We start from the raw sequence: 117,538 nt of genomic DNA on the forward strand, positions 1-117,538 counted from the left end.
CAACTGAACAGTAGTCATCAGTTTCCTTACCAAATGTAATACATGCATTTTAGCTCATTTGACCTTGGCAAACCTAATAAATTAATCCTTTAGTAATCGAGAAAGAAAAGATAGTAACATATTACAACAGAACAAAAAGTGAGTATACCTCAAACTCTTATTTTAGCTATAATAATGCACACAAACTAATACAAAGGAAGTTGATGAAAAAGACTTGAAATCAAGTTTGGGCAATTTGTTCAGTCGAGAATTATGCTCATTAAATGTTGATACACTGAGTACTGTGATAGCATTGATGTGAAAAAGTGTTCCATAATCTCACAAACTAAATGATAATAATAAATCATCAAGTTCAGGGTGTAAAAATAATTTATTAGCTTTTGCTCATAAAAAGAATCAGCTACTATTCTTGATATTTTTTAAACAGCAACAATCAAAAAGTTGACAACTGAAAAGTGTTCAGTAAAAAAAAAATAAGGCAAGCAGAGTCTAAATTTGTTCTTTTAAATTCAATCTTGTAGCACTACAGAAGCAAGGGTAGCAGAAAAAAACAAACAAGAATTTAGTAAAACACGACAATCACCAAGTAACTCCTATGCTATCTCATCATTTTAGCCGAGGAAGCATTGTTAAAGCAGTATGCAAGTAAACTTTCATTTCAAAACTGTCAAGAGTTAATGAAGATTTAAAAGCATCCCTTTGGGGAGGGGTGAAGTATGCCATAGCGATGGTAATTTTATATCCTATTGTTTTAAGTTTGTAAAACACCATAGAATACTGAAACCAAAAGCTGGCAAGACAACAAGCCTTGACTCTACTGTTTTTGATCAGTGATCCGCTGCAAGCAGAGTTTCATGTAGGAATTTTTATTGCGTATTTCTATCACTGCATCTCTGACAAGCTCAATGAACATTTGAGGCCAGAGCTTCTGCAACGACTCATTTTTCATATTGATGTCAGCTGCTTCTTTCACTAAGTTCTCGACGTATGTCTGGCAAAATGTTTTTCTTTCCTTGATTTCCTGCATGGGAGAGCCATTACACATTGTATAAGACAAAGGAAAAGAAGATTAAACAAGAGTAAACCCAAAAAACCACCACAAAAATTTAATGAATTAAAGAACATAGCAATTAGCAGGCGAAGAGGCCATTGCACACTCTTTCCTGTTGCTTTTAAGTTGCATGGTCCAACGTCTGAGTCAAGCTTTTATGAGTGGGGCCACAGAATTTTACTGTATTCATAATATTCATATTATATTCATCAATTAATTTATCTGAACTCCACTTTTAAGTAGCCATGTAAATATCTTTTAAACAGCATTACAATTTTTGTTGCCTTATGGCATAGCAGTAAAAATTTACAGAAATTATCCAGCACCAGCCTACTTCCCTTCCTTCTCTCCCTTCCCTTGCCAGCTTTTCATGATTACAGTACAACAGGTGGAAAGTATATGTTTATCTACCTGCCCTAACAAGAACTAAGCATATTGTCACAGAAAAATATGCCAGTATATGCCAGGTTCCTGATGGTCTCTGGCAAGTGCATGGTTACTAACATGTACTACATTAGACAGTGACATAAACTGAACTTTATAAAAAAAAAAAATTCCACTTTGTGCAGCTACTAGCTCCACATCTTAGTCACTCAAACTGTATTAATCCCTGTTTCTGCAAAGTTTCTACAAAACGCCACAATAAGCTTTGAACAGTAAGTTATACCAGTGCTAAACATCTAACTAGTTTGATTTATGGTATTGTTAAAAATGTTAGGTCACGCTTCAGGCCACCAAAACAGAAGTTTTCTTAAATGAGTGATAAAGCAGAGCAAATACTTTCCATCTGTTTCATCTAAAAAACCCAAATTATTAATCAATGACTCAGACTGTCATCTTTAGCAATAAACTTATTCAATCCCATTTATTATGTGAGTTTAGTGCTGATGGGGAACTGGAATCAGTCTTTTTTGCCTGTATTACTCTTCTTTTGTGACATCCTGTAACATCTGCTGCCACGAACATAATGCTATAACAAAGGACAGGGTGTGAATTGCTGCACTGGGAAGAGAAAACAATGCATATATTGAAATGGACCGTACAAATTCCAAGCTTATTTTATTACAGTGTTCCATGGTAAAGGACAAGAGGAATGCCTCACTGCCTTACTCTATGCCATTCAAAGTTTTAAGAGCTACTATCACAGCTTTTGAAACTAAATCGTTTTCTTAATTTAATCTCTCTGCTCAGGCAGTCACTGTCTCTTTTTTTAGGCTATGGATCTGACATAACAAAATCACAATGCAATCACTGAATTCATGAAACTTAATTTCTTGCGCTAGAGGATTCATATATTTCCACACAATCAAAAAGCAAAGAACAGGACAAACATGGAAAGCAGGGTGCATACAGCTAGAACCCATGATGATGGCTCAGAAAGGAGACTGTGGCTGAAAGAAGCATGTTCTCCCTGGGAACAATGTCCTTCTGCCCAAGCAAAAGAGTTAGCAGATCAGAAACACAAACTAAAATAAGCGTGACTGATGCACTTGTCTGAACCAAGCCAGCTTGCAATTTTATTATTAATTAACCCTAAAACATTTCCTATATACTTATTTTCCTGGAGCTTATTTAGAAGATAGGAAACAGCTCTGTATTACTACATACTGCACGATCCCAAATCTTGTCTGAAGGTTTTTCTTCACCAATTAATTTTGGGACATACTTTGTGACTTTCTAATTCCATTAGAAAATCCTAACATGTGCAATACATATTTTCTTTTTAAAATACTGTGCTCACTTCTTGTATTTTACTAGTGCAGGGACATTCCAGTATGAATATAAGGCTTTTAGGCGAGACTGTATTTCTGAGACTGTGGCACTGTTCAGGAACCACTTCACTGTAGTCAGAAACTGACCATTATCCAGTATTCTGGCAAAAATCAGTTAGATGAAATGTTTGATCATACATGTAAATACGGTAAGCAGTGATATATTAAACCCACCACTCTCAATAGCAAAACTGAAACTTGATATGTAGACAAATGCCATGAGGAGTAATCTAAGGTTATATACGAGGATGAAAGTATTTTGTAACGATATACTTACCTCAAGCTTTTCCATATGCAAGTCCTTTGTCATGTAATTCAACGTTGCTCGAGTTGTGCCTTCCCCTCCATTTCTTCTGTTATCGCTACTTTCCTCACTCCCAATCCCAGATTTCTTTCCCTTTCCCTCCAGCAAATAATGGAATTGCTTCCTCCTGTGAAAGGATAATGAAGATATTTACAGTTTCAATCATTGGAAACCTTTTTTTTTTTTTAAGCACAGACGTTTCTAGTGATTGTGAGGTTAATTTTCTTTTCTCCCTTTGAATGTGTACTTTATGAGCTTTCAGATTTATCCCCAAGTTACTCAAAATACATACGACTCTAGGTATGCCTCTCAATTTGCTTCTACACAATTGACTTTTTGACATTGATTGCATAGGTTCTCCTAAATAGGAAGACTTACAGCTTAAATTGTCATGAAGTATGTATCTATAGAAGACTAAAAATATTTCTTAAGCACCTTTTTTCTTACAACAACTCTTAAATCTGTTAACTGTTATAGTCGCCCACCGTAAAATACCCATTAAAAAAAAGTCAGTCTTCATCGTCACAGTCCATAAATCTTCACCCATACCAGTACAACTGCAGAATTAAATGAGCAGTACATTTGTGTGCATGTGCCTTTTAATCTTACTCAGTAGATTTCACACAGCTTCTGTGAAAACCTCTGTCTACGTGAATCACGGAATGCTAACATTCTGAAACAAGCAGAGAACTTATCTTCTGTAGGATGTTATTTGTGAAATTTTTATCTTTTTACATAGAAAGAATTTATCACAACAGTGTGCAAAAGAATTAAACACTATATTCTGGACAAATTCCAGTTCCGTTCACTGTGTCTTACTTAGATTCTCCAAATAACGAAAGCATGCGATAATGTGGCAGCTCAGAAGACGCTACATATGCCAGAATGCCAAAGAGCCTTTCCGCCATTACAATATCAGTTTCAGTAACCTGTGAGGGAAGGGGGAGACGGGGAAGAAAAAAGAAGCTTAAGTTTCAAAATTGGCATATTCATATTTCATTACATATGTACATTGAGAATTAACTGAAATTTGTTATGCAGAACACTGCACACAGATCTGTTCCAGGCATTTCTTCAAAATGTAGATTTGCTTTTACTGGCACTTCAAATGTACTTTAAGAGAAACCAAATGAGGTACTGGTGGTTGTTTTATTTCCTGTAATTCTAGAAACTTTAATGTATACACATGCTACCCTGTGCTTCATGATAGTCTTAATGAAATGAGGAATTTTCTAAAAATTCCTTACATTGAGCATCTGAAGGCCAGACATATTAATTCTGGTCCATACTGCGTGCACTTACAGAAGGTCTACTGGAAAATTTCACATCAAGTTATGTTGGAGAAATGAAAAGATTCTGGGCACCCATGTGAAAAGGTAAGTTACAGTCTCTCTCATCTTGGCAGCATCATACAGAAAGATTTATAGAAAGAGGCTTTAGAGAAGAAAAAAAAAAAAAAAAAAAGAGTATTTTCTCTGCATTTTTTGACGGTCAAAACCAAGTGTTCCTCCATTATACTGCTCTAAATATCACTCATACTCTTGTGTCAACAATACGTTACAGATGTCTCTAACTCATTTTCAACGGTTGAAAAATTTTCAGGATTAAGTTCACACACTTCAATTTTGTATAAAGAAGGTGGAAGGGGTTTATTTTTTTGGTGGTGGTTGTTATTGGGTTTTGTTTGTCTTGGCTCATAACGTCTAGAGACCATGGCCTGTGTTTCTCCTGCCCTGATGGCCAGACTATGAACTGCTATCAACTGCCAAAATTTTGCTGGCACAGTTTCTAGACTCCTGGCTTTCCAGTGAGCGCAGAAGAAAACTTTATGATCATCTAAATGTGACCTGGACAACACAGGACAGCAAAATTCACTCAGTGACTTCTTACCTTCTGGATCAAATTTAATTTCTGTTCATTTTAGAACATATTTTTGGAAAGCAACCCACTATTAATGCAACTTCAATACTCACAATATTTACTAAGTACTAAGTACTTCCAGGCCATTTTTGTGTTCTGCATTATTCAAATGTGTAAGTGAAATGGAATTTTGATCCAAATTAATGTAATTTTATTATATTCTTGTTTAATGTTTATAGATGATAGAATCTACCCTTGTCTAAAGTATACTGCAACAGCATAATGCAGGGAGAAATTCACCAGAGAAAACAGGTCAGGAAGTTAGAAATGTAAAGTCAATTCCATTTTCAGTGTTTAGATTTACTCATTTTCACTTAAAATTAAGAAAGTCTTGCTAAGTAGCTTAAGAGGAGACGACCTCACTAAACAGTCTGTTAACAGAAGCAAGGTCTAAAACAAAAAGTGCAGAAGGCAGCTAGGGGAACAAAGACCACTGCAGGCAGAAAGGTCTGCTGGAGAAATAAGTTATTTTAATTTATCTATTTATGTTAAGAGAAGCATACGGACCAGGTCAGAGACAGCACTGCTGAGTACACTCTCTAGTTGACAGAAATTCATGTTCTCTATCTTGCTCCAGTAATCACAAAAAGATTATAACGGTAATATCCCATAAATGCAACTCTATTGTGCCTGCTTCTTGCCAAGTACAGAAGACAGGCACCAATTCAGTAAATGTGATGCATCTGTTAACACTGTATGCCATACCACTTGGTGTAAAGCATTTTGCAGAGTTTAGTCACCTCAAACCTTGACAATTCTTAATTAATCTGAGATTACTATCACTTGGAAAAACTTCAAATAGTGTATCTCGATTAAGAGAATTTGCATCTTCAAAGTTACTAAATTTAATAGTTTGATAAGAGAACACTGTTGGGGCAGATTAACACTCAGCTTCTAGGCTAGAATGTAACTTGAATAGAAGGGGGAGGTTGGGGAAAAAATAAATTAAAAAAATTGTATAAGAAAGCTCAAGTTCGAAAGTGCTAGAGCTATGCGATTTATTTAGTTAATTCACTTAGTACCTATTGCTTTTACTCCCCAACTATATATACACACCTCAGAGCTATCAACACAATAGTCTTCGCAAACATTGCACAGAAATGAACCATAAGAGCAGAATATGCCCATTTCCTTTTCCATCATCTGAGACTCTTACTTAGGGCTGATCTAAGGTCAGAAAGCACCCTTCAGGGGGGTTGTATTCTTGACATTGAAACAGGATTTTCTATCAGTGATTTTAAAAGAAAAGGTAATATACATCTGCAAAGACAGATACCACGGCTTCTGCTGTAGACTAATGAAAAGCAGTGATCAGAGTTCATCGCTTTCTTCTGCTTGGCTATGACACTAGGAAAAAAATTCTGGGCACATCTTCACAGAGTGGTCTGGCTAAAAAGTTTGTCAAGGACAAAAGTGTTCTTCAGTCATATATATTTAAGATTTGATATACGTCCTACATAAAAAGCAGGCCATGCTACATGTAAATCCATTTACTAAATTCATCACAAAGCACTATGAAACTCAAATTTTTCCTTCAAAGACTGAATTTGTTGGCCTTGAGATCATAACAAATAGTCTACTCAAATAGTTGTGCTATTTGCTTTTTTTTCTTTCTTTCTCCATGAAGCCCACCCACACAGGTAAGATTTATCTCCTATTTTCTTTTAATCTGAATCACTAGTGTTGATTTTAAAAATATGATGCAGTAAAAAAAGGAAAACTTTAAACCTGCATTCAACCTTTTTTTTTTTAAATCAAATTTGATTGTCATTTTTTGTAAAATACTAAATTCAAAGTTGTTTTAAAGTTCTCACGGGATTATTGACTATCACTTTTTTTCTTTTCAAGATACTGTGCTGTTGGAGTGAGTCACATTTGCCTTCATCTTTCCTCATCCTTTTTCTGACAGTTAACTCAGGTAAGCTCTTAACCCACTCCTGCTCTTTGTAAAAATATGCATTATTTGCACAGAACTAAAACCAAGTAAACCGTAACATTCATGCTATGGCTGTTGCAGATAACATGTAAAATATCTGTTCCAAAACATAGGATGATGAGGATGACCAAATTAAAATATCAGATCTAAACACCAAAGCTATGTGTTATTTTTGCTTTAATTATCTTCCATAACACCACTTAAACTAATTTAGCATTTAAAATTGAATGCACATTCAAACGTCGTCTTGCGTCATAACTATTCCCACTCTTTATGATCAAAGGTCAAGTATAAAATAACCATTTTATACATTTGAATAAATTCACTTTCAGTTGACATAAAAGGGAATACAAAGTACAAAGAATAGGAATAGTGTCCTAACTTTCTATTTAAACATAAAACACACACCAACAAAAATCGACTCACTAATGATCTTGTACACAGCAAGCAGAAAAAAAAAGGAAAAAAAGACTTTTTCCTGTGATAGGCTTAAAGAAAAAAATATGATTTTAGCTATATTTTGTAACAATCAAAAATATAAACCATCATACTCTGTAAGCTACTAAGTAGTCTGTCAAATGCACATTTTTGCAGAAGTATTCTATGTCAGCACTGTGATTCTTTTGAACATGTGCTTCTTAAAATCAAGTAAAATTGAGTAGTTCTTTTATTTCTTTAAATTTTAAACAATATTTTTTAGAAACACATGCAGAAATAATAATAAAAAGTCTTCCCTTCAGGTAAAGCCCAACCACTCAGGTATAGATTTAGACTGCCATTTGCAATTGCGAACATCAGAGACAATACAACATTTTTATGTCACCTAAGAATCTTATCAACTTTGCTAATTGTAACACAGTGCAGTTGAATACACAGCACAAGAAATTACATGGTGCAGTCTACTTAAATTTTTTTCCCACCCTAATATTGAAAGGGCATTGACAATGTTCTGCTCATTTTACTAACAATTCATCCGCTTTTTTAAAAACAATGCTCATTTACCTTGTAAGACCAATAGTAAGAAGGAAGCAACACTGTCCTACCTTTACTCCATTTATCTTCTGTAGATTAAAACGGTTCAGTCTGAACAGAACATAGTATTTCCACAAAGAAAAGTTGACAACTGGGTTTCCCTGATGATCAACTGTCAACTGTTCAATGCGATGCATCTGGGCTAATGCATTGAATTGCTGCAACATCACAAGATTGGTCTCCTTAAACTTCAGGTGCTTAAAAAAAAAGTCAAACCATAAATTGAATGAGGAAACAATAAAGACTGAATACAATGATTACTATTCTGTGCCACTTAAACAATTTTCAAAATCAAATAAACAGTCTTATGTGACAAAGCAGCTGAGCTCACTTCATCTAAGGTCTTTGTAGGAAGACACATCAATGTATCAACCAATTTGTGTATTACATATATTTATAAATGCCAACATTACTAAGCAATTTATGAAGCCTTTAATAAGAGCATTAATATTTTCAACATCACAAAAAGCAGTGATATTACTTGAGCAATGTTTATTTTAATTCTGCAAGTAAAGCAACTGCAACATCCACACATAATAATAAGTACAATGCATGTTTTTAAACATTCTGCTTTTTTGGCCATAGCATGCTGGCATTAAGCCATACCCTGCCATATGCTAGTGCTCCTGTGAACACAGTATATTTGGCTACACAGTAGCATTATTGAGGGAAGGGGAAGGAGGAGGAAAAATTGACGGTAAAGATAAATATTCAGTTGAAATTCTGCTATTCCCCACAAATTCCCCTCACCTCACAATGAACCAACTGTTTCACTGAGACAGATAAATTTGTGGGGAACTTAAGACAAATGTATATATCCCAATTAAACCATTACGTTCTATTATACTCAAAAGCTTAAAAAGAACCAGGGAACTCAAGAGGCATATCATCTAAGTAACAAGCTGCTTTACGCATGGTTGTCACTATTTTAGCATTTGCTTCACAATGACAGATTCAAATGTCCAAGACAAAAAAAAAAAAAAAAAAAAAAGTACTAAAGGGACATCTCATTCATGTTGTTTTGCTTCACCAAGAACTGAGGAATTCCATGAGCTGATTTAACTAGCTAGTTCCTTTGAGTCTTACCTCTCTCTTTTTATTTTAACAGCTATTTGATCTTTGAACTCAGAACACGAATGGTCTCTGATACCACGGAACCATAATAATATTGTAGAAAAACAATATTTTATTTACACATCAGTTTTGCAACTTAGAAATGATCAGCTTAGGTCAAAGGAATTAAGAGAAATAATAACAAGTTTGAAAAGAGAACACCATCCTGTGTGAGAACCTAAGTTAAAGTCTTGATTTTTAAGAAGTTAAAGTTAGTGTTATAGGGTAACACCAAGCAAATACATAATTCACAAATGCATCCATTTATATGAAAGCACTCAAGGGTGACTATGCCAAATTAAGGTTCTACTAGAGAATACATGCTCCACAGCTGTTCACACAGCTGAAATCTGAGGCATTCTTACCACCAAATTAGGAAATTTTGTCTTCAGCTTTGTTAGCACTTGAACAATTTCATCAAATTCTATGAATATGAAGGAGACTGTGACAATAATTCCAGCTGTTTGAACATTCCAGTTTCGATCCAGGCATTCCAGCGCTCCAGCACCATACAAGCAAAGAGTGTCTCCTTCCACTTCCACCAAATGAGACTCGAGAACAGACAAGCCTTGTACTGCACTGCTCAATATTGTGTCAAGAGACCTGTGGAGGAAATAAAAATGCAGTAATATAAGTCAGATGATTTTGAGATAGTAACATCATTCTATTGAATGACAGTCTTTTCATTTACCAAAGCCCAACAGTCAAATATGATTGCACTTCTCAGCATTCGCTCATTTGCAGTACCCAATCTCATTCAAAAACATGAAGGGCTGGAAAATCCTCCTTCCATCAAGTAACGTTGCAAATGTTCTACCTCTTTGGCAGATAGGCTCTGGGTGCATTTGAGTTGTACGGGGGGGTGTGGATTTTTTGCATAAATTAATTAAGAAATCACTCATACTTAAAAGTCTGCTTAAAAATCTTAACTCAGAATGCTAACTTAAGATATTTTGTGTTGCTTTAGATATCTAAAACCAACTTCAAACAATGTTTTATTCAAGCAAAGTCATCTTTGCGTTCTGCTTACTATACGAAACGTGAAAGTTATGGCATGAGTAATTGCTTTAAGAACCGACAGTTGTCAAAACCAATCCAGGATAATACCGCTCACAGTACTGAACAGTTATTTTTATTCTTGAACATGAGAATCACTCCTTCCTCAAACCCATATGTCACAATATCTGATCAGGATATTAGGATTCATTATTCTGCTTAACAATGAGAATAAACGTATGGCTTATTATCCTTGTTTAATCCTTAGCCTTTCTTTAAAATAACGTCAGCTTTCCAATTCACAAGAGTGATTTTAAAATTAAGCAGTAAGTCCAGGTACTCTCGACTCTCATCTCCTTGCATCTTACTTCCAACATGATACACTCAGCTGACTACCTGAAGTGCACAGAGAATTCAAGATGAGCACAAATCACAGGTTTAGAAAGTTATGTGATGATTGTTACTATTTTATTCTTTACTACCTTCCCAGTACTTTTAATATATTTTGCTTTTTTGACTACAAGTGATTACTCAATTGATGTTTTCTTGACAAAATCAACCAGAACTCCCAGATTTCATTCTTGACTGGAAATATGGGGAGACCATCACTTCATATGTGAAGCTGTAACTACTTATCTATGCTGAATTTCACCTGTCATTTTATTGCTTAGTCACTCATCTTGAGAATATCTTCTGAAATTCTTCACTATTGGAAAACATAGTAGTAGATCAATGTCAATTTTAACTTAAGGGGGTTAAAAGAGCAATAAGGCTTCAAGGCAAAAAATGGCAGCGTATCTACAGCTTCTTAATTTTAACACACATTGCCACATCTTCATTAATCTCTTTAAACTAACAAAAACCAGTGATAAAGATCGCTACCATGCTTTCATTTCTCTAACCAGTCATGAAAAAAAAGAGAAAAATTCCAAGCTTTCTCCAACTCAAAAAACTAAATGCACTGAAATTTGCATAAAAGAATTATAATGTATGCAAATAAAGCACATGGCTTATTTTGTTAACATCTCAGGATGACCAAAATGTACTATTTCATTAGAGTAACCATTTTGATTTCTACAATGTATTCTACAAATCTTAAAACTACAAAAACTTTCACAGGAACACGGAAACAGATTTTATGCATTATATTTTATGATTGTAGATTTGACAAAAGAATCCTAACATTTGTGGTCAAGAAACTACAAGGAAAAAATCAGCTTCAGTCACTGTATCCAGCGTAAGCAGAAATAGCATTAGACCAAGATCCTTCCGACAGCTCCACAGAAAAAGTCTTAACATGTTACTTAAAAACATGATTTCCCAAGCAGTAAGAATCTGTTCATTAACAGGACAATGCTTAAGCCACCATAGTTACATTGGCTTGGTTGTGGGGGATGATTACTAACACCAAATTAAACTGTGGGGAAACCAACAAGGCAAGAAAGCAGTGACTAAACATGTTTCAAAAGATGCAGCACTTGACTAGAGACAAAAATCAGGTCTAGCCAGTCACAGAATCTCAGAGTCATAGAATAGCAGGTTGGAAGGGACTTTGAGGATCAGCTGGTCCACCCTTTCTTGGGAAAAGCACGGTCTAGACAAGACGGCCCAGCACCCTGTCCAGCTGAATCTTAGTGTCCAGTGTTGGGGAATCCACTGCTTCCCTGGGGAGATTATTCCAATGGCTGACCTCACTGGGAAAAATTTTTCTCTTGTGCCTAATCGTAATCTGCCCAGGAGTAACTTGTACCCATCACCCTTGCTCTTTTCCATGTGACTCCTTGTAAAAAGGGAGTCTCCATCTTCTTTGTAGCCACCCTATAAACACTGGAACGTGGTGGTAAGGTCTCCCCTAAGCCTTCTTTTCTCAATCTCAGACTGAAACTCAGATGGGTTCTGTCTGTGAGGCAAAGACTTCCTGACTGTACCTCACACTTCCAGCGTTGATCAGGCACAGCAGGAAGCTGTTCTCGCTACTGAATTCATGCAGACTATTTTTTTAGGCTTTTGCCTGAGCTAGCCAGGTTGAAAGTGTGCTAGTTGGTTTTAGGCATCCCCAGGCACATGTCGTTCATTCAGTTCAGCATTTGGTTTCTACGTTATATAGAATGCCTGATGGCCAGCTTTTAGATGCAAATAAGCAAGTCACAAAATTTATCACAAAAATATACAACTACTTTTTAAACCAACAATACAATAGTTATCTTAGGAATAAAACTAAGCCAAAGAACTCTTATTGTTAAAATAGAAAGGGTATGAAGGCAGTGCAATAAGAGAGGCTGCTGTTCAAAGTAAGAACATAAATTTAACAGTTTATGAAACCTCTTGATACACAAAGATGTTTGTGTATCAAACGCTTGTACGTCCCCATTGTTGCCTTCAGTTGAAATGAACAAAATTTAAGCTGTCAAGGAAATGACCAGCCTTAAGAAGGCTCAAGAATTCATATTTAACATTTCTTGCAAATACGAAGTCCTCCCTAATTTAGCAAAAATCACATAATAATTTAGCTTGCACTTCTTTAGTCAATGAATTGCTGTTATATTAATACTTAATATATATTACTTATTACTAATGGCCAACAGGTTTAATCATGAAGTAAAATATGTTTTCAGGATCAATTTGGATATATTATTTTTGATAATGAAATACAGTAAGATCTCAGAGGTGAGAAGTAGTAACCTGGCATATAAGACATGAACGAGAAGTTATTTCCCAATAAAATACCTGCTTTCTTCAGGAAATACATATGTAGCACTGCCATTGATCTGACAGGGCTCGTTATCTTTATCTTGGTTTAAAGAAGCCACAAGAGCTATTCGATTCTGCTGTATCTCCCACTGACGAGCAATATTACAAATTGTTAACCGTTTCTTCTCCTGAAAAAAGATATAAAAGACGTAATAAATTATGACAGTGCAGTATCAGCACACTTGTTTGTCCTGGAAGAAATATGCTGCTTAATCAAAACATTTTAAATTGAAGAAATGATACAACTGATTGGTGGTTATGCATTAAAATCAGTGCATGATTCCAGCGCTCTTTTGCATAACTGTCAGCGAACAACGATTTCACAAAATTTGCAGTAATAGAAACAAGAAAAGTAACACGGAAATCCACAACTTGTAAAAGAATAAAGTTAAACTATTTAGTTTGGATAGCCACAGAAGTCTTATTTTGACAGTCTGGAGCTCCTTGTAATACTCCTCCCACAAACCAGGGCAGACTGCTTGTTCTTTCCTCCATGCTGCTAGAGTGACCCCAGCACTTCAGCTAAGACAATTACACAACTGCTGTAGGTCTCAGTCATTGCAGCATACTTTGCGTGGGGGGATAAAAGTTATCTTCTGAAAAACGGAAAAAGTCAATTTTATAAAGACAGAAACTGAAGTTACCTTTGTGAGAGACACGAGGACTACAACAGATCTAAGTTCAAATATTTAGTAATAGTTTTCCAAAGTAGTTTTTATATTCTAGAGAGGTCTTGTCAATGAACCGGTATTTCGAAAGCACTTTTCTTGTATAGTCATGCAAATCAGGTCAATCACCTACGATTCTACAGGCAGGTTATTACTCCATTGTATCATACAGATGTAAACGATTTAATAGACCAAATTCAGCCTACTTTAAAAGGTAAAAGAACAAGGTGCTTTGTAAGACCTCATGGACTGGCAGCTGAACTCACATTCAATGAAAACCACACAACGTAATACCAAAAGGTAAATTCATTGTTAGTTTCACTTCATTTGTTTTTTCTGAACCATATCTAATTCTCTGGGAGTCAACCATCTCAGTGTCACACTGCTCTCAATGAACCTCAAACAGTGACTTAGAATTTCTGAGAGAAAAATATTACAGAGGAGCTTAGCATAAAACAAATTTACATCCACAAAATGTGGAGAAAACAGAATATCAAAACCAATGATCTCTTAGTTTATACTCTAACTTGCTGCTGTTACAGAAATGTAGCTTTCAAGTCCATACAAAGTAACAACCTTAATTTAAAGCTTCCCACCCTTAAGTAGTATTTAAAAAACGTGATATTCTAAGAATCCTTTAATTTCTCTCATCTACTTCAGAACATCACTACTGGAAGAGAGGGGGAAAAAGCAAACCTGAATTTGCCCTACATAGTATAAACAGCAGTTCATAGGCTGCCTGTGTACTTGTCACTAATGTTACCCCTAAACGGGAAGGACAAAAGGTGCATACTCTTTGGGTATACTAATGAATATTCTGCTCCAATGCTATGAAATTTTGAATTGAAACAGCAAGTATTTGTTAGCTTCAAGTTGCAACAATCTCAAATCTGGTCTAAAAGGATCCTGGGCAAGGTAAATACCTGTTAACAATTATTTCCTGAGAGCATAAGCCAACCACCTTTATCAGTTTCTTAGCAGTGTTAAAAGGCTGCCTTAACATCTTAATTTTAAATATCATTACATTAGTTCCTGCCTCCTTTAGAATGTTTTGTTAGGCTGATTAAAATAGAAGAAAACACCATAATATTGATTAGGATTTAGAAGGCTGTACCTAAACTCCTGAAGGCTAGAAAGGCTTTATTTGTTTTTAAATGGAACATTTACATTTCTGTTTTAAGACAGACTCTATGCCTGGGGGACAAAAAAAAAAAAATCAATACAAAGCACAAGGTTTTATTATAGCCCCTTTTTTCAAACCGGAAACAAAAAAGATAATTTATTTGATATGTCTATGAAGAAAGGCAGGGGTCCAGAGTAAACCTAATTTAACACTTTCAGTTTTATAATTTGAAATTAATTTAAAACTAAATTTGACCTATACTCACTATGCTCCTAGGTTTAACCCATGAAAGCAAAACGTGACAGTTACCATCATGTTCTTACACAACTCCTTTCACAGTGGGCGAGTTGTATATATCACTGCAACGAAGTTCACTAACAATGTTCCTCACAGTACTCGGTGTTGGAGATGTGAAGTGTAAAGCACTGCAAATGAATATTTCTTTGAAAAACAGAAAATAGTAGATCAACAAAAAAGCAAGCATTTCATCACCTGTGACTGCTAATTCGTGGAGCCTCGGTATTTCCTTAAGACTAAAGAACAACTGCATCTAAACGTATCACAGTAAAACATTCAATAGCTACATGCACATCACCCACGCTGCAGCTATTATACTCAGAGCAAATACCATGCTCTGTTTCAGTGACTGATAACGCAGAGGCAGACCTACTAGATTTTTAAACGTTGATAAAAACTATGTCCATAGTTGGCTATAACTGACACAAACCACACAGAAACTACTTCAAAAATTCTCTTCTTCTACAAGTTTTTCAGTTTTGAAGAGCTCAAAACTCTACTGCACATTCAGTTTGTCCGAAGAGTTAAGATGTCATCTGGTTAGAGAACACTAAGCACTCAACATTTACAGACTTCGGTGATGACTGGGCTCCATGTCAAAGAAAGCAGGGGAAGTTGAAATAATCAGCATTTTCTTCCAATCACATTTAACAAATTCGGTTTGTTCTGGAGGGCAAGGGTCTCCTTACAACCGCAACTACCATACAGCTCTACTGCTTTGTTAGGCCTCAGCTGTGGGATGCTGGATTCATCAGAGCGTTGAAAACTTCTAAGAATTCATTTTACAAAAATCTAATTTTAGAAGTGTGAAGATTTGGCAGCAAAAGAAAGACTAGGGAAAATGTTGGCCTGCTGCTGAATGAAGTCAGTGCCCTGGTGATGGAGGGTATGGAGAAGGTGGAGTTGCTGAATGCCTTCTTTGCCTCAGTCTTTACTGCTAAGGCCAGCCCTCAGGAATCCCAGACCCTGGAGGTAAGAGATGAAGTCTGGAGAGAGGAGGGCTTTCCTTGGTCATGGAGGATTGGGTTAGGGATCTTCTAGGCAAACTGGACACTCACAAATCCATGGGCCCCACAAGTGCTGAGGGAACTGGCAGGTGTTATTGCTAAACCGCTCTCCATCATCTTCGAAAGGTCATGGAGGACAGGAGAGGTGCCTGAGGACTAGAGAGAAGTCAATGTCACTCCAATCTTCAAAAAGGGCAAGAAGGAGGATCGAGGAAACTACAGACCAGTCAGCCTCACCTCTGTTCCTGGAAAGGTAATGGAACAGCTCATTCTGGATGTCATTTCTAAGCATGTGGAGGAAAAGAAAGTTATTGGGAGTAGTTAACATGGATTCACCAAGGGGAAATCACGCTTGACTAATCTGAGAGTCTTCTATGATGGCATGACTGGCTGGGTAGATGAGGGGAGAGCAGTGGCTGTTGTCTGCTTCGACTTCAGCAAGGCTTTTAACACTGTCTCCCACAACACCCTCACAGGTAAGCTTAGGAAGTGTGGGATAGATGAGTGGACAGGGAGGTGGATTGAGAACCGGCTGAAGGACAGAGCTCAGAGGGTTGTGATCAGCGGTGCAGAGTCCAGCTGGAGGCCTGTGGCTAGTGCTGTTCCTCAGGGGTCAGTACTGGGTCTGGTCTTGTTCAATATCAGCGACCTGGATGAAGGGACAGAGTGCACCCTCAGCAAGTTTGCTGATGACATGAAGCTGAGAGGAGTGGCTGATACACCAGAGGGGTGTGCTGCCATTCAGAGAGATCTGGACAGGCTGGAGAGTTGGGTGGAGAGGAACCTGATGAAGTTCAACAAGGACAAGTGTAGGGTCCTGCACCTGGGGAGGAATAACCCCACACACCAGTACAGGCTGGGGGTCGACCTGCTGGAGAGCAGCTCTGCAGAGAGGGACCTGGGAGTCCTGGTGGACAGCAAATTGACCATGAGCCAGCAATGTGCCCTTGTGGCCAAGAAGGCCAATGGCATCCTGGGGTGCATTAAGAAGAGTGTGGCCAGCAGGTCGAGGGAGGTTCTCCTCCCCCTCTGCTCTGCCCTGGTGAGGCCACATCTGGGGTACTGTGTCCAGTTCTGGGCCCCCCCAGTTCAAGAAAGACAAGGAACTACTGGAGAGAGTCCAGTGGAGGGTCACAAAGATCATTAGGGCACTGGAGCATCTCTCTTATGAGGAAAGGCTTGAGAGGCCTGGGGCTCTTTAGCCTGGAGAAGACTGAGAGGGAATTTATTGATGCTTATAAATATCTAAAGGGTGGGTGTCAAGAGGACAGGGCCAGGCTCTTTTCAGTGGTGTCCAGTAACAGGACAACAGGCCCAAACTGGGGCACAGGAAGTTCCATCTGAACATGAGGAAAAACTTCATTACTTTGAGGGTGGCAGAGCCCTGGGACAGGCTGCCCATGGAGGCTGTGGAGTCTCCTTCTCTGGAGATATTCAAAACCCGCCGGGACGTGATCCTGTGCAGCCTGCTGTAGGCGACCCTGCTGTAGCAGGGGGGTGGGACTGGCTGATCTCCAGAGGTCCCTTCCAGCCCCTGCCATTCTGTGATTCTGCTAGAACTATTTCTTGTTCCAGCAAATATTAAGTTCAGCTTCTGTTGGAAAGGAATTACATTCTCTGTACATTTCAAAATATATCTAGAATTTTACCAGAAAAGTGGGTTTTAAGCAATAAAAAAAAAAATAGCCTGGAAAAAGAGATAGGAAGAAACTCTGCTGTTAGGATAGACAAGTATCAGCAAGGGAAAAAGAAGAGATGACATTACAGGAATTAACCTTTTTGATGCAGTGAATACAGCAAAACAGCAATTGTTTGCTACTGAATAGTGCTTATAATTTCATTTGCACTGCATATAGTTTAAGAAAGTTTGGAGGAAAGTGACAACAACAAAAATTGCAGAATATGATTCACTAAATATTTTCTTCAGATTTAACTACCAAGAAAATCCTGTAGTTCGCAATTTTTTTCACTGGATATTGTATCTATGAGCAGATTTTTTCCTTTCAATTCAAATGTATTGAACAGGAAAAAAAGAAAACAGAATCATAACACACAAGAACACATTAATAAAGGAAAGATATATAAAATCACAGAATCATGCAAAAGATATTTGGTGTTCGGCTTCTATGCTGCTTAACTATTTGAAGATAAGAAAGATACCTTGATTAAATTAATGTTGAAATATGAGTAATGATGGCATTATACATTGAAATTACGTTTTTTTTCTTCTAAGGGAAGTTTCCACTAGCAAAATGCACTGATAAATCTAGGCCATCAAGACAAACATTCCCTCTGCTACAATGAAATCTAACATTAATGGTTAAGAACATGAACTACAAATAAACACTTTCAATAAACACGTATTTTTTTTCCAGTCCAGAGACAGTTAGCTTTTCAACAGCATAAGGTAACACTGTGTATGAATAGTAATTACTGATTTCCCATTTCTTTATATTACTAAGAACTGGCACCAAAACTTCAAACCCAAAGAGCCTTTAAATACATCAGTATCTTACAGAAAAAAAAAAAGAAAAAAAAACCCCACCAAACAACAAAACCTAAACTACAACACTGCTTTAAAAGTAAAAAAGACTGTATCTAAGACTTTTGTTTTGGAGGGTTTTTTTTGTGTGTGTGTTTTCGTTTCTACAGAAAATCAAAATATATAGGGATGCAAGTACACAGGAAATCAAAATATATTCTTAGGCACTAGATATGCCATTCTTTTTTCCCCCTCATTCTTATATTTAGGTTCCTGGGGATTTTTAATACCCCAATAAATAAATAAGTAAAATGTCTTTTAAAATACTGTTAACAATCTGTTTGTGTCTTTTTATTTTTCAGAGTTACATACATTTGCTACTCTTCTTACAGCCTCCTGCAGCTACTTTCAGTCTAATCCCCCCCTTTATCTAGACAACAATATGGATACATGAAATTTTTTTGTTTGTTTGCCTGTCAAATTGAAAGAGCTTTCTGTATAACCATTACTGGATGACAGTTTTAGGCAATTTTTTACCAAAGAAAAATGATGTGGAGACAAATGGCAATATTCACACAACAAATGGAATACAGATAATCTTAGATCCTTGAACTTTGGTCTCCTATTAGCAACATTGGTCATTTAATCACCAGCCCCGTAAGAGTATTCTGGAGTGCACTCCAGTCTCCCCTGTTAGAGCCATTCCATCTCATGTATATAAGCATTAACCAGGCCAGGTTGGCTGGTAGATAAGCGTTCTTCCAAAAAAGACAACAGCTGGCATCTAGCTGCTGCTCTAATCACTGTTTAACTCCTTCTACAAAAAGGAACAACTTCAACAGGAAAGAACGAAGGAAAAACTACTTCAGAACACCCTGCATGGTGGCAGATAGAGCACTCACCTGGAATGGGGGAGACCAAATTCAAAGAATTTGAAATCCCTCAAAAGTCCTTTACTTTAGCCTGGATTTACTTTGTATTTGTAAAAATGAAGTTTGCCATCCTTTTATATAAATCACACTTATGTATTCAACTGGGTTTTTTTACTAAAGTATAACTTGCATAGTTGACTGAAGGGAGTTTCAGTTGTGGAGTGCACTGTTTAAGCTGTAAAAAAAAGTTTGAAGAGATAAGGCATACTGGGATACACAAGAACTACAGCAAAAATTATTAGGATATAGATTTTTGCTGTAAAATGCTTTACAGTAGGCTTAGAACAACTACAGAAAATACCTTAAGCAAGGTCTGTTTATGGCTTTCACGCTTCCTTTCTTCTTCTTTCCTTGCTGCAATAGATGCCATACGTCTTTCTTCTTCCTGGATAAAACAAAAAAAAAAGAAAAACCACCTCATAAAAGGAAGAATTAATCAGATTCTGAAAAGTATTACTGATAAACTATTAACACATTTTTGTGTTGATATTTGAAATGCAAGTTTTAATGAAATTTTAAGATTTTACTGTTTCTAAATACTATTTTAAACCATAAAATTGATAATTATAAATCAAGAAATATGGAAGAAATAGATTTTTACTCAGATGCAAATACTGAAAATAAAGCTATTTAAAACTAGTGGTACAGGTCTTCGAAAAAGTATAAAGCATATGGTGAGTATGACAGTGAAAAAGAACATTTTAAAAACATAACAGTGCATTACATCTTTATATCTTTGCAGTAGTTTTTGTAATTAGGATTCTTTTGTAAGAAAAGAAATAGCGCATTAGCTGAATTCTATTTATGCTTGAATCACAGTGTAAGATTGATTATTATTATAAACTGTTTCCAAAGGCTTACTTTTCTCAATCAGCAACAGAAGTTGAGAAGAAAAGCACAGTTTCAAAGATAACTACAGAACATTAACATCATTTCTCATCATTATTATTACCTATTCAGGAAGAAGTTTCAAGAAGAAAGCCATTGATTCCTAAATAATGAAAGTCATGTAAGTGAAGATGCTTAATTTTCCTGGTACAGCAATTTAATACTGCGATACACCCATATTAGGTTGAATGCTCCCTGTTTACAGAAGTCTAAACATTCTCACAGCACGGTATTTTTAGAACATATATTTTCCAAGTAACAAAAGAAATGTTCTCTATGAAGTAAAAAGTGTACAGTCCTTCCAACACAAATATTTGGGAAGCATACTTTAACTTATTTTGATCTACTTTGCATGCCATTTGGGTGTTTCTATTAAAGTATCTTCCCAGAACACACGGAAAATGTTTTGATTTCCCTCAAAATAGAAAGCTCCTGTCCTAACCTCTTCACTTTCCCTTTCCAGAAAGCTGTGTTAGGAAAATAAACAAACAAAAATGAACAGAAACCATCATCAACCATGAAGACATATTGATATGTCAAAATTTCTATATAAATACAACATGCTATGTTTAAAGCCTTGTAAGAACCCCTGAGCACATGGGTGAATGCTTACTGGAAGTAAAATAAAACAGGGAATTCACACTTAGCATCACTATCACATTTTTAAGAAAATAATTTCCAAAGTGTAAGAAGTTAGGTTCACATAGCAAACTTACTCTTATCTGTGTACAGCCCCCCTGAAACCCATTGACATACCATGGATTTTGACATCAATCCGAGCAGTGATTAAACAACAAACTGCCAAAGTGTTCCTCCATGACTTTAACCCAATATGCATATATTAAACAAGAGGAATACCTTAATGCAGATTAAGGCAGGAGGCTTTGGATAGAGCAAGCTTCCCTAACCCAACTGTATGCAAGAACTTCCCTAGAACACTAATTGGAAAGCCTAACTTTTTTTTTTTTTCCTTTTCTTTTTTTGTTCTGGCCTTTTGAGTGCAAAGTTTTGTCGGCAGCTGCCTCTGCTACTGGGCTTTTTAGTTCTTCCTAAACAGGGGATTACTAAGGGGCTGGAGTCATAGAATTACAGAACAATCCAGGTTAGAAGGGACCTCAAGAGTCACTACTCCATGTTAAAGAAGGATTAACAATAAATACATAAAACCACACATAGACATAGAACGCCGTCAAGATCCCAATACAACAAAATAGCACACAATGAAATCCAATACCTGAATGGGAGGGTTCAGGGCAAGGCTGAAAAATCACGAAATAAAGCCCATGCAGGTATATGCCACAAATATAAATGTATAATTAATAATGCAAAATAAAAATGTACTGTTCCTCAAGATACGATTCAAAATGTTAAGAACTACAAACATGAGTCTCATGACAGCCATTTATCCCAATTATGTGTAACAATGTAAGTTTGTGTTTACTTAAAATCTGAAGTCATAAAATATAAACACTAGCAAACTACGTTAGTGATATCTTTCTATAGAAAGTGGGTTAGAGTTGTTTTGTGTTTTTTTAATTTTCTAAATTTTCTTCATCTGACCTCACATTTATGCTTTTTAACTTGGCTTCCTAAAGCTTTTTACAATTTTAATCTTCTCTAATGACTTTTCAACACACTGAACATATTTAATAACTTGAGACTTCTAAACATGCTTTTGTTGCCTTGAAGTTAGATTATCTAAGATTGGTATGTAGAAGTAAGATAAATGTAAACTAGTTTTCCCACCAAGGGAAAAGAAGCAGAAATTATCCATTCTATTTGGCAGAAAACAGCTGGCCAGTCAACATAGCCTCAGCTCAAACTAACTGAGGTATTGTTATGTTTCACACTGGGGAAGTGAGAATTAGAGAACAGAATTACACTAATCTATAAGAAATTAGCCCTCATTATTGTTATTCCTTTCAAAACAATCTAAGTTGTCTTTTTTTTTCCCAAGCTTTAAGGCAAACATCTGTAAAGTTCCCTAATGCAGTTTTCTCTCAGCTTCCACAAATATCTCTTCTTACTAGATCTTCCATCTCAAAGCCTTCCCTTAATCCAGCACAAACACATACTTCATGACACTGTCTTCCGTACACAAGTGTCTACTGCCCTCACTGAAGTCAGTGCAGTACACAAAGAATGAAGTGAACTAATGGAAATTATGTTCCAAAAAGAGTCTTTTATTAACCGAATAAGACTTTTCTTGATCAAGAGTTTGTCTTAATTATAGACATTTTTAAAAATACTGTTTCTTTTACAAAAGAAATTAGCTCAGCCTAAAAAGAAAACACACCCTAGATTTACTCAGTATTCAAAAAGGCAAAATAATAGAGAAAACATCTGAATAAAGATCAGAGCCAAATCTACTTTTTATGGAAATCAAATCTGTGTACATTTCTTGATTACTCTTATACAGTGCATGCAATTAATCTTGAAAAACACAAAACCCCCCCAACCCCCCCCCCAAAACCTGCAAAGTTATAAAACAAAGCCCTTAATAATTTTGCCACAATTAATTTCTACTATCATCCCTTCTAGCTCCAGCTCTTTTGAAATTCTTTCTACCCCCCTTTTTCTTTGTTCTCCCTCATTATTCTGTTGCTATTGCCCATAACTTTGTTTCAGCTTGAAACCAATCCATGCTGGACAAAGGGGAATGGTCTTCCAAAAGGCTCAAGTGTCAGATGATTACAAATGGACTTGGATATTCTCTTGTATATTGAAGTCTTCTCCATTTATTAGTTCTCCACTTCCCATCTAAAAACTTACTAAATGGCTAAGAGGCCACTTTCACCCAAAAAAAAAAAAAACCAAAACACACCAACAAAAACCCAGCAAAAAAACACCAAAAGATAAATAAGAGGGAGGAATAGACTCCTTAAAGAAGCAGTAGTCTCACTTGCTGTAATAAGATTTTGGGACTGCAGGTTTACATTCTCAGTAGCGACAGAACACAAGAAGAATAAGGCACATGAAAGCTACTGCCACGCTCGCAGAACATTGCCAGCAGAGCTGTAGCACAGCTGCAGCTGCGCGCCGCCTCACTGACAGCTACCCCTGCTGCTCCGGGAGCACTGTCGGAGCCGTGACACCACAGGTTTTGGCCAAACCCACCGCTGTCATCAGTCTTTTCCAGAGGTAACATCCAGCAAGACCTGGAAGGATCCTAAAGAGACCACAGCAGAATGCACGTATTCTTCCTAATGGCTGGTTTACTATTATTCAGTCAACTTCTTTTTCAACAAATACCATTTAAGTCACAGAGAAAAAGATGCTAAGTGAGCACGCAAGGAATGCAGCAGTTCATTTCCATTGTACATCCATCTTAAAATTATCTAAATAATTTTACAATAGAGTAGAACAGCTATAGTATACTTAATATAAACTACTTTAGGTAATGAAAAAAAAAAGAAAGAGGAAAAAAAAGAGGAGAATATGAAGAATGGCCTGGAATATGCCTTGAAAGCTTAAATGTGTAAAGAAACTCAACAGTACAGTTTTTACACAAAATTCAGCTCACTTATACTGTGGAAGGCAGACTACTTTTTCTTATGTATATCACAGAGGCTGATTTTACATAAGAATGAAGTAAGAATGTAAGGATGTTTCTAGCAGAAATATAGCCATGGAAAACAAGTAGTACAAAATTTCTGATTAATAGTTCTTTAAGTGATATCTGACAATGAGACATCTTTTTTTTTTTTCTTTTAATATTAATTTAGTATATTTTCACAAGACACGATTTAAGAGAGAGGATTACAATCCACAAGAATTACTCTAGAAGTTCCTGAAGTATTTTATTTTTAAGTGGAAAGAAAAACAAAAATTTGGGATCCTCCCCTGAAAAACCAGAACACTTCACAGTGGTAATGGAATTGATAATGAATTCTATTCTGGATAAAGCAGCAGAACCTACTCCCTCACCAGAAGAGAAATGTCTAGGCAAATAATCAAAACCAAACACAGCTCTCTTACTCTAAGCATCCAAAGCCAATAAAACCTCAATGAAAAGAAGCAAAGTTTTACTGTTAAAAATATGCAGTTTGTCTTTCAATTTTGGAATCACAGTACATTCAGGAAAAAATATATACACTATATATTATATAGAGCCAGACATATATAAATATATACATATATACACACACTCAGAAAATTCTTTTGAGAAAGTGTATTTAAAGAGATGGATAGGAAGTGTTCCTGGTTAAATAATTTCTCAGTAAGGTCTATGTACACGTTTCATTCATATTTGAGTATTTTATTACATATCTGCAGACAATATCTGCGTGCTGCTATGAAAGACTGGAGGAAAAAAACAATAGGTCACAGAAACTGTGAGCAACACTGGATAGGTCCACTTTTTCAAAAGTTCAGACTGCAAAATGCATTCCAAAAGCTTCAATACCCAGGAAAACAACCATTATAGTATGTTAACCAAACAATGTAAATGACTACATACCCAACCTGAGCCTGCTTTGCCTGTAGCGCACTTCCATTTCACCTAAGCCTACTGCATTGAGCTATCAATCAAGTCACATTAGGCCACCTCAGTCATGCAGTAAAAGTGTCACTGTTACAGTCACTGACAGTTAACACAGGTGACACACAGTAATCTGTCCTGTCACTCTCATTCAGCCTCCTCCCCACTCTCATTCAGCCTCTAGATTGATCTATCAAAGTTTGAGAAAGTAAAGGACTTCCATTGAGTTGATGTTTTCAATACACAATACAAAGTGGATGGGTTTTTCAGCTGAAAATCGTTTTCTAGTGTGGACAACGAGTAAGTGTTTACAGTCTTACAGGGAAAGTGCCTACAGGTGACTAACCTCCACTGACTTCACCACCACTGGGTCAACACCTCCGTGGTTTAAGAGCTTAAATATTACATTCAGAAATGGCTTAGGATTGATATAGCCTAAGAAAACATAGACTTCCTCATGTGTCATGGTTTAAAAGTTGTCACAATACGATGCAATCCCTTAAATAAAGGCGAATCTACCCTGACTTAAGAAGTATTAGAACAATTACAATGTAAAAACATTTTCTTCAAGTGCAGAGTTATTTGCTTTTCATGGCAGCCACATGTTTCCGAATAGTTCCCTAAGGCAGAGGCAGATACCACCAGACTTTTGCTCTGAGGTTCCCTTTCTCCAGAGATTCCTATAGAAAAAGCCTGGCACTAAAGAACATATGTCTTCTTGAAAACCAACATGAATAAAGCTTCAAAGTCTCTTACAAACTTTTGAAAATAACCTTCCGATTTTATTCTTTCTTGAAATGATTTTCGTGTCCCAGTGAAGCCAGTAAGTAACAGAAAAGTCAAAAGCAGAAGTAACAACTGCGTAAACTCTGTTCTTGAGCAGAAGAGTTTCTGAACAGGTTAGTGAAAAAGAATAGTCAGAAAGAACCAAAATCCTGGTCCAACTCTCACTTCTTTATAAGACAAAGCAACACTTGAGATCAAAATGGTCTTGACGCTCTTCAGACTAATGAGCAAAAGACCCTATAAAAGTAATTAGAGCTTAGGTGTATGAACCGAGTGAGAAAACGTCTGTACCCAACATTGTATGTCCGCTCCCCCACCAAGTTACATTTACGCTTACAGCTACCTAGACAGAATAGCTGGATTTGGCATTGTCAACTCTCTAATTTTATCACAAATCTCATGATACTTGTTATTTTTCTTAAAATCCCAGTTTAAGTCATATGACTATCTCGGTAACACAGTTTTTATTGCAGAAAACATACAGCACCCTCTACATGGAGAAAATGTTAAAAAAAAGTTCTCAAGGCTCAAAAACCAGAAGGCTAGTAAAAAGAACGCAAAACACATTCTTTTTACAAGCAGATTTACGAGCAGCACAATGGTGAAACCTGGTTTTCTATAGCTTTCTGTCTTGTGGTTGATTCTCTGAGGTTTAACAAGGTGCAAACCCAGATTAAGCTCTTCCCATGGCTGTGCATTTCTAATAGCTTTTTCCCCATACAGATCCCACAGAGTCTAAAAAGGAGTTTGAGTTCTTCTTACAGTTTTTCCCATCAATGAGAGTTCTACCAGGATCGGTCTCCTCTCAAGAAGGGGCTGGGGGGGAAACGAGACATTTATTTATGTGACTCTAGTTTCTGAAATAATACTGAGAAAACAATCTTTTTAAAAAGCAAAGCAACTAACAAGTCTTCAATTTAGTCAATGTAACAAAAAAAACCAAAACCAAAACCCAACCCATAGAATACCTGCAAGCAAACAAGTACTTAGTATTTTCAATGCTGGGAGTAAAACTCATGTCCCAAAGCACTTTAATTTTAAAATTAAGGTTTTCCACATAGATGTGATGTTTTACATCATAGTTGGCTCTATTTTATACTCACGGTGAATGAGCTACAAGACAACAGGACAGATGGTAAAACAACAGGTGCCATTTATTAGCACATGAGCATTTAAAATAAAGTATACACATCAGCACCTGGTCAAAAAAGGTAACGCTGCAACACTGTTGCTTGTAAAGCACATGACATCTGTTATTTTGCTGTTGGACGCATTGGTCTTGTAAAAAGGTCGTGCTGACACAGCACTGTTGCGTAGACACAGAAGAATTAGCACAGCTATTCCTATATTAAGAGACAAAATAGTTGACTTAATGGTAAGGCCCCCAGTGATTACCCTTCGTCCTCTACCTTACAGTATATTTTCAAGAAGTCTGTGGGAGACTTAGCTGTCTGCCAGTCCTCTCTTCCTTATCAGGGTTACTTGAACTTGAGCAGCAGGAACAGAAATGAACGGGGAAGAGGAGATTAGGAAAGGAGAAACAGACAGAGACACAGAAACAGTGTGATCACCAGGTTTCCTTAGGGAGGCAGACTAAAGAAACCAACAAGATTTTTAAATGAAAGAAGATACCAATAACACAAATTTTAGGGTGAACAGACTATTCCTTTGGAAGAAATACGCTGTTTCTTCTCAGCTATACAGCAAACCAGTAAAGACTGTGTTGAGGAAGTTCTAACCAAAAGCTTTGCACTTGGCAATTGATCACACTATTTATTAACAAAGAGTTTAAGCCTTTAAAAATAAGCATGTTAAAATGAAGTAAAAAAAGCACACCCTTAGGTAATACGGAATGAAAGACAAAAGTTTAAAGTTCTAAATACTGTAATGTCTATACACCGTTCAATTCCATACTAAATTAAGAAAAAATGGTGGTATTTTTAATATACATATATATACAGAAAACCCTACATTTTACTTCTGAATTTAAGGATCTAGTATGTTTGACAAAAACAGAAATTTCTTACTGTGATTCTCTTCATATCTAGCTGTCGGAGCTGCATCATATGATGGAGAACAGTGTGTTTGTACCATGTCTCCTGAGCTATTGGATTGCCATCAAGGGTGATATCTGACAAAGATGAGGAATCAGCAAGGCACAGAATATCCTCAAAACTGTAACCAAAAAAGTTTAAAGTTTTAATGTCGTGGAGCAGGAATAATTTTTGACATGGAAGATTTTATTTCTTAAAGATAGAACATTAATATTTATCTGTACTGAAAAAACCCCACCCATCAATACTGTGTATGACAAATCAAATTATAAGTATTTTGAAATACCAACAGCTTCTGCTGTTAAAACTTTTTAATCTCTTCACATACAGGTAAAAAAAGATGCGCAGAATAAGAACTTGTTAACTACGGGAGTGTAGCTTCACTTAAAAAAACCCCTAGAACTCAGTATGTATCAACTTCTATTCGAAAAAATAAAATGAGATGTATTTGCCAGCATGAAAACCATGGAAAATACAAGAAAAAAGCCAACAACAAATACCACAGAATGATCCTGGGTGTTTGCAACATCATTAAGTACCGGAAGAACAACAATTACAAAATCATATTACCCACAAAACAGGTCTATTGTTCTGAGTTCAGTCTACAAACACTAATAAGTAGGCTTTTTAGAAAGCATTTGTAAATGTATGTAGAGATGTATAGCCTGTATTGTGTTCCTTTCACTGAAAATTGAATGTGAAGAGAAAGCAGCTGACTCAGATAAACAGTATTTTTAAACAGAGAACTATTTAACTTGATTACAAAAAAAGCTGAACAGTTATAGAAGTAATTTCGACTCCCAAATGCCTTTTAAGAAATTGATTACAGTGTTTAAATGTACAACTGCGCACCCATCTTACGCACTTTGGCCTTCAAAAATCGAGTCTGTGTTAGGAAGTTAAATAAGTTCAAGTGGAGAGCATGAAATAATTTGACTTGCTACTTTTGAGAATGAAGTTAAAAATCTGAAAATTACAAAAGAATCAATGATGATCACAAAAATATAAACAGAGAATCACTTTACTAGATAAAAAACCAACAACATTCTGAAATGAGGCCACTTCTGAAGTGGAAAATACAGAATTATTGCCTTTTTTTTTTAATATTCTGACAATCTTACCAATTGCATCAACTGGTTACAGTTCTTCTCACTCTTGGTGGCAGGAAAAGCCTTCCTCCACTAATACTTGGAAGGACACCAAACCTTACGTATGCCCCAAACTCAGGGATCAGAAATTGTATGCAGTACAGATGTTCATATTAAAGAGTGTCATTGAACAAAGTGGCAACTCCCTTTACCATTGGTATCACTCAACTTTCAAAAAAAGCAAGCAATAATCTGTTGAGGACTAACATTCAGCTGGAAAGGATTTCAGATCTACCGGAACATTAGTTTTTAACATCAGCTATCCCTGAAAGACTCTAGATATTAGATAAAAGAACGTTGGCCACAGCAACAAAAAAAATGCCGATAAAATATAAAAACAATATCACTAAATAGCAATCAGTCTCAACCAGCAGAAGAAAGGCTTAGATAACAACATAAGCTAGCAGGAGTAAAGAAAAGAAATCACCCAACACAAACCTCAAAAAACCAACACAATTAGTACAGCATGCAAGTAACTTCTACAGGACATACTCAATGGATGAAGCAGAAAAATGCCAGCGTGAAGTGGAAGATACTGCTGTCTTTCTGCTCAGGGTATCAAAACAACATAAGAACTGACAGAAAATGACCTATGTACAGATTCCAATGAAGGCAGTGAAGGTGCTTAGCTGGTATGAAGAACTGGGTGGTTTTTACATGTGTTTAAGACAAGTTTGATTATCCTTTTCCACTTTTTTTTGTGATCTGGTTTCCTTTCCATAGAACAGCTTGTGTAACCACATTTTTGGAAAACCAGGCCTTCAGATTACTTAAAATACATACTCAATACGTCCTGAAGATAAAAGACAACCTTCCCAAATGACACAGAAGTTAGTAAAGCAAACTCATGAACATGTTAGAAAAAGAAAAGAGAACTGAATTTCCATTGAGCTAGAACAGATTTTGCTTAACAAATTTTTAAATTTTCTGGTCCTCCAAATGAGTTTAAAATAATGTAAATATACTTATTTAAAGCATTGAATATATTTACTCCAAGCACTTCCCATTAAACATTTAACCAAACAGTACTTCTGCCATTACATACAATTTTCACATTTTTTAATAAAACCAACCTTTCTAGGAAATGACAGAGAAGTTGAAAGTTTGCTACCATTTTCAAGACCTTCCACTTATACATGCTGCTGTGCTTTGAAATTCGCAGTGCCTCAGCACAGCAGAACATTCATTCTGGATGGTAAAACAGATGTGCTTGTTTTATACTGCTTTTAGCTGCCCTATTAGCAGCTCAATTTTAGAGCAAATCAGTAGTGCAAAATAGCTGTTTTCACATCTTTGCACACAAATATGAAAAACAGAGCTTTAGAAATTCACTGTAGAAAACTTACATTGTACTTGTCACAGTGGCATCCCAATCTCAAGCCAAGCAAAGCTTTAATGGAACACACCAAACTGACTGCATACTTTACAACCAAGCTCCCGTCTGCTTCCCACCACACAGACTGCTGTGCCAGAGCCAAGTGGTGACTCCCCTACCGGAATCAGAGGCCAGGTCTCCATGCTCTCTCTAGCCTCTGTTCACCACAGAAGGGTCTTTAACCTCCTCATGAAATACAAAGCAGCTGTCGATGATGCCTCAGACTGCCTCAGGCAATCTTCTTGACTGGAATGTCTGGCTCACTCTTCCCCAAGACCTTCTCTGCAGAAGTCTCACCAAACTAGGGCAACCCCCTCTTCTTCCCTGTACTTCTTTCTTCCTAGATGAATTTATCTTTGCCGAAATGGTAGTTTCAGCAACACAGAAACAAATTGTGAATTTGGACTAAATTATCAAAAACTGTTTTCTGGAAATCTTTTCAGAATAGATCAGTTTTACATCTTGTGTGCATGCTCAGAGTCCTGCATCCAATTCTCCCCTCCGCCAGAGGGGATGCAAACCCACTTCTCCTGCCTCCTATGAGAACATGACAATTACTAAGCAGCAGGGTATTCTGGAGTGGTGTAAGCTCAACCTCCACCAGTGATACGCATTCACATTTACACATTTAGGAGGCAAGAACAGGACACAGGAACACTTGTCCTCTGCTACAGCCTACTTGCTTAGGAAGGCAGTTGTTCCTTCTCTACACATTTGCATCAAAGACTTTTTTAAAGCATGTTCCATAACGGGGAAAAGCTCTGGAGAAGAGAAGGAAGGCCACATACTTGCTATAGTCTGGTAGAATCATAGAATCATTAGGTTGGAATAGACCTCTGAGATCATCAAGTCCAACCGTTGACCTAATACCACCATGAACACCCAAAAGGGAACTGCATGTTCAAAAACATTTAGTCAAAGAAGAAAACTTGGATTTCCCCAGGTTTCTAACCCGTAAACTACTGATGAAAACATGTTACCACAGTCAACCTTTCATCACCCTTGTACTGCTTTTGTTCAAGTATTTAACAAAGTATTTATAAATTTGCATATAACTTCTTCAGTCAGTTCAAACAGTATCAAGCCAAGTATCAGAACACAAATGGTCAAGAGTATACTTTTATATTTAATCATTTTCCTGTTAGAAGACCTACCTACTACATAATGCAAAATCAGGAATTAATGGGAGGGTTTTACCCTTCAAAACCACTATATGCAATAGAACGCTACTATTTCAAATCCCCACACTAAATGGGATCATCAAAAGAAATTTTTCATTTGTTCATTTTAAAATAACGTCTGGCAAATAAAGGGTTAAGCTGATCCATCCACCTACCTACTCCCGTATGTATATAAAATTTATAGAAGAGCAGTGTCTTTTACTTGACATTTTTATACCTATTCCATCTAGAAATTAAAACCAAATTAGGTATTTCCATGAATGTTCTAAATATTTCCAGCTTACACGAATACTAAAACTAGATCTATCAATAGTTCAACTGAAGTCTCAATGAGCAAATTACGATAATCATGAAGAAGTACCAAGAAGTAAGTTACTGACTACATAAAGTTTGAGAAATCTACTTTAAAAAACCTCACAGAAAAATTGAAACATTTTTCCTCCTTCGAACACTATGAAAACAACATGAATTTGCATAAAACAACATGAGAAAGGAGTCAGAAAGCTGCATAAAGTATACCAAGTCTATAGAGAGAGAAAGAAATTCCACTGACTGCAGTGACGCTCCCTGATGGCAAGGGAGCCAGCTACTGCAGTCCCCTCATTGTTCTTGCCAAGCTAAGACATTTTTTAGAAAAACAGAAACAAAAGGCATGTTTCAATTCTGGAAATTATTCCAGAGAGGCAAAATGCTAAGTCCCTCTCTAGCAGACTAATTAAGGGAAGGGCATATTAAAGATTTCTGTTCATCTCTGATTTTTTCTTTTAAATGCTTAATGTAATGACCCATGAGTACTTAAGGAGATCTACTGCAGTGGTACTTTAAGAACCTAAGGAACACAGACAAGCAGGTTGGAGCTGTCTGCAAAAAACATAATGTTCAAGGAGCTATTACGATAAAAGCTTACACTACAGAGAAAGCAGATACCACAAGAACAGCACGGTATTTCCAGTAATTAGAACATGAAGCATCTTCCCCCTATCCCATGTTAAATTATTTGATTCTAAATGAAGAAGGCTGGTGGTGATTAAGGGATTAAGAAAAGAAAGGACATACCAAAGTGAGATAATGCAGGCACTTTTTTTTTTTTTTTAATTGGCACTAGTATAAATGCAGACTTCAAAAATGCATGAATACAAAAAAGCACAGAAGACAAATATTTCTGTCTAACAAAACACACTTAGTTACTTGAAACTATAAAAGCCCTGCTTTGAAAATTGAGCTATTCTGCTTTTGCCATCTGGTTTGAAAGAAAAATAACCATGGATATACCTTTCAGGCTTTATTAATATACGGATAAGTAAAATACAAGCACAAAATAATCTAATCATCACAAGCAGAATCTGACTCAGCAGTTTGTGTAACTCCATAAATACACTGATGGTATGTTAAATATAATATGTACCTTGTGCAATGTTGCTTTAACAGACACCTAGTTTAACAGTAAAACAACATATTTACAAAACTATTTTTAATTTTGATCATCATTGTAAACAGTATGATAATTTTTAAATCAAAAATGTAAGTTTCTTGGTAGAATATTCATAGTACAACTACATTTAATTGCAAAGTGTTTCAAGAATTTTTATATTTGAAGTAGAAAATAGCATAATCAAGCCATTGTGTATCTGATACATTCAGAAAAAAAAAAGTATCTGCACTCATATTGTTTGAATTTAAATTTTAATGAAACACAGCTGCAATAGGATACTTCAAATTATGGATAGGAAGCAAACTGCTATTTCCCTTACCTAGATATATTGTTGAAGCTGAGGAAGAGGCGTTGGAGACGGGGCAAAGTATCCACATCTTTCTAGAAGGAAAGAGAGAGGCATAAATTCAGTAGCTGAAAGTAGCTTTTGAACCTCTCTACTTCGCCTGATGAAACACTTTCATTTCTATAAGCTATAACCGTGCTGCAACATTGATTTCTGTGGAACGTGCAGCTCCATTTCTCCCTCGTGCAGACTGCAAGGGAGTGTTTCAGTGCAGATATCCACTCTGCAGAACAAGCTGCATCACTTGCAAAGCAAACGATGTTAAAGAAAAGAGGATAAGGCTACTGCTGGTTTCTGAACAGGCTTTTGGGAAAAAAGCCAAGGTGCTGTCTCAGCATTTAAGCTGCAGGATAAACTCACTGTAAAAAAAACCAAAAACAACAACAACAAAAAAAAAGAGTAAGAGTTTATTTTGTGACCATGCTGAAATAAGGTTTTTGAAATACAATGCAGCAGTGCAGTTAGCACTGCCAAACAGCAGTGACTCTTCTGCCAGAGAATGATCTGAAGGACTCTGTCACCTTTACGACCAAAATTTTTAAGGAGGAATGAGTTTCCAGAACAAGTAATTATAAATTTAATATATGCCACTAAAGACCTCTGCAGAAAACCTCTACATAGCAAGTAGCTCAAATACCAATACGATGAAACAGATCAAGATAATTTATGAAACACAAATCCATAATGGGCAGACAACACAGCCTGCAGTGACTCATATACCACTCAGCCTGCCCACCTAACCCCTCAGTTATCAGTCTGCCTCTCCTTATCCTATTAAGCAGCATACTCCAACTTGCAACCAGTGGACACAAGCCTGCTACCTACAGCACAGTGAAGCATCACAGGGCTCACCACCTTGATTTTAGCCACAAAACCAAATCTACAGCCCTTCCTCCCTCCATCTAGGTTGTGACTTCGCATTCCAGAAACAGTCCCTTCTACCCAAACGGGTGAACGCAAGGCAGCTCTAAACCAACTGCATACCTGCTATCCAGGAAACACTGCCTGTGAGCCAGCAAGCATGGCTACGCCTCAGAGCTCTGCATATACAATAAGCAGGGCCTATGAGCTCAGGTCTGCAGTTGAAACACTTCTGGTTCAGAGCAGTTCTGAGTCCTCCCAGATCAGACCACGGAAGGACTTGAGTTCACAACAGAACTGCATCTGGAGATCCCCTCTGTCCCTAAGGCCACTTAGTGTGGATGTTTACAGGGGTGGGTGCGCATGATGCAGGTGGATATACACAAGATGACAGGCATTACAGGGATGGGCACAGTAATTCTTAAGCGGCCACAATTCTGAACTAATCAAATAATTTTGCATTGGAGAACACAAAGTCATTTCCCCTGAATACAAATTTCCATAACTAGTATGATATGTTGCTGGCCTGTAAAACACGTTGCAAGTTTCACAGGCATGACAGCAAACACCTTAAGTAGGATTCAAAAAAAAAAAAAAAGCCTCCAGCTACTTCAGTTTTGATACAAAATCATATAGGGCAGCAGACATGCAGGGCGGGAGTTCTTCTGTCAAAAAATTGTGAGCACCTTGACCAGTCCTCCTCCAAGTCTAAGATCAAGCTGCAGATGACAAAAACCAAAATTCTAAGCTTTTAATACCTCAAAGTAACCAAGCAGGTCCATCTTTCAAACAAAAATATAATTCATCTTCTTAACACTGGGCCCTAACTCACAAGTGGAAGGAAAGTAAACAAACATTCCACAATTCATCATATGTATAGATTTGTGCTTTTAATGCCATACGAGACAGGTTGTAATAATTTATTCTGTCTGTTTGTTATTCTTCAGAATAGCCAGACTTCTTGAAGAAACTTCCAATCTTATAATGTGATTCTGCTATAAACCAAACCTTAGGACTGCCTTTTTAAAATCCTACAGCTTTGGACAAACTACAGTTTATTCTTATAAAAATAACTACTTGTGGTTCAAGGATTTCTAGTCTCCAAAATGAATATCTCAAAGCAAAAAATCAGTCCCAAAATTGCTAATCTAAGGTCAGTGGATTGTAAGAGATGATTATCTGTTTAATGGCTCAAACAAATTACAATCTAGTTGGATAGCTTGAATTAATTATTCGATACAGCTAACTGCAATGTGTATGGAGTTCAGTATGGAACTTCATTTTGTTTGACAAATGGGAGTATCACCTTTCCTACACAAGAATAATACAGAGGGGGGGGGAGGAGAGGTAAAAAAATAAGGAAGGTGCACCAAAAATGTACTGAAAGAGAAAGTTATTTAAATTATATCGATTTCATTTCACGATTTTGGGACAGCAAACTTTAAATTGAAATTAGATTATTTCATTTAAATGAATAATCAAGTTTAAAAAGCTTGATTCATGGTGTTAACTAAAACAGTCCAAAAACTAAAGGACAGAAACCAAATCATTTATTTTAATTAACTTTGAGTGAAAATTTTGCAGTTAAGAGCTACCATCATAACTATATCATGATTAAAATCACACACACACACACACCCCCATCCCCAGTAAACCATAAGAAAACTTCATCTTAAAGAAAAGAAATCTAAACGCCCTCCCTCAAATACTCAAGTACTCCAGCAATAATGAAACAGCATCTTGGATATTCCTTCCATAAAGTGATATATTTGTTTCTATGTTCCTAGATTTTCAGTAATTTCATATTGCGTCAGATTCTGAATTTCAATAAAAAAGTAATGCAGGTTTCATTTTTTCAAAAACAATAAAACAAATTGAAGTAAAGAAACCCATGTACACTGTTGCAGACAGAGATAAAGACAACACCTATCATTAAAATAAGAAAAAAAAATATTTTTGGGAAAAAGACATATATTTACTTCAGGTTTCAGACAGTATGACGTGTCCAAAACTTAACTTCACAGGATTTAACATTCATTCTGCAGAGGAAGGAGAGTTAGTGCCACACTTGCTAAAATCACCATCCAACTAAAACCAAAACAAATACAATCCCCCGCCCCAAACCACCATTCCATTAGAATTTACCCAGGGTTAAAAAAGAGGGGGGGCGGGGGCAAAAATACACAATTAGACAAAATAAAGTCCTTCCCTGAAGAGAACATCATCTTCTGAAACACTGTTTCTGGCCAGGAAAGACGAAGAGATTGATGCACAGCACAGAGTCCAAGCCTGTAACTCACTAACTTAAATTTCATGCTGACTCTCCATTGGTGACAACAGAAAGCAAGGAGAAAGTACGAGCTACACCTGAGAGGAGTGGAACAGCAGCAGCTACAAGCAAGGAAGAGAATTCTAGGTAACATAACTGATGTAGAGGGAAGGTACAGTAACAGAATCAGCAACGGCCAGAAATTTCTTATTTTTTAAGTGTAAAAACAATTCATACATGGCAAGTAGCAGAAATTCAAGAAAGTAAAGGCTCAGTAGCAATAGGAGACCAAGAACTAAAGGAATTATGAGGGCCAGGAAAATACACCTATTTCAGTAGACTTACTGTATTATTTTAAAAAGTGCTTGTTCAAATAATCTACTTGCTGTACCTGAACTACAACTTTTGCAAAGTGAAAAGCGTTATTTTTTAGAACATAAAGACTTACAATGCTAGGTTACAGCTTCAATGGGGAAATTCTGCTTCTAAGATCAATATCTATTTTCTCTGCATTTGCCCTAGAAATATTCATAAGGAGATGAAATTTAAGACAGTCTGACTGCTTAGCTGAGCGGCAGAAATTAACAGAGGGTTTGTTTCTAGGAAACAAACTTGTATGGAAGAAAAGTAACTAAATGTATGTTAGAACTACAAAGCTTCTTCAGAATCTTTCCCCCACGTCCCTGGAGAACAATCATGACCTATCAAGATTTGAATCACTACAAGTGATGACATTCAAACAAAACAACACCAAAAATAAAATTGCTGGGTTTTTTCACCTTTATGTTGTAAAAGCAAGCTGAACATAAGCAACACAATACTCAAAACCGCAAATTTTCACAGATCTGAAATCCTGATGTGGTTAACAAGTTACAGTAATAGTGCATTTTGTTAAAAACAAAGAAAAAAAAAGAAAAGAGAAAAAATACAAGAGTTTTGTTCCTTACAATAGTAGAAACTTGATTATGACGAAGGTTGAGCTCTGTGAGCGAATCCAGTCCATTAAGGTTTTCTACAATGGTTAGTAGGTTTCTGGCAAGGTTTAACACTCTCAGTTCACTCAAATGACTGATGTTTTCTATTTTAGTAATCTGTGAAAGAGGTATAATTATTAATATGAGTACTGTGTTTTATATAGATACACAATACTCTGTTCTATATAGATATACAACAGATATATGTAGCACATACTTTTTAAAAAAGTATACAAGAGCAATCAACTCAATAAAATAGCATGCTGCTTCTGTATTTTTCTAATCCATGATAATCATGTCATACATCACTGAAAACAAGCTACAGCCTGATAAACTACTAGTATTTGCTTCACTAATATCTTCCTAGTCATACAGCTGTAAAATCAGTCAACACTTCCTTACCATCAGAAATGAGGTTACTTCAGCTGTGCTGTTGTGTAGCAGCAACCTTGAAGACACCATAAAACTAAGACCACACTGACGATACCATGGTATGCCAAATGGGGAAAATTTGTGTATGGTTGACCCCTAAATTGTCTGCAAAGGCACCCAAACACACATCCACATCTCCTGGTACCTATGTTACCAAACTATGTCGCAGCATCATATCTCCCTGCCATCACAGAACTCTGCACCAAACCATGCCAGTAGCAGCATTCACAGCTCTGTCTCCTGGAGCTCCACAGGCAGGTTTTCCAGGAGGTTATGAGGACAGGAACCTGTTGTGAGTCAGGGGCAAGGAGCAATCACAGCCCTCCGGAGAAGAAAGCAATTATTCTGAAACTGGAACTTGTAAGGAAGTTTTCTGATTTCAGCAATTCCCTGCTCATAATAGATACTCTAAAGTCAGAACTGAAAGCAATAGCATCCTTAGTTTGGATACACAGCATATCTGCTTGACAGTCCCCAGCACTTCGGCAACTCATGGCTTCCTGCAATTAGAACATGGAGGGATCAAACAAAGCGACTAAACTACAGTATGCAAGCAGCTGACCAAGGTTTGGTTTTATACATAACACCCTATTTTAAAGATTCATGTGATACTGGGGAGGGGCGGGAAATCATCAAAAGAGTAGTAATAGCTACGGTCCCTTAATCTTATTTTTGACTTCTAGAAATGCAACCGTATTTTACAAAGACATTATTGCCCTGTTGACACAATCTGGGTTCATTTCCTGCTCTCTGTATTTCTCAGTGATCCACTCCAGGATCTCTATCCAGGTATTTATTCCTCATAGTGATTTGGGATCTGTCCTCCAGCATCTATCCAGACATTTATGCAGGACTTGCATACAGCAACATCTCATTGAGAAGATGAAGTACTGCCACTGCACAGGGGGATATTCCTACTATATTCTTACAGGACCCCACACTACATGGCAGAAAGAAGGCAGCAGGTTTCCTGTGGAAAACAATTCAGCCTTCCACAACGTGTGGCAGTGCATCCAAGCATACAGCGCACAAAGCTACTAAAGCATAATGAATTCCCTTTCAATTAGAACGATCATCTGCTGGACCACTGTAAGCTCCCTTCAACACCCTGTACTCGGGCACGCTATTCCTTCTCAAAGCTATCGACAGCACTTAGATGCAGACAAGCAAGATAGCGACTGGTGTCACACACCCTCCCAGTGATAACGAACTTTCTGATGCTTTAGACCAGTACGAGACTGGCCATGCCAGTTTCCAGAAAGTGTCTAGCAGCTCCTGGAATGGAAAAGGTAAGGCAGCTGTTATTTAACAGCCTGAGAACACAATGTTGTTGGTAATTTTCATACATATACACATGTATGTACACATATATATATGTATATCTGTAAGTCTACGACACATGACTTGACTATGCTGTTATAGAAAGTATTTCAGCATTTTTTCCATTAAAAACTATACAAAAACAGACAGCATAACAAAAATTAAATAACATCCCAAACCAACTTTTGATTCAACTGCTAATTAAACTATTATGCATCATCCATTTATGTGTATGGTATGCAGAAAATAAAACTGATCAGGGTACAAAAATATGACAGCAAAAGGAACAGAAAACACCATCATTCAGAACAATATATTCAGACAGAAAGACTCGTAAAAGCCAAGCCAAGAGCAGATGGTTAGTGTGAAGAGCACAGACCGCTGCAGATGCCTGCTTAGCTAGAATTACAGCATGCCGCAACGTAGAGTACTCATCCTGGCGTTTCACTGCTACAGCAAAGGGAACAACTTCATCAGCAAGGTACAGAGACACTCTTTACCACTTCGCTAAGCTTTAAGATGAACTCTGCAGGATTTTCACTGTTTCAATTACGCATGCACACATAAACACACCAGCTTCTAGTACGTACTGTTAGGTGTGGATTAGATACAAGCCATTATCACCTCTTTTTTGATGATTCAAATAATATTTATTTTACTAAAAAGAAATTATATCTGCGACTATTTTCTATTAATTATAAATAAATAAGGATTATTAGTAACCATTTTAGTTGCTTTCTCAAATACGCAAGTCAAAGCGTTTATTTGTAATCACTGAACAAAACCACTACTCTCTCCTTGTTTGCTTGTATGCTTGAATACTTAGCTATGAAAGATTTATTTCATAAAAGACTGTTAGGCACCACATAATCACTCATCAATAATTAAACTGCACAAACATTGCAACTTCTAACACATAGTTCTGAGATTACTGAAAAGTTGTTCGTGCCTGAAAAACAAGTTGCATTTTTCTTTCCTTTTAGTTATATCCTTGACCTTCTGGCCAAGAAAATGATTCACAAATTTAAACAGAATACAAAAAAATAACGACTTTTTAAAATTTAAGGTGTTCTAGAATTAATTTCATTCTAAGTAAAGTTAGAATGAAATTCAACTTGACTCAACTTTAATGTATTAGTTCACTGGAAGAAAGAGTAAATTTAACCCTACATAAAATAGAAAGGTTTCAAAGACATATACATGGAATATATAACATTTATACTATTTACCTTGACAGCAAAGATCAAGCCAACAGCAAGCGTTCCCTCCATAGACTATTGAGAGCGCTTGGAAGCATGCTATTTAGAAATTCAACGGTAGTTCAAAATAAAATACAAGTTGTAGTGCATTAAAATATACCACGCACAAAATCATGCGTAGGGTCTCTGAATGATGTAGTATTATATGTCCATATTAGCATGTTAATAACCCTAGAAACAGAGTCTCTGCATAGAAATGTAATCAAATGTTATTGAGATGCTGTATTTCCTTACAAATTTTTTACTGGGCAGTATTAAAATCAAAAGCCCTACTAAATCATGTAGAAAAACAGGCAAAGCATAGTAATATGACAAGGGAATTCACTTTTTGTCCTTTTTGTAAAGCACAGGCGTTGAGTGTGCAATATTTCATTAGGCATTATGCTGATTTTTTTTTTTAACCTTCTTTTAGATACTCTATTACATGAAGGGATTTTCTTTAAGTAGTAATGCACCTAAAAGCTTGACTTGGAAAAAAAACAGAAAATCACACAAGATTTATCAGCAAGCACTATGGAATACTATACCTCAATGTTTTAAATCACATCCAGTTCCCAGTGCCTTTCTCACTGGGGCAGGAGAATTCTCAAAGTTCAGACCGAACCATATTATTCAAAAAACCCAGCACCCAAATAAATCAAAATACTTTCCCAAAACTGAACAAAAAATAAGTCTTCCTCCTGTTTTTCCTCACCTCCAACCTCTTGGAAACATTCCAGTCTTAGAAGTTTCACAATCGGTATCTGATCTATGGGACTGATTTACAGCCCAAGAGAGCGGGAGGAAGGACCAAGACTGAAACAGGAATCTAGCTTTCCTCTTCAATGCTACTACTCCATGAACATTAACAAAAATAAATAATTTCTAGATAGGCTCTAGCACTATATTTGAAAAACAAGATTAATAATATTTATATTGTGGCCGTATCCTATTTGAGTACTTACATCCTGCATCCGAGTGTGACTGCTGAGATTTCTCACCTTCTACAGAACTACCGTGTATAATGAAAGAGTTAATGTTTTCTGTTAGTCTAACACATTTCAGATCTTTATTATAACTTGTACATAAGATTTAATTGTTCAATGATCATCCGAGCTCACAGGTAACATACAAGAGATGGTGTGCATTATTAACAATAGCTTTGGGCACCAAAATAATTAAAATTATTGCAAGCTTCGAATATTGCTGTAGTGAATTAAACTACTGAGGTAAGAATGGAGTCTATTTGGTCAGATCTTATGTAATAGATATCATACATAAGATATTTTAGTATTTTACTGTAAATACATCCTATAACATATACAAACCATAAAGGGGAAAAACGCTAGTTAAAGAATAACACTTTTTTCTTGCCAGATATGTGAGCACCTTTCATGTCCTCAAAAAGAGTTGTGTAATATCACATCCACTGATGAGTCAATCTGGTAAAGTGATTTGCCAAAAGGCAGCAGGAGGGTTTTATTTAATGACATCAGAGAAGCCAAATCATGAAAACAAAGACTATGGAAAAATGCTGTTCTGTATCATAACTCAGAAGTAGTAATACTACTGTAGCAATTCATATTCCACAGTTTATTGTAGCAATAATATTATTGTTGCCAGGCAATACCATTTATATGGTAGCATTTTACTTACATGACTCCTCTTCTACTGGAGTCCAACACACAAGTTATACAACCTTCTGGAATTGCCTCACTACAGGGGAAAGCTGGCGATACCAAAAATCACTAAATGCAAGTGAACTTGTATCTTAAGTAAACTGTATGCAAGCACTAAATATTCAGATAATCCTCTACTGTCATGAAAACTGTTCACCAGATATTCTCGCTTTATAAGAACTGACTTTACTCCAAAAAATGATGTGTCCTCATCTTCTATTAACTAACACATGGCAACTTCAAAAGGCAAAATCCCCAGTCAAAACAGAGCTGCTACATACATTAATGCAAAGAATTAAAAAGGCTGTAAAATAGATTCCTGTTCTAATACATATATAAATGTGAACTACAGATTATGACTCTATAAAAATACACAGACAAATCAACAAGTTTGAAGAAAATTCAACTGTCTTATTTCTCAACAAATAAATCACCGAAATACTCTAAAGCCACTTGTGCTCAGCCTTTACTCTCAAGCAGTAAAAGAATTGATGAATAGAAGCACTCAGGGCAAACTGCACAGAAAGTGCTCTAAAGACCAAAAGATTAGATGCATAATTTCATCAAAACCACAGGAACACTCCTATCCTAACCCCAAATACAAAGTGCCATTCAATGAGTACTGCAGTAGGATGTTGATGCAGTGCACTACAGCTCAATAAACTCCCACATTCATCCAACAGAGAGGTTTTCCATGGCTTTACAGGGGACATTTTTGCAATAAAGAATTATCACTTTACTAGTATCCTCAAAACAATTCTTCTTCTCTACTATTGTTTTCTTCTATTTCCCCTATCACTAAAAAGTGAAAAATCAAGGAAAGGAAAAGAAAAGGAAAAGAAAATATAGTGAATTTAATCTAAAGTAACACTGGCCACATAATCAGAGCATCAGTTGAGGTCAGAAGGGACCTCTGGAAATCATCCCTTCCAACCCCCCTGCTCAAAGCAGGGTGACATGCAGCAGGCTGCCCAGGACCACGTCCAGTCAGGCTTAGGCCACCTCCGGGCACAGAGATTCCACTACCTTTCTAAGGAAACTTCTCCAGTGTTCGGCCACCCTGACAACAACTTTTTTCTTAAGTTTGAACAGTTTCCTGTATTTCAGTTTATACTGAATGATTCTTGTCCTTTTGCTGGACACCACTGAGATAAGTCTGGCTCTATCTTACTTAGAGACTTCCAACAGCTAATTATAAACACCAGTAAGAACTCCCTGAGGCAAAGCAAGTCCCAGCTCTCTCAGCCTCTCCTCCTATAAGAGATGCTCCAGTCCCTTCATCACCTTCGTGCCTCTTCATTGGACTCGCTCCCTTAAGTTCCTGGCAGTTTTGCCCTAGGGAGCTCACAGGATCGCCTCCCACAACCTGCTGGCAACGCTCTTCCTAACACAGCCCAGGATCCTGTTGGCCCTTTGCCCTGCGGGCACACCGCTTGGCACGTGGCCAGCCTGTTATCCACCAGAATGCCCATGTCCTTTACTGCAAAGCTGCTTTTCAGGCAGTGAGCACCCAGTCCACACTGGTGCAAGGTGTTATGCATCCCTAAGTGCAGAACTTTGCATTTCTCTTTCTTGAATTTCATGTGATTTCTCTCAGCCCATTTCTCCAGCCTGTCAAGGTCCCATTGAACGGCAGCACAACCACCTCCTGTATAAAGCTCTCCTTCCAATTTCTCGCGTTGTTAATAATGTAGGTCATCATGAAGGTGTTAAGTATTGATCTAGCATCAACCTCCAGGGCACAACGGTAGTGACTGGCCTCTAGGCGGACATTGTGTAACTGATGACAACTCTTTGGGCCTGACAGTCCAGCCAGTTTTCATTTCACCTCACTGTCCACCTGTCTAGTCCAAATTTCATTTAATTTGTCTATAGAGATATAATGGGAGACAGTGTCAAATACCTTCCTAAATTCAAGATAAAAAACATCCACCATGCTCTGCTCACCCACTGCGCTCATTTTATTATAAAATGACATGTCCTACATAAACTCATGGTGACTACTCCTGGCTCCCTTCTTGCTGTAATATGTTTGGAAATGGTTTCCAGGACTATCTGTTCCAGCACTTTTCCAGGGACTAAGGTAAGGCTGTCTTTTTTCATAGCATCTGACATATAAATGAGTATGTCATCCCTCTTTTAGGACAATTACAGTCTATGCAGCAACTTGCTCATTGAGCAGACAGAACTCAGGCAAAGCTCACGTCCAAGTTTTAGCTTATCAATAGCTTTCTTGAAAGAGTCTATTGTTTCCTCCTGGAGAGCTTGGTATCAAAACCCCTTCTATTAACTTAACTACAATGTAGTTTTGTAATAAAGTTACAAATGTTTTCTTCAAAAACACAAATCATCTTTTTAAATTAATATGATCAAAAAGTAAATGCAAAACCAAGTGCGCAAGTCCAAGTAGTGCCTTTAACAGTATGTATTTAGCATTGTGGCCCAAGAATATCACATTAAGAAAATCCTGAAAAATATTCCTGGCAAGAATATATAGATGATACCACAGATAGCTGTCTTCTCTAGGAAATAGCCTTAAAGTTTTGTGCTGGATCAAGAATATCTGTTTCCCACGTACATAGCATTAAATAATTTCTCACATCTGTAAGAAACACATCTTTGAATGTAAAATGAAAATGAAAGTGCAATAAAAATACCTGTAAGCATAAGAAACAGAGCACAACTGAAGAGATGCTAACAGTAAGTGACTTATACGGCCTGTTTCACAGTTACTGGAAACGAGCAACGGAAAATCATGTTCAGAGGAAATCTCATATCCATGCAGCATGTACAGATATTCATACTACACTGGCAGTCAATAACACTTTTGTACACTGAAAGTCAATTACGTTTTTCCATAGTTTTAAGAAAAGAAGACTAAAGTCATGCACACCACAAAAGTGCCATTACACCTTTTGCTTGAAATAAGAACCATCCGATAGAGGAAAATTGCTGCCCAGCACTGGTTCCAAATCATAAAATTGACTAATTTAATTGTAGATTTTTTTACTTTCTTGTGAGAACTGGGTGCAGGATAATGCCACAAGCAACCTAACAGAATAGATGCATCAAGAGCTTATTGAGATAAAGTAAATCCTACTTTCTATTTTTCATTATGACCGACAAGCAGGATATTCTGTTTCTGCATTCTTTATTCTAACTGATCTGTGCCAAATTCAAGAAAAAAAAAAAATCATGTGTATGTTAGAAACAGGACATTATATCAACAGAACAATGATCAGAATCCACTACTTTGAACTACATACCAAGACTTCATTTTTAATTCTACTGATTTGCTGTTTAAATTGCTACGTTCTGGAATACTGGAAAACATATTTTGAAGTTCTCAAAATCAACTCTGTGGTTGAAGTCTTTTCCTGAGACATCTACAATGTGGAAGAAATACCATTTAACACAGAATAGAAGCCTACCATAAACAAACAGCCCACAAATCTAAATGAAGTTAAAAGACAGAGCCCCCCTATTCATTATTAAATAAGCAAACAACAAGAAACCAAGACACTAGTACAGTAAGCTGATGAGTCTCAAGCTTAGCATTTCTTCCCTTATGCCTTCAGAAATAACTAATAATATGTATGGCAGACTGGTGTTTTAAACCTTGAATTCCCCAAAGACAGGAAAATTTGCCTATCTTTAAACTGGAAAGGAACAGAAAGATCATTTATTAACGGAAGAGAAGTTCATAGTCTTTATTTGGTCTTTCCATGAAAAATACACTAAAATACACTAAAAATACACTGCAGAAAACCATCCATTCCATTTCCTAACATTAGTGCCCTTCCTATGTACATTTATGATTAAAACTTTCGGAAAAACAAAAGCACTTATTAGGCTCCAGAGATTCAGTATTTAACTCCTGACACAGGATAATTTGTTACATTCTCTGGACCAAAGTAGGCCTATTATGATGAATCTGATCCAGCAGCAACCAGCTGGGCACTATGCCCAAAACTCCTAATAAAGTTCTAATTAATCTAAAGGGAGTTGTACAATCACTTGAAAGAAAAAAAATAAGCGAAAAAAGATCTGATCTACTTCACAACCATTTGTAAGAGTTGCACATGACCTAGGTTTCATTTCCATTGGTGACTCCTCCCTTTATGCTGCGAAGGCGTGCCGACTGGCACAGCTGCGTGCCTCGTCCACAAGTATTTTTGTCAAAAACATAATACCCCCCACAGCTTACACCGGCAATGAGGTAAGGATTATAACTGCACAAACACGTAGCCATCTCTGAACATAGTCATGCTGCGACTCCAAGGGCAACGTCAGCATCTGTTCCTATACCGTCTCTGCCACTGTACAACATGTCTACTATTGGACTAATGTTATTCAAAGAAGCCACAAACTTATTGCATCACATAAAACAATAGCTCATTATAGCGCTAGCTTATCTTTTTTTTTAAAAAAAAAAAAACCATCCCCGTTCTCCACTCTCAAGCAACTATTTAACAAAGAACACACACAGAGAGAAATCTGTAAGTTATCAAAACCATCAGAACAGGAATCCAGAAAATTCACACATTCGTCTTGTACAGCCACAATAACCATATGTTGTTTTAGACAGATCGACCGTGGAACAGTTTGTATCATGTGTGTTGTAAACTTATTTTACAAAAGAATACTATATCCAGCTTGCCTTTAATACTCCATGCTGCTTCGGACATACGCATCAAACTAGAATCTTCCTCTTCTATGTACTACAGCTAAAACTTAGGCATCACTTGAAACAGAAATTACTGCTTAGTCCCAAACCAGGGAAACTGAATAGACATTTAGTGACTCAAGCCCATTCAGGAGCGTGAATCAATCAAGTGCTTGGACCCGTTCTCCTTTTTCTTGTACAATTTTGTCTTCTACAGATAGGTAAGGGTCTTGTGCAAGATCACCAATAGTAGAAACCACACAACCATCAATGGGACCTTAAATTCTTCTATGACTTCCAAGACTGTGTTACTTTAACTACACAACTACTCACGCTAGATTACTATTCTGTAGGGGTGAGTGCTATTGTACTCCTTTGACTCGACATTTTAATCACCGTAACTTTCAAAAAGTACAAGAGACTTGATCCCAAGATTCAAAATAACATTGCACCTTTTATTAATTTACTGATTTCTGTGACCTCAAGAGTTGCAAACTCTGCTACCAGTTCCCTTTCAAAAAACAATAGTTCGGTAAAAGACACAGGAAATGCATGCTGTCTAGACAAGAAATGTAAATAATCAAGTTACTGTACCTGATTTCCATGAAGATCTAAAACATCAAGATTTTTTAGGTTCTCCAGATTGGAGATCTTCTTTATTCTGAAAGATTTCAATTATGAGATAAATTATTTTTCATATGGCATAAAAAGTATATTTTCCAGCTAATACAAAACCTAGCCATTTGTTCCTGCCTACCAAGAGTAACAGAAGAATAGCAAAGTTCTGAACCATGTAAAAAACCCAACAAATAAATGAATGAGTATGCCTTAGACTATCACCTTCCTTCCTGACTGTCAATAATGCAATAGCAGCAGTACGTACGTGGCTATGCTAGGAAGACAAAAAGGGAAGGAATACTTGCACCACTAGAAAACAAAGTCAACAACCAACCTACCCAGACACCTAAGAAAGAAACCAAACATTACTGGCAAACAGCTAATTCCAAACCAGTTTAAAGATAGGCTATGGCGACACAGGCTTTTGAGAGTTTGTTAGAAGAACACAGAATTTAAAAAAACCCTGAAAGCCACTGACCCTCTGTAGACAATATACATCTCTAGATTTGGCAGTATTTCTTCTCTCCCTGTACAACTTCACTGTCTTAAAATTCTTCCGTCCTGTCCTATTTTCTCAGATTCCAAACCTAGGTTATTATATGCACAACAGCATCATCTACTGTCTGATGATATTAAATATCACATCTATTATGCATTTGCTTCGAGAATAATCAAAGATCACATATAGATCAAGCTGAAAACAAGTTGCTAGCAATTGTGTCTGACCTGTAATCCTTTATGACTGTGTCTTGTCCTGACTACCTGCAAACCATACTTCTACGTAAATGAACTACACAGCACTCAACGCAGTTACGATTTGGAAAATAATTCCTTAAAGCACCTTAAAATTATCGTTCTCATGCCCCAGTATTTTGATATATACAAAATTAATTTCTACAGGTGAGATTTTTCATATAAAAGCTATAAGCTCCAGTAACACACTGCACTATCGAAAGCTGTCAGTTTTGAATACAGGCTGGATTGGGAGATACACGCTTTGCAATCTGCACATAACCGAAGTTTGTTTATCAGTTAGTTCTTCCTTTACTAAATATCAAGAACATAAGGAAACCGAACAAAATCAGAGCACAACTCTTAGATACCTGAGCAATTCGACAGATACTTCTATTAAACAATTAGAATTAAAGGCCATAGGATTTGAACTGTATTTTCAGAAAGTAATATAACTAGCAAGTCGTATCTCCCAACAGAATAGAATCTATAAATAAGCTATAAAATCCATGATTCATCTGTCTGATTTTTTCCCAGCTAAATACCTCAAGCAGAAATAATTTTTACAGGTTATAAAGAATCAATGACTAATTCACACGATGTGGAAAGAGATTCCACCTGTCACACAAATCGAAGAACACATATTGATAGCCAATTAGAACAGATTAGATGGAAACACGCAAAATACTTCAGAACCGTTGCTAAAATTTACATAAGAAAGGAAGTTTCTGAAGAACATTATGAGCAAAAACTGTGTGCTTCCTCAGTGCCAACACCTGGCTAGCATTAGCTACCAGCTCACTGGTCTCATAACCAACATCGCAATCTGAAAACTCTGTAACAGAAGCAATGATAGATCACAGTAGTTATGCCATAAAGAAGTAAGGTGCTTTAAGTTTGTTTTATTATTTTTACCTGTTTTTTCCCAACAAAAGGACTCTTAGAGATCTCAGAGTTGAAAGGCCACTTATTTCCTCTATTTGATTATCATACAAATCTAAGAAAACAAGATGCTGCAGATTAGAAATATTTTGGATGCGAGTTATAAAGTTATGTTGGAAATTCAAAAGGCGGAGATGATCTTCTCCATCGATAACTGGGCACACTGTCAGTTTTTGCCTGGAAGGAGAAAGAAACAAAACAAAACCCACACATAAGTAATGACTTGGTAATCCACCCTCTACTCATCTGCTCTGACTGAACCAAGGAAAGTATTATCCTGATTAAGTTAATATCAAGGTAAATAGGTTTGCTATTTAAATTTTGTAAATACGGAACTAACCTTACTACAAAAAAAAAAAAAAAAAAAAAAATCAGCATGAAAATATAGCAGAAATGCTTCTAAAATTCTCTGAAAGCCTCTCCTCTTAATCACAGATTTGCTTGTTACTTGGAAACTACACGGAAGTTTTGTGTTATGATGACACTAAAAACCCAACAGATACAGCCTGCCAGGTTTTTTCATTTTTTCATCAGATACCACATAAGAAGCCTGTTGAGATCAGAACTCAAAGTGTTCTATGTCTATGCAACTTTTCTTTGGTTTATAGATCTTTACATTTGAAATATAATAATAAGTGTTAATGTGAAAAAGTAAAAGATACAGGAAGTGACGCTGAAAATGGTTATTCTTATTTTAGGATTATTCCAGAAGTAGTCGTCTTACCTGACCAAAAAAAAAATAAAATTTTACCATTAAATGTCTTTCAGATAAAACTTTTTTGTGTGTCCTGGTTAAAAAAAAAATAAAAAAAGACCATTCTACAGTCAATGCACCAGATTAGAACTAAGGGAGACATAGCCTCTTCCTACAGACTGCACGCACAGCCTTGCATTTGACTCTTCAGCTAGCTCCTTAGTTCTCAGCGAAAAGCCCTAACTGCCACGGATGACTGCTGGATGGAGACTCCTCACAAGGCCACTCATACAGCATTTCTGAGCAGGACAGAGTTATCCTCTCCAAACCACACACATACACACAAAACCCCAACAAAACCAAACACACCACAGGCATTACCGGGACACTTATCACTTCAGACTGTGGGACACAAGCATCGCAAGCCACAGTGCACGTACTCTGCAGCCGTCTCACCTTTCCAGGGTAAGTCTGTCAGAGCTCAGAATTTTTTCTTCAGCAGTACGTTGCAGTACTGGAAATGTTATTGATGAACTGCTCCCAAAATTTGTGTTATCTATCAGAAAATCATACAGAGAATATATGAACTACTTTGTAAAGTCATTTCATTAACTACAAATAAAAGCACAATTTTCTTTCTTATTAAAAGTAAAGAGTTACAGAGTACAGGAAAGTGCATTTTGCCTCCATACAGTACTTTATCAGTTTTCTTTCATGCCATTTTTTGTGTACAACTACATTCCTCTACATTCTCTTTCCAAAGTACGTCCATTGTTTCTTTTCTGAGAGATTTTTAACAATAATTCGTTGTAAACAGGTATTTTGTAGATGCTTTTGTTTTGATTAGAATGACCCAATGGTGTTTGAAGGCAAGGTTGTATAATTGTTTCACAATATCAGTATCTGAACTTAAAGATGATATAATCTAACCTAAGATGAATTTAAAGACACAGATCAAGTAGATTTTGACAGAACCAGAAACTAAAGCACCAAAACATTCAAACAGCCCCACTTAGCCACAAACAAATGCCACGTCTTTTAAAGGTAAATGCATGAAAGAAACGGGCAGCCCTTCAAAACATAAGTACAAAGCTACCCATCTTTATCCATTTTGTTGATATAAGGGGAAGAGGGAGGATGACCAAAAATACCTGCAAAATAAATCAATGAGTGTGTTTGGCTTATTTGGAAAATGATCCACTGAAAAATATTGGTCAAAAATAGACCACAGAATCATTTATGTTGGAAAAGACCTTTAAGATCATCAAATCCAACTGTAAAATCATCACGCGCACATACTACCACCAGAATATAGGCTCAACTTAGACGGTTTTGCCCCCCCCCTTTTTTTTTTCTTCCTTCAAATAACTCAAAGATGTTAATGGGAAAACCATTATTCTTCTTCAATAAACAAAGATTAATTGCTTTACTGCTATTGAGAGCGAGTTCACTGTTGTCTAAAACATGCCATTAGAAGAGATACCTATGTAAGTAAACCAATTTGTTTTTCCATTTAGAATCTTTTCAGTGCTACTCTCTAACAGTTTATCACCAGCTACTCTAACAAACCAGCGTAACAACCAACATTCTGTGTGTATCCTTCAAAGTGGAAAGACTGTGAAGGAAAAATAATACATCATGAGACCAAAAATAATCAATTAACATGTTGCAAAAGTCTTAAAACTAGATGTGTCTCAGGTTTTTAAGCCAATAAACATAAGACCAGAGACTTAAAAATCAGTCTGAAACATGACATAATGGCAGTACAGTGACTTTTTTCTTGTAATGTCATTCTCCTAAAGACATGTCTGAAAGATCCCCATTACTGCCCTTTTGCTAACAGATGGTACACAAAAAGCCTATATTTAAACACTTATAATATATTTTGGAAAGTATTTCTAGCAGTTTCCTGACAATGATCTATTAATCTCTCAATACCTGAGGGGAACAGCAGGCAACACTTGCTATTCAGTCATACAGTCTGACAGCCAGAAGCAGCACATCTTACAGGTCATAACTTTCCAGTATGACACTCAGGTTTAAAAAACAAAACAAAAAGACTATAAAATTTTTCACTGTTACCTGAAGCATGTGAACTAATACTGTAACTGCTTTCTTGGGATCTGGATTTTTTAGGTGTGTGAACAGAAGACTCGCCAAATCCTGATAAAGAACCTGAATTCTGCTTCAACTCCAAACCAGAAAGTTCTGTCAGACTGGACGGTACTGGAAGATACAACTGCTTATTACGCACCAAAGGGCTTAATACTCTCTGGTCTCCTGTGGGGGGGACAAAACCAAACCGCAGACTTAAATTTACTCCACAATAAGTTGTATAATATCCCTGAAAATCAACCCATTCTGAACAGCTGTTGGTCTTTATTCTTTACCAGAATGAATAAAGAATTGGCATAACAACTAAACTGCTCTCCTATCCTAACCAATCACTGGTTTTACGTGATAGGCAAGCTGCAGTGTGGCAAGTAGTATTGTGTTTCAAGGCTCTTCCAGGCTTCACCATGGTTAGCAGTGGCGGTATCACTAAATATCTTGCTTTTGAAAGTCAAAAGCACACAAGCACAATAGGAAAACTATCTCTTCATGTCAGGGTTCTGAATTAGAAACTAATTTGGTCAAAATACATTAAAATGTTAAACATCCGATAAAATGTTGCAGCAGAGGGAACGTATAGCAGGGCTCTCGATAGATGTGGCTTTGTAGGTAGAAGAAAGGATGTTCTTTCATGGACAAAGCGAGGGGCAAAAAGGGATCAAAAAGGCTACCTGCACTAGGCAGTAGAAGGATGGTGGGTTCAGGACATGATGCTGCAGTAATTACATGGAATTACTGTAGCCAGTTCGGAAAAGCTGTCACTCCTACATAGTCTAATCATAATACAGTCTTTCTTTACAGTCCAGTTAATAGAGAGAGACACACAATACAAACAAATCAAACCCTACTGAGTATCACCTTGCCTTCCTGAATAGTTTTTTTCCAGATCATGCTGCAGAAGTCTATTGTGGAAAGATGACTGTTCTTTATTTATCCTGAATTCAAACTGTAACACAATATTTAAGACAAATATTAAAGTTTTCAGATGCAAGTAACATCTTTATGCATCAAACATAACCTTAGTAACAACTACAGTTCTCAAGAAACTCTGCAAAGGCTTAAAAAAAATAATTACTCCAATAAAAAGAGTATTCATCCTATTAAGACACTACCACTGGAAAGTTTCATTGCTGTAAACCAAAGTGAAAATATGGAAGTTACCAGCACATTCATCTGCAGTTGACTAAACAAGGAAAAAAAAAACCCCAACACACCCTATAAGGAGTACTGCAAGTAGAGGAGGAAAAGAGGTACAGATGGAAGCATAAGAAATCATATATATATATATATGTGTTTATGGCAGGCTATAGTACATCTCTATGGTTTTACTTTATTTAATAGGATGAAAGAAATTACCAAGAGACTAACAGATACACCAAAAATTATACTAAAAGTCAACATATTACTACTGAAAAGGCAATTCCTATCTGAAAGCATATAAATTTGTCCGTACCATACAACTGCATTACTTAATGTAACTATTAAAGAAAAGGTAATAATTACTGATTTGCTTTTATCTGTTATGGACGAGGTCTGGATAACCAGCTGAAGACCACAATTATTAACCTGCAAGTTGGAAGAAAAAGAAATGGAATATTACATTTTTCAAAGGCACATATCAATACAATAAGTTGAATTAACTTTTTTTAAAATAATAAAGGTATCTTCAACAGCAAAATCTGACAAGAAAGGAACTGGTTTACAGCAGTATTATGAAGAATACATCATAGCGCTTAGTAACACTAAATAAATTTTATTTAAAAAAAAACCCACTAGTTTTAGTTTTAAAAATACACTGTAAGTGTGACTCACGGGGATGTTATCCTCATTATGAAGAAAAAGTGTTTTCATTTAAATGTGAGGGGTTTTTTTCAAGGGCAAAACGTGCTGCTCTTTTAATTGGATTTAGATGACCAACCGTAGCACCTATCTACTAAAAAATCAGAGCGTTTTACAGAAATATTTAACCAAACGGCTCACGTGCCCGCTTCCCAGCAGCTAACTAACGGGAGGCACACCCGTCACGTAAGGGAGGCTGCCTCCCGCCCGTCACGGCGCAGCGAACACCGAGCTCCCCTCGCCCGCGCTGGCCCCGCTCCCCCCGAAGCGGCCCGGCTGCCCGCAGCGGCCCCGCCACCCGCGCAGCGCTACCCCCGCGCCAGGCCCGCCCGCAGCCGCCCTCCTCCCCGCCCTCAGCCCCGGCGCGCCCACCCGTACGCGGCCTCACAGCGCGGCGGCAGGGCGCGCCCTCAGAGGCGCCACCGCCCCGCCCCGCGCCCGCCCTACTGAGGAGCCGAGGCGCTCGGCTGGGCGCCCCGGCCCGGGCGCGGGACGGCGCAGGGATACCGGCCGTCCTGTCCCCCCACAGCGGCAGCTGAGGGGAGGAGACGGCTGCCACCCGCCACCCCCGGAGCAGCACTTACCGGGCCGGGCGCGGCCCGAGGGCCCCTGCCGGGCCGGCACTTGCTGGGCACCATGTAAACCTGCTTCTGAGCGCGGCCACAGCACCTCGCACCTCCGCGCCGGCCGCCGCCCCTGTCGGAAATCGCTCCGCCGTTACCGCGGCAACCGTCGCTTCCGGCCCGCTCCCGGCAAGCCTCGCCCGTGCCCCGCCTGCCGGCGGAGGCGGGAAGCCGTGAGGCGATGTCCCCGCTGCCCGCGCCGCGAGCGACGTCCCGCTCCTGCTGCCCGCCGAGGCGGCCTCGGGGAGCGGGCCTCGGGCAGGCGGCCTCGCCGGTGCGCGGCTCTCCGCCCGCCCGCTCCCCCAGCAGCAACAAGACGCTAACACGGTTGCATTTTTCTGAGTTCTAAATGCAAGTGACTATGTGTAAAAACCCGTGAAAAGGCGGGAAGGTGGACGTACCTTGCAGGTTCCTGTTCTGCCTCCAGAAGCTGCCTCGCAGGCGCGTACTCGTCACAAAATGGGAAAGCCCGACTGGGAGAGCTGGTGTAGCGGCGGCGTACTGAGGGACCCGCCTGGGGCTGGCCAGCGCCGCAGCCCTGCGGTACCTGCGGACCCCAAGCAGCTCTTGGAGCCCAGCAGCCCCCCAGGTTGGCACTGGGGGCTTTTAAACACACACATCGGGAACTCGGTGGCTAGAAAAGCAGCGGCATGGCTGGCTGGCTGGAAGGGCTGTGAATTGCCTCACGGTGCGTTCCCCATTCCCACCCCGGGTTTAGCGCTGCGTGTTGTCCTTTTAGTTACTGTTTGCTGAAAGGCTGACAGAAAAATAATGTAGTTGTGGCTTACTTTGTGAGAAATATAAAATATAGTTTGGGGGATTTTTATGATATGTAGACACCACTGTGCCAGTAATGAATGTGCCGTAAGAAATCTGTTAGAGGTTTGTGGGGTTATAATCCAAACTGGTTATCAGAAGCTCAGCTGAGAGATGGGTTCTCCTCTGAATAATGATGTCTGCATTATTAATTTGGTTTTAAGTTCTCCCATGGTTACAAATACTGCTTAATCTCTGCTGGTAGTTAAGCATTTTAGAACATTGCTATATTAAAAAACAAACAAACCCAAAAAAGCCCCGAAACATTAGCCTGGTAATTTCAATGGAGATCTAGTCAAGACAGTGTTTGAAATTACATCATCCTTCATCTACACAAATTCTCTCAACGTTATTAACATATTGGTAGCAGATTAGATGATAATCATAGTAGGATTCCTCAAAGAAATGAGCTGAACATGGACAAGGCCAAGGGCCGATTCTGTGGGGTGACCACCAGTAAAGCAGAAAACCAGATCTAGCGTCCTTCCCTACGAAATCAAGTTCACTTAACTTCGACAGAAGGAGTCATCATGTAAACCGAAAGGTCTCTCTCAAATGTCACTTAGGTTAGCTGGAGCACAAAAGAGTTCTTTGCTCATGTTGGTCCTGACCTTGCTCCTACCCAGGGAGGCAAACAACTCCCATGAATTCCAAGACAAAACCAGACCCACGATCATCCCCGCACATATTCTCTCCTAGAACGTGTGTTTTGTATTTCCGCTCCCATGGAAATCAACAGCGAAGCCCTACCCAAGGCTTATTACAAAATGCTGTTCCGTTAGCAGAGATTTGGTTAGTGAGGCACGGAAGCGTATTTCATAAACAGAATATTTCATTGCTTAAGGCATGTTAAAAAATAAGCCAAACCCACTGAGGCAGAGCCGCAGCCCTGTTACTTGTCCGTGCCAGCAGATCTGACTCAGGAGGACTGTTTGTCACAGGGATGAAAAGAACTGGCCCAAGTGCAGTTGCACTTTTTGTCCATCCAAACTTTTAAGAAGAAAACATTGAAGCAATACAGCGGGGTGAAAGTCAGATGAATTGTACAGACAAAACCAAGGATGCCACAAGTGAAGTGGTGACTTACAGATCCAACCTGCGTTCAGCAGTTTGGGTTCAGATAGCATCAGAAGAAAGATCTTCCCTGACTGAAGAATGAATTACTTACATGGTAAATCCAAACGGTTTAGATTCTAATCCTGAAAACACGAGTGTTAATTTCACTGCAAGAGCTGAAACTGTCCACTGAAATATAGTGCAGTAGTCTTAAGTTCAAAATAAATCAATGCATGAGTGTTTCAGAAAAGGAACTTTTATTCTACTAAGTTCTTACAGGGGAATGTTTTTATTTTGTTTAAGTACCAGGCAGAATTATAGAGGAGTGCCCTTAAAAAGGTAACACCTGTCCAACCATGTCCTTGTTCACTCGGCTTTCTTATTTCCAAATCTCATCCCTGGCATTGAAAACCACACTTACCCCAGCGTGACCCTTTGAGTTTCTTAAAACGCAACGCTCTAGTCGGGACGCAGCCCGCTGGGGCTGCGGGAGGAGATGAGACGCTGGGATCTTGCTCTTCGGTGAGGAGCCTGCTGCTTTCTTTTGGGATAAAAGCGGTCCCGAGTCAATCGTCAAGGGGAAAGGCGCTCTGACCGGCCGACTGTCCCGGGGGCTTGCAGCCCTCCTGGCGGGCCTCGCGTCGGGGGCAGCACCGCTAGAGGGGGGACCGACCCTCCCGCCGCCGGGCCGGGCCGCGCCCGGGGGAGTGGAGCTGGCAGCGCCGCCGCCTCCGCGGGAGGGGACGCGAGGCGAGGCGGGCGGGCGGGCGGCGGCTCCCAAGGCATCGCTGCTGGCGCGGCGGCGGCGGGCTGAGCCCGGCCAGCGGCACGGCGCGCTCTGCCGCCGAGCGCCATGGCCCAGCGGCAGCCGGCCACCCCCGGGAGCCCCGGGGCGGCGGAGCCCGGGGCTGGGGCCGGCGGCCCGCAGCTGGCGGCGGGGAGCGGCCCCGCGCAGATCCGAGTGGCCGCGGAGGAGGAGGAGGGCGGCGGCGGCTGCAGCGAGGAGGACTCGGGGCGGTGCGGACGCTCCAGGTGAGCCCGCCGAGGCGGCGGAGGGGTGGGGAGCGGGGCCGCCGGGGCACCGCGTAACGGTGCGGCCGCGGCTGATGCAACGCGGCGGGGAGCGGTGGGAGACGCGGGAAACGCTCCAACGGGGACAGCGGGCGGCCGCGGGGCGGGGAGCTGCCCGCGGCGGCGGGTCTCGGCCCGCGCTGCGCGTCCCCCCGGGGGAAGGGCCGGTGCCGGGGCTGCCGCAGCGGGCAGAGACTGGCTTCCCCGCAGCGGGAGAGCCGGGCTGCGGTGCCGCCGGCCCTCCCACGTCACTGCCTTTTACAGAGGGGGCTTTCGGGGTGGTGGTTGCTGCGCTTTGGTGGGCTTTTGTGTGCGTGCGTGTGGTTTGGTTTTGTTTTCCGTTTGTTTTTTACTGCGTAGAACCGTAGAGATTTCCTTCGGTAGAACTAAGCCACGGACAAGCAGGCCTGTCCTAGGGCTTTGGAAACAAGCTGACCAGACGTGAAATCAAGACCAGTTTAAATGCAGAAAAAAACTACCGCTTTATAATCAACTCCACACTGTTGTATGATGCCAATAGCGTTGTCTGTATATAATGATAAGTTGCAGGAATTATTACTGATGCCAGAAGTTGCTTTGATGCCTACCAGAATCTCTTGTAAAAGGAACATCCAGGATTTTTGTGCCAGAAAAGCGTAGAGAGAGAAGTCTTACTAGTTGTACTTCATCTTGTGTTTTGTACTAAAGCTGCAGATGCAGTAGAAACTCGGTCACACAAAGATTTAGGTACAGTAGCGTGAAATTCAGTATTCTGTTCAAAGATAGTTGTTTCTAATCAATTCTCTAACTTCATATCCTAGCACTGACTCAGAATGAACTACAACACGTTATTTTAAATTACAGAGTGGTAGCTGGGGAGGGAGAATTTTCTGCAGCTGCTGAAGTTGTCAGCTCCGCACTACAGAGTCAGGAAGTAAACATAGCTAGACACAAGGAAAATGTTTAAACTGAGTCTACGTAGTCTTTCCATAATCGTATGTGACTGTTGTATTTTTATAAATCGTATGTGTACGGTAGTCTAGTGTGTTGCATTCCAATTACTGGTTTCTTAAATTCAGAGTATTTTTTACTTTTGTGTTCTTTGACAGTGTTACTAAGAGCTTCTAGCCCTGGCCTAGGCTAGAAAAAAGGGTGGTTATTTTTTCAAGCTTTGTAACACATAATAGCTAACTCCTAAATGCTGCTGATTTAATCCTCTACAGCAGGTGCTGCTGTCTTCAGAAATGTTTGCTGGCAGTGCTGGAGTATGTTCAGTTCTTGGGGAGGTTGCCTTTTTGTAAATGGCCTCATCCTGATTCAGGAAGGGCCAGAGGCATTGCCATGGAGTGAACTATAAAAGCTCTACATCAGAAGTAGGTGAGTGGAGCTTTGCCTTTTACATTTAACCTTAGCTAAGGATTTACTTTTAGGAATGCAACATCTGATAGGAAATTATTTACTCAAAGATTTGGAAAATTGTCAGTGATGGTCTAAAGCTGCTGGGGATGCACCATTTCACTCTCCAGCTAAGCTGGCAGACAATTTAGATTTCTTTCCTCAATTTCTAGGTTTTATAACTTCAGAAATGAAAAACATTTCCTCATGGTCGAGACACTACAGTTCTTTGGGAGATCTCTGAGTGTTTGTGACATTCAGTCCTCAGCCATTTAGCTGCCAGGTGCATCAGAAATATCTTCAGACTGTTTAGAACAAAGAGGTGGTTCTCCTATGCAGAAAGTAAAGCTATTCTTGCTCAACTTTGGTTTATTTTGGATGCAGACAGACACGGGAAGAATCTGAGCTCGAAAGGTGAATGTTTTTATGGTGCTGTCGGTCTAAAATATAATGTATCACAATAGAAATTGAAATTTGGTGATAGCTGCAGCCACACGTCCCAATAGTAGGCACCCAGTATTGCATCCCCTGGTTTTTGTTAACAGACTTGCCTTTGAGTGATTGTACTGTGGGAACATCAATTTAACGCCGTGTATGCGTATTGACACAATACATTGTTCTTTTCAAGACTCAGCAAAAATTCGTCAAAAGGTTAGACTCTATCCAGACAGTTTAATAGTTTGTTTGTCAGTTTTGATATTTAAAACTCAAAATCCATTCTCTATGCAGATATATATTTAGTTTCTTGTGTGACTAATAGCCAGATGAGTCACCATGTTAAAAGGTTGTTTTTCAGTCTGTCCTGTTTTGACAAGCATATCTGTCACAAAGCTCTGAATAAAGAAATAAGTAAATGAAAGTTGTGAATAACTTCTCGGCTTTTTTTTTTTTTTTCATCAGTGTTGACTGACATTGATTTTTCAGCTGCCTTTGTAGTAGAGTTTATATGCTGGAGGTACTACCAGTTGATCATTACTATGAATTAATATGGAGCTAGTTACAAATTTCTGCATTTGCTGTAGGTGGAATTTCCATACAGCACTGGGTGAGGGCTGGTGTAAGAGCCCTAAAGGTTTTGTAAAAGCTGAGCTGTCTGCCAGATACAGAAATGGTATATAGTTTTTATTTATTCATTTTTATTTTTTTCCCCAAGCATGATGCTCCATTTTCTTTCCACCCAAACCTTCCAAATACCTGCAAATGTCTGTACTAATAAATCCTCTAAAAAACCTATAAGCTTCATCCTGAATTGAAGGTAAGCTTTTCTTAGCAGAGTGTGGATATGTAAAAATGCTGAAATGTTCTAAGTTTCTTGTGCCCACACTAGTTCTGAATTGGTAGTGAATGAAAAATGAGAAGTAGTGGGATAAGGGAATATCACGAATGAAAAATAAACAGTTAAGCTTGTTTTTTCTTGCTTCCGAAACCAGCACCCACAGCTGACCATTAAATGTTTTTTACTACCTTAATCATAACTTCATTTATTATCCTCCACTTCCGTCATTGTCAAATAACTTAAATTCCTTTTCTTGCCCTCTCACTTGTCATTCCTTTGAACTGTACCCCATTAAGTGGCTAGGGAGAGTTTAACAAGGAGACTTCTAGGGTTGTGTGAGTGAGTCTCCATGGATATCTGATGTGTCACCCTGACAGCGGAAGAACCAGAGTAAGTCAATGAATCGTTAGCCTCAAAAGTCCCAGAGAACTGCCATAGGTTGTCACACCTGGGAGCGCGTTCCCTGTGCAGAGCCCCCTGCCCGGAACAGGATCTGCAGGTGTAGGCTAGCACGCACCTAGGCCGCGCGTCCGTCTGCGCCCCGGCACGGGCGCCACGTCAGTCGGCAGTGGGACCGCAGCCCCCGGCTCCCACAAGGTGCTTCAGGAGCCTGCATCCTCCCTGCCAGCTTGCCCTTGGAGGACTCTGATGCCTGCTCCCCTGTGTGGTGATTTCGCAACCTCTGCAAAAGCCATTTAAGACAATTTTGGGAAAATGTGCAGCTCTTCCTTTTTTCTTGCGGAGGTACGTGGGGGACCAAAGCAATGCATGATTTATAGGGCCTAGGGAGCTGAGTGGATGATACATTTTTTATAACAGAAACTTTCATGATGGTCTCACAGCAAAAGCAGACTGCTAACAGCTTTCTTAAAAACATGGCTCTGGCTTAAGGTAGACTTGTGCGTTATAGTTCTTGTAGCAACGTTTACGGCTGTAGTCTGTGGGTGAACTATCTGCCTCAATGCTAGATAACAATTCAAAGAGTTGTTTGTATTTCAGCAGCAAACGTGTTGCTGTAACTGTATGTGGCAAGAAGTTTATCTCAAATCCATGGCTGCCAAATCTTTTTTGGGATAGGATGCTTGGTAGTTTGCACAGATACCTAGGCAACACGATGGGAGGGGAAGAGAAGAAATGAGAAGAACTTCTTAGCAAGCTGCGTACCTGTGCAGTATAGCTGTTCCTGTGGTACGTGTGCTCCTACTGCACCCAAGTCCTTAACATACACATGGTTTAAGCCCCTTGGTAAACCGCTAGTTAAGTTACTCTGGAAGTGACCTGTAACAAGTGCGATAGTCCGGTCAGTCCGTCTTACTGCCTGGATACTGGCTCCTGCATTCGTGCAGTGACAAGGCTTGAGAAACTGTATTGCATCAAGCTGGAATATTCATTCACTGGTATGTGACACCACTCATGAGGCACATAAGTGTCAAGCCTACACTTAATAGTTTCATACCGAAAAATAAACCACTGTCATTGGAGGAACTTTGTATAGCACCAAGCGTCTCTGCACCTGCATTTCATGCTTTGGTGTAGGATTTGAGTTGGCAGAGTGTTTTCAAGGTGCTAGTGTCTACGTCTCATTGGTATACACTGAGGTCAGCTTCTGGAACGAGCTCAGGAACTTGACTCCTTACGCTGACAGGAAAGCTTCATCCTCTGAGCTGGCCTCCTGCCTCAGGTGCATAGGGTCATACCTGTTCAGTACCTACGTAGGAAGTAAGTTGCAATCAGCATTATGGTTATGCCTTTTCATTTTGAAAGAATATTTGAATCCTCTAATAGAAGATGAAAATCTGTTAATAAAATGATTTCACTGTTTTCCAGTGGTGGGGAAAATGATGATGAGTCCGACCAGAACTGGAAACCACCAGAAAACAACCTGATCCAGAAGTTACTAGCACAGATTGAGTATTACTTCTCAGATGAGAACCTTGAGAAAGATGCCTTCCTTCTAAAGCATGTGAGAAGAAATAAGATGGGCTATGTCAGTGTTAAACTCCTCACTTCTTTTAAGAAGGTAAGCTGACTTTTTAAGACTTGAAGTGCCTTGTGTAAGCCTGATGAATCTAAAAACAGCAGGAGAGATGAGATGAAAATAACTTATTTTATAAGAGGCGGTTTTACAGTCTTTATCTGCCTCTCAGGGGTTGGTTCAGTTTTGAGGTTATGGTTAGGTACGTTCTCATCCAGAACTTTAATTGCTGACCTCGTTCATGATTGGCTAAGGAAATCACAGGCTTTTAAGCAACTCAGCTTTTAAATTATTATTCTGGGAGAGAGTAGGGTATAGTAAATGGGACACTGGATAAAATTCATTTGTAGATCAGTTACTCAGGAGTAGCTAAGTAATCCTGATAAAGCTACTTTCCTGTCTCCGAGAAGGGATAGTGAATCTGACCTTTGCAAATGTATGGAGATCCAAAAATTAAGAGAGTAGAAAGTATATGGTAACTCAAGTCACTTAAAGGTGAGATGGGCTTGATTCTTTTTTACCTTTTTTTTTTTTTTTTTAATATTAGGAACTCCTATGTACATATGTGTATGTAACTACTTTCTAAACTTACGTTAGAAACACTTTGTCAAGACTCTAAATCTGACAGTTTTGCAGAGCTATTCTGTCTAGAAGTTAAGCCACTCCCAGTCTCTTCAGACCACTTCAAACAGATTGTAACAGTAATAGATAAACTCTTAAAAACGCTCCTTGGAATGGAGAAGTTTGGGGGTTTTTTAAACTGAGATTTTTGAGGGAGGAAAAATCAGTTCAATAAAACAAAGTCCTAAACTTGGCAAAACTACCTGTTTGGCAAATTTAACAAAATAAAACCCATAGAACCTGCATTTGGTCATCGTTCAGACCTAGATACGGAATGACCGAACAGCACTTGAGCAGGCTTGAAGATAAAGTATGATTTTCAGTTTGATATATAGTGTCAGTTCCTATTTTCAGTGGATTCAACAGGACACAAGCTTTACAGGAGCTCACCAATGCACATTATAACAGGCAAACTGTTTACTTTTTCACTCAAGACTGCTACATGAAACTTAAATCCAGGTTTCTGTTTGTAGACTGGACCCTGCATCTGCCTTAGGCTTTCTGTAATTAGTTTGAGTGGGTTTGAGCAGTTGTGCAGCTTATCCTGTCTCTGTCTTGAAGGTGAAACACCTTACCCGTGACTGGAGAACCACGGCCTATGCACTGAAGTTCTCGGACATGCTTGAGCTCGATGACGACAACAGAAAGGTTAGAAGAAATACTCCAGTTCCAGTGTTTCCAAGTGAAAACCTCCCTACCAGGATGTTACTGGTGTACGATATCCACCTGGTTTCTGAGCTGCAGGCTCTTAACAAACAAAAAGAAAACGGATGCATGCAAGAAGGGGTAATGGAGCATCTCCTCAAAACCTTTGTAACTTTCGGTGTAATATCATCAGTTCGTATTCTCAAGCCTGGCAGGGATCTACCACCTGATATCAGGAGGGTCAGCAATCGGTACACCCAACTGGGAACTCAGGAATGTGCAATTATAGAATTTGAAGAAGTAGATGCTGCCATACGTGCTCATGACTTCATGTGTGCTGAAAAGAAAGAGACGGGCATGAAAGTTGTCCTAATAGGCATGAAACCTCCCAAGAAAAAAGTTGCCAAAGACAAGAACCACGATGAAGATACCAGCAAGAGCCTTAAGAAGGCTAGATCCCTTAATAAGAGAGTTGAGGAACTTCAGTTTGTTGGTGATGAATCTTCGGCAAATAGCTCTTCTGACCCAGACAGTAGTCCTACATCACCATCGTCAGGACGCAGAAGTGCCGCCACAAATACTGTCAGTAATTTGAGCCCTGTCATTCACCCAGCCAATCACTTGAGTCCTAATGTGTCACCCAGATCAAGTCCCTGGAACAGTCCATCTTCACTAAGAAAAGTCACCAAGAAGTCTCCACTGGCTGAAGGCAACAAGCTTAACCCAAGCACCAGCCCTGACGTTCCAAGGAAATGTACAGATTATTCCTCGGATAGCAGTATCACTCCTTCTGGTAGCCCCTGGGTGCAAAGAAGAAAAGCTCAAACTGTAACACAAGAAAAGAGTCCTGTCGGTAGCCCCGTGTTGGCTCAGAAAATACAAAATGCAGATGGTCTACCTGTAGGGGTGCTGCGGCTGCCTAAAGGTCCTGACGGCACTAAGGGCTTCCACAACGGATGTGAAAGGAGAAGGGCTACAAAGAACGAATAAACCATTCTTAAGTGTCTCACAAGTCACTCAACTGCTTTGGTTCAAGCCTGGTGAAAAATTATCACTTGAGTGACTAAGTCAGTATTTAATTTTAAAAGCTTTTGTATTCATACAGAGACTTTATAATGTGTATATTTGTATATTCACTTCACAGAATCAGAGAACAGTTGAGGTTGGAGGGCATCTCTGGAGATGGCGCAGTCCACCTCCTTTGCTCAGGCAGGGTCCCTTACAGCCAGTCACTTAGGGTTCTGAGTATCTGCAAGGACAGAGACTCCCCCGCCTGTCTGGGCAGCGTGTTCCTGTGTTCAACCCCCCACCACACACAGTAGAAAGTGTTTCCTTATGTTCAGGTGGAAGTTCCTGTGTTTCAGTTTGTACCCCTTTTCCTGTTCCTGGGTATCGCTGAGAAGAGCCTAGTTCTGTCCTCTTTACTCCTGCCCATCGGATCCTGGAATGCATTGATGCCATCCGCCCCTGAGCCTCCTCTTCTCCAGTCTCAACAGCCACGGCTCTCTAGGCCTCTCGCGTGAGAGGCGTGCCAGTCTTTTCATCACCCTATGCCCTACCTAACGCAGCACCCTTATCTGCATCGTGATTTTTTTAATTTATTAGTTTGAAATGCCTAAATATATAAACAGGCATATAAACCATTCATGTAACTACATTATTTGCAAAGCTACAACCCCGGAGAGCAGTGTGATTACTGACAGTTCAGGAGCTGTATTGGGGTAAGCTGTGGTACGTTACCAGCCTGATTGTAAGGAATAGAAGTCTTTCTGTGTTTGTCTCAAAAGGACCTCTGAGAAACTTGTGCTCCAGGGAGAAGTTGCTCTCTGCTTGCATACCTCTCCAAAGCCAGTACTGTTTAGCAGGACCAAAGTGTGCATTTTCACGTGATGCGAATACAAGATGGAGCATTGGAGACTGTTCTCTAGGCATTCTCTCATATTACCAGATGGAAATAAAGGAAAATATTAACTTGGTCTAGAGCTACTAAGTTGAGCTGCGCCTGAATAGACAGACCTCATCTTACCCTGTAGGACATACTTGAAATTTCCACTGCATTCAGGGAGGAACAAGGGCCCTGCCCCGTTACTAATGGTTACTTCAGCAGCGATGCTTCATTCCAACTGTGTGTCACAGTCATCTTTATACAATACTATAAACTAAACAAGGGTTATCTCGCCGTTAACTCTGAATTTAACAAGCAGGCTCAGCAAGAAGCACTTATATTAACTAATCCTACCTGAACCCTAAGAAGGAACCTCTGAAGTTTTACTTACAGGAGTTACACTCCTGAAAAATACCCAGCAATAGTAAGAAAGTGAGGTTTCAGCTTCTAATGTACAGCTTGGGACCTGTGCACAACAAAGTTCTAATCGGATGGTGATTCTTCATTCCAAAACTTCTCCACATCCTTTCCAACCTTCATTTCCACTCCAAGTGTAACACTTCTGCAGTGTAAATAACTGCAGTAACGCAGTTAGAAACCACCATAGAGAAATCCCCCCGTTCTGTGTATCATTTTTTTGCCACCCAAATACATTCCTGGTTCTTCTGCTTCCCACCGCTAGGATCCTCCAGGTTACCTCTGACTTCCATTACCAGCTGAGACACTTGAAATACCGTTAAACGCGAAGCGGTGGGGTTTTAAATCAGCAGCGTGTCTGCAAGTATCTAAGTGACAGGGTAAGGACAGGGTCTGCAGAAGACTGATTCCGTAACTCCAGATTACATGTGACTGCCCTGTTTCACCATGTATCCAGAACTCTTGTTTCATTAACCATCAGGGAAGGGGTTTTTAATTCTAAAACCAGGCAGCATGTGTCATCACGTACCAAACTATCTGGGGGCAGCAGTACAACTGAGGCAAGGCAGTACTTTGACGACACACAGAAGTCAATTAAAGGGAAATATTGAGAACTAAACATACTAGTCCACAATGTTAGAAATCTCTAGAACACTCTATGCTTGCAGGAAAAAAAAAAAGAAGTTGAAAATAGCATTTGCCAGGGCTATGCTCTCTGAATGAACACACCTACACGTCACATTTGACATGTAAACCTTGAAAATTCGAACTTTCTTCTGTATGACACTAACAGTTTGAAACTAAAAATCTCATCAGACACTAATTAGGAGTCTTAGAAAGTGTTATACTTGACAGATAAAGCGAACACTGAGGGTGACCCCTTAGTAAATAAACAGGAAGTTTTTCTTTGCTAATAAACTAAATACTGTGTTACTAAAGAGTAGCAAGCCATCACATATTAAAAAATACTATAAAAGTTATTTTACAAGCGAATGACATCTCACTTGAGTGAGTGTAGGCCCACGTACCCTGAGACTAAGACATACATAACTATAACATTCCAGAAAGCCGCTCAATCTGTCTTTAGAGAGCTTTTCAGTAAGAACGGAAAAAGAAGGCATTTACCATAGCAATTACGTTTGTAGAGAGAAAATACTAATTTGGTCAGACAGCAAGCGATAATGCAGCTTGATCAAACAAAAGATAACGTCATCAGTGAAACTATCTGGGAAGTAACCTACAGTACTGTTCATAAATAAAAAGTCAGCATGATGTCTTGTTCTGAGTTCAGTTAAGAACATAAAAAACCCACCGTTCTGCTTCACTTAATTTTCCCCTATCTCCAAAAGGAGTGTTTTGGAAATTGGAATATTGGAAGACATTCTGTGGAAACCTCAGGCAGCCACACAGACATACCAACTTCTCCGCTATCTTCCCTCCCGACCTTCCCACACACACTTTCTTTTTTTCCTTTTTGTTTCTTATTGCCGCTTTGGAGGCACAACAACTACTTTATGCTGATTGTATTAAAAAAGACCAAAACAGACGTCCTGAACAGTTTTTGTATCATGGCATTTCTGTTCATTATTCCTTGTAGAGCCCAGAAGGTTCGCTTGTTTAATTAAACAATGTAAAAACATCCCAAGTGTGAAATACCTTCTCTCCGGATACCTCCTACACCAGCTGTCAACATCTAGTATGAGACACCGGGGCATGTGTACGTCCGTATAGATGTCGATCGCTCCGCAGCGACACACACGCACGTGCGTCAAGACAGGCAGGGGAACCCTGTCCCGCCCGCTGTCACAACAGGGGGGAGCTGCTGGCTCCGGGGACCGGCACTCCCCAAATCCTGCAGCAGGTCACATGTGCTTCTCTCCCGTACGTCCCAAACACGTGCGCGTGCACACCTCAAGTAGTGGCTTCAAAAACATGGAGGTTGAAGCTATTTTTATTGCTTTGTTACAAGAAACAAACAGCAATTCTAAAAAGCGTTTTAAGAGTTGCACCATTTCCCCCAAGGCGCTCAAAATCCTTAACTCTGTGGAAATCCCACCAGTGCCGCGCACACCAACAGGCACCGCCACACATGCCACACAACCCGCAGCGGGCTTCAGCCATGCACGTAGGCCAAGCAACACAGATGCAGGGTTTAACTCCTCGGGGACAAATATTTCATTCTCCCTGAGATTGTTTCTGTCTTCACACGCAATCAATTGCTCAAAACTTCTGTTTAGAAACAATACGAGAAACAACCACGCACACCATAGGAACAAACTGCTCGGCAAAATCTTGCCAACAGAGATGTTTTAACAGCTGTGCCTTGATTTTGTTCTGACTCTCAAATGTTTGTAGTATGATGGCATATTTCAACAAAGTATCTTTTAAAAATGTCCTTTCAACTGGAGAGAAACAACATGACGACACTTTTGGAATTTTAGTGGCTGACGGAGAGCCCTTCCCAGCCATGAAGGAACATTTACTTCTGTCCCCACTAACAAAGGATGCATTCCTGTTGTCTTCCTTTTGCACCGGTGCAATGTACGGGCTGCATTTATAAACCTGAAGTCTGAAAAAAGCCAGGGACTTTGGTAAAAAAATGCTTATTAACTAAGGTAATACACCCAGGCTGTTTAGAATGACAGTTTGATTAACCAAACAGAGTTGGCTTCAGTGTGCACCACTGTTCCCTCAGCTTTGCTTTCACCACGCTTGAGGCAAAGATGTAGTTGATTGATTCATACGAAAGATCCCACATCTGTGACCGAGTCAGATTAAATGTTTTTGCAACCAGCTCGTATTCTTGCGACAGATCTGTTGCAAAGACACCTTTATCATCAGTCTAGAGTTAAATTGAAAGAAAAAAAAAAAAGTTTAAGTTAGTTCCTCTACATCAAGAAGGGGTTTTTCTACACATTACAAACCAGTTTTATCTTGCTGCTTCACATTTTATTCCACGGTTCTTTCATCTGCTAGTAATTATGCCATACTTTATTTGCCCTGTTCTCACTCAAAATTAATAAATTATTCAAACATACAGGAAAACTTCCTAAAGTGATGGCACAATTTATCAGTAAAGTAGGGTTTCCTGTTGGAATGGCTAGAAAGATGGCTATCCAGTGATGCATACACTCAAGCTATGTCAGCACGTGCAGGTCTCCTTATTCCTCTTCTCCCTTTCCTCAGATCTAGAACCAGAGCACACTCCGTATTCCTACATCTTCAGGAGGAAACTGTCTCGCCCTGCACCCCAAGTGTCAACAAGAATGACTTGGGACTGACGGAAGGACCAGGCTGGCATAGAAAACACAGTCTCGAAAGCCACCTAAAGATTACTCATATAAAAGGAGCAAGTTAGGATTATTTCAGGGTTAAGGAGATTACCCCTCTGCAACCCAGAGCCCTTGTGTCCCCGCAGAGAAGAATGCTAACTATATCCTGTTAACACAGGAGTAGTTGTTTCTTCCTACTCCTCCTCTTGTTTTTATAGGCCTTTATGGGTAAACTGCTTTCTTACGTGACTTCACTGGTTATCTAGACTCTTCACAACTGAAAATCTCAGAAAAAATCTCTAGTCATGAACTATTTTTCACCTAATACAACAGAATTGAAGGTCGGTATTTCTACAATAAAGGATTGAGGCTCACTCTAATAATAAGCACAACACTCCAATACATATACACACACTTGGACAATGCTACAAATTATGGGGGTCAAATCAACAGAGTGACAGTAAAAGCCTGCCAATGCCAACAAAAGTACTTGGCACCTCAACATGTAAGGACCTGAACTGATGAGCTGTCAGAAGAACTCTCATCCCGCACAGTAAGCACAAGCTTACATGCAGGCATGGGACCAGTATGTTTCAGAGTCATCTATCAGCACCCAAACGGTTAAGAAGCTCATTGCATCTACAGCTGATCATCTTATTACACAGAAAATAATTGCTTTATAATAAAACCCAAGAGAAATACTAAAAATTTGCATTTGTATTACAAGCATTTCTCAAACAGAACATGATGATTTTAGGCAGATGATTTGCTGCAAGGTCCGAAATCGTTAGTAAGTCAGCTCTGATCCTTAAAAGGAGAGACACTTCTCCCATTTCACACTAGTTCGGCTCTTTGCCTAAACACACGGTTAGAATGAAAAAAAACCCAAACCCTTACACAAAGCACTGCCGGGTGGCCCATGTTGTACCAGTATCCAAAATGGTGTTTGTCACAGGAAGGCACTGTCTGAGTTTTGATGTTTGATGTCATGCAAAGTTCTAAGGGGAAAAAAAGAAGAACAAGGATATGTACCAAAACAAAAGACATGTTTTTGACACATTAATTGACCTATTTCTGTTCCTGAATGAAAGTTAAAATCAGCTGTTCTTGTTTCCTTGATTTTCTATGCTTCACATATTTGGTAATACCCCTGAGGAAAGTCTGGTGATCAATTTCTTCTCAGCTGCTGGCTAGGTATAAAATTTAGGGAGCATGCAAACCAGATACAGAAACACCACACAGCATTGCACAGTAACTGGAAGTTACGATTTCGCTTTGTTTTCGCCCAAGACACCAATCGCTGTGCTGTCCCGAGTATGTCAGAACCATGGAGGCGTGACCAGTGTACCGTTACAGGCCATCCTCTCACAGACCCGGCCGCGTTCTTCTAAGTCACCGCTGGCCAAAGACAAAGCAGCGTCACCAGATCAGCAGTACGTAGGATATGCTGAAACCCAGAGATCACCAAGTCATTTTCTCCACTTTTTTTCTTACCAATAGGTATATGATTCTGTCGAACAAGTGGCACTAACTCTTCTGAACCTGCTGTTGCAGAATTGAGAAATGTTCCGTGCCCAATTCTGTCAGGAGGCAAGCCCAGGAGAATTCTGGTCTCCTCTTCTTGATTTGGAATCTAGAGAAGATATATTTTACGCTCTGTCAAGGCAGCATAAACCAGCCCATTAAGTAATTACAACAGACTTCATGTTCTATTTCCACAGTGTCTCTTATCCAAGACAAAAGTGTTAGTGAGACTAAACAGCTGCATTGCTACCCTGCAAAGAAAGAAGCAGTGCATGAAAGTGACTCTCAACTTGGAATTACAAACCGAAGAAGCCATAATCCTAAACTGGTATGTAAAAACAGACGATCACCATTTGCAGACCCGAAGTACTTTCAGTTGGAGGCCTCGCATCAGCTTTGTATGCTTCGGTTTCAAAACCACCCTGTCAAGACGACCTTTAATGCCTGATTTACGCAGAGATTAAAAAAATGCTACATGAAGAACTTAAACTGCAAGAGGCCAAAGCCAACCAATCACCAAAAGAAATGAAATAAAACCAGCAGACCACTGAGACGTTAAGAAATAAACTTTCAGAGAATATCCTGCAAAAGACTCCTTAATGAAATAGAGACAAGTATAAATAGGCCTCTGACATCACATATCGTACTTAATTATCCGAAGAAATAAAAGTATTTTCAGTATTTATCAGACTTGTCGGAGTAAACTTCAGCCACCACTTCAACAGATTGCAAGGAGAAGGCCAACTCCTTCTGCTCATACAAGCAGGGCTAATGGAACTACTTATGAAAATGTGCAAATTTTACTATACGTGACTTCTGAAAAAATACCATGAGAAAACAGTGGATCTTTTGGACTATTACTAATTTTCAAATTCACACCTAACCCCTCAATAGATATAAGTACAGTAAGAAATAATTTGACAGTTCTGATTCAGAGCAGATTGTTTAAGATTTCTTCTTGTCTTCTCTTGTCGGAATGCCCCAAACCATTACTACTTTAGCCTGAGAAGTTCAAAACGCACAGAAGTTAATTTTAGTTTCATCAAGGATTTCCTAACATTGGAATCACAGAGGAAGACCAAAAATAAAGAAAACTTTTACCTCTGAAAGATGCAACGCCAGCTTCAGACCTGCTTTTTTTGCTTCTGAGAGTGGTTCCAAAAAATCTTGGCCGTGTCCTGCCTTGAAGACAGAAACACATCACCGTTCTACAGCTTGTTCTACAAAACGCCTCCAACGACAATAATGAAGAAGCCTACCGGTACCACAGTGCTCAATTCAAATACTGTTACATTGAGTTCTTTCTCTCTTCCCATTACTTCAGTTTTGAACGGAGCAAGTCACAGCACGTTCTGCTGGATGGGCACAATTTAGACCAATTGGTCAGACGTCAGCGGTGCGGATGATGCCCAACACTGACAAGCCAATTGTCTTGACCTTGATAGCCTTTCTACAACCATCCCCTAGAGCTATTCCGTTTCAACTCAACAGCTATGCTCGAACAGTTTTGCTTTCTTCATTTAAAACACAATACGCATTTGGTGCGCCCAAACAAAATCTGAACTAGTGTCAACTTGATGTATTGTTTAACTTGCCTCAACCCAGTCCCTCTGGCTGGGACAATTCATTAAGAGACACTCCCAGATAAATGCTACTTTTCAGTGGCTCTTTGTTCAGTGTCATATATTAATCTATTGATTCTTTGTTAGAGTATCTGTCCCTTACAGTAACAGAGATTAACCTGGTATCAAGATGACGAGCAATCTGCTCAAACTAGCAACAAACATTGGACAAAGACTTGTAAGAACAAAGCATGTTTAGATCCGCTTGCTGCTACACAACGTTATGTAGTTACCTTCAAGAACAGATCAAAATAAAACAAGGACTTACGGTGGGATCACCACTGAGGTCAAGTCCTACTACAACCCCGTCAGTGGAAAGAAGGAACTCTTCAGCAAGTTTAACAGTCTGCTTGGCAACTGCTGGGCCACCTCTTCTGTTTATTGCTATTAAGAGTCTGGGATAGAAATGTACGTGTTAACTTAAATACAAGCTGTAAGATCAGGAGACGAGCAAATCTGATACCAACAAACATGGCACTGCACATCCTTCACGGCCGAGTATAAAGAGTATTTGTATAGGCAACTGTCCAAGGAGCGAAGGCCCCAAAGTGCAGTGGGACCCCCATCAGACAAGCAGGTGAGCCCGTGAAATGCAGCAGCCACGGGGAGAGGGCAGGCAGGGAACACACGCTGCTCATTTGCCGCCGGCACCATCAGGTGCACAACCTCTCAGAGATGCACCCATGAAAAATGGGAATTCTTCAGCTTCCACACATCAGTCTGACAAGGGTTGCTACTGAGAGGGTAAAGACAGGCGAGCAGATTGCCTCCAAGCAACCACTGGCACCTTCTGAAACGTTTCTGCTGGTCAGGACTGCCTCTCCTTGACAGCAGGGTGCTTGTACAGCTGATTAAGCAAAATCTTTGCAATGACTCCAGGCTGCACAAAAGGAGCCTGTAATGCAGTTTCCATTAGAAATACTGCTTTTCCTGAAAACGTGGCAGAGCAGACAGTCTGAGCGCTCAAAAGCTTTACCCAGTTTCATTCCCTATCAGTAAAAAGGAAGATAAAAATTCAGGTTTCCATATGGATTGCCCATTTCCACGCCGTATAATCTAGTTTAAGCACAATTTACTTTTCTGGACGGTTTGTAAACCTCTCAGCAAACCGATCGTCGAGACTGCACAAAACCTTGAAACAGAGGTACTCCACGTGCTTTACTTACCTTACGTCTATATCCAAGCCTTCTTCTTTACACTGCTTTATACCCTCAAGTACAGTTTCAACATACATCCTTTTGGTCATACCTACAAACACACAAACACATTTGGAATAAACGTATTGGAATGAATTGTATTACGCTGCAGACCCAGCTCTCCAGCCTTCTAAGTCTCATTTTGCACCTTTGATTTTAGTCCATAGTCTTCTAATCTATATAGTTCTAATTCTGTTTATAAATACAGCTTTACTTGGAAGCGTACATCTGAATTAAGCCTCCTCCTAAGCATCTGGAAGAAAGAAAATAACTTGCTGTGAACCACAGAGTAGCAACAGGACTTCTCTTATGTGTTTCTATTAAACCACATCTAAAAGAAAATTAAAAAATAAAGTAACAAAAAGAAAATATATCAGCTATTGAAAATATTACCAGACTCTGATGTCATACTGAAGCAAATAACCCAAATTCTTGGGTAGCAGTTATAACCGACACATTTTTGCCCTCAGAAACCTAACAGTAAAGTGACATGTTTTTACATGGTTAAATCCTTGCTTTTATATTTTTATTGAACCAACTAAATTTGACTTTACTGGTTATTAACGTAGCCTTAACTTTTATAGCACATCGGACTGACAAATTAAAAACCAGAACAGACCATACCTGTGGCCTTTTCTTCTCTAGGAGTGCTCCTCAATTCCAGATACTTGACACCATCATCAGCAAATTCTTTAATAACATCTTTAGTTATCTGATTAAGAAACAGCGTACTCAACAGCAGGACAGTAGTGCTTATACTCAGTTATATTTCCCTTTACAACCTAAAAGGCCCAGCTATTTTTCGGTGTGAAACACTTGCAAAATGTTCAGGCCCTAGGTGTTTTTAGCGCTCTCCGTCTCTGGAAATACTGCCCCACAGAGGGTACCCGCAGTTCCCTCAGGGACACTCAAGAGCATCAGGGAACACCACTCACCTGGTGCAGCCACAGCCCCTTTTGCAGCTGCCGGACCTTTCTGGAAGTTTAACAGCCCACCTAAAAGCCCCTTCACAGGAGGAAAGCAGAGGACACCACCGCTCCTCCTGCTCCCTACTTCTACCGCACAATGGTTCTCCTCGACGGTTTGGTAACCTGAGGTGAACAAAGGGCAACTCTAGTTCTGCAGTTCTGGTACATAATGAACCCAAGAAGAAACAGGAGGCGACGGTAGATCAAGCTCTGGCCACAATGAACAGCCATCACATGTTTAAGACATCATCGGTCCAAGCATCTGAGGGGTCAACACGACCACCATACTGGAAGCTGATTGCGTTCACAAAAATGAAATATAAAAGTTCTATTAAATCCTGTGTTTCTAAATGAATGTTTTACAAGAATAATTCTGACCTCCAGATGAAGGGACCATTGTTGATATCGTTACTTGGAGCCCAATGCTGTTAATCCAACTAATTTTGACTCTGTGTATTGCTCGCTTGTTTTAAGTGAACTTTTCATTAACTTACCAGTAAAATATCTTCAGTCCTCGTGGTAATCTGATAGATGATCTGAAACATCTGAAAACATCTACAATAAAAAGTTAAAAAATCAATTGGACAATCAAACAGTAAAATGAGGATTCAAAAAAAAAAAATCTGCACTTTGAAAACAGGCACTCACTGTGCTCAATTAACCAGCTTGTAGCTTAAAATACAAGGACCATCTGAATGGCGATTTCCAATTTTAGACGCTAACAATGCATTTGCCACAGCAATGATTATTATTACCGCAAAGCTTTTCGAAGCACAAAGGAAAATACGTTTCCAAAGGAAACTATACGAGTCAATTTTCTCTGAAGAGCATGCTGCAAGTGAAAATTTTCAATCCTTTAAAAAGGGAATTAATCAACGTGAGTTTTCCATTCAGTTTGCAAACATCTAACAGACTGCAGCGTAACTAAAACTTGAATACATATTATTTTCTGCAGCCAGCGTACCAGGCCATACATTTCTCTGTTCTGAACGTAATTAAACATTCCCCTCACACACCCCCACACGTGCAGACTCACTCATCTAAGGTTCTTTTCTTTCCTTTGTCAATCACAGTCATCCCATTCTGGATCTGAAGGTATGGCTTCTGGGCCATGAGTTTCTTCATGGTGGCAGAGCTGATACAGCCGTTCAAATGAGCATGAAGTTCCTAGAGAGAAAAAAAAGGTCCTGTGGATTTGTGTCTGGTGAAAAGAACAACTTCTGCCTCTCGTTTGCATTACTGCTCTTCTGTCGTACTTTATTCCTTCACTCTGAGTTTGAAATGAAAATCACGGTTATCTCTGTGCTTGGCCAGTAACAGCTTCCTCACGCTTCTGCAGGCACCAGCTCAACCGAGACTGCCCGATTTGCTCCTGCCCTCTCGGTGGGCTGCTGCTAGCACCGATCTCAGCGGCAGCCCAGACGGCTCAGGGAGGAGAGCTCTCCAGCTCGTTGCTGGAGTGGTGCAACTCAAGGGGAGGAGGAAGCAAACAGCTGCCTCAGTATTAAGAAAAGTATAATATGGACTCAAGAACGCTTTCCCCATCCGCTGCAAGTTAAATGTACGTGTACATCATTTGAGAATAGCAACGTCTGTATATCCACTCACCTTTTTTTTTTTCATATTCCCAAGTTTCGACTCACACCCGAAATCCACAAAGACCTGTACCCATTAACAGCAACTGGAGTAACTGTCCTCCTTGCTGCGAGGCTGCTTTCTCCCTGACAACCTGACTTGAGGGTCCAAACCTATGATCCCCAGCTCCATTCCTCACTTCACCTCTGCTCCTTCTTATGACCTCTCGGCTGCCGACATGTGGAACAGGTCCCGAGCGCCCTCCCAACTCATTCAAAATGTACCTGTGAAGCATCTGCTTTGTTACCTTGTTCCCCCAGAACGCATCCCTTCTCACTGGGAAAAGACAAACTGAGGAAGTATTTCTTCAAGTCTTCAATTGGAAAACATGTTGATATTGTAACTCCTTCAAGATTTAATTGTTTTAATTTTGTGAAGGGGTGTATTTCAGATCCCTGTTTTAAAGTATGAAGTCCACAAGCCGGGGAAAAGGGGTCAGATCCTCTAAACCGTGCAGATTCACAACTCCAGCTGAACACCGGGAGCTCCGGCTGCTTGTGGAAGCCAGCCAGGCACTACTGCTGCGTTCAACCCTTCGCAGCGCCGCCAGCGCAACCCCTCACAGGGCTCGGTCAGGCGTTAAACATTGAAACCTGCAAAACGCCTCACAGAAAAGCAGCACGAGACCGCGAGCCTGGCGTCGCCCGAGGCGGTTGTGACCGTGCCCCCGCGCACGCACCGCATGAGCTCAGCGCTGCGCTACGCGCCGCTGGCGGGTCCCAAACCCAGAACGGCGGCACCGATAGAACGGCGGGGCCAGGAGCCCGGCGACAGCCCAGATACGCCGGGGGCCAGGCACGCCCTTGGGGACGGGGAGAACAACCTTTATCTGGGGCAGGCTCCGCGGGGCAGCCGCGGGGGAAACAGCCCAGGAAAGGAAAATAAAGACCCCGCTCAAGCGATTGGGCCGGAGGCCGATCGGCCACCAAGAACGCGACCGGCTGGACGGGCAAACACCGACCGCCGCCCTCGGCGGGAGAACGGACCGCAGGAAAAGCGCGCGTTTGTCACAACTCGGAGAAACCAGCAGCCGCCGCGCCGGTGCGCTGCCCCCCCCCCCCCCCGCTGCCCCCGCTCCCGCCGCCGCAGGGACGGGCAGGGCCCCGGCCGCCCCCCCGCCGCTCACCACTTTGGGCAGCTGCCGGTAGAAGCGCAGCTCCCGCTCCCGCTCCGCCGCCATGACGGCGCCTGTGCCGGCGGAGGGCGGGCCGCGGCGCGGCTCAGGGCAGCAGCACCGCCCCCCGGGCCGGGCCCGGGCCGGCCCTGCTCCTGCTCACCCCCGGCACGGAGGGGGGCGGCAGCCCCGCAGGCCGCCGGCCCCGTGCATCCCCGCCGCTCGCCCCTCCCCTCCCCGCACCCCCCCGCAGAGTCGAAGTCACAGAAAACACCGATCGTACTTAACTCCACGGCAGCTTCAAGTTTATTCAGGTGACGGGACGCCCCGACCTACCGCAGCTCCGCGCTGCGCAGGCGGCGGCTGCAGGGGGAGGGGAGGGCAGGGCCCGAGGCCGCCCGGCGGAGGGGCAGCAGCCTCCTTCGGGATCCAGGGGAGCCAAACCCCGTCCTCCTCCTGCCACCACACCACGGTTTGCTGCGTTCTCTTGTTACCAAGTCGTAAGCGGATAAACACATCGATTACATTGCCAACCCTTTTTAAATTAACCTGGTAAGCCTGCCAGCACAGGAACAGGGACTGGACCTTTTGCTGACAGGCAGGTCAAACCCAACCAAAATAAAGACACTGGAATAATCCTAAAATCTCTTTGAATTATTTCATATTTAGTTTTCAGTGCTACTGCAATCTAGTTCTAAAAGCCCCACAATTTTAAGTCAACAAGTCACTAAGCAAATGTTAGCTCTTGCAATATCCCAAAACAAGAGATCAATGTAATTAACATCATAAAACAGTGATCTACACACTGCTAGAGGAGTTCAGGCAAATAAATTATCCTTCCACAAACACACACACACAAAAAAAACATCACTGACATATTTAGGGAAGTTAGCTTTAAATTCAAACACACAAATATTAAGTAAAGAACTCAATATTCAAGTGAGCTTGCATCTCTTTTGGTGCTTAACGGATCATCCAAGTTCAAGCACAGGGCAGAATTTGGTTAACCGTTCCAACTTTTTTCATAGAAAAATAGCACGTCCATAGAAGAAAGGAAATTCATTTCAACTTCCTCAGTGATCCACTCTTTTATTTTACCTTAGTTAAAGGCGAACCAAGTACAGATGCTGTACATTAAAATGTATGCACACAGAAAGAACAGTTGTTCTTCATACTAACTTGAAGGCTCAGACCTCTACATTCTTTTATTTAGAGCCTTTTCCAAGCAATTACCCTCTCTGAAGCACACTGCACCCACATTTAAATATAAAGAGAACCATCTGCAGGTCCCACATAGCCAACACCTATCAGCAGCACATCGATTAGTGTCCATATTCCAAGTCCACCAAAGCTGAAGAGTTTTCCCAGACCTTCCCGCCACTGGCCCAAATAGAAACGATCAGCACCAAATCCACCAAGGGTGATGCTGTAAGAACAAAAACATGGTTCGTTATTATCGCTTTAGAGGCACTCCATTTGGGTATCCACTTCTTTCTGACACATCTACAAGTCAATGCCAGTTCTGCTTTACAGTATTTTTTGTCCAAAAAGCACCGTTTGGGCTATTAAATGAGAAAGCTCTTGATGAAAAAGCACTATTTCTTAGCAAAGTAATACTATCCAGAGACTTGACAGTTTTTCATTCATGACAAGCAATTCACCCCAAAACACTCAGATTCATGAATGTGCCTCAACTTTTCTAAGCTAGCAGCAGCTAAAAAAAACCCCAACGCCAACAAGCTACAGAAACAGACTCGCGTGCTAAACCCAGCCCCATGCAGAAGTCAGGCAATGGGCAGCTTCTCCAGCTGGTGGCAGAGAACAACTTGTGCTATAAAGGAAGGTGTGTCAGATCGCTTTCTTCATCAGTCTTACTGCATCTTTGGCTCCAGGAAAACAGAGTCTCGCTACTTCATTTACCATATTATCCACTTTTGAAATATTAAAATTTAATGAAAAAGGTCTTACCACCAGCAGAACTTCAATTACTTTCAAATCGCTATTGTGTTGCTCTAATGGCGTAATATTCCAAAAATAACCTAAAGCGTTTCTTTCCATGCTGCTGCGCTGGTCTCTTCCCTAATAATTTCAAATGCAAGAAACTTCATCTTAAGGCATTTCCAGCTGTTACAGTCGGGAAGGAAGCGGTAACAAACGTCTGCCACCACAGACAGCCCAGTGACATCTATCAAACTCAGAAACAGTTGTACCATTTCAGATGCTAAGAAGTAATTTGGACAATTTTCAGCCTTAATTGTTTAAAACAAACTAGGAGAAAAAAAAACCCATAAATATGCAGATTTTTGAGCACTTGTAGCTCATGTACCACTACACAGAAAAAAAGGCAACGTGTCCCCTCTACTGTGAAGCCCAGGAGTTACTGGCGTTTACTGTGACGAAAGGACATTCGACACAGAAACAGTGGGAATGTTTGCCCTCAAGCTCTACTCGCTGAAGATGGCCAGCACCGTAGCATATGAAATCTCCAGGCTCCCTACACCTCCAAAGTCTAAGCTAGACTACACGGAACGTTGGTTATTCAGTACACCCTTACGAAATACCAAGTGTAACCACCCACAGCCTGCAGATTTTATAGACAATTAATCTAACAATATTATCTATTTTAGCTTGACGTTATCTAACAGTTCTTGCATACCTTAGTGCCAAGGCAGTTGACCACTTATAGCCTCCAGTCCAGTTGCAATAGAGCATCTTAGGAAAGACACGATTCCCTAAACATTAGAAAACATTCAGACCTTAATGTCACAAAGACCACAAAATGAGTACAAGAACGAGGAGCGAGAGGATACTGTATTTCTCTAGCAAGAGTCTGAAAGGGCTGACACTAATCGAAACAAGACAAAAGCGCATCTACGCTCTTCAGTCCTCTGCTCCATCGGTCTTTGTCCCGTACCAGAAAACACACAAGGTCACTGAACAACTCGGGGGAAAACTGAACTAGTTGGGTGAAACTGCCAAGAACTTTTGCAATTATCCTGCTGAGACATTTGGTATTGATTCTATTAGCAGTGACCAAATTAGATTAATTCATAGAAGTTGACAAAAATCAAACAGAACTGTTTTCTCCATGGGAAGTTATACAACAGTATTTACAGTCAGGTGTCACTATTACACTTAAAAATTAAAATGTAAGTATAAAAAACCTCAATGGATCAATCGAGGTACAACCTGTTACTGCAGCGGACATAAACAATCATTGTATTTACCTATTACAAAAAGTGTTAATAAATTCTTTAGAAAAAACAGCTTCTTTACAGAATGTGTTGCAGGCCAGCTTACCTAGACAATGAATATGATCCCGTACCGTACAAGTGGCGTTGTAGCGTTGTCGTGGACAAGAAACCGTCATGCAGTTTGTAGAATTGGTACACACGTAGTCAGTGGTGGCAAGCTGCCAGCAGAACTGGCACGTCATGTTAACTGTGAAGTTCTCCTGCTCGTGGTTGGTCTCATCCTACGGAAGGACAGCGTTATCACTTCACTAGTAACAAAAAAGTGTCAGTGTACAATACCAAATCACATTTCACGGGTAGACATTTTGGGCAAAATAACAGCTACCCTCTTTGCTACCTCTAAGTAGTCAAGCAAAGAAGAAAAATCAACATTAGAAAACTGACCAAGAGCTATCAAAGCGCAGTTTAACATCAGTGCTTCCTCCAATCCAAGGCTACTGCCAAAAGGAGACTGATTCAGTCTCGTCTGTGAGAGCAGTTGGTACCTCTGACAGATATTTATCCTCCTCACTCTCAAAATGGTTCAGTTTTGATCGGTAACAAAGTGATTTGACTCAATTGCGTGGCTGCGCACGAAAGAGATCCAAGGCAAGAGAGGCAAAATAGAGAAGGGCAGCAACCACCTACAGCTGAATCCAACCAAATGTACCGCAGATCTGCAAACCTGCCTACGTAAGAACCCGGAAATCAATTTTTTATATTTTATGACAAGATGCCACAGTTTAATTAAATTACTTAAATCGGGCTGTAACAGTAACAAGTGACCTACAACGCAATGAACGTGTGGCTTGACTTTGCAGTCGAAGGTGGCCGGCTTCCCGTACACACAAGAGTAGTTGGTGTTACATGTCATGCAGTCTGGTGGCAACCTCCTGCAAAGCCCGTTGCTCGGGCATTTAGTCATGTAAGCTGGAATTTCTGTACTTTCTGAAAGAAAGGTGAAAAACGTGAGTAACATTAAGAAAGCGAGTAACAAAGCTCCATAACCTGAAGTATAGAGACACACGTTTTCTTTCACACGTCCGCACACGCATCCACGCACTGCCGCTGTGCGAAGGGCTTCCTCGGCACACAGTGAAGAGCGCTGCACGTTGGTACTGCGGGAGCCCCGCGTTAGCCCCGGGAGCTGCACCCCACAGGAGGGGCCCTGGCGGCAGCTCTGTGCAGGGCAGTGCAGCAGCACCTCTCCGCACAGCGCCGGGAGGCAGCTCCGCGCCGGGAGGCAGCTCTGCGCGGATTAGGGCCGCCTCAGCCCGCGCTCCTCAGCGGGAGCAGCCAGTTCAGGGACAGACACAGGCTGGCACATGTCACCTGCTGCTGGGCCAGGTCTCATGAAGTTCACAGCGAGCTCAGCCCCTTGCTGTCCCAACGTGCTCAGATTCAACTCCCAGCCCCACCAGGGTTTCGGCCCATCCTGACACACCCCTTAGCGAGCGCCAAGAACTGTGTTTACGTTCCATAGGGAACCGTAACAAGTTCTTGACGAATGCTGCAGTCTTTCAAGCACTTTCACCGTCCTGAGAGGGCATAAAACACACGAACCACAACACGAACCGCAACGGCAGTTTAACTGGTCATTTTCTAGTTGCAAGATCTTATAGGGACCAATTTTCTGATTATGTAATCCAAACTAACCGTTAAGGTCATCGAAGAGTAATTCCTAACATGTCATACTACAACATCTTTTACTACCGTGAAAGCATGTACACGTTCCTAAGACATAATTCAAGAACTTCACTACTAAACTCAAGACACTGAGGAAAAAGGCCCACAGAAGAAAAACAAAAGAAACAATGTAATGTTTTACCTGCTACTCTAAAATAAGGAGTATTTGTACTAGTTGAAGTTAGGCTTTTTCCAGACGTAGATTGTGGCTGCGAATGCTTTGTGGTCATCAAAGATCCTGCTACAAGAGAACAAAAATGGAGACAGTGCTATTTCTACAATAAAATTCATCTTCAGAAAGTTTGATTTCAGCACACTGGTATGAAATTACAAGTAGAAAGTGTAATTAGAATAAAAAAAATATAAAAATCTGTTTCACTGTTCTATAAACAGTAGAATGTTTACATTAAGCATTAACATTCGAATTGAATCATTCCTTTTACACAAGAAACCGTGTTTATTTCAATTCGGTCTCATTTTTTGATTCCTGAGAATTAAAAACCACTGCTCAGAAGGCGGATTTTACCCAGTCTTTGCTACTGAACAAAACCATTTAACCAAGCAACGCAGCTACCTCTTTGACCGAAGGCTGGAACAGGCCTGCCCGCAGCCACGGCTGCGCTCCCGCATGCGGCTCCGCCGTCCCTGCGCGAATCCCGCGGCCCCAGGGGCGGAGGGGGCGCAGGAGGGAGGCGAGTAGACCTGTGCCGAGCCGGCCGGCAGCACGAGTGGAAGCACAACCACGGCTCCGCCGCGCCGCTCTCCCCAGAGGTGCCGAGGAGCCGCGGTGCCTCGCCCGCCACCCGCTGAGGGACGCACGACTCACGGCCGGCGCCGTACGCGCCCAGAGCGGCAGGCGGGCCGGGAGCGGGGCCCAGCCCGGCCTTCGTCCTGACACGGAGCACCTCAGGACGGAGCAGCAGCCCCGCACGGTGACCAGCGACCGGGCCCCTGCACCTGCTCCCTCCGCCCAGTCAGGGCAGCGGCTACACGCCCTCAACCAGCCGAGGTCACGGTCACCTCCCCAGCTCGGCCGCCCAGCAGCCGCCCCCGCCAGGGCGCGTTCGGCCCCCGCCCCGGGGATCGGCCGAAGAGACTCGGGAGAACAGCCCCCGCCTGCGGGCGAGCCGCGGAGGCGCCGCCAGGCCTCCCCCTGCCGAGACTGGGGCTCGGAGCGCCCGGCCCGCCGGCGGGGCCGCTGGCATGAGGGAGCGCCCTCCCCTGCCCCCCTTCTCCCACCCGCCCCGCCCCGTCTCGGCCTCGGGGGGCCCGGGCACAGCGGCGGCCGCCGCGCTCACCGCGGCCGGAGAGGACGTAGAGCTGGGACAGGAAGAGCGCGACGCCGCAGAGCCTCCGCAGGGCGCGCAGCCCCGCCAGCGCCGCCATCTTGCCTGACGCCGCCGGCCGGCTCCGCCGCGAGGGGCGGGCGCGGGAGGCGGGGCCGCCGGCCGAGCCGCAGCCCGGCGCGGGAACCGGCCCGCCGCCGCGGAGGGGGGGGCGACTCCCACCAGGGCTGGGCCGGCGGCGCCCACGGTGAGCCCCGGCTGTCGGTGAGGCTGTTGCTGCGCCCGGCTTCGGCTCTGCCCCTCGCCTCGGCTCGCCCGCCCGGGGACGCAGGAGACCAGATGCAGCCGCGGGTGGGACCAGCCTCAGGAAATGTTCCCCAAGGGCCTTCATCCCGCCCCGCGCCGCGCACGCCTCAGGGAACCGGCCCCGCAGGCTGCTTTCCCCCCCTGGTCTGCGCCTGGCCCTCCTCCCCTCGACATTATTTCTCCCTGTAGCGCACTTTAATTTATATTATTTTTATAAATCTATTTCCTTCACTGACCTCTCATTGCTGCAGGTCACCTGAAAACTGAAACGGCGACAGCACAGATAGAGGTATGCCAAGGAGTTAGTCTTATATTGGCCAAACCTAGAAATTCACTGTGCATAACCCTAAAGTTTTAATTCTGCAGTCTGAGTACATCACAGATGTATGATGTAGGCTGTAGACCATAAAAATACCGTATTACATATATAAAATATGCTACTAAAAATAAAAATTTAAAAAAAAAAAAAATCACCCTTCACACCCCATGTTAATTCCACAAAGTGGAACAAAAAGCTTTCCCAGCACTTGTTCCTTCAATTCCCCGCCCCACCCCCCCCTTTCTTTTAAAAGCTGGGGATAATCGGTAAAAACGGATACACAAACCCAAACTACTACAACCCAAAAACAGGGCTAGTGAAGTCTGTATATAAGTGGCAGGCAGAAGAAAAACACTAACTTTGTATAGCATTTATGCACTATATAGCATGTTCTGCTTCCTTTTTATGATATTTAAATCACAACTACAGTTGTATAGCTTAGATAATTGAGTAATGTATTTAATGCTAAGCCTTGTAACTAAGAAGTGAAAAAAAAAAAATCACAGTAAAAATTCATCTCCCCAAAAAATCCGATTCAATTGCCTGCAACAGTAACTTTACTATTATTTATAAGCATAAATGAAGTCAGTTAAATATGGCCAACTTAAATTCCAACATGCTGTGTTTTATAATGGAAATTGTCATCCACACCTCAGTATCCCAGTCAAACACAGCAATAAATTACACACAGTTTTTTCAAAGGTTGGTTTGTTTTAGAAAAAAAGCCAAACCAACAGCAAACACAGGAAAAAATAATGACACTTTCCACACACAGATACGGTGAGTAACTCAACTTCATTCTTGGCAATCACCTTTACAGCAACCAATTATCACACCAACACAATCTGTGCCTTGTTTCACTGAGATTTCCAACAAAGACCCCAATGTATTAATGTATTTGTAGCCTGTGAACATAAATTGAGAAAGAATCAAGCCATCACCCGCCCCTGTGTGTGTCCCCCCCCAAAAAAAAGTATGATCTGGAATGAGAAAAAAAAAAACCCAACCAAAATGCTCCTGATGCACCTACCAACTGCCAAGCTTTGGATTCCACATCACATCAGTTATGCAACTGCTACAGGACCGATGCAGCTCAGCAATCACGGCAGCAGCCAGTACACCTCCCAGCCTCCTGTTCCTTGACTTCATGCAGCCCTCACTGATTTCCACTGCAAAACCAACACATTTTAGCAGAGGTGCAGGACTTATTTAAAAATATCAGCATTCTGCGACTCACGCAGACTGGAATCCCATGGGATTGCCAAAGGAGTTGGCAGTTGCATCTATCCTCTCATGCTGTTCCCAGAGCACCAACGTTGCTACATTCGCTTATTTTGTGTATCCATTAACTGAAAATTCTGTCAGATGAGCATTACTGCTGTATGGGAAGAAACACATTTCACATGGGCAGCTAATATTATTCCCCCCCCCCCCCCCCCCCATCAGCAACATCAGAATTCTTCTTCTGCATTTGGAATATGTGAACTCTTAAATTTCTTGAGTTTTTCAATGGCAGAAGATACTGAAATCTCTCCATGAACTTTGTTGTCTCTTGTTCGCACATTGACAGCATTATTTGCTTTCTCCTTTTCTCCAACCACTGCAAGACAGATCACAAACAGTATTAAACTGACTACATTACAAAATGAGAGTCTAGACAAACCCTATGCCCAAAATTAAAAATGATATTCAGAAATAGAAGATGCTGCAATTACCTAAGATAAAGTTATACTGGGCCAGCTGTGCATTTCTAATTTTCTTGTTTAACGTGCAACTTTGATCTAGATCCACGTCTGACATAAATCCTGCTTCAAAAAATTCCCTGCAAATCTAAAAAGAAAAAAAATAAAATCTCAATCTCACTTAATATTACAGGATATATTCTACCACATAAATTTGTACGTAGTGTAATCCCTGATCTCTTCCAATAATTAATTCACATGTGCATGAATCTGCTCTTGCGAATCATTGTAAGGAAGTCAACAAAGTTATGTGAGGGAAACTGCACACACACTGAAGGCTTAGCAGGGCTCCTGCTGGAAGACAATACAAGGTAACATCCATAACAAATACCTGCTGATCTCCCTAGACAGCTACACTGCTGAATATAAAAAGTGTTTTCTCAGTCTGAGAAAGGAGAAAGAGGAGAAGAGCAAACCCACTTGCATCAAAAGAAAAGCAGGGGAGAGGGGTAAACACAACCATGGTCATATGTAATCTAGACAAGGGTATACATGCTGGGAAATGGAGGAAACTCAAAAATCAGCTCTGCCCCTACTTTAAGCAGATAATTCTGTGATGAAACATTGGTAATGAGGTTTGTCATCCAGAATGTCTTTTCCTTGAATAATTACTGAAGTATGTACATAATAACAGAACCCAAACCACTTGGAAATTACATATCCCTTTCGCAGGCTTACAGAAGTTTTAGGCTATATGGAAAAAAATTACTTCTCCCCCCCAAAGTGCGTCTCCAAAATTATTAAAGCATTCACTCTCTGTTCTAGGACAGTACTTAAAATTGCTTGCTACTATAAAAAGGAAGGCCCTACTCTCACCTGCCGGGCATACTCTTCAGAAGTAGGTCCCACAGGCACAACCATGACCTGCCGTGGAGACAGCCAGAACGGCCTGGCGAGCAGGATAAGAAAAACATGAAATAAATGTGCATTTTACATTTGCACTCATATCCATAGTCATGTTCCCAAATAATAATTTATTTACTTTATAAGAATATTTACACTAGCTAAGGATGTTGGATAATATGCTATCTTCCTCTTTCCAAGTTCATCTAAAATAGCAAATAGATTGATTCCAGTAAAATGACACATGCAGAACTTTGATCTTCTGTTCACTTCCTAGCTGACATCACAATTTTAAACAGAGTAATTTTTGCATAACTACCATTTTTATTTATAACTTTATAGTGAAAGGTGGACAGTCAGACAGATAGGCGGCTGAAAGAATTAACTCTTCCTTAATACTTTAAGTACATTAATGAAGAAGTAATATCTTCAAAGTTTGTCCAAGATGAAACAATACATCTTACAAGTTCAAAAAAGTATTTCACATATTAGGACTAATTTACATCTATGTAAATAATTGTTTTACATACGTCAACATCTTCCCAATACAAAAGCGCTATTGTTAAGAAAAAAGGAACAAGAATAATGCAGCACATACACATTTAATTACAATTCTCATTTCTGCTTTATTGTCTTAATTTTTTCCTGCAATCACATTTCTAATAATGAACTATTAATAAAAGGATATCATACAACTCAGACCATAAAATTAGATTGATTTTCTTGTAAACTTACCTTGTAAATTTGAAAAAATTCTAGGGATATTATTTCGCATTATAATATATGAGACATTAGTGAGGATCTGTATTTTGTATGTTGTTAAACATTTTTAGAACCGCATTTGTGCCACATACCATTTTCCTCCATAATTTTCTGCGAGAATGGCTATCATTCTCTCCACAGATCCCAAGATAGCTCTGTGAATAATCACTGGCCTTTTTTTATCATCACCATCCTTACTGAAAAAGAATAAATAAAGTTTAAAAAATTTTTTTTTCTCTTGGCTCACACACAGGTCACCCTACGAACAGTTTTGATTCTACTTTTCATGGAAAGACAAAATTTAGTTATTTATACTGAGGCAAAATCTACGATTTTTATTAAAAATGTACTTTAAGTCACCTGGGCTTTTAAAGGAATACTGACTTAAAATAATGCCTGTAGCTAGTGGCATAGGCACAAACTCCTAAGTCTGAAAAGACACTCGACTGAATCAGCTCCACTTCTGCGCATTTTAATATTTGATGTTCTTCCTCGTTCTTTCTTTTCTGCTGTGTCTTGCTTTTATTTTGTTGCGTTTACTGCTCATTTCTTCCCTTAAATTACAATCCTGTGCACACAAAAAGCCAGTTGCTGTTTGCATTATCACCTACCAAAGAGCTATGACATCTACTGTAGAACATGCAGCAGGACCAAAAAAATAACAGATTCTTTTCCTGTCTTCCCCATCAAACTCTTTATAATACGCAAAAACAATCACAGCAAGAAAAACAACACAGAAAATGTGGGTTCAAGTCAACATGGTACTAAGATTAATTCACTCAGCGGATGAACATCTCTCTTCCTACCTGGAAGCCACAGTGAGTGAGATTTTCATTAAAAACTGTTTGCATTCCATTTATGTTCAAAGTTAACTAACTTTATCTGATAAAAAGAATGAAGTCCTTTCTACAAACCTACTAGCTCCTTAAGACATGTTTTAATTTGTATGCAATGTCTTCAAAAGGAGACACAGTGACTAGGCTGAAAGTGAAAACTGAATCAGCCGAGTCTTCTTCAGCGTTATACACTATCAGTTCTCTTCAGAGCTGGCAGACAAGACAGATCATGAAATCTTCCTGCAACCAGTAGCATTTACAATTAAAGTGAATTATCATTACGCTGAGGAAATATCTTCAAGTTCGTGACTCAGTCCTCTACTCACCAGGGATTTTTCTCCTCCTAACCAGGCTACTGATACACAGGCTAATCATTTGTTAAGTGAGCAATAAAGCATTAATACATCTCAGTTTAATGGGAATTATAGAAAATGAAAGTAACTAATTCTTTTCATTTAATTCTTTCATTTAAAGGAGGAAAATGTTTAGCTTAACCACTCACCCAACATAAGTAAGATTAAATCGAATGGGTAGTTGGAAGTCAAGTTGGATAGTAGCACATTGATGGTACCTGCCAATAGCATCTTTGATTTTAATATCAATCTGTGAAGCAAAACAACAGTTACTAAATATAGTTTGCCTGCATTGCGTCTGTATTCCTGTCCATCCCAAGGCTATATTAAAATGCTGATTCACTAACCTTAGGACCATAAAAAGCTCCATCTCCTGGATTCAAATTCCATTGCTCTCCAAAGTTATTTAAGCTGTTTTGAAGTTGCTACCCATGAAAATAAGAGAATGGTTAGGAAAGGTACAGCAGGGCCTTTCGTTACTGTAAGTCAAAGCATTTGCCTTCACGATACAAAGGGAGTCAACCGGCAGCACAACTTCTATGGTTCAATCATTTAGTCATCTATCATAAATAATCCTGAAATAAGAGTAGTCCGTTTTACCAATGTTGTGACTAATCAGAAAAAAAGATTAATAAAAATCAAATTGGTTCAAGATAAGGGGCTAAGTAAGAATCAGCTCTCATTTTATACAGAAACTTCACATTCAATGTGATGTTTTTCTAGAGGCATTTCCACTAAGGACAATATTTAGCATTTGATTTAAGCAGTTTCACTAATCTCACTATTCAACACGAAAGAACTTAGTTAAATATCCACCTCTGCAAATACACGTATTAAGGGGTTGCTTTGTTTGTTTTTAAGTGAATTACCTTTTCTGCATGATCCCAGACCTCTAACTCTCCTAGATAATTTTCTGGTCTTGTAGAAAGATGTAGTTGAAAAGTAAAACCAAAGACAGCATACACTGACTTCAAGAAATCAAGACAGCCCTTAATTTCTTCTTCGATCTTAAACACAAACAAAATTTATTAGTTAAAATGTACTTGCATAGAGATGTAATTGGATTCACTGAACTCCTCATAACCAGAAAGTAAGAGTCCATTAAATTTAAAAAAAAAAAAAAAAAAAAAATCACATGAAAATTACATCCTACAAACCCTAATCTAGGTTATGAGTAAAGAGAGGACTGAGGTGTCGTGGCTTCACAGCGTGGCAAGAGAAGTAATGTTCTCGTTAAGCCTGGGCTTCTGAAGCCAAACAACATGAGTCAGACTTGTCAAGAGTACATCAATGTAGTCACATAACTCCACTAAAATCTATGGCATTACTGACAAAGTAAAGTATTTATTCAGCATTACTATGGAAAATAAAGTGTGGTCAACAGGTTTTTTCTTTGCAAGGGGAGACGGGAGATGTAAAAGATTTTACCTTTTGGGATTTAGTTGCCCAATGTATTTTCTAGAGGGAAAAATTCTATACAGAAAATCTTAATACATAATTCACAATCAATAACGTCACTCAAGCAACAGTTTTCCTTTGATACAGGCATTTTTTAATTTCAAAGAGAAAAATAACATAAATTATGGCTCTGCTATTTGAGAAACTTGTAACAGGGAAGCTAAGTTCGACAGGCTATTGACTTCAGCAATATCGCAGAAGACGAGATAAGAAGGAAGCACCTAAACCTCCCAAAAAACAAAAATCAGAGGCAGCATTATGCTACAAAGCAACACAACAGAAGAAGTGAGAGCTGAAATATTTTGGGGCTTTTTTCTTGTTTAATGTTGCTTTGCACTGGGAGACGAAGGGGGGTTTTTTGCTTGGCTGATAGGGGGAAGGTTGTTGGGGTTTTGGGTTTGTTTGTTTGGGGTTTTTTTTACCTGTTCTATTGTGCAAAAGATGTGAGCATCGTCTTGTTGGAAGCGCCTTACACGAGTCAAGCCACTTAAAGTCCCAGAGAGTTCATTCCGGTGAAGAACGCCAAAATCTGCAAGTCTAAGAGGCATTTCCCTCCAGGATCGTGGACGATGGGCAAACATCAAGCTACGAGGAATGTGAAAGAACTTTCCTTTTATCCTTCTTATAGAAGACTTAAGACAACACAGAAACAAGATCAGTACAGACAGTAATCACATTTTTAAGTGTTTATTCCTTCAGATTGTCTGCATCCTAACAGGCAGGCAAACAGGAAAGTGCAGCACTGAACATATTGCTAAAGACCACCTACAAAAAAACCTGCGAGAGTAACAATCAAGACTGGTTAACCTGTAGCTTCTTTTGCTACACCCCACCCGATGCCTATCTCTATCCTCCCCAGTCTGTATACACTAGTGGTGCAGACTGCATTAGCTCACTTAGTGCAGACTTACTGAACGATCCTCCTACAAGAACTGTATTTGGTCTGCTTTGGGACGCTGTCGGGGGAGCTCTCTGGACACACTAGTTCCTTAGTAGTCCGCAGTAAACATACATGATAACATCTATTAATACTCCACTTTATTTCCCCTCAGCCCCACAGAGGATAAATATAGCAAAATAAGAAGGTTTTCAGTCGAGAGTACAAACCAATGTCCTGGACAATTCATCGGTTTAAGGGCAAAAGTTTCCTTCTCTATCTCAAAAGAGAACATATTTTCACTGTAGTGCTGCCAGTGTCCTGAAGCTTCCCAGAGTTTACTGTTGAAGATGTTTGGAGATACGACTTCAGTAAAGTTACGCCTGTGATACTCCTCCTACAGAACAAATTCAACATTTCAAAGGTGGTAGAGCTTCTGACAAGCAAAAGCCCAATTCTTTTTAACTGTGCTCTTATGATGGCGATTTACTGGAGACTAAAGACTACTGCACACGTAGGTTTTGTACAACTGGAAAAACCACAAGTTAATGCTTTACTCTGCCCTATTTTCAAAGAAGTTAGATCTATATAGTCATAGTGAAACTCTGGCACATGTTTACACACACAGATGTTTCCCTTTCTGGGGATGGCTCTTTTGGTGTGCTATGAATGGCAGATCACTTCAGATCGACAACTGATATTAAGCTTATTCGGAGTTACATTAGCATATACTCACTCGTATGAAATCCACCAGTGTGTTATAAAGAAAGGCACCTCTAGGGAGGAAAAAGCAGCTTCCAGGGCTCAAATCGTGAAAGAAGAAGAGTTCTTGCTCCTAGGTAAATTAAGAACAGACTGCTGTAACACACTTCAGGCAGAACATGACTACTTCACGCATGTTGAAACTCTGATCACAAAAATGAAACATTACAGCAACAAGACTATTTCCAGAATTCTACAAGTTCTCAGCAAGAGTAATTAATTTATCTGTACGTCTTACTCTTATAAGTTTGTAATAACACTGGAATTCAATTTGACTCTGTGACTACGTGAACACACATTTCCTCAAAATCCTGAAGCCTTAACCAATCTTACCTTTAGTGACCACAGTAGTTAAGCATATGCCCATCATGGCTGATGGCTGAAGCCTGTAAGCCAGTCATTCTTTATCAGAGTTCTGCCGCAAAAACAGCGGCTCAGCAGTGTGGCTCTGCTACATCTTTGGAGAACCTCAGCCTCTTCAGTATCATAGGTGTTAGATACACACAGACACCAGATAAGTTGTTTGATACTAGATAATTTGTTTTTGAAGAGGCATAGAAGTAATCCTCAAACAAATACTATACAAATAGAAATAAGCATGAACAATTCCGTAAAGATAATTTTTCTACTTTTTCCCTTTGTCACTGTTCTCTGTAAATTCCTCATTGGCTCTTCTTCTGCCGAGTTACCCTCCATTTTCATCTTTGCTATGAAGGCCCTTCACAGTCTTTCATGTCTGCCAGTATGTAGTGAGAGGTTCACACCTGCACCCTCTCGGCCAACAGTGCTGACCTTCACTGACACAGGAGTTTTTCACTTTAATGTCTCCCTGCTTTCACCTGCACTGCCCCTTGTGCCTTTAAACATCCACAAAGCTTATCGTCTCTCAACTACCCTCCCTGTAACTCCACTTTCTCTACAAAACTGTGGCAAAGTTGGCAACAATTAGGAGACTGCATGCCATCATGACGGGTATTAAGTCACAATCCTCGTCTGTGACAATCTAATGTCTTCCTACTTACACTCAATTTAAGATTAAATCTGTTCATTTAAATCTAGTAGAGGAATATATGAACAACATTAACAACAACAGTTGAAGTACCACACGTATATACACTTAACTATTACCTTATTTATGTGTACAATAAAGAATGACCAAACTATATTATTCACACAATTTTCACTAATTTCTCCTATGAAAAATAAAGTGGTTTAGGTAGAATCTGAAGAGGCTCTACATTAAAAGGCTTGAGATAACTTCCCTAACCGAGGGACTACCCCATTACTTCTTCCCAACATTAGTTTAGCATTTGTATTCAAGTGACAAGTTGAGCAGAATTAAAATTTTAAAATACAACTGACACCAAGAAGTTCCTAGAACTGGCACTCATTCAAACTGTCAAAGAATGGAAAAAAAAAACCACAAGAAAAGAGAGTGAATTCTGTTACGGAAGCATAAAAGAGAAGTGGACCATGAAATAGCGTACCTTTCCAATTTTCCTGTGGTCACGGTTTCTGGCTTCTTCCTGGAATTTTTCCCATTCCTTCATCATTTTGTTATCAGGAAAGGATATTCCATATATTCTCTGCAGAGTTTCCATGTCAGATTTCCCTTCCCAATATGTAGAGGAATTCTGATGCACAAAGCCCATACTTTAAGTTAGTATTACATAATCTCAGGGAATGGAGGAATAAACACTAATGAATTCGAATGTTGAGATTTTTTCCTTGGAAGAAGAATTATATGAAGTCATCCAGCATTTGTTTATAATACAAAGCTAATTGCACTGCCTTTTACTCAGCGTAATAATATAGAAGACAAATTAAAGTGATTGGTCAAGTCTTACTTTTATTCTGCTTTGGTACCTTGTTTTAACTCACATCATGGCAAGTTTTGTTATCTCACATTGATTCTTCCAAAAAAGCAGCAGCTGTTCACATTCAAAACACAATGCAGTAGGGAAACACAAAAGACAAAACAAAACTAATTCACTCTCACAGTTAAATCCTATCTGTTTTGACAATCTAACACTTCATCCCTGGAACTCAAAGTTCAGTCAGGAAGCCAGCAAAAACAACTATGATGAATGTTCCAGTAAGGTTACCAAAATTAGCACCTGCAAGGAACTTAAACTATATCATAACCAGAGACATCTGCGAACACTGTCTCTGACTTTCTGTGAGCAATGCCATTTTTAAACAGCAGCACCTGCAGATCTGCCAGGGTCCACTTCACCTCCTGTACCTGAAAGATACCATCTTACAAGGTCAAAATACTATTTTCTGACCCAATTAATATCTGGGTGTTCATTCACTGCAGAACTGAGTGCATCCACGCAGATGCGACAGGCGGTACAGCCTCAGACTGGGCTATCTGTACTGCAAGTGCAGTGCTGGCTGGAGATACCAGTGCACAGGACCGGCACATCGGCTTAGGCACCGCACCTCTCCACTGTGCATGGTACAGTTGGTTCCAAGCTAACCTAGTCACTACGAGCTTGAGTATTTTTGCAGTGCTCTTCATTATAGTCTAAGCATGCATGTTACTGCACTAATACTCTGATAAAAAAAAAGAGATGCTGTTAACTTTCTCTGAAGTACTATTATGATGGTCAAAAATCAGTAAACCTTGGAAAGAGATGAATGATGGAAGCCGGTAGTTCTACTTGTACAATGGGAGCTGGGAAAGAAATGAAGGACTACTTTCAGAGCAAGCAAAGAAAACAATACAAAGGACCCTAGCATAATCACTTCAGGAACAATAAGTACACAAATGAATCAACTGATCCACAGTTTAGTTAAGTTTTAATGCACAGTTAATTTAAACTTACCTTAAATATTTTAAGGGCCTTAATTTTTCCAGTGTGTCTCACATGTGGACCCCTGCAGAGATCAATCAGCGGACCACACCTATACACCAAGAGAAAAAAGTATGCATTTCAAACCGCTGCAACATTTTAAAACACAGTTACTAATGGCACACAAGTTAACACTTGACACGCTCAAACACGCTAATAAGTATACACAGGCAACACTCATCTCATTCAGTGCATCTTAAATGTAACGGTGCCTTCTACCTGGAGCAGAATATTCGCTCAGTAAATACTCAGCACACTCGATCCATTATGAAGAACATTGTAACACACTGAGCAATTCATATAGTTTGTAAGTAAACTTTGTTAAAGTTGGCCAGGAAATTTTAAAGTATGAGCATCAACCAGAAAAAGATGGTTTTGCCTTTTTCTAACCACCTAGTTTTATCCCTGGCAACTGAATGAACAGGTTCCTTGCCCCACGCTGAGCTAAGAGTTAGCTTTACTCATTATCCAGCAATTCAATGTCATGGATGGAAACTTATTTTAATCTGTTTAACCAGAGGGAAATGAATGAGAAGTGGATTTGCCATTTGTCCACAAATCGAGATCTAATCTGTCCCAGCAGAAAAAGAAAGGATCTGGTTTTACATAAGTAGCAATATTAATTGCAAATGTAAGCCCCAATCACACAAGTATTCAGAAGTTACAATAATAATAAAGAAAAATTTTCTCCTCCTCTCAACTTAAGTGAAATATACCTAACTACAGAAATATTTCATAACACCTTTTAATTTAATTTTCTTTACCTGTATATTGTGGTAGTTGGTGTGTTCACCTTCTCATTAAGGATACGACACTTAAACTTGTTATACTGGATGTGGAAACATGAAAGTCAGAAACACCAATAAAATGGCTAATAAAATTCTATTTTACAATTATTTCTTAATAATGCAAATACATCAGTAAAAGACACAACGAAAAAAAAAATCACAGGATCACATACAAGTATGCAGAAGTTCAACATCCTTTCAGAAGAATTAAAAAAACAAGAGGGGAAAGAGACAAAATATCTTAATTTCCCTGAGGGTGTGTTAAGTGTAGTGATTACCACCTGAGCACCTCAAAGTTTTGAAAGACAATTAAAACACAGTACAGTGAGACTGGCAATATCCACTGTATGAGACAGAGGACTAGAGGACAAAGTCATTTTTGACTTATCTTCACAAGTGAGTCAGAATGAACGTATGCCTTTTGTGTACTAACCCCTCTGTCATCTCACTGAGCCTGAGGGCTTTTTGTGTAATAAGAAATTGGTTTTATTGTTGCCTGAAAACATCCTAAACACTTGAGAGGGATATGGAGAGGGGGGGAAAAGGATGCTATTCCTTTTCTTTGTTTTACTAGACAGGTAGTATTCCGATGAGTCAGTCACATGCAGTATTTTATAAAAGTTAAATTTTAAAACATGACTATATCAGAATCACAGGTATTCCAAATATTTACCTTAAACATGTCTAACAGGATCTCCTTTTTGACTTCCAGCCTTTCAAAAGTCTGCTTCTCTTTTATGATATTTTTACAGCGGTTCTCTAGTAGTGGGAATTCAGTACTAGATACACCTCTAAACAAAGTCACAGGCAAAAGAAAAATAAATTAATTATTTTTATATTCCCATTTTTTAAGTGACCACTTTCTAGTGGTCTAATTTGAAAAACATGGGATGTGTTGTGCTTTGTCACAGTATTTTCTTAGTTTCTTACAATCAGCTGTACTTTCAGACACTAAACTCAGAAACACAAATGCTATCACCCTGAACAAGCCTGCTGCAATCACTTCTAGAAGAGTCTTTGACGTGTTTAAAGGCCTGGAAGATCTGTAGCTCAAAGTATACATTACTTAAGAAAAAAAGGCTCAACCCAGCTGCAAGAGGTAGTTTATCAGCTGATGCAGATTCAGTATTCTCCCTGACTACAGAAAGATAAACAAGGAAAAAACAGAACGGTAAAGCTGTGCACAAGGATTAGAAAACTAGTAAACACCTATACAAGCTACGTGCATACGTGCCATTTCTACAAGTGACTATGGCACTTTGAAACCAAACTCCCATGATTCTTCAAGGAAACTGTTTCCTATATCTCTCAGAAACTTCTGAAAGTTTTACCCAATTTACTTCACATTTTTTTCACAGAACATTCAACAGCTGCAAGTCTCATGGAGGAGGTGTCTGAACACTGCTCTTGAATTTAAATATAGACATGCACTCAATGTATATGCATATATGGAAAACGAACCTGTCAGTTTTAAACCACACTAGATACACACTTTTACTTTTAACATGCAGAAACATGACGGAACAAAAATAATTCCAGTACTGAGCCTCAATACAGAGTTTTAAAGTTCTTAAGACACCGAAATTTTACCTGTCTTCCATATACATGTCATAATAAAATCCATTCTCAATTGGTGGTCCATAGCATAAGCAGCCCCCAAAATAGCCTTCCATGGCCTCTCCAAGAATATGAGCACTTGAATGCCAATAAACCTGCAAATAAAGCCAGGTCAGCAAGTCATGGGGTCATTGGCACTGTGTAACTAAAAAGAAAAAACAAAACAGAGGTATATCTGCAGATGGGAAATATGCTGGAATAAGTGTTCCTTAAATTCTGTGATAAGTATAACAATTTCCTGTTTTCATTCTGAAATGCACTAAATGATTAGTATAACAGCAGCTGTAGCAATAAAGCCCCATCGTATCCGAGTCTGCAAGGTGACCACACCTCTGCACGATGCCGTCACCTTAGTGCTTACTGTACCTTGTCCACGTGTGTTAGTTTCTGGTCAGGTAAAAGCCTAGGCACTGACCACATCTAAAGCAATGCAGCCAATTAATTTACCATTGTCACATACAGTACATTTATCAATATGACTGTAAACCACATTACCTGAAATGTCAGAAGATAGGAGTCAATAACCCAGTAGGTCAATACTAGTCTTATGTTCCAAGTCCCTATTAATTCAGACCACTTCATAGCCACCTCTAAAAGATAAAGCCTTTACAGGCTCCTGAAATGCCTCAAACAAGCTTAATCACATGAGCAATTCTTTAACAAAATGAAGTCTAATTCTAGTGCATAAAGATAAACAAAGGCTTAAGACTGTATCCCATCAAAAAAAAAAAATCCATCTTGGGTGTGTCACTAAGTGTATTCATAATTTAATTGACTAAGATACACCTACTTAAGTTTATTACAAACAGATGGGACAAGGAGATGTAGATTTTTTATTTGAGTCAAATCTGATACTGGACAGTTTTTAGAAAACTGCAAGACATCCTCACTGTTGCTTTCAGTGTCTGATCTTCAAACGTGCTGAGTCAAACAGTAGACCACAGGTCTCTGAAGACATCAAACTATTTCAAGCTAGCATACAAATCAACACATTCTGTATGATCTCGTTTGAGAAATAACCTGTTTATTTAAAAGAGAAGGGAAGAAAAGAACACTAAGATTTTATTGACCTACAGGTACTTCGTAGCTAATCTTCTTTGTCAAATCATGACAAACACATTACTTGAATCGTTTTGGGGATTGTTTTTTTTTAATTCAAGATTTTAAAAGCATAATGCTGCAACCAATTTCATGTCACTAGTTCCTTTAATCAAGCAGAAACTAATAAGTGTTTACTTACAGCTTTTGCTTCTTCATTATCAAACGTAAGCAGCTCCAGAGTACAATCTCCCTCCAGTGGACGATCCAGGTCCCACAATTCACCATTCACTTTGGCTATAACTGCATTTGAAGCCAATGCTTGACTAAAAAACACAGATGAAGAGACCAAAGTATTTAGGTTCAGATTTGCAAAAGTGCTTAGGTTTTAAAACCTGCGAGACCCCACCCACATCTCATAGCACCTAAAGACCTTTAATCTTTTTCTTCTGCAGTCGTCTTAAACACTCTTCTACTTTTACGGTATAGACCCTCAAAGGTCTTAAACTTTCATTCAACCACTTTCGGTGCTGGGGATCTGGAGGAAAGACTGCATCTAACAACAGTTTCTACTGTTACCTGGTAACTCACAAAATTTCAGATGTCTGTATTAATTCCCAGCAGCCTCACTGACTGTTACATTTTTTTAACTGGAAGCAAGCATTATGATCTCAGCACAGAATCTCCAGCATCACTCAGAACTGTAACTTCGCCTACCTGTTTCCTCTGCATTAAGCTGAAGTTTCAATGCTTTCCAAATAAGCCAACTTACAAGAGTCACCATCCACTGACCAGGGCATACATATTTTATGCAACAAGGTAAGAGACACGTGATCACAGCAGACTTATCACTGCTAAAGTACAGCTCCTTGAATCTGCAGGTTACCTAATTCCTACAGCTAATTGATACGGCGTGGTTTTCCAAGATTCCCCTTCAGCCATCTTTCCATCTGTCAGAGTAATTTTGATAGGTTTGCTCTGGTTGGCCACTCTGTAAGCTAGCAAAGCATCATGTTCTTTTTTCAGCACTTCATAAAGCTTCAGTCTGTCTTCTATGAAGCTTGGCTCACACTGTAGCTGCAACAAATAAATTAAATCACACACATACATATCTGCGAGAGAAACAGAATAAAATGATTCAGTGTTTGTGTATCTCTAGAGGTTCCAGCTGAGACCAGATCACAGAATGTCAGGGGTTGGAAGGGACCACGAAAGATCATCTAGTCCAAGCCCCCTGACAGAGCAGGACCACCCAGAGCCGGTCACACAGGAACGCGTCCAGGCGGGTTTTGAATGTCTCCAGAGAAGGAGACTCCACCACCTCTCTGGGCAGCCTGTTCCAGGGCTCTGCCACCCTCACAGGGAAAACGTTTTTCCTTATGTTACTGTGGAACGTCCTGTGCTCCAGCTTGCACCCCTTGTCCTGTCACTGGCCATAACCGAGAAGAGCCCAGCTCCCCCCTCCTGACACTCGCCCTTTACGTATTTATAAACATTCATGAGGTCACCCCTCAGTCTCCTCTTCTCCAAGCTAAAGAGACCCAGCTCCCTCAGGCTTTCATTGTAAGGGACATGTTCCACCCCCTCAATCACCTTTGTGGCTCTGTGCTGGACTCTTTCCCACAGTTCCCCGTCCTTCTTGAACTGAGGGGCCCAGAACTGGAGACACTATTCCAGATGGGGTCTCACCAGGGCAGAGCAGAGGGGGAGGAGAATCTCTCCTGACCTACCGATCACACCCCTTCTAACACACCCCAGGATGCCATTGGCCTTCTTGGCCACGAGGGCACGTTGCTGGCTCATGGTCACCTGCTGTCCACCAGGACCCCCAGGTCCCTTTCCCCTACACTGCTCTCTAACAGCTCAGTCCCCAGCCTAGACTGGGACATGGGGTGGTTCTTTCCCAGATGCAAGACTCTACACTCGCCCTTGTCGTATTTCATTAAATGTCTCCCTGCCCAGCTCTTCTGGGCCTGTCCAGGTCTCTCTGAATGGCGGCACAGCCTGCTGGTGTGTCAGCCACTCCTGCCAGTTTTGTGTCAAATAAGCTAGTTCATGGGAAGTTTCCTTTACTTTAGCATAAAGTGAATTATTAAGCTCTATTGAGGTATAGCTAGTGCTGCCAACATCCTTTTTCAGTCATCATGCACGCTGTTCAACTATTCATGAATCACCATTCTCTTTAGGAACAACAGTATCCTGACTTTTATTTCCCAACAGCCCAAATTCTTTGGTTACATAGAAAGTAGAGATCTACGAATGCGTGAGTAACCCTACCCATTACATGCAAGACGAAGCTCTTATATAAGGATTTTTTCTATATGCATGCTATAGCAGGCCTTCTTCCCAAAAATCTGGGATTTCAAAATAGAGGAAAGAATTTCAGATTTAAGCACCTTTTGTGAATCTAACCAAACAATAGTCCTTCTTTTATTATTATGTAGTGTAAAACAAAGATTTACATCATTTTGATGTCGGTTCACAGCTTCATTTTCTTTTTTCTTTTCCTCTTTATTTTGATTCGCTGCAACAGTTGGACTTGCACTGGAGACTTTCTGAAACAGTGATAATATGAGGTACACCCCTATGCCCTTAAGCCTTTTCCCAGCAAACCTTGAAACAAACCCAACCAGATCAGTGCAATACTGGGCTAAAAAGGCAATTACAATCGACCAAGGTATGTTCAGCTTTGATGTTCAGCAGACACAGCAGAACTGCTCACCAAGCCAAATCTACTCAACACAATTTTCCCGATTTTACTACTGCAACCATCATCGGCAAAATCTCCCCTGCGAGCCCCTGGGAAATTAAAACGGGCTAGTGAACTGTAAGAACAACTTTCGGCGGTCCGATAAACTTACTCCACCTTTGTGAAAGGCGGGGGCTACGGGAAGCAGCGCTGCCGAGTGCTCCGGCACACGAGGAGCGCGGACAGCCAGGCTTCCAACCCCGAGACCGCGGCCGACCCCCGCCGGCCGGGGCCAGGCGTTTCATCCCGGGGATCCCTCCTGCCCCTTCCCTCCCCGCAGAGGCCCGGCCCGGCCCACCCCAGCGCGATGCGGGCGCTCGCCCCCGCAGGCCCGGCGCGGCCCGCCGCCCTCCCCGAGGAAGGCCCCGGCGGTGTCCCCGCCCCGAGCGCTAACCTCGCCGCCTGGGGCCTCCGCCGCCGCGGTGCCCGGCGACCGCTGCTCCGCCGGCGCTGCCCTGCCCAGCTCGGCCGCCAGGCTGCGGCGCAGGTGCAGGAGGCGGTAGCGCAGCTTCTCGTTCTCGGCCCGCAGCCGCTGCAACTCGGGGCTGCAGCTCCCGGAGCAGCACGGCGCCTCCTGCTCCCTCAGTCGGCCGACCTCCGCCGTCAGCCTGCGCAGCTCCTGCTCCTGCCGCGACAGGCGCAGCGCCGCCGCCTCGGCGGCCGCAGCCGCCATCTTCCCGCGGCCCGCCTCACGTCGCCGGTACCACCCGGGAGCCGGCGGGCCCGGCCCGCCCCCCGGCCGCGCCGGGCCTGGTCCCGCCCTCTCTCTCCGGCAGAGGTGCTCCGGCCGCCTGCTGCCGCGGAGACCCCGCCCAGGCACGGCGGGACTTCAGCGGCCCTGCGGGGACGCTACTGCCGTCATTATTCGTTCTGCTCATGGCGCAAAGAGCTCTTTGTAGCCCTCGCTGCTGTGGTGTTGGTAAAACACATCCGCCCATCTTGCTCCGAGGCCAATGAGCAGTGGGGAGACGTCGGCACCCGCAACTCGTGTCTGAGTCCCGCTTCAATTTACCTAAAAATGTTCTTTGAAAAGCTTTTCTCTGTAGCCCTCCTAAACAAGACGCTGAATAAACTGGGGCTGCAGTGAAGCATCGCATCGCTAATTCTCAAAATCCTGATCGTGCCATTTCGTGGAGAGCATGGCAGGCACAAGCAGATTGTAGCAGGGAGGGGAAAAAACACGTCAAGTTTGCTATATGTTCCCAAGCACTCAATTTAGCATCTGTGGAGCTCGTTTCTTATTAAAAACACAGAAAAGCAACACTGAAACAATACCATTCAAGTAAATACATGCTTTCAAAGGACCTACATGTAACATCACCCATGTCTTAGTCCTTCAAAGGATTATTCAAGGAGAAGGATAATTACCAGGTACCTTAGAAAGACAGAGCCATTGTCAGAGTATGGAAAATATGGATGGCACCCACTTGAATGCAGCCCCACGGCCTGTTCATTAGCCCAGACTTCAGGTTGTCCCCCCTACGCTCTGCTGAGGGCCAGCTCGAAGGTCTTGTCAGCCCTAACGCTCAACTGTGGCTGATTTTTACTGTCCTTTCTCTCTGATCACCATCCATTAAACCCATCCGCCTGTGAGAGGTGCTACAGCCATGCCTTCTCCAAAACCAAGCTTGGATCCAGGCATTACAATGGGAGTTGACGTTTGCAGACAAAAGAGGAACATGGGAAAGATGAATGAAAAGTGGCAAAAGCAAGCTGGGCAGAGGAATTGAAACCCAAAATACAGTCACATAAGCAGTAGTTCACACTGACACCCCTGTAACAGATCTCTCTCCAGCCCAAGCCATCTTTCCCTGCCACTTCTGCACCTCCTGGTACAAGCTGGTAGCTTACAACTCCGTCTGTGCAGGTCTCACCTTTTTTCACCGTTTCCCATAGGGCAATAGGATTACATGAACACTGTTTCAAAGAGGGCATTTTTCTTGCCCTTCTCTAAGAGCCGTTGCACACACTTTAAAAAAAGTAGTTTTAACATCCTGGTGTTGAGCAAAACTACTGTGCATGGCAGGGAGCCATAGGGGCCAGTGGCATCCTACAGGACAGGGAGCTCAGTGCCATAACAAGGCTGACAGGACAGGGCTGCCAGGGCCCAGTCTCACCTGGGGGTAACAGTAAGGCCCAACTAGGAGTTCACACTGCCAGAAAACTTAACAGCAACGAGGCAGGCCTGAGGTCAAGCCAGGAAAGCAATGCACAGGTCACGTCCCGTGGTGATAACTGGGGCCAGACACGGCAGTTACCAGGCAGGTCCATGGTGACGTGGCAAAGTCAAACCAGGAAGCCAGCCTAGAGCCACAGGAGCCAGCAACAAGGACATCTCTGATGGAGCCCTGGCAGGGACTGATGGTCCAGGGCTGAGCTTAAATGGAGCCCCGGGCCCATGGACAGGAGTGTGGGTGGAGGCCCCAGGTGGCATTGGTCAGGGCCATTACGTTCAGTTAGTGCTCTCAGGGGCCCTGGCAGTCTGTGCTGCACCCCCCTTCACTACTCTCATTATGAAATAATGTCAAGGTCGAAAAATGTGGGTCAGACTCCAACCTTATTTGACTACAATGTCAAATAACCACTGCCAGAGCTTATTTCTAGAGGATGTTTCCTGTTTGGATACCAATTCTTATGAAATTAGGCTGCCTGAACTAAACAGCATCTTTGCACAAATTGCAGAACTTGGCACCAGGGTGAATCACCTTAAGAGGTTCAAGTTGCTAGGCAGTTGGGACTCAGAGCTTGGAAAGATTGTACAACTTCTATTGCACAGTCAAACTGTCTGCATTGTACTATTTACAGGTCATTGCAGCTAAATCCCTCAGTTCCTTGACCCTGGGAAAACAATAGTTCTCCATCTCAAATCCTGTATTTCCACTGTGTATTTCCATGTATCCTTTTGTGTCAAATACTTCTTTGTTACCTTCAATTTCTCTGGTTTCCTCCCTTGATTGTACTTTACACTCACTTCTCTGTATTCAGTCTCTCAACACACGATCTCAGATTTTTGCCTTTACTCATTACGCAGATTTTGCAAGGTGTGGCCATTACCAAATCAGAATTTTAGCATTTTATTCTCCACACAGTTGGAAATAACTACACGGTATGTGAGAAAGTAGAGAGTCAAATTTTGTATTTGTCCCCAATTTGACACATTTCCCATGATATCACCCAGCCTTTTACCAACAAAAATAATGGGGACATTTATGGCAAACCCATTACAACTCTTCTAGAAAAAAACGATAAACTATCCGGTGCATGGAGCCCAGAGACACTCCTATACTGTATACTCCCACTATCCTGGATGACTGCTGTGTGTAGTACAATTCACTGTCTGTATTAACCAGTTCATGCTATACTAAGCTTTCTTTGCATGTTCATTGCAGAGTGCTGTTTTCCCTCCTATGAATGCCCAGAATTTTCTAACAGCTTTGTAGTTAGTTCTTCTAGTCATTCTGCCCCAGCTAAACTTTTAATGCTTTGGGGTTTTTTAATTAGTTTTGTTATTTAAGGTATATTGAGACTATCCCTCAGCATATTGATGCCTATGTACATTTTTCATTTGCACAAATTCTTCCTTCCTTTTCTGAAGAGATGCAACTTGCCAACATCTATGTCTATCACTCACCATAGCAAGGTCACTCTTCTTTGAGGACGGACTGTCATGGGTGGAACTGCCACAGACACGTGTAAAAATAGGACATACTTTATAGCTTCCTTTAAAAAATCATTTCATTATCAATCAGACAGGTTACCTGTTTTTTTAACTTCTAAATTCACTACTGTGCGGAATTTATTACTCTATTTAGGATACTGATGACAATCAGTGTTGTCAGCATAATAAAATAAACACAGATTTAGTTTTGCGGTTAAACTCTGAGAAACATATTCAGGTTGAATCCTCTATATCTCATCTTTGGGCACTGTCTTATGAACCCGAAACCTGTAACTTTGGCTTGCTCTAGCACTTACTGAAGTAATGGAAAAACTTACCATCAGAAGTTACAGTGGCTGAGAAGGCTGATTCATAAGATGCTGTCTAACATAAGTGGAGTGCCAGGCTTTATCAGGATCTTTCACCTGCTGAGATATTGTGGTTCTAATATTAGTAGAACTTCTGAGAGAGAAACAACTTGGAGATTAAAAAACACATAAGGTTTCATTGAGAACATGGAAAGAAGTGGGGCAGTGGCGGGTAGTATTTGTACTACCCCTGTGGAGGTTCAAAAATCAAAGGGAATCTTAAGAATTAGGTTTATAAAGGAGCCCTTTTAAAGGTTGCCTAGAAGATGTGCCAGGCCTTTCAGATAGGTTGGCTACTTTCTCTGCCTACTGCGTGTTACCTTCTTTAGCTGTCTGACCCGGCTAATAGGATAGCAGGTGCCTTTCACCACCTGTCTTCCCCAAGCAGGTCATCTCTCACGTGGCGTGTGATGCCACCTAACGCATAGGTAGCTCTACCTGAGTAGATTCAAGGTGATTAAGGAAGAAGCACTGCTATGGTCAATAAGCCATAACATTCTAAACTGGGACCATTAATATGGCTTAAAATAACGCATAATTCCACTTGTCCTTGCTCCAGATAATGCACCACATGCAAGGCTTGTTATATCTACAAACAACCACGAGGTGACAGGCAATGCTTCCAAACAGTTCTGTGAAGCGTGGGTAGTTAATTGTTTGAATGGTGATATACACAATAAAAGTCCTAAATTATTATACGGTCAGTGGTCAGCTTTAACGCCGACTGATGAATACTCGAAATTTCAGAAACAGAAGCAGCCTGACAGGAGGATACAGTGGTTGTATCTTAAGATCATAAGGCCCGAAAAATATTATAAAACTTGTTTTCCTAAGAGCTTGGCAAAATATTTTTGTTTGCTGCACAATAGGTAAAATACCCTTAAGAAAACTGCAGATAAGGCCACATGAATGAGGCCATGGATGCATTATCAGTTGGAACTAATGGAAATAGAAAAAATAGACTAAGAAAAAGGAGGAGGAGGCAGGAAGTACTCACAGCTTTTCTATACAGGGAATTTATGTTGACAGAAAGCATGAAAACAAGACCAAAAAGTCCATGGATTAAGCAGCATTTGCCTAAGGGAGGTTATGTAATGTGTGATCCTCAATAAATGATTATCAGTGGCAGAACACCTCCACCAGGATTGCAGTAATCTCCACCGCTAAACCTGGCTCATGAAATGGACGCTCTATGGTGTTTTATTTTGCTTGGACACAATTTAAAGATCTAAGCATGCAGCAATGTTGTTATTCTTAACAGTAACGTATTTACCTCCACAGAAACAGTCTTACTCTGTAATCTTTTTTTTTACCTTTTGCATATAGAACTACAAAATACTTACAGAAACATGCTTTCTAAATGTATAATTCCATTGCATTATAAAGCTAATATTTTATGAAAGAATAAGAAGGGGAGGGCATTTATACTGTGGTTTGGGTATGGCCTCTGAGGAATACAAAATTAAAGTGTACAGAAGACACTTTATGTCCTGTACCAGCTTGTACAGATTATTTCAGTTTGATCGGCTGTCTTCTTGAACACATTAATTTTTGCAAATGGGTATCTTTGAAGATCAGTTACAGAATTAAAAAGTAACGGTAACCGAGCAATTCTCAGTCTCATCATTACGGTTCAGAAGCTGTTAACAGTTGTAAAGGGCTAATTAGTGTAATGTAATCCTCTTAGGAGGCTGCAGGCATTGAGCTAGATTTCTTTACAATTTGTATGTAGGCCTTCTTTATTCCATTAGAATTACAACAATTACGGACAGCAGTATGTATTTGCATTCTCTCCATCCACATTATGTTTACTTTGCATACTGAATACTGCACAATAAATGCAGAAGTAGAATTTTCTGTTTTCTATTTAAATATCAAAATGCTTGGAAGAGCAGCCAAATCTTGGTTTTGTAACTGTGCAAAATCTACCAAAAGAGAAAATGAAAACAGGAATAAGTGGCTTTCTGAAATCCCAAGCAATCAGAGACAGAAAATACTGGAAGAGCTGGATGTGAACAAAGTGCTGTCATATTTGGTTTACAAGAGAGTCTTTTCCTTGGAGGAATACAAAGACATTTGGTCCCAGGAGAGCTACAAGAAGAGAACTGAGTATTTTTTAGATAAACTCTCTTTGAAAGGCCCAAGTGCTTTCTCTGCTTTTTTTTCCATTTTGGAGGAGGTCTGTCCTAACTTGCTGACATGCTTTCTCCTTGGCTATGAAGGTAAGGTCACTGTCTGCTCTGAAATGCTTAAGTGTATATTGGTAATGTCTTGGAATCCTTTGACACTAATAGTTATCTGCTATAATTAGTGTTTACTTTCTCTCTTGCACTAAACAAGAGAGAGTATTCAGTGTCTTTATGGTTCTTTGTTATAAAAGAGAAAACAAAGGGAAGGAAAATTTATTAGACAAATATATGTTATTGTTATACTTTGAACATCTAAACTAGTAGCAAAATACTGTATATTAATGTTGCTGCGACTAATGAATGAGAGTCAGGACAGGGAAAAGGATTCCTAAGTACTACTGATAATGTGTAGCTCAGAAATGTTAACACCGATCTTTTACTTTCCTTCCCGTTTCTGAAATATTTAAAAATAGATTGAGAAGTTCTGTAGGCATAGTGTGTGAGTGATCTATCCCTTTCACATTTTTCTCGTAAGTCACATTATTTGTTATACCTATCTGTAAACAACTGCATGAAAAAGATTGCATTACTAAATATCAACAATACAATTAAAGTTAATCAAAATGTTATTTGGACATCAGGCACTATTTATACCTTTTTGAGAAACAATGTTTTACTAGATATTAGCAAAGATAATGTGAAAAAATATGTGCAGAGCGTTTACAATTATATCCTAGTGGCCTATTTTTTTTTTTTTTTTGTCGGTTATATTCCAAATTTGAGTCTTTCAAGTCAGCTAGATTTTTCTTAGCAATGACTGCAGGGTTGTGCTCAAAGGTTATATACAGAATGTCCTTTTAGAATTTAATTAAAATAGTCATGTCTTTTATCAATCCGTTCAGTAACAGATTTAAACACCTTAGTATTATAATTATTTAGAAATAAAACCCAGTAAGTCTTAGTACTGTAAGAATTTTAATAACTTGAAAAAGACAAATTAAAATCTAAACCCATTTGGACCTTTAAAATAGTTGTAGTGTGTGTACTCTCTTGAAAACCTGATTACTTTTAAAATTGACAGTTAAAGATCCAGTTATTTGAGAAGGCAACAGATATTTCACCATAATTTACTTATGAACAGATGCCCATTTGGTATGTCTTTTCAAGATCAATTTACAGTATGGTTTCATGTCAGTTACAGGAAAATCAAAGGAGGTTCACAAATGTTGTTGTGGATTTTAATACGTGTCGGATATACTTCACGGACAACCACATTATGAAATTGCTACTTAGGGCCTCTTTACACTATCATTTTTCTAAAAAAAAGCATACAAATATAAATACAATGGGTTATAAATACATTATAAAGCCAGGTCTTTCGGAACACGCATTTTGGAGTGAAGTCTTGGCTTCCTCTGAATTAGCTGCAGAGACAGTGCAGGGAGATTTTATTCTATACCACCTAAACATTTCATGCAGGGGCCTGTCACAAAACAGATTTAAATTTTCCAGTGGGTACAAGGTTTTGGGGGCAGTGCTGCTATAAAGGGTGATGGCCTCAGCAGTTGGGTGCAAGTCAAGGACTCTGTATCCCTGACAACATCACAGTAGATACAGAGAAAAAAGGAGAAAGCCAATGCTGCACATTTCCAAAGGAGTAAAGGATACTGTTGGAACAGCGTCCCAAATCCATTCTGTCTGTCTGTGCCTTGTGTAGGCAGAAAAATGCCTCGGGCTGCCTTAGCTCAGCCACTATTACACTCTTTCCTCCTTCCCCTCCCCCAGTAGCATACATCGAATGTGCAAAGCTAGGTTTAGAATGTTATTGCTAATAATAATCTACTGGGTAGCCAGCAAAGAAAAACATGCTATATATTCACATTAAGTCATGCACAAATCCACACATGTGCATGTTGCAGATTCAATTAAATGGATTATGTATTATAGATTTTCATGCACTGTGGATTTTTTATAGATTGATTTTGGTGAACGCTGTTATAAGGTACACAGAAACGTATGATGAAAAAAGCAGTGCTTACTATTTCCATTAAAATAATTTTCTCCTTCACCCTATAAAAACTGATGGACAGGACAAAGCAATCAAAATGGAAGGAATACTGTCTCGATGCACGATGAGAAACTGCTAAGCCTGTGCTACGTGGCTTCAACAGCCCAGCTACCACAGCAGTTGTGTGCCGTCCTGTCCAACGTACTTGTTAAGGAGACGCTGTATGGCAGGCTGACTGAGCACACAGACCAGAATCAGTCCCCGTTATTGATCAACCGCATGTACAGCAGGGGCCAGTTTCTGTTTTCTGGACCTGCCCGTGTTGGCAGATAGTGGTATTTCAATGCATTTCCATTGTCTTCATGCCCTACAGAAAGAGCCATTTGAGAGGTGCTGGAAATGTGGCATGGGTCCAAGAGGTCACTCAGTCTCTGCCCTAATGTAGTTCACTGCAAAAACTAAACTGTGCTAATGAAATGTGGCCAGTGAATGATGGACTGACACTTGCACTCAGTTGATTTAACACCACTTTGAACTCTTTTGTCTCATTATTTCAAAGAATTACACCCACAGTAATTTAAGGGGTGTTAGAGCAGTATTTATTTTTCAAGACATAGTGATTTGATTCTTCCAATCTTCTAAAATTCTCACTATAGTATAAAAGCAAAGCTCCTAGTGACTCTGTGGGGAGAAACATTTGGTTATTACTTGTCCACATGATAAAGTAGGAAATCAGTTCTTCATTGGCCTGGTAGGAGTTAATATGGGAGTAAGAATTTCAGGTTTATTTCCAAAATTCCTATAAATGGTTAGATCTGTACCTCTCGAGTCTACTGGAAGTATGACTATGGAAACAACTTTTATCTATAAAATGTCAAAAGAAATTATGTTTACCTAAACAGCCACTGGCCCAAATGCAACTTCACAGAATTATATCAAACTGTAGGCGTGATTTTGAACCATGTATCAGCTATTAGAGACATTTCTTTATTGTTATCCAGACCGTATGCATAGACGTTTCCCAGCGTTATCAGAGCAAACAAAACTGAGGGCTGTATCAGAGATGGAGCTGCATGAAACCTGTCAGATGAGTGACCAAGAAGGAAGCCCTTCTGCTGAGGAACAACTGAGTCAATCGTTCAACAAATACAGGTTAAAATTATCAGTGTCACGATGTCTTTAATGATCACAGTATTTCCTGTCAGTTAGCTTCCATGTAAATGAAGTACACCACTGCTGCTTTCAAGGAGTTTTTTGTTTGCATCTGATTTTACTTGGCATTTGTAAACCATGATTCTACTTTGTATAATGAACACCTTTGGTGCTGATGAATGCTGGGGGTCACCTCTTGTCTTTACTACAGGCATTCAGTAGTGATGTAATGCATTGATGACACTGCTAGTTTTCAGTGTTCAAGGACTAAGCACATACATAGAAGTACATTTTTCTCATAATCTTTCTTGAAATGTGGGTGACAACCTAAGTTAGCATCACAGTTCCTGTTATTTTTATTTATTTTAAGAGGAATAGAAACTGAGGAAGACCTATGTAAGAACAGCATGTCACTTGATACATGCTGGGATGCTGGGATTTAAGTCCTTGCTTCAGAGATTTGAACCTAAAAAGAACACCCAAAAAAACCTTTGGAAAGTCCTAAAATGCTGCATATTATGTAGATAGGATTCAGTTCAGGCATTTGCAGTTGTGTGTTTGAATCATGCTTTGCTTAATTCAATAAGGAATCTGGCTGAGAATGGACTAGAACTCTCAACAGCTTATTAGCTGTTAAGAAATTCTGTAGGTAATTTACATATGTCCAGCTAAGACAGAAACTTACATTCTGAGAAATATACTTTAAAAGTAGTGAAAAGTTGTACTGCTGGTTTGATGTGTCAGTAGCATATGAACGGCAAATTACAAAGCCTTAATACCTTTGCATGTCTAGGTTAGTTTTGTTAAGTTTCAGCTAGGGACTGGATTACACTAGCTTGTAGAAGCGTAGTAAAACTTAATGACTGTGAGGTGATTGCAAGAATTGTGGTCGTAAGAGGTTTTAAGTTCATCTTGAGTAGCAGTGAAACATGAAATGGTAATAGAATATGAAGACGCTTCATACAATACTGTATGGGCCCCAATTGTACAGTATGGGCTGATCTATACCCACAACTAATGAAACCCCAGTCAGAAGTCCTTTCCCCATTTACACTCACAATAATTCCAGGAGACTTGCAGTCATTCATAATCTGAATATGTGCCATTTGGCTTTAAATAGATTAATGCTATTGCACTGGTCCCGTAACATTACAAGACAATTCACTTACAAAACCAAACCAATTAAGAAGTGCCTGCAGCTAAAGAACTACATTAGGGAAGTAGTAGACAAATATGAAAGCTTTCCTGAAGCCAGCCTATGCTGGAAGTACTTCATAAGTCTAAAAAAAAAATCAATCAGATATGTAAAACATGACAGTATCAGTATTTGCAGAGTCAGGTAGTCTCACTATAAGATTGTTATATACATTCCACCTGATATGAAAGCATATGGTGTATCAGTCCTGCATATACCCTGGAAGGAGAAGAAAAGATGCTGGGGCTATACTCTCTCCGCAGTGTATCAGTGTTAAGTGTGGAAGTTGATGTAGCCCCAGAAGTCCCACAGCAAGAAGGGAATATACACCTTTATTGGAAACAGAGAACGCGATGAGAAGACATACTGGTGTGCAATAGCACATAATTTACTTCAACACCAGTGTCTTGGGAAAAAAATATACCTTGACAGCAGGTTAAAAAACCACCAATCTTTCCACACTTTCTGTTGTATGCTGCCACTCATCTCCTGCATCCAACAGAAAAATATAATAGGTAACTGGCTTATGCTGTTTTTTTCTTAAGTGCCACACTTGTGCCACACACCAGAAAGAAAATCTTACACAATCAACATGGTAAGAGTCTCATGCGCTTGTAACAATTTGTGAAAATGACAACCCCACTTATGAAGAAAACAGTATAGCTAGAAGCAAAGCAAATGTGCCTCTCATGTGTAACTTGCATAAATTCACACATTACAAACCACAGTTGCAGGGTCCCTATCAACATGGCAATCAATCAGAGGCAGAAAGTAATAAGACATCCATAAATACAGCAGCGCACAACTACAGGGTGCATAAAGACAACCAGAAATATGTAGCAGTAGATAGAAGAGATGAGCATAAAGAGAGAATTGAAAAGAGCTTCACTGCCCTTTCCCCAGTATTTGTAAACATTCTCAATCGTTTGTAGAGTATTTTTTCCAATGACAGAAAAATGTCAGGCACATAGACGCTCTAAGGACAAGAACTTCCTGTCTCTGAAGTTGGGGTGGGAGAACTTTGATAATACAGACACTAATAGATGTTACACGATTACATAGCAATTGTAAAGCTATGTTTTTATATTTAGGTTTATACAAGTTATCAGAGTCTGATCACTGCAGTATAGAAGGTACCTACGGTTACTTTACATGTTTGGGAAGAGCAAAATCACCTCAGCTGTAAACACTAAGATAATCCTGTTAGTTAAGAGTCAACTATATACAGCGATTACGTAGTTCAGTCATTAAAGCACCTTGGGCAAAAAGAAAACAAAATTAAAGGTGCAAAAGGTGTGTGCTTTCACACTCAATTTTTCACTAAAATCTGAGAGCCCCAATAAGGCTATCCTGCTCTGCTTTCACAGTTCCCCCTCTTGAGACAGCTCCAGCATTTCTGATGAATACAATAAAAATGTGACCTTTAACACAAGTGAAACTGAGTAAGTTTGGGGGTTGCATGTTGTGATTTTGTCTAGGACTTCAGGCAAGCAGCTTACCTACAAACACCCTCACAAAGATGCCAGACCGTACCGCACAACTTCTGCAAGTCAATGTTAAGGATATGTTCTTGGACTGGTTTTGGATCAGAAAACATTGTCCCTGGTTCTGTTTATTGTCCTCTCTGTACCTTCTTTCCCAGATTAGCCTCTCCAAAAATGACAATCTGTATTAGACAAGTGAATGGAATTACAGGTTGGGTCAGTAATTGCCTGAATATGACCTCAGATTAACTAGTATTGCTTTCAACACTCTTTTTTTTTTTTTTCCTCCCTACTTTCCTATATCTCTCAAGCATCACTGGACATTTGATGTTGGCCCTGTGAAAATCATACAGAAGAGATAAAAGAGAATAGTTAATTATTTTCCTCAGGCTTCCTGTTTCCTCCTCCAGCAACAGTTTTTATTCTCTTACTGATTGAGAACTAAAAGGCTGAAGCAGACAACTCTCAGTAGCATTAATAGTACATATATGTTTTACTTTCCCATGTATTAAGATTGTGTCACAAAGCCTGTCAAATAAATTAGCAGAATAAGTAATATCCAAACTGTGAAAATCAGATACTATTTTCGCAGTTGTTATAACACAAGCTGTTTATTTTTACGCTGTGAGCAACAAGAGATTTTTGCACGCAGCTTTTCCATTTTCATGTAAATGGATTGTGTTTGTGTGTATACATGCGTTATAGTGCATGTAATTAATTTGTATTTGAAGTCTGCTTCATGGATTTCCCACTTACGTTTAAAATTTTGGAATGGCTCAGTTCTATTGTAGAATATACCTTTCTGAATCAATTGGAATTCTATTTTATAGTTTTTCAATAAATTGGTTTTCAACATTTGAAATTCAACATTTTACACTGGAAAAAAAGCTTAAGTGTGTCAGAACTTCACCGCTAATTATAAGTTTGGCGGGAAAGGAGACACTCACTGCCTTGCTTTAGATTATAAAAAATAATGGCCACAAATTTTGTGAACAGCATTTATTCAGGAAGAAGTGCAGAGTTTTACAGTTTATTTGGATAGCCATATATTGCATCTGACACCTCTAAACATCATTATCAATTTAGGAATTAGAATGTTTATGGCATTTTGGCATGTGTTTTGTGTTGCTTCATAACCTTGGTAAGAGCACAGGGAGCACAATCCAAAACATTAAATTAACGCCTTAATCTCAGCCCTGTTGAGGACAAAGACACAATTACCTGACAAGGCACTATAGTTTGGCAGTCACAAAATAATTACATGCGTTTTTCTGTAAAATGGCAATCTGATGCTTATAATTGTAAGTTTCTATTTCTTACTATTTCATCATGTAAACATCAGATTATCTACACTGTGTGTTAGGCTGAAAAATTTACAGTCTGGCTAAGTATCTACAACATTTTGTTTTCTAACAATGAAAAAAACTGAGTTCCAAAAAGTAAATTCACACTAAGGCAGGCTGATTGAGAAGGTGTTACAGTATCAGGCTGATTGAATGTAGTAAATTGGCCTTTCCTCATTTTCCATGCCATTCGTAAAGTTAATAGCTCAGAACTCCCTTAAACTTTTTACTTTAGAGATAGAACTTACTTTTCTTGGCAATGAATACTCAGTGAAATAGTAATTGACAAAAAAAAACCTCAAAAAAGCAATGTTGGATTTAAAACTGCAAAGACATTTTTTCGAGTATCTTCTGTCCTGAATGAAAACCACAGGATTCAAAAAGCTGTGTCTGAGAAGAAGCTGGGTGCACAAGTCAGGGCAACAAGTGGCCTCGTTATATTTAGATTTTCAAGGTTATCCAGTAAGCTACGTATCTATTAAAAGTAGGATGCTTTCTGCACCATCATAATAATAAAATCAAGCAGCAACTATGCAGCGTTTGGCAATTAATACTGCAAACTTAAGGTACGAGCCTATGATAGAGTCCTGTTCAATTTGGCCACTAGGTGGGACTACATCACAGTTGTTAAAAAATTCCTTGGCTACCTATCTGAATTATTGCTGTGAACGATTTTTTAGAATTGTAACAATATCGTAACACAGTGATGATTTGTTTGCCCAGTTTTGCTGAACAGGATACACACACGCACACACATACACGCAAAAATATAAAGGATACATATAAGAGGTTTAGAAGCATTTCTTGGTTTGATTTGCTAATATCACTTAATGAGTCTATGTTCCTTTCCAACCAATACAAATGTAACTATGATGTTTCAAAGGCAAAGTGACAAATACTGCTTTTTCTTCATTGCATGGGGTAAACACAACACTCTTTTGGAGTCTGTGCTCCCCAGACAGGAACAAATGGCATCCAGTGAAGAGTACAAGCCCAAATTCAGAGATAGAGTAATTTTTGCGTTCAGGAATTTGTAGATGATTCCTTGCTGACTTGGAAACATTAATTCACGCTTTCCATATGCAAACAACAAATCTAAGTGCACTGTAGTGGTAAATCGAGCCCACGAAGTCCAAATAAAATAAAAAACAATAGCCATTTAAACATTCAAGTTTTATCTGTTTTACTATCTGCTGCTGATACACTCACTCACTTCTAACAGACTATATATGGTTCCTTTTTTTTGCATGCATATACCAAACTAAACCATATTTCTGCAGACTTTCTACTCCTCTTTTGCACAGTTTCCTCACTAAACTGCTGTATTGGGTCCTATCTTACAGGGTTAGGAGGCTGTGTACTGTTAAACTTCTTTTACTCTAAAATACTTTTTCTGTGCCCTGATGCATTCATTTGGCAAACACTACTAGCAACCTACCTCCTGCTAGAAGTTAGACTGACTTCTGAAGTTTATTCTTTCTCATATGTGAGAAATCACATGAAGGGGGATATGTAACATGGGGCTCAAATCACATGGCAGGCAAAGGCCATAGGGTTGGACTGCATATAGAAAAAAACCCTTTCGGGAGGACTTCAGTGAATGCAGAATCTTAGCAGAAAACGCACAGTCCTCCACTGCTGGGAAATGCCAAAGAATCCCCTCATCTCCTGACCACTGTGTCAGGCACAGATCAGAAGTCACAGGTCAGGTGGATGAGGTCTAGCTGGTATGCAGGACCCCATTGCAAGAGACAGAGCATAGTACGGTACTGCAAATGATTCTCATGCATGAAGCCTGAGGTAACGGACCACACAGCTCTGTAACACCCTATAGACTCGTGCTGAACACCACACTTCCCAGCACCGTAACCGTGGCCCATCCCAACCTTCAGCCAGGTGAGCACAGTGAGAATACAAAGAGAAGTCATCGATGGAATTCTTAACAAAATTGAAAACTGATTGGAAAAAGGTCTTAGCAGCAAAATGGAAAAGCTTGCTGAGGATACGCATTTACTTAATGTAGGAAGTGAATGCATAGAACTGTAGATGGGCCTTAAGACTAAGTGACTGGGTAACAAAATGGCAGAGGAAATTTAGCGTAGATAAATGTGAAATGATGTACATGGGCAAAAGTGGTTTTGGCTTTATGAATAAAGTGATGAGCTCCGAGATGCCTGTTACCGCTCAGAAATGAAAGTTCAGGATTGTGACAGATAGACAGTTTCATAAAAACATCAACTCAGTGCATGGCAGCAGTCCAAAAATGCAAATGTTTGGAACTGTTAGGAAAGGGAAAAAGAACAAAACAGGAAATATAATTATGCCGGTCTATAATGCCACCGTTTGCTCACACCCAGGATATCGTGTGCTCTTCTGGTGCTTGTATCTCGAAAACATTACACTAGGTCTAAAAAAAGTTCAGAGAAAGGTAACAACGACCAAATGCACGGGATGGAATGTTTTCCATAGGGAAAATAATTGAGCAAGCTGGAACTCTTTATTCTGGAAAAGAAACAGCTTAAGGAAGGAGATATAAAGTGAAAAAAGGAGAGGGTGAGAACTAAAGGATTAGATATAAAGTACGGGAAACCAAGCTGAAGTAGGGTAAACTGAACATGACAGCACCCACTGCTTCTGAAAGATGTCCAAAGAGCTGTTAGGTCCTGCCTAGTTGTGCTTTGTTCAATGTAACGGGATAAGGAAAAAGAAATGGCTTCACAGCGAGTTGGATCCCCCTTGTCAAACTTCCCTCTTCTTGGTGTGGTGAAAAGCCAGGCCAGGCCGGCAATGGCAGTGGGACACTGACAAGTAGGCCCTCCAAATTAGAAGGTCCTTAGATGTGCCACTCTTCATTCATTTTTCGTCAATGAGGAATTTGTAAGATGAATGAAATGAACCAACCACTGAGCAGGCGGTTCAGAGTAACCAAAGGCTCCACCCAAAGACAGAAGATGACTCAGAATGCACCAGCTAGCACTTTACAGAAGCCACACTTTTAAATCCTAGTAAATACAGTAAGTCCGTGCTGTATCAGGCAGGATTGTCATGTTGCTGAGATTCATTAACCTTTTAGTATTTAAACAAATGTGCAGGAAATCTGAGATACACCCATTTCTAATGAGATGCCTTGAACTATGAACTGGAAACATCATCACTGAAATCCAGACATGAGAGTCTTTAAACATAATTGTAATTTCTTACCTGTAAACATCTTTACAGTACTGATGTAGTAACTCTTGTGGAGAAATGTAAAGCAGCATTCCAGGCAACCCTCAGTGATGCCGATGCCAATGCCATGCAGTGTTTTTAAAAAGCAGGGTCAATTGTACTTCATATTCTGTACAGAGCAATTCTGTATGTGCAAATTCATCCCCTTTATGCTGAAAGTAGGCCCACAGACTTAAATGATACTACACTTCTTCCTTCCCCCTCCCAAACTCCTATGTTTTGTCTAGGGAAAGACATTGGGAGGATAGATGTTTCTGTAAAATACCAACTAGAAAGGAAAAAGCTGAACCTGGTGCTCTTGTTTATTCTACCTCACATTTTCCTACTTCCAAGGATTATTTAAAGAAGTAGTTAGTCCTCAAAGGATCTTCTAAGGACATGCTTGGTATGGAAAAAGAGAGCTCCTTCATGAATGGTCATGTTTTTCTCCACGCGTGAGTGACTCAGAGTGGCACTGGAAATAGAAAACAAATCCTGCCCTCCTGATGAAATTTATGTGGGAAGAATCTGTAACAGAAAATTGTCATGGATTATGCACCTCCTTATAGAGGGTATTCTGCAAGAGAGGATGTATCGAGCCAATGCAATCAAGGATCAAGAAAAGCAGGAACAGCCATTTCTTGCCAGCAATTACTGAGACAAAACCTTGACTGGCTTCCTCCAAACATCTGCTACTTGGCATGCCCAAGTTATTGCCAGTATCACTGCTGTGAGGGTGCCATCCCTGATTTTGCATGGCATGTATTTTTGATGCAAACATGCTTTGTAAATTGGGAGCTAATACAGCAGGGAATACGCATATGGAAAAGGCTTTATTCACACTACGCCTGAGGTTCCCCGTCCTCTTGAGGTTCAAGAGGATTAGATCTTGATGAACCAAGGGGCTGCATTAATGTGCTTCTTTACCATCTGATGTTTTT

At 40.1% G+C, this 117,538-nt stretch overlaps 5 protein-coding genes across 9 annotated transcripts; 1 reads left to right on the forward strand and 4 right to left on the reverse strand.

Moving 5' to 3' along the window:
• Positions 1-814: 814 nt before the first annotated feature.
• On the reverse strand, positions 815-54,088 carry LRRC49 (leucine rich repeat containing 49). 3 transcript variants are annotated; one of them, XM_086471527.1, is made up of 17 exons: positions 54,035-54,088; positions 53,115-53,177; positions 52,470-52,557; positions 51,582-51,779; positions 49,956-50,055; positions 48,779-48,982; positions 47,108-47,174; positions 37,152-37,295; positions 33,048-33,109; positions 27,566-27,713; positions 19,686-19,769; positions 12,852-13,003; positions 9,494-9,731; positions 8,027-8,212; positions 3,947-4,056; positions 3,101-3,254; positions 815-1,021 (listed from the first exon to the last, which is right to left on the reverse strand). In XM_086471527.1, exons 1-17 carry the CDS (start codon positions 54,086-54,088, stop codon positions 815-817), a joined length of 2,259 nt encoding a protein of 752 aa, XP_086327653.1. The 3 variants fall into 3 exon arrangements, with proteins under 3 accessions (XP_086327653.1, XP_086327652.1, XP_086327655.1); XM_086471526.1 differs by having other exon boundaries at positions 9,494-9,732; positions 12,841-13,003; XM_086471529.1 differs by lacking the exon at positions 51,582-51,779.
• A 2,710-nt stretch (positions 54,089-56,798) lies between these two features.
• Positions 56,799-63,897, forward strand: LARP6 (La ribonucleoprotein 6, translational regulator). The gene is made up of 3 exons (XM_086471791.1): positions 56,799-56,977; positions 61,494-61,686; positions 62,824-63,897. Exons 1-3 carry the CDS (start codon positions 56,799-56,801, stop codon positions 63,895-63,897), a joined length of 1,446 nt encoding a protein of 481 aa, XP_086327917.1.
• Positions 63,898-67,144: 3,247 nt separating this feature from the next.
• MAPDA (N6-Methyl-AMP deaminase) lies at positions 67,145-76,606 on the reverse strand. Its single transcript, XM_086471395.1, has 10 exons — positions 76,553-76,606; positions 74,828-74,958; positions 74,286-74,346; positions 73,448-73,535; positions 72,794-72,875; positions 71,896-72,022; positions 71,107-71,187; positions 69,976-70,114; positions 69,379-69,479; positions 67,145-68,051 (listed from the first exon to the last, which is right to left on the reverse strand). The coding sequence occupies exons 1-10, from the start codon at positions 76,604-76,606 to the stop codon at positions 67,860-67,862; spliced, it is 1,056 nt and encodes a 351-aa protein (XP_086327521.1). The 3' UTR covers positions 67,145-67,859.
• A 1,007-nt stretch (positions 76,607-77,613) lies between these two features.
• On the reverse strand, positions 77,614-84,439 carry TM2D3 (TM2 domain containing 3). 2 transcript variants are annotated; one of them, XM_086471397.1, is made up of 6 exons: positions 84,401-84,439; positions 81,602-81,700; positions 80,564-80,721; positions 79,841-80,015; positions 79,197-79,272; positions 77,614-77,966 (listed from the first exon to the last, which is right to left on the reverse strand). In XM_086471397.1, exons 2-6 carry the CDS (start codon positions 81,687-81,689, stop codon positions 77,801-77,803), a joined length of 663 nt encoding a protein of 220 aa, XP_086327523.1. In that variant the 5' UTR covers positions 81,690-81,700; positions 84,401-84,439; the 3' UTR covers positions 77,614-77,800. The 2 variants fall into 2 exon arrangements, with proteins under 2 accessions (XP_086327523.1, XP_086327522.1); XM_086471396.1 differs by lacking the exon at positions 84,401-84,439 and adding an exon at positions 82,758-82,845.
• TARS3 (threonyl-tRNA synthetase 3) lies at positions 83,910-100,726 on the reverse strand. 2 transcript variants are annotated; one of them, XM_086471393.1, is made up of 20 exons: positions 100,448-100,726; positions 99,767-99,859; positions 98,191-98,381; positions 97,507-97,630; positions 96,240-96,361; positions 95,323-95,440; positions 94,626-94,690; positions 93,835-93,913; positions 92,491-92,637; positions 90,978-91,076; positions 90,472-90,638; positions 89,787-89,949; positions 88,776-88,913; positions 88,254-88,331; positions 88,056-88,156; positions 86,810-86,914; positions 85,929-86,001; positions 85,086-85,200; positions 84,401-84,970; positions 83,910-84,275 (listed from the first exon to the last, which is right to left on the reverse strand). In XM_086471393.1, the coding sequence occupies exons 1-19, from the start codon at positions 100,724-100,726 to the stop codon at positions 84,822-84,824; spliced, it is 2,406 nt and encodes an 801-aa protein (XP_086327519.1). In that variant the 3' UTR covers positions 83,910-84,275; positions 84,401-84,821. The 2 variants fall into 2 exon arrangements, with proteins under 2 accessions (XP_086327519.1, XP_086327520.1); XM_086471394.1 differs by lacking the exon at positions 83,910-84,275 and having other exon boundaries at positions 84,797-84,970; positions 100,475-100,726.
• Between the last annotated feature and the right edge of the window lie 16,812 nt (positions 100,727-117,538).

This window comes from Leptosomus discolor, chromosome 11, assembly GCF_034619465.1.
Source record: "Leptosomus discolor isolate bLepDis1 chromosome 11, bLepDis1.hap2, whole genome shotgun sequence".
NCBI lineage: Eukaryota > Metazoa > Chordata > Aves > Leptosomiformes > Leptosomidae > Leptosomus > Leptosomus discolor.

Bases quoted from the DNA above. Each gene is read 5' to 3' on its own strand.
- LRRC49 (XM_086471526.1), bottom strand. From the start codon at position 54,088: ATGGTGCCCAGCAAGTGCCGGCCCGGCAGGGGCCCTCGGGCCGCGCCC. The intron at 52,558-53,114 runs GTAATTATTACC...ATTGTGTTACAG, and splicing joins TAACAGATAAAAGCAAATCA to TTTGAATTCAGGATAAATAA. The intron at 51,780-52,469 runs GTGATACTCAGT...TCCCCCCCACAG, and splicing joins AAACTATTCAGGAAGGCAAG to GAGACCAGAGAGTATTAAGC.
- LARP6 (XM_086471791.1), top strand. From the start codon at position 56,799: ATGGCCCAGCGGCAGCCGGCCACCCCCGGGAGCCCCGGGGCGGCGGAG. The intron at 56,978-61,493 runs GTGAGCCCGCCG...ACTGTTTTCCAG, and splicing joins GGGCGGTGCGGACGCTCCAG to TGGTGGGGAAAATGATGATG. The intron at 61,687-62,823 runs GTAAGCTGACTT...TCTGTCTTGAAG, and splicing joins TCCTCACTTCTTTTAAGAAG to GTGAAACACCTTACCCGTGA.
- MAPDA (XM_086471395.1), bottom strand. From the start codon at position 76,606: ATGGCGGCGGAGCGGGAGCGGGAGCTGCGCTTCTACCGGCAGCTGCCC. The intron at 72,023-72,793 runs GTAAGTAAAGCA...TTTCTATCCCAG, and splicing joins GGCTTGGATATAGACGTAAG to ACTCTTAATAGCAATAAACA. The intron at 71,188-71,895 runs GTAAGTCCTTGT...TCTGTCTTCAAG, and splicing joins ACCTCAGTGGTGATCCCACC to GCAGGACACGGCCAAGATTT.
- TM2D3 (XM_086471396.1), bottom strand. From the start codon at position 82,845: ATGGCGGCGCTGGCGGGGCTGCGCGCCCTGCGGAGGCTCTGCGGCGTC. The intron at 80,722-81,601 runs GTAAAACATTAC...CCTTTCTTTCAG, and splicing joins TCCTTATTTTAGAGTAGCAG to AAAGTACAGAAATTCCAGCT. The intron at 80,016-80,563 runs GTAGGTCACTTG...GTCCTTCCGTAG, and splicing joins AGCCACACGTTCATTGCGTT to GATGAGACCAACCACGAGCA.
- TARS3 (XM_086471393.1), bottom strand. From the start codon at position 100,726: ATGGCGGCTGCGGCCGCCGAGGCGGCGGCGCTGCGCCTGTCGCGGCAG. The intron at 91,077-92,490 runs GTACGCTATTTC...TAATTTACCTAG, and splicing joins ACCACAGGAAAATTGGAAAG to GAGCAAGAACTCTTCTTCTT. The intron at 85,201-85,928 runs GTGAGAGTAGGG...TTTTCTTTTTAG, and splicing joins CTGAAGAGTATGCCCGGCAG to ATTTGCAGGGAATTTTTTGA.